The sequence below is a fragment of the Schistocerca gregaria genome, chromosome 4 (genome assembly GCF_023897955.1).
Source record: "Schistocerca gregaria isolate iqSchGreg1 chromosome 4, iqSchGreg1.2, whole genome shotgun sequence".
Lineage (NCBI taxonomy): Eukaryota > Metazoa > Arthropoda > Insecta > Orthoptera > Acrididae > Schistocerca > Schistocerca gregaria.
Window position 1 is genome coordinate 706,017,010 of NC_064923.1, and position 144,179 is coordinate 706,161,188.

The 144,179-nt window shown below is 41.8% G+C and overlaps 1 protein-coding gene across 1 annotated transcript; it reads right to left on the minus strand.

Moving 5' to 3' along the window:
* Positions 1-27,526: 27,526 nt before the first annotated feature.
* Positions 27,527-81,945, minus strand: LOC126267446 (heterogeneous nuclear ribonucleoprotein A3 homolog 2-like). Its single transcript, XM_049972715.1, has 5 exons — positions 81,866-81,945; positions 66,186-66,241; positions 63,536-64,035; positions 57,585-57,735; positions 27,527-27,649 (listed from the first exon to the last, which is right to left on the minus strand). The coding sequence occupies exons 1-4, from the start codon at positions 81,884-81,886 to the stop codon at positions 57,599-57,601; spliced, it is 714 nt and encodes a 237-aa protein (XP_049828672.1). The 5' UTR covers positions 81,887-81,945; the 3' UTR covers positions 27,527-27,649; positions 57,585-57,598.
* Between the last annotated feature and the right edge of the window lie 62,234 nt (positions 81,946-144,179).

Below are 144,179 nucleotides of genomic sequence, written 5' to 3' on the forward strand. Positions count from 1 at the left end.
ATAACAATATTAATGTGCTAATAGTAAACTGCAGGAGCGTCTATAGAAAGGTCCCAGAACTGCTCTCATTAATAAACGGTCACAACGCCCATATAGTACTAGGAACAGAAAGTTGGCTGAAACCAGACGTAAACAGTAATGAAATCCTAAACTCTGATTGGAATGTATACCGCAGAGATAGGCTGGACAGTGAAGGGGGAGGCGTGTTTATAGCGATAAGAAGTGCAATAGTATCGAAGGAAATTGACGGAGATTCGAATTGTGAAATGATTTGGGTGAAGGTCACGATTAAAGCAGGCTCAGACATGGTAATTGGATGTCTCTATAGGCCCCCGGGCTCAGCAGCTGTTGTGGCTCAGCACCTGAAGAATAATTTGGAAAATATTTCGAGTAGATTTCCCCACCATGTTATAGTTCTGGGTGGAGATTTTAATTTGCCGGATATAGACTGGGAGACTCAAACGTTCATAACGGGTGGCAGGGACAAAGAATCCAGTGAAATATTTTTAAGTGCTTTATCTGAAAACTACCTTGAGCAGTTAAACAGAAAACCGACTCGTGGCGATAATATATTAGACCTTCTGGTGACAAACAGACCCGAACTATTTGAATCAGTTAATGCAGAACAGGGAATTAGCGACCATAAAGCGGTTACTGCGTCGATGATTTCAGCCGTAAATAGAAATATTAAAAAAGGTAGGAAGATTTTTCTGTTTAGCAAAAGTGACAAAAAGCAGATTACAGAGTACCTGACGGCTCAACACAAAAGTTTTGTCTCAAGTGCAGATAGTGTTGAGGATCAGTGGACAAAGTTCAAAACCATGGTACAATATGCGTTAGATGAGTATGTGCCAAGCAAGATCGTAAGAGATGGAAAAGAGCCACCGTGGTACAACAACCGAGTTAGAAAACTGCTGCGGAAGCAAAGGGAACTTCACAGCAAACATAAACATAGCCAAAGCCTTGCAGACAAACAAAAATTACGCGAAGCGAAAGGTAGTGTGAGGAGGGCTATGCGAGAGGCTTTCAATGAATTCGAAAGTAAAGTTCTATGTACTGACTTGGCAGAAAATCCTAAGAAATTTTGGTCCTATGTCAAAGCGGTAGGTGGATCAAAACAAAATGTCCAGACACTCTGTGACCAAAATGGTACTGAAACAGAGGATGACAGACTAAAGGCCGAATTACTAAATGTCTTCTTCCAAAGCTGTTTCACAGAGGAAGACTGCACTGTGCTTCCTTCTCTAGATTGTCGCATAGTTGACAAAATGGTAGATATCGAAGTAGACGACAGAGGGATAGAGAAACAATTAAAATCGCTCAAAAGAGGAAAGGCCGCTGGTCCTGATGGGATACCAGTTCGATTTTACACAGAGTACGCGAAGGAACTTGCCCCCCTTCTTGCAGCGGTGTACCGTAGGTCTCTAGAAGAGCGAAGCGTTCCAAAGGATTGGAAAAGGGCACAGGTCATCCCCGTTCTCAAGAAGGGACGTCGAACAGATGTGCAGAACTATAGACCTATATCTCCAACGTCGATCAGTTGTAGAATTTTGGAACACGTATTATGTTCGAGTATAATGTCTTTTCTGGAGACTAGAAATCTACTCTGTAGGAATCAGCATGGGTTTCGAAAAAGACGATCGTGTGAAACCCAGCTCGCGCTATTCGTCCACGAGACTCAGAGGGCCTTAGACACGGGTTCACAGGTAGATGCCGTGTTTCTTGACTTCCGCAAGGCGTTTGACACAGTTCCCCACAGTCGTTTAATGAACAAAGTAAGAGCATACGGACTATCAGATCAATTGTGTGATTGGATTGAGGAGTTCCTAGATAACAGAACGCAGCACGTCATTCTCAATGGAGAGAAGTCTTCCGAAGTAAGAGTGATTTCAGGTGTGCCGCAGGGGAGTGTCATAGGACCGTTGCTATTCACAATATACATAAATGACCTGGTGGATGACATCGGAAGTTCACTGAGGCTTTTTGCAGATGATGCTGTGGTGTATCGAAAGGTTGTAACAATGGAAAATTGTACTGAAATGCAGGAGGATCTGCAGCGAATTGACGCATGGTGCACGGAATGGCAATTGAATCTCAATGTAGCGAAGTGTAATGTGATGCGAATACATAGAAAGATAGGTCCCTTATCATTTAGCTACAAAATAGCAGGTCAGCAACTGGAAGCAGTTAATTCCATAAATTATCTGGGAGTACGCATTAGGAGTGATTTAAAATGGAATGATCATATGAAGTTGATCGTCGGTAAAGCAGATGCCAGACTGAGATTCATTGGAAGAATCCTAAGGAAATGCAATCCGACAACAAAGGAAGTAGGTTACAGTACGCTTGTTCGCCCAATGCTTGAATACTGCTCAGCAGTGTGGGATCCGCACCAGGTAGGGTTGATAGAAGAGATAGAGAAGATCCAACGGAGAGCAGCGCGCTTCGTTACAGGATCATTTAGTAATTGCGAAAGCGTTACGGAGATGATAGATAAACTCCAGTGGAAGACTCTGCAGGAGAGACGCTCAGTAGCTCGGTACGGGCTTTTGTTAAAGTTTCGAGAACATACCTTCACCGAAGAGTCAAGCAGTATATTGCTCCCTCCTACGTATATCTCGCGAAGAGACCATGAGGATAAAATCAGAGAGATTAGAGCCCACACAGAAGCATACCGACAATCCTTCTTTCCACGTACAATACGAGACTGGAATAGAAGGGAGAACCGATAGAGGTACTCAGGGTACCCTCCGCCACACACCGTCAGGTGGCTTGCGGAGTACGGATGTAGATGTAGATGTAGAATTCAGGTTAAAGTCTTTCCAGTTATGCATATTTATTTCAAGTTTCAAGACGGCTTGGTCAAGTTGATTTAACTTGTGGAAGTGCTCTTATTTGTGAAGTTTGCTAAATTAAGAATTGAAATAAAGATTAGTGAATTTTTTTTTAGTTAAAGTTTTCCATGGCCTGGTACCTTCCGCTCATCAGATCCTCTGTAGTCTGTAGCAGTTTCGAAAGCAAACTTATTCCGTTCTCACACGGCTCTTGCTACAGAAAACGGTAATGCTATCTTTTTTCATCGACCACAAGCTTACATTCAGTATTGCTCGATTCCATTTCCGGTTTGTTTATACCGAAATGTTTGTCTGTGTTTTCTGTTTTACATTTTAGTTACTGAATAGTCCAATCTGTTACACTGTTGTGAAAGTACTTTCACAGAAACAAAGGTGATTGTGGAAAAAGCCGAATAAATCACAAGTACATTATTACTCTGTAACGAACAACCGGAGACCACTGGTTCATTGTAACAAAATACTCAGAAAATATTGGCGGTTCTAAAGTTAATCGAACTGCAATTCTGGCTACAACACTTCTCATTGCGAAAGATTCATCCTAGTATAAGAGTGATGCAGCTTTTGCAGTGGAATTCATAGTTTTGAACTATCGAAACTCCTCCACCAATAAAGTCCATTCAGGGATGTGTATTGCAAATTTGCATAGATTTTGGACATAATGAAAAGCTGAATGTTAAAAATTTTAACACCAGATGTATTTTCCCTTAGCATTTTTAATGATGTTCACGCATAAACTGTCTTCTACCAACATGACTGACAAAACAGCAACTGTTACAGACTTTTTGTCATTACATTGGCCTAACTGCGATTCACTTCAAGTGCTATCTTGACAATATATGTTCATCGTACTATTGTCAGAAACGTTTACAATTACTGATTTTTAATGAAAAGTTAATGATTTATAACAAACTGTTCGTACGCTTTTAAAGAAAATAAATGATGAATAATTCTAAATAAATTTTAAATCTTGTTCTTTCAGCTTTTGTGTGAAAATTTGGTTATGAATAACACCTATTGTAAAATCATTAACTACATCTTGATTTCATTTTATTCCTAACATTTATTGAAGCATAGTACAAAAAGCAAAAATGGAATTTCAGGTGAAAGTTCTATATGATACTTTCGCAGTATCAAAGTGACTGAAAATGAATAGTGTTTGCATCAGAATGTTCCAGAATCATTAATGAAAAAGTTAATTGCAGCTGATCTTAATTTTTTTCGTTATTGACATGATACATAAAGTGCACAAGTCATGTTAAATATATCATGACTGATAAATGTTCAAAAACTCTGTTTTTAGGTAAATTGAAATTTACCAATTTTGCTAATTCAGAATTTATTTATTTATGCATTTATTTTACCTGGCAAGATTACGGCCTTCAGGCCCTTTCTTACACCTAACCAGGCATACTCAGATTGAACGAGTTACAGTTTCTACATAACATTAAGGACATACAACGTGTTATGCAGTATTGATGTTAAAGAAAAAAATAGATATTATAACATAGTACAATGATAATTATAAGAATAAAAAATAATTATAACAATCAAGAATAATAATGGTAGTAGTAGTAGTAGTAATAATAATAATAATAATAATAATAATAATAATAATAATAATAATGACTATGTATATGAAAGTAAACATACTTTTCTTTTGTGAATTTCAGTCCCATTGTTAGTTGGGAATTTTCTCGTTATGTTCTTGCAGCTTGTGAGCTATTCTCATCGAGCAGAGACATAAGACGATAGAATGGGGTGAAAGAGATATATAAGAGGTAGATAGGTTAGAGGAAGAGAAATAGAATGGTAAATACACCATAGATCATGACATTTCGTGGGAATGTAATAATGGAATCACGAGAATGAAATTACAAATTTTACTGAAATTTACGACATTATGTTAATTCACAACATCAAGTTTTCTAACTGCTTATAACTTTCTGTTAATGCAGTTAAATGATCTGAAACAATGTTAATGGTGTAGATTCGGTATATAAGTGAACCATACAGTTTAATTTGCTGACGAAAACTAAGAAAAACAATGTTTTCTAATTTTTGTCCAATATAGTGGATCGTGTAATATACAATCTGCTAAACTTTTAGTGGTAACAAAGCATTCATTAACTACTCTATAACTAGTCCTATTGCACCGTGAAATTCTGGTTCATTATGTATGTGCGTAATTTGTTCCAAAATACTCGTTGGATATGAGTCTGTTACGTAATAGAATTTTTCCGGATTTATCTTGCTTGTTAGTTATTTTCAATGAAATGCGCGTTAAATAACCCCTAGTTAGTCTACAGATATGCCTATCACCACAACCAAGAATTCAAGGGGCTACACCTTTACCCTCGAACAAATGACCCAGTACTACTCATAGTGTACAGTGATGATAATTTACAGTCTCTGTGTGATATGGGACGCTGCTACGGCTATGACTGCAGAGCCTGACAGTTAACAGCAAATATACTAGCAGTTGCCTGGATCTGTTTCGACACTTACATCATTCTCAATAGCCCACACTTGTGCTTATCCGATGGCTGGGCTGTTATGTAGTAGAAGCCTGCATCTTCCAGTAGAGCAACCACTCAGAGATCAGCTAAGGAGGAATATGGAGGAATACTGACTATGACATACTATAGATGTCAAAACATATTTAGCCAGCTAATAATTTATGTGAGCATTGACTATTAACTTCTATAATCAAATTTATCAAACTCACTGATGCTCCATGGCAACCGTATGACATATGTGAATTGTCCCTCTAAGTACATAACACTGTTCGGTTGGTCAGTGTATCTATGTGGGTGAGTGAGTGTGTGAGTTTGTAGCACTGAGAATGGGACCAAGAGATAGCGACATCTCTTTGGATAAAATACCGCTATTCAGACGCCATTAAAGTGCCTAAAAATTAATTGGTGAGATACACATAATGTGGAACTTTAGGTAGGTAGGTAAGAAGAGTGTGAAGAATAATTTGGTCAAAGACTATTTTAATTGCGAGTGCGGCTTGAAAACAAAAGAGCTGCGCAGGAGGCATTTCGTTGTTAGTTTGTGACCATCGATACTGTGAAATCAATCGCTGGTGAACTGGCACTGGAGAATTTGTTAAAGGGGTCAGTTACATATAAATGAGAACATGCTCAAAGAGAGAGAGGAAGACGAGATGGTCTTCCTGTGGAATGCGGTGCGTCCACAGTTCACCATCTTCTCAAAATTCCAATAGTGAAATTGTGAGGCAACAGTCACGACTGTAAAGGAACTACGGGTAATTATAGTACTTCTAATTAGCATGTGTCACGGCTGCGCTGTGAAGAGGAAGTATTCATCTGATTTCGCTTTTAAATCGTCTTTCCATGTCCCAGGCAGTGTATTTTTAATCGTCCATTTAAGCGACAATTTAACGAACAGTAAAGTTATTCCTAATAAATGGTCATAACGTTCATGTGTAGATTATTCTAAATGAGTCAGTGTTTCATATTTTGTTTTCCAGATATTAATTCCTAATTACGTTAAAAATGAAAACTACAACTTCACGATGGAGCAACGTAATCAGAGACCCTACGTGCTAGGATACAGTAACCGTTGTTATTACGTCTCTTGGATCAAATAATAAAGTGACCAGATAATTATTCTAACGGTTTTGCGTCAGTCAGCAGTCTGTACATTATTGTAAATGTTTAATGCATTATTTATTCACAGGTATTACAATGTGAGTAAAAGGGTACTAATGAACAGAGTTAAAAGCACAGGTTTTGGGCTTCGCCGCTTAATTATTACCTTCTCAACTGGATTTATTGAAGTGATAACTTATGAATTTTTATCTGTTCTGTTTGTGTAAGTGTCTATTATGGAACGGTCGACTGCACCTAGGCTTACATGCTACGTAATAGTTTCTGTATAACAGGTTATCAGCTATGTTGTCTACGAAAGAATATTATTAGCTAATTTATCTAACATCAGTGAACCAAGTTCTCCTGCTAATTGTTTATCCCAAACAGATACGTCTGCGGGATATATATCTCAGTGATTATTCGATCTGATAACATCATGCATGATACTGATTACCAACTCTGGCACGCAACCGATTAGTTGTTGCTCGTAACTCACTCTCGGCTAGTGCGATGCTTAAGGCGGTCCAATTCATTTGTACATTCTCACTTGGGAAACCATTAATGCAATACAAGATTTATGAAGAATCAATATCTTCATTATCAAGTTAGTACGTGGCCATACGTGTGTTGATGATTATTTACAGGAAGAACGTCCCGAATCTGCAGTCACAGATGAAAAACTTCAAGGACAGGGAAATGTTGTGTTTGACAAACATCGATCGAGTGTATATGAAACAGGTGCAGGCACATACACTTTAAGAACGGTACAATAATATTTATGCAAGGATTTAAAAGTGATAAAGCTTATTTTGTTGAACAACGACCAAAAATTAATGTGAAAATGTATTTCACAAATTCATTTGAAGTACTGTAATTCAGTGGGCAGCCGAACCCCAAAGGGGATATCCCGCCCAATAAATGCCATACGATTGTTTCATTTCAACTTTTCGTTAGCGTTCACTAAACTTTATCTAGTTGCAGAGTGCTACTTACACTACTGGCCATTAAAATTGCTACACCACGAACATGACGTGCTACAGACGCGAAATTTAACCGACGTGAAGAAGATGCTGAGATATGCAAATGATTAGCTTTTCGGAGCATTCACACAAGGTTGGCGCCGGTGGCGACACCTACAGCGTGCTGACATGAGGAAAGTTTCCTCCAACCGATTTCTCATACACAAACAGCAGTTGACCGGCGTTGCCTGGCGAAGCGTTGTTGTGATGCCTGGTGTAAGGAGGAGAAATGCGTACCATTACGTTTCCGACTTTGATAAAGGTCGGATTGTAGCCTATCGCCATTGCGGCTTATCGTATCGCGACATTGCTGCTCGCGTTGGTCGAGATCCAATGACTGATAGCAAAACATAGAATCGGTGGGTTCAGGAGGGTAATACGTAACGCCGTGCTGGATCCCAACGGCCTCGTATCACTAGCAGTCGAAATGACAGGCATCTTATCCTCAAGGCTGTAATCGATCATGCAGCTACGTCTCGATCCCTGAGTCAACAGACGGGGACGTTTGCAAGACAACAACCATCTACGCCAACAGTTGGACGACTTTTGCAGCGGCATGGACTATCAGCTCGGAGACCATGGTTGCGGTTACCCTTGATGCTGCATCGCAGACAGGAGCGCCTGCGATGGTGTACTCAACGACGAACCTGGGTGCACTAATGGCAAAACGTCATTTTTTCGGATGAATCTAGGTTCTGTTTAGGGCATCATGATGGTCTTATCCCTGTTTGGTGACATCACGGTGAACGCACATTGGAAGCGTGTATTCGTCATCGCCGTACTGTCCTATCATCCGGCGTGATGGTATGGAGTGCCATTGGTTACACGTCTCGGTCACCTCTTGTTCGCATTGACGACACTTTGAACAGTGGACATTACATTTCAGATGTGTTACGACCCGTGGCTCCACCCTTCATTCGATCCCTGCGAAACCCTACATTTCAGCAGGATAATGCACGACCGCATGTTGCAGGTCCTGTATGGGCCTTACTGGATACAGAAAATATTCGACTTGTACCCTGGCCAGCACATTCTCCAGATCTCTCACCAATTGAAAACGTCTGGCCAATGGTGGCCGAGCAACTGGCTCGTCACAATACGCCAGTCAAATGTGTTGAAATGTGTGTGAAATATTGTGGGACTTAACTGCTAAGGTCATCAGTCCCTAAGCTTACACACTACTTAACCTAAATTATAAGGACCAACACACACGCCATGCCCGAGGGAGGACTCAAACCTCCGCCGGCACCAACCGCGCAGTCCGTGGCTATAGCACCCCTAGACCACTCGGCTAATACCGCGCGGCAATACGCCAGTCCCTACTCTTGATGAACAGTTGTATCGTGTTGAAGCTGCATGGGCAACTGTATCAGAACACGCCATCCAAGCTCTGTTTGACTCAATGCCGAGGCGTATCAAGGCCGCTATTACGGTCAGAGGTGGTTGTTCTGGGTATTGATTTCTCAGGATTATGCACCCAAATTGCGTGAAAATGTAATCACATGTCAGTTCTAGTATAATATATTTCTCCAATGAATACCCGTTTATCATCTACATTTCTTCTTGGTGTAGCAATTTTAATGTCCAGTAGTGCATTTATTTATAATTTTTCAGTCACAGTAGCTGCCTGTGAGGGGCGTAACATATTTGTGTAAGTCTGTAGTGTCTGAAAAGGAACGACACCGAGTTTGTGTGCAGGGACGTTATCGTAGACCAGTGGCTCGATCACTCCATTCAAAGCAGTGGGTGGATATCGACCACTAGGACAAAAAAAGACAAAGTCGATATCATCTTGCAGATAAGTTTTGGCTGTAGTTTTCTTGGTGTAACGTAAATCTGAAGCAAACGAATGAGAACAATTTATATAAACAGACCTGGACTGGCAAAGGAAATATTATAATTTCCTGTTCGATGTGTCTATGCGTTAAGAAACGGACTGCTTTCTTACCGCTTGCAGCGGTAGTATTGCTCCAGCTGTCGCGCCAAACACAACTCTCAGTGATGTGTCTCGCGTCTGTGTGTTTGACTACGGTGATAAGGCTAAGAATGGTCGCCTTGATTTTTTTCACATAGTTCCACTGCTCTCTATATAAAAGCAAGTAAGCGATGAACAACTAGCAGATTCCTGCAGATTAAAGGCTCCCTCTTTTCAATAAGATTCATCTGTAATGTGTTTCATGATGTAGAACTACCAACGTACGACTAGTATTGAAGAAACCGCCCTCAAGATCATGCAGCTACTCCCGAAATGTCGGCAATTTTATATCCTGACGTGATAACAGTGCCAGAAAACTCTTACAGAAATATATTACAGTAGCGAAAGTCTACGATCTTCTGAACCAAATTTACATGCATCAAAAGTTAGTTGTGATGCAGCTAAACATATACCTTCGGCTACACTAGACGTTACTTGAAATTTCCTGTTTGTGTTAGTAACCAAACATTTTAACATGTTTAATACATAAAACATCAACACACGAGTGAAGTTTTCTCTCTCGCAGCCCTATTTAGAAATTATATTTAAAAATACTAGCGTTAATAACGACTTACCGTTCCCAGTACGCTGCTACTATTCTGCGAACATTTCCAAATCTGATACGAAAGCACTGTGCCAGACCGTTTGTTGCTGTTTAGATACAGTTTTTAGCAACTGGACCTATTTGCATCAAAACAGGAAATGAGAATAACTCGATTTAGACAGCTAGATCCCCACACTGTAACAAGTTCATAATTAACAAGAATTAAACACCGACACGGTGCACAGACTACTTTTCATATGCGCTATCTAAAGAAAACAGAATTATACTCTTCAATTTTAATACTGTTATTTGATATGCATGGTGATGACTTTTCGCTTAATTATTACTTTGATAGTAACAAGGTTAATCTTTTGATGTTTCTGGGGCTACTATCTTAGGGACTTGCTGTCATGTTATGAAACACTGAATAAACAGAGAGTTTTCCATCAGCCTTCATTCACATATGAAGAACTATTTGACTTAAAGAGCATTCTCACTTAAATATTGTTTGGCCTTCTAACAATGATCCAAGGCTATAAAACAATTCTTTTCCGCTTAAGTTGGGCAGTTTCAGCTTTAGATAAATAAATGAGGCATGTTACTCGTGAAGCTGTTTGTGTTTTGTATATGTAGTAGGGAAGTTGGTAACACTGATTTCAGCCTGATTGTAATGATCAGACAAAGTCAGTGTAAGTGCCTGCTTTTGTTTTGAAGTGACATATCTATAGTATCACGCATCGTATTATTTTAATACTTCGTTGGGCATGTAAGTCGGAAAACCTGTAGACGAGACAAATGACTAAATAACAATGAACGAAAAATGTAGTTTGTTGATTCACTTATTTTCTTTCAACAGGACTCGAAAAATCGTTCATAAATAAACTACACCCATTATGTAGAGCGCAACAAAATATTTCACAATGTAACTGTGACACCGAAATGTTCAACATGGCTTTCCGCCTGACTTCACTAGCTTACGGAAAGCCTACAAGGAGAAAGTGGATGGGACGATGATTTCTCTTTTCAAGTGTATTTTGTTGCCGTCCAAACTGCGATGTCGGACAACATTCCAGAATGATAAAGAACTGTCGTGGAGGCGGCTCGTAAATTGGCATGATATATAAAGTTTAGAAAGCGGTCAGATACTCCAAAAACAGCTAGGGATACAGTTACATCCCAAAACAGTTATTCTCTATACTATAACTACGTGGCAGATTAAAACTATGTGCCTTTGCCTTTCGCGGGCAGGTTAGGAGACGAGGTTCTGGCAGAACTGAAGCTGTGAGGACAGGTCGTGAGTTGTGCTTGGGTAGCTCAGTTGGTAGAGCAGTTGCCCGCAAAAGGCAAAGTTCCGAGTTGGAGTCTCGGTGCAGCACACAGTTTTAATCTGCCAGGAAGTTTCATATCAGCGCACACTGCGCTGCAGAGTGAAAATCTCATTCTGGCACTCTCTATACTGTAGTTTCCGGCTAAATAACGGAAGTAGTTAAAAACTGTGCCCTTCTTTTTCAGGAGTATGGTCTTAATGGTTCCGCAGTGACTAACCTGTGCCGGCGGTGTAATTAGCAACTAATGTCAGAAAGCGTGGAAGGGAACAGCGAGAAAACTGAGAGACGACGCGAAACAAATGGGAGAAGGTGTCCCACGCTCATTTCGTCCCACGCTGTCACAGCCTACGAAACAAACTAAAAACATTTCACAAAGATTTTTACGCTTGCTGCTAGGAAATGGTACATGAGTAATATATGGATATTTAATTGTCATAGTTTGTCCCATTCTGTACGGTGTTTTTGTCCACGTAACTAGTGTTTTTATATAACGACAAAATAATTTGAGGATTACTGGCACACCTGAAGACGCCAGTTAATATAACGAAACCGGTGAAGTGAATGTTTTCAGCAATTAGTGGCAATATAGACTATTGCCTGAACGTATCCATGGCTCAAAAGTGATTTACACGGAACGTACTGTGTAGCAAATCCTGTAAATCTGCACAGATACAACATGTACATCGTCACTGGGAACAGATATATTTACTCTAAATAAAACTAGCGTTAGCTCGCCAGGGAGGAAAGGGAAATGAATGTCGTCGAGATTGCTATAGCGTGCGATGCGGCTTGTGAAGAACCGCGACAAGACTTGAAAGGGAAAACCGTCAGAAAGGAACTGACATCGACGACCACACATGACCGGCCCGGCGGGGAATCTTCCGGAGAAAGCCGCGTGCAGCGCCCAGTGAAAGGGTAAGCAGGCCGTCAGCTGAGGGGTCAGCCAGCCGGCGGTGGGGCTTCACTTTCTATGGTGAGCCGCCCGCTCATAAATCTCCCGGGCCAGCCTTGAACTCGAGACCACATCTGCCGCTGACGTTGTTGTTACGCGAAGAGAAATGTGGCATTACACTCTTCGGCAAAAAGAATCACACTTCTGTCGACTGAATTGCGGAACAACTGTAAAGTAACAAGTGATTCCTCAACCTAGAGGCTGTGAAGTCCGATTGTTATGAGAGAGGAAGAATTTCCCTCGCCAAGAGCAACATCTTTCGCGGGGAAACAGGTTCAGAATGAAACGAAGTTTTAGGAGAAAGCAAAGTTAGGCGAGATGGCTGCTGATGTTTTGGAGGCGACACCTAGACAATAGTCTGACCTATTAGACAGTATTTCGAGCCCGCAATAATACAAATATATACAAATCTGCATGATTACTCTGCAATTCACAATGAAGCGTCTGGCAAGGGGTTCATCTAACCACCTACAAGCTATTAACCATTCTACTTTCGAACAGTGTTGGGAAAAACTAACACTGAAATCTTTCTGTGCGAATTCTAATGTCTCTGATTTTATTATGATGATCATTTCTCCCTTCGTATATGGGCGCCAAGAAAATATTTTCACATTCTGAGTAGAAAATTAATCCTGCCACAACGAAAAAGTCTCTGTTTTACAGAATACCACCCGAGTACGCGCGTGGCACTCTCCTCCTAATCTCACAATACTACAAAACGTACCTTTTTTTAGACTTACCGATGTCCTCTCTCAATCGTATCTGTTGCAGATACCTAACCACACAACAATATTCCAGAAAAGGGCAGACAAGCATAGTGTAAGCAGACTCTTTAGCAGACCTGTTGCATTTTCTAAGTGGTCTGCCAATAAATCACAATCTTTAGTTTGCTTTCCCACAATTTTATCTATGTGATTTTCCAAATCTGGGCATGCCCAAATAGTTTCTCATTCTTTATTATACGAACTTTTGCAATCAAAAACTTTGAGTAAATGGATATGTATTTCTGCACCTGCAGCTTAGAATAGGTACCTGGTATCAGTGTCAGTAACTGTAGCTTCTCATTATAGATGGCTGTTGAGATAGCACTATTTAGAAGCCACACACCACATTTCGTGTACGTATCATTATCTTCAGGTTCTACGCCAAATGCATTTTCACTACTGGCCATTAAAATTGCTACACCAAGAAGAAATGCAGATAATAAACCGGTATTCATTGGACAAACGCATTATACTAGAACTGACATGTGATTACATTTTCACTCAACTTGGGTGCATAGATCCTGAGAAATCAGTACGCAGAACAACCGCCTCTGGCGTTAATAACAGCCTTCATACGCCTGGGCATTGCGTCAAACAGAGACTGGATGGCGTGTAGAGGTACAGCTGCCCAAGCAGCTTCAACATGATATCACAGTTCATCAAGAGTAGTGACTCGCGTATTGTGACGAGCAAGTTGCTCGGCCACCATTGACCAGACGTTTTCAATTGGTGAGAGATCTGGAGAATGTCCTGGCCAGGGCATCAGTCGAACATTTTCTGTATCCAGAAAAGCCCGTACAGGAGATGCAACATGCCATACTGGCGTATCACCCGGCTTAATGGTATGGGGTGCCGTTGGTTACACGTCTCGGTCACCTCTTATTCGCACTGACGCCACCTTGAACAGTGGACGTTACTTTTCAGATGTGTTACGACCCGTGGCTCTACCCTTCATACGAGCCCTGCGAAACCCTTCATTTCGGCAGGACAATGAACGACCGCATGTTGCAGGTCCTGTACGGGCCTTTGCGGATACAGAAAATGTTCGACTGCTTCCCTGGCCAGCACATTCTCCAGATCTCTCACCAATTGAAAACGTCGGGTCAATGGTGGCCGAGCAACTGGCTCGTCACAATACGCCAGTCACTACTCTTGATGAACTGTGGTATAGCGTTGAAGCTGAATGGGCAGTTGCACCTGTAAACGCCATCCAAGCTCTGTTTGACTCAATTCCCAGGCCTATCAAGGCTGTTATTACGGCCACAGGTGTTTGTTCTGGGTACTGATTTCTCAGGATCTATGCACCCAAACTGCGTGAAAATGTAATCTGTAATCACATGTCAGTTCTAGTTTAATATATTTGTCCAATGAATACCGTTTTATCATCTGCATTTCTTCTTGGTGTAGCAATTTTAATGGGAAGTATTGTAAATGCATTTGGCGTAGAACCTGAAGATAGTGGATACGTACTCGAAATGTGATGGGTGGCTTCTAAATAGTGCTATCTCAACAGCCATCTATAATGAGAAGCTACAGTTACTGACACTGATACCAGGTACCTATTCTAAGCAGCAAGTGCAGAAATACATATCCATTTACTCAAAGTATTTGATTTCAAAAGTAAAATAAAAAAATGAGAAACTATTTGGGCATTCCCAGATTCCTATTGTGGGCATCCGTTGCAAGATGGTATGCTTATTGATGTTCTGGAATATATCCTATGTGATGACAAAGATTGCAGCAGGAAAAGTCCTCGCCAGGCTGATGTTGTTTCTGTCAGTGAAACCGGTGAAAAAGTTAAAAAGTAAAAATATTTATGACAAGATCAATAAGAGAAGAAACGAGAATAGACGATATGAAAAAGGAGAACCAGAATTTTAAAAGTGGTCTCACAAAATTCTACTCCTTACGACTAAAACGGGTAAAATGCCAGCCAGTGAAGGGATTATGCACTAATTTGGTACTTGTTGGTTTCGCCATAAGCAGTGTCACAGGAAAGAAGCACACAGAGATGTATCTAATGCTACTGTGTATATGTAAATACCCGCAAGGTAAATGTCGTTTGCAGGAGTGTGTAATGTGTCCTGGTGCTGAAGTGATGATTATTGAAGCATTACACATTCAGGATAGTGACAATGACGTTACGTATGCATTGCGGGGAAAGGGGGGGGGGGGGAAGGAGAGTTGGTGAAAAAGACAGTAGCGCCAGAGAAGTTTATTACAGTGGTTAGGCATTGGGTCATAAAAGGAATAACTCACCATCATATCCGAAGCATTCAGAGACGGGCCATGGCAGAAGTAAAATCAGCCACATTCCAGAATACTGACTCTTTAGTTCTTCATTTCGTCTTAGCTGAGAACTGGCCTCTTGCTTTGCAGAAGGAAATTCCAAGTTACCACTGGCACACATCACAGGTATCAATATTCACATGTGTTGCTAACTTCCTTGGAACATCACACTGTGTTGCTATTGTCAGTGATGATCACATTCATGACAGTGCACATCCATGCTACGCTGTCAGCATGACAATTGATGACATAGCATCTAAGAGGCCATGCATTTCCTAAACACCTGTATGTGACTGATGGTGCAGCATCTCATTTTAAAAGCCACTTTCAGCTTTATGAGCTTCATCAACACTGTTGTTGTTGTTGTGGTCTTCAGTCCTGAGACTGGTTTGATGCAGCTCTCCATGCTACTCTATCCTGTGCAAGCTTCTTCATCTCCCAGTACCTACTGCAATCTACATCCTTCTGAATCTGCTTAGTGTATTCATCTCTTGTCTCCTTCTACGAGTTTGACCCTCCACGCTGCCCTCCAATACTAAATTGGTGATCCCTTGATGTCTCAGAACATGTCCTACCAACCGATCCCTTCTTCTGGTCAAGTTGTGCCACAAACTTCTATTCTCCCCAATCCTATTCAATACTTCCTCATTAGTTATGTCATCTACCCATCTAATCTTCAGAATTCTTCTGTACCACCACATTTCCAAAGCTTCTATTCTCTTCTTGTCCAAAATAGTTATCATCCATGTTTCACTTCCATACATGGCTACACTCCATACAAATACTTTCAGAAATGACTTCCTGACACTTAAATCTATACTCGATGTTAACAAATATCTCTTCTTCAGAAACGCTTTCCTTGCCATTGCCAGTCTGCATTTTATATCCTCTCTACTTCGACCATCATCAGTTATTTTGCTCCTCAAATAGCAAAACTCCTTTACTACTGTGTCTCATTTCCTAATCTAATTCCCTCAGCATTACCCGACTTAATTCGACTACATTCCATTATCCTCGTTTTGCTTTTGTTGATGTTCATATTATATCCTCATTTAAAGACACTGTCCATTCCATTCAACTGCTCTTCCAAGTCTTTTGCTGTCTCTGACAGAATTACAATGCTATCGGCGAACCTCAAAGTTTTTATTTCTTCTGCATGGATTTTAATACCTACTCCGAATTTTTCTTTTGTTTCCTTCACTGCTTGCTCAATATACAGATTGAATAACATTGGTGATAGGCTACAACCCTGTCTCACTCCCTTCCCAACCACTGCTTCCCTTTCGTGCCCCTCGACTCTTATAATTGCCATCTGGTTTCTGTACAAATTGTAAATAGCCTTTCGCCCACTGTATTTTACCCCTGCCACCTTCAGAATTTGAAAGAGAGTATTCCAGTCAACATTGTCAAAAGCCTCAACACTGTAGTAGAGGAATTAAGACAAAAAGTGGATATTTTCAACAACAGGTCCTGGAAAAAGTGCATATGATAGGGTAGACTAGGGTAGTAGGTCTCTGTAAACATCTTGCAACACGATTTAGTCTCCGGCATGAAGCTGTTGATGCTATAGGTGTGCTATTAGATTTGTACACGCCATACCAACATTAGTAACAAACATGATACTCTTATTTCTGAATGAAAGAACAATAAGGGAATTCCGTTTAAAAAAGAGAGGAGCGTGGTGTGCTCTGAAGGCTGTGGTACGATTTCAATCAAGCCACTACTGGGCTGCATCCTCGAGTGGCACATACATTACAAGAATGGTTCTGGACGAAATGCAGCCTGTTAATGTGTGTGAAATGGAGAGACCACAGTATACATTAGAAGACTTTCTAGTGAACCACTTCATTTCTTGTGTGTATGACAATGAAGGATGGGTGGGACAGATAAAAAGCTGCAACATATAACCATCTCCTTTATGACACATTGTGATCCTGCTAATACATTCAAATGGCCATCATCAAAACATCAGTGTGCAGTTCCCATTTCCCAAATACTGCTCTTCTTGGATCATCATTGTCAGTGTGCAAATTAAGCTCAGCTATACAAGTTCACCGAGGACCAGATGGAAAAAAATGAACTCTTTCTAACAATGCAGCGTTGATTGTTACATTGTTGGCAATTTTAATTCGTGGAAAGTCATAAAGATGTAAAAATACAACAGAATACAATAATAATTCGTGAATAATATCATAAAAATAAAAATGGGTATAAATAATCTATATCTGATTTTTGTTATAAAATGCTTTCGAACAAAATTACGAATTGTTTTCCCGCTCACTTATAACGTTGTAAGGTAATTATTTTCATTCAGAAGTACCAATTTTGCATGACATTTACTTAAAATCAGCGATCAATTTAAATCTTTTGACCTTGAGAGTAGAGCTACGTCTATCTAAAAAAAGTTATCGCATTATGTATAGACAAGTATTGGACAGTGTGATTGCACAATCTGTAAGTCCAATGACCAACTAAACGTACCATGAAACTATTAAAACATTTAGGATGGGCGTTCTGGAGAAAATAATTTCTAAATAACCAAAAAATTCAAGATTTTTACATTTTTAGACACAAATATTTTGACAGTTTAAGAATTTCAAGCATTATTGTCATAGCTGATTGCAATTATTCCTCTCTAGCATTTCTCAAGGCAGTTAACATCGTGTGGCCTTTCATAATTTCAAAATATAATTCTGAAATTCTCAAAAAGTTACAAATTTTGATCAAGTATGGCTTAGAGTGATATTCCTGCAGTTCGTTATACACTGGAGCGCCAAAGAAACTGGTATAGGTATGCGTATTCAAATACAGAGATATGTAAACAGGCACAATACGGCGCTGCGGTCGGCAACGCCTATATAACAAGTGTTTGGCGCAGTTGATAGATCGTTTACTGCTGCTACAATGGCAGGTTATCAAGATTTAAGTGAGTTTGAACGTGGTGTTAAAGTCGACGCAAGATCGTTTGGACATAGCATCTTCGAGGTAGCGATGATGTGGGGATTTTCCCGTACGACCATTTCACGATTGTACTGTGAATATCAGGAATCCCGTTAAACATCTAATCTCCAACATCTCTACGGCCGGAAAAAGATCCTGCAAGAACGGAACCAACGACGACTGAAAAGAATCGTTCAGCGTGACACAAGAGCAAATTGCGGCATATTTCAATGCTGGGACATTAACAAGTGTCAGCGTGCGAAACATACAACTAAACATTATCGATATGTGCTTTCAGAGCCGAAGACCCACTCGTGCAGCCTTCATGACTCCACGATACAAAGCTTTGCGCATGTATACGGGTATGGAGACAGCCTCATGAATCCATGGACCCTGTATGTCAACAGTAGACTGCTCAGGCTGGTGGAGGCTGTATAATGGTGTGGGGCATTTGCAATTGGAGTGATACAGGATCCGTGATACGTCTAGATACGACTTGACAGGTGACACCTACATAAGCATCCTGTCTGATCACCTGGATCCATTTATGTCCATTGTGCATTACACCGGACTTGAGCAATTCCAGCTGGACAATGCGACACCTCACACGTCCAGAACTGCTACAGAGTGGCCCCAGGAACACACTTCTGAGTTTAAACACTTCCGCTGGCCGCCAAACTCCCCAGGCATATCTGGGAAACCTTGCAACGTGCTATTCAGAAGGGATGTCGATTCCCTCGTACTCTTACGGATTTATGGACAGCCCTGCAGGATTCATGGTGTATGTTCCCTCCAGCACTACTTCAGACATTAGTCTAGTCCATGCCACGTCATGCTGCAGCATTTCTGCGTGTTCGCGGAGGCCCTACACGATATTGGACAGGTGTATCAATTCCTTTGGCTCTTCAGTGTATATTTCTATTATTTACATCTATATGCATCTACATTTATCCTCCTTAAGCGTTATGGTGTGTGTCTGACTGTATTCCGGGTACTACTGGCCCCTTGCACCGTAGTATGCTTCGTCCTGTGAGGTAAGCTGAGACAAATTACCGCTGTTCAATCTATGTAAAAAACAAAGCTACAACGATGGCAATAATGCTGATTGATGTCCCCCTGACGGCTAAGGAACATTTGCTTGAAATATTTTGTAATTTGTATCTAGACAAAGTTATTTAGGGTGGTGAAGATACAAGGGACACCATGTACATCGCGAAGAGCTGTTGCTCTGTCACACTAACCTGAGGTACGCCATCCACAACCATCTCTTCTGATAATGCCTCTCCATTAACAAAGCTCCTTAACGTGCATCTATAATTTACAATAAGCTTCTTATCGTTTCATCGAATTTAATGTAATCCAGTTTGAATAGTTTTAGGTAACTAGTGACTTTACAGCTTACAAGGGAAGCATACACTCAACGCGTCACCTTTTTTGTTCATCTGTCACCTCTTTTGTTCATCTTTCTCATGATTGTAGAACATATGTACTGTACATGCAAAAACACTGCTCTATTACGGTACGATTTTCAAGCATTTTCGAAAAATTGTTGTTCAAAGTCTGACGAGTTCGTGGAACACCTTACGAGAGCGACCTTTCCCTTTAGATGTTAATAAGGTGAGTTTTCTGTTCTCATGATTAAAAATCAGATGTACGTCTGACAAAGTGGCATTCACAAAATGTGCTTGGTGCAGCTAGGTACCGTATTTCGTTACAGATACCACTCAATGCTATCAGCCTACTAATTTGACCAAGAATTATGTGGGATGACTTATTATGTGTCAAAACTTCACTGCTATAATCATCCTTTAGCTAGGTCGTCGACGTAGATGTTGAATAGTTCTGGCAACGTACAACAACTTTGGCTTCGAATACTCCTAGGTTTATCTCTATTTCTGGTGTCAGCTCTTTGGCATTATCTCTTCTAACTTATTGTTTTTTAAAAACCATGGTGGACTGTTCAGCTGCATGTGGAAAACTCTTTTCTCAATTATTGGCCATGGAAGTGGTGAAATATCGAGAAAGGCTATGTGTGGTCTGAAATTTTCTTTTTGTATACTTTTTTATATTTCGAAGCCTTTCATTAATAAATTTGTTGTTGATTTTATTAGAAGCATTCCGAACACTGACTCCTCTGTAATTAGTTGTGCTACCTGTGTCTTCTCTTGTAAACAGTGAAATAACTTCAGCGCACTTGCGTTCTTATATTTAACCTGCAAGCCAACATATGTTGTAGAGACAGAGTATTCTGAATTCTAGAAATGTTACGCCATACCTTATCAGGTCTGAGTTAATTCCAACTAATCCAAAAAAAATTCTATTTTACCTTTACTTGCATGCCTTTTTTAATTCTGTCAAACCTATTACACCTGTCCCTTCCTCCGCTTTTCATCCGTTGGCTCTTCTTCGTTCGGGCTACACCATACTTTCTTATAACTATTTGTCGAGCTTTATTATTATATTTACGTTTGCAGTATCATTATGTTTTATTTTAATCTGTCTGGTCAGTTTATATGCTATTTTCTGTCTACCATAAAAGCCATGTTCAGTACTGCATATAGAAGTATCCCATGAAGATGTATGCACCTGTCTTCCTCTTTTTGGTCTCTTTTCTGATTTTATCAGATTTTTCTTTACATTCGTCTGTATGTTTTAGCAAGTGCTCTCTATTTGATTTTCTTTTCTTTTATATAGGGTCTTCTATCTCTGCGTTCCAAATTTTAAGACCCCTTTTTTGATTCGTTTTGGGTTTCTCCCTAGTACATATCTAGCGACCTGTATTATGATATTTTTAATGTTTGTCCATACTTCAGTTAGATCTTCCCTTGACAACATTGATGCGGATCCCTTAAAACCTCTTATTGGTACAGATGTACCTTAAAAGTTTTGTTTGTGATTCTTTCATTTTTCTTTTTATTCTGTTTTTCAGTCTTTCCTATAGCTGAACTCCCCTCCGATATACTTAGTGTCTATCACCCTTGAAGCTACATTTTTTTACTATTATGTATCCTCAACAAGAGATCTGTGGTTTCTTGCAGACCATGTGTATTTCTTTTGTTGAAAAAGGTATTGGGTACTTTCACGTGACCATCTCTATCAGGTTATTTCCATTGTTATTAATGATATCTGTTGTTGCCGATCAACTGGTAGATTGGTTTGTCACCTATTCCTGTATTTACATCCCCTGCCAAGATGACATTGTCAGTGCTGTTTATTTTATTCAAGTGTTTCTGTAACTTTTTGTAGTACAGATCTGTTTCTCCCTTCTTTCCTTTGGTACGTAGGTTCCAGTAACCGTTAGATGGCCTTTATCGCATTTCAGTCTCACTGTGATGATCTTTTTATTTACTAGCGCATACTGCCGTATGTTATCTTTCCATTTTCTTTCTATGGAAACTGCTATATCACCAAGTGCTCGGGTGCTTCTCCACTGTATAAGGTAATCTTCTAGCTGTTAACCAATTTTCAGGTGCTACTCCACTGTGTAAGGTAATCTTCTAGTTATTAATCACTTTGTAACTTCATTTTCGTTTCTGTAATCTCTGCTATGCTGAAACTGTAATATTCATTACTTTTAAAACCCTGTCTCATTTTTACCCTGTACGTTCCATGTGTTAATACTGAGTATATATTTTATTTCGTACTTCTTATTCCTTGCCTGATTGCCGTTCATGATTTTCGGTTTTTATTTGAGGATTATTTTGAGACTTGTGAATATGTAGGCATTTACCAGCCTTTCGAAGAAACACGTTTCGTTCTAGAGGTATAAGTTCATGCTGGAAAAAGTAAAATGACTAGACTCGAACGCGGTACGGGAAGATTCTACTATGCTGGTTCGTTAGCTATTTGCTCTAACATTACTGCTCGAAGGCTGGTGGCGTCATATCGTATTCAAGGGGCTGGTAATACTTCGAACCCTCATTTCTCCAAAACGCTTCAGAAGGGCATCGCACTGCAGCGTTATTACATTGGAACATCTATTACAATCGTTGAAAGAGGATCAATATACAGTGTGTTACAGAAAGGTACGGTCAAACTTTCAGGAAACATTCCTCACACACAAACAAAGAAAATATGTTATGTGGACATGTGTCCGGAAACGCTTACTTTCCATGTTAGAGCTCATTTTATTACTTATCTTCAAATCACATTAATCATGGATTGGAAACACACAGCAACAGAACGTACCAGCGTGACTTCAAACGCTTTGTTACAGGAAAAGTTAAAAATGTCCTCCGTTAGGCAGCATACATGCATCCACCCTCCGTCGCATGGAATCCGTGATGCGCTGATGCAGCCCTGCAGAATGGCGTATTCTATCACAGCCGTCCACAATACGAGCACGAAGAGTCTCTACATTTGATACCGGGGTTGCGTAGACAAGAGCTTTCAAATGCCCCCATAAATGAAAGTCAAGAGGGTTGAGGTCAGAAGAGCGTGGAGGCCATGGAATTAGTCCGCCTCTACCAATCCATCGGTCACCGAATCTGTTGTTGAGAAGCGTACGAACACTTCGACTGAAATGTGCAGGAGCTCCATCGTGCATGAACCACATGTTGTGTCTTACTTGTAAAGGCACATGTTCTAGCAGCACAGGTAGAGTATCCCGTATGAAATCGTGATAACGTGCTCCATTGAGCGTAGGTGGACGAAACTAAAATGAGCTCTAACATGGAAATTAAGCGTTTCCGGCCACATGTCCACATAACATCTTTTCTTTATTTGTGTGTGAGGAATGTTTTCTGAAATTTTGGCCGTACCTTTTTGTAAGACCCTGTAGATGACTCATTGGATGTATGCTTACCTTTTTACTATTTACTTTCAATGTAATTTGACGGACTCTCTTTTTACAGTTATACTGATGTGAGGAAAGTCAAGGGATACTCCCTAATGTCGTGCCAGACCTTCTTTATCACGACATAGTGCTGCAACTCGACATAGCGTGGACTCAACAAGTCAGTCAAAGTCCCATGCAGAAATGTTGGGCCATGCTGCCTCTTGCCTCTACAGCCGTCCGTAACTGCAAAGGTGTAGTCGGTGCAGGATTTTGTGCACGAACTGAACTCTCGATTACGGCCCATAAATGTACGCTGGCATTCATATCGAGCGATCTGGGTGGCCAAATCACTCGCTCGAATCGTCCCCAATCTTCTTAAAGCCAATCGCGAGCAATTGTGACCCGGTGACATGACATCGTTATTGGGGAACATGAAGTCGATGAATGGCTACAAATGGTTTCTAAGTAGCCGAACATAACCAGGATCCAGCCCATTCTATGGCCGCGTGGGGTAGCCGCGCCGTCTCGGGCGCCTTGTCACGGTCCGCACATCTTACCACCGTCGGAGATTCGAGTCCTCCCTCGGCCATGTGTGTGTGTGTATTGTCCTTAGCGTCAGTTAGTTTAGGTTAGATTAAGTAGTGTGTAAACCTAGGGACCGATGACCTCAGCAGTTTGGTGCCATACGAACTTACCACAAATTTCCAAAAAAAATTTCTGTTCCATTTGAACACAGCACATCCCATTATGGAGCCACCACCAGCTTTCACAGTGCGTTGTTGATAACTTGGATCCATGCCTTCGCCGGGTCTGCGCCGTCTTGGAACCTTACCGTCAGCTGTTACCACCTTAAATCGAGACTTGTGTGGCCAATCCACAGTTTTCCAGCCGTCTACGGTCTCACCGATATGGTCACAATGCCAGGAAAGGCGTCGCAGCCGATGTCTTGCTTTTAGCCAAGGCACTAGCGTCAGTCATCTGCCGCCATAGCCTATTAATGCCAAGTTTCACCGCACTGCGCTAACATATAGGTTCGTCGTACATCCCACATTGATTTCTGCGATTATTTCATTCAGTGTTGCTTGACTGTTAGCACTAACTCTACGCAAACACCACTACTCTCGGTCGTTAAGTGAAGGCCATCAGCCGCTGTGTTATGCGTGGTGAGAGGTGATGCCTGAAATTTGCTATTCTCGGCACACTCTTGACACTGTGGATTGCAGAAAAATGAATCCCCTAACGATTTCCGAATTTGAGTGTCCCATGCGTCTAGCTCCAACTACTATTCCGCGTTCAGAGTCTGTTAATTCCATTCGTGCGACTATAATCACGTCGGAAACCTTTTGACATGAATCGCCTGAGTACAAATGACAGCTCCACCAGTGCATTGCCCTTTTATACTTGGTGTACGCCATATTGCTGCCATCTGTATATGTGCATATTGGAAACCCATGACTTTCGTCACCTTAATTTAATACAACACCAGAATATCTCAACTCCGAGTAACGGGTTAATTTGTTTTACACATGTTGGCATTAGCTAAAAATGCATTATTGTGTTATTTTGCTCCCACAAAATTCACCTTAAAAGTGGAAAATCCTGTAAATCGTGTACCGTGGCAACCCAGCTAAGCGAACAGCAGCGGCCCTCTGACACTTTCCTGCGCCGGCTGCTGTGCCCGAGCGGTTCTAGGCGCTTCAGTCTGGAACCGCGCGACCGCTACGGTCGCAGGTTCGAATCCTGCCTCGGGCAAGGATGTGTGTGATGTCATTAGGTTAGTTAGGTTTACGTAGTTCTAAGTTCTAGGGGACTGATGAACCCAGATGTTGAGTCCCATAGTGCTCAGAGCCATTTGAACCATTTGAACACTTCCCTGGGGTACTATGTGAAAACACAGCGAATGAGTATAAAAGCTTGGAGGACGATGTACACTGGATACTTGCCTTAGATGAAGATGGCATTTTGGTATATGAGGTAAACTACGCGTCCCCTAACGCCGAGTTGATCGATTTCATCAAAAACTTGTCACAGTGTAACGACACAGCTAAAGCAATATACTAATACGTAACTGAAAATAGTTCCTACTGAATACCTGATGTACCCATCACCCTGCATCAGTATGGAAATAAATAACTCCTTGCTGATGCGAGCAGTCTATTTTCGTTTGGGTTGTTTGAGCAGTTTATTGTCAGTTTGACATAAAATCAGAATAGAAAGGAGTAAAATATTGTTTTCCTGTTTTCCTGCATGTGTCAGGATCCACGTTACTTACTTATTCTGAATGTAATGAAACACAGGGCACTAACTTTTGACGAAAATTATCGTTATTTTGAGTCGTTTCTAAACTATTCAATTTCTAATACATATTTTTTACTGAAACGTTAAGGTTAGACTGAAAGGTCTCTCTTGGATTCCTTCCATGTTAATTTCTTAAATCTGTTGTCATTTACGGCATAAATTTCTCTTCTAAATTTACTGTGGTGTTTCTGACTATCTGGGAGGATACTGAGCAGTGGAAAGTGTTACTTTTACACATAAACAAGAACGATCTGTCACACTACTACACTTTAAAACACAGTTTATATGTTATTCATGTCACACATTCTCATACGGAACCTACATTCGCTTTCTTTTGTATAGTGTATATGATAAGATACTGTCATCCCCCTTCCCTTCTGTGCGAGAGGATGAATGAGCAAATGTATTTCTAGTTGCATGCTTGATGGTAGCAGACAAGCCTGTCTGCTAGAGAACAGTAGGACCAACGTCGGAACAGGTAGCTACACGTTCTAAAAGCAGAGAGGTTTCTATCCTTAGTATGGTCCTGTCCGTCCCTTGTCATGTTGGTATAGGAAGCTGCCTCTCTTCTCACTTCCGTTTGTATCTGTTAAGCACTCTCGGTAGGGGCCCAGGGCAGTCTGTCCGCGGCGAGCGTCTGAAGTGGTCAGATCTCCGGCTAAGCGCGTGTCTGCTAAGTCCGTAGCAAAATGGATTTCCTAAGTTCACCCTAACTGAAAATTTAATCACCTTTATTTCAGGTTTAGCTCTAAAATATCTAATGTTATCTTAAATTGCAACGCAGTCTAATTCGAGTGTGACTTACAGAATATCTTCCGGTAATTGCTTTGTCACTACTTTCTGAGTAAAGTGGAACCACGTGTTGATCAGTAACTCTAACTAAGATCATCAATCTTAAATGCGAATGTGCGTGAGATTATAACGTCTTGTCTTCACAATATTTTTCAATATAGCAACTTTTGTTTATGTGTACTTTGTGAGACCAGTACCACGTGCTTATACAATTGCTTGACCCATCAGGTTAATAGTAAGACGATAGTAACCAGTTCGAGGTTTTTCTTTAGTACATTGCGTTTCGATGTAATTTATTTTAATTATCAAAATTATCTTTGTGTAAACCAAGTTGACCACGTGAAGCATGTGGTGTAAGCATCAAAGTAGCCCTCAGCTTTTCTTTTTGGGAAGATTTCACAGAGAGTTAGTATGAATTTACTATACCAGTTTGTGGTAATTTCATGACGGACAGGATTGGGCTACGAACGTAACTTCTTTGGGTGAAAATTGAATCGGTTGGTTGTGGTTAATTTCCTCTTGGATATGTTTCAACGTTCTTCGTGTGTTATTTATGAATGTAGTGTTGTATGTAGTCTCCCAATCTTGGCTCCCTATTTGATGTGTTCCGTAAGATTACAAACTCACATTTACACAATCGTAAATAAGGCACCAGTTTAGTTATGAATCAAGTTTGATATGCTAAAATTTTAACGGAACAATGATCAATGATAAAATAAATCTCCAAATATAAATTGATTTATTTCTTTTTATTTAAATAGTCTTATATATATCTCACCGGTTATGGTAAGATGAGTACTAAATGATTATAATCCATGTTAGTCTGGTTGGGAATTTCGTAAGTTAGACCGGATACCTGGTGAAATGGTGAAACAGTTGCGCAGTAATGCAAGGTTAACTTCCTCAGAAAGCTCACAGCTTTTAACCCACTTTTATGGTCTCGAATATCAGCATCGCTTTCAGAACAAATTAATGCAACATTACAAGACAACTTTCTATACATTGTGTCGGTAAATTATCATCTGTATTTCTTTTTTATAAGTCCGCCAGTGTCTTTCTACGAGTAAAGACACATTTTTTACAGTCTTCCACCAATATATGAGAGTACAATGTCTTCAATTATTCGTCTCCTATGTTGAAGAGACTGGACTGTTTGAGCAAGAAACCCATCGCAATTGTTGAAATTCTCGTTTCGCCATGTAGTGATATAGGGAATGTGAGTTAGTTTTCTCCATTTACCAAAACCAGTTTCTTGAAAAATGAAACATTTTGAGGCCCGAGTCTCATGTAAAAAATTCTCAATAAGATAGAAGTTATTAACGAGTTAAAATAACATTTATTTAAAAAAAACAACAACATTTACAATATTGGTAGAACAAGCAATAACAAGACTGGACCGCCAGGTCTCCATCACGTAGTCCTACTGGCACAGTGGAGATTGGCAGCACCAGAGTGGGTTTCAGCAGACGGCTACCAGGTGGCAGGAGCCTAGCGCGGTCCTGAAACAGGCAGAAAGCGCCAGGAGTGAGAGTCAGACTTTTAGTGGCCTTAAGAGCTTATTTAATTTATCCTTGAGCATAAATATACACCATGAGCCTAAGCTGCCGGCCTGGGTGGCCGAGCGGTTCTAGGCGCTACAGTCTGGAACAGCGCGACCTCTACGGCCGTAGGTTCGAATCTTGCCTCGGGCATGGATGTGTGTGATCTCCTTAGGTTAGTTAGGTTTAAGTAGTTCTAAGTTATAGGGGACTGATGACCTCAGAAGTTAACTCCCACAGTGCTCAGAGCCATTTGGACCATTTTTTTGATCCTAAGCTGACTTCATGACCTTCACTGCCCGATGGAAGACTGTTGCATAAATTACAGTCTTCTTCTATACTTATCCAAATACTCCTTGATACCCACCTCCCTAATTGCTCTTTTTTGATGCTCCTAAATGATTGCGGTCCTTTCCTTCCGGTGCCTGGGGAGTAATAATCCATTATTCTGACCACTGTTTGCTGGGGAGCCCTTGAGAATTGTAGGGTATTTGCATTAGAAGTTCACATATTATTGCTATAAAGCTATACCATTAACAAGCGCTGATTGAATTTCGTATTCCGTGCTTCCTAAACTAAATGTTAATTAGACTGTTTGCAGCATGTACGTTATCCTGTTTCACTTTTTCATCTATCTCTCATCACATTCAACATTCATCCATTTTTCTATACCTTTCTACATTTCCAAATAATTTCATCTTTGAGTGACCTACGCTTTACCGTTCATGTTCAACGTTCAAAATTATCGTCGTTTATTTATCTATCGTAGTAGCTAATACATTATCGAAGGCCGCTTCGTTTCTGCCTTTCCCATCCTATAACTATTTCTCCTGCTACGCCAATGTTAATTGTATTCTATCGATTTTCCACATCAGTAACATCCTTACAGAGTCGTTGCATACTTCCTGAAATTCCTTCGGCTCGTCTACCTCACAATACTTCACCCTCTTCCAGTTCAAATTCTTGAAGTTCACTTGACAGTACAGTACCCAGTAGCCCTAAGCTATGGTAGCAAATTTCAGCACCTAATTAGCTAATACATAATTTAAATGGATTACAGAATCCCCGTTTCAGTAAAATCTGGTATCTTTTGTGATCTTCTGGTATCTTCCCGGCATACTTCCTCAGTGGCCTTAGCAAAGTGAATTCACGACTATTATAGTTGCCCAGCACTTTATTCTATTATCATTTCCATCCTCTCATAGCGCTTGTCAAGCCTGAAATTTCCCATTTTCGTTGGTTCACAGATTCAGCAACGAATGCATTGCAGCTATCCATTACAATTAAGTTAGAATTTTTTTCTAGCTCATTCATATGACGACGCACCGCACTTCATTTCCACTGTCGTCCAAATCGTTAAAAGCTTTTGACTGAATTTCAGTAATATCTGTACTATCCTTTAGAGGGACAACATTTCACGAATGCAACATATTTTAATATACTGAAGAATATATAACTCAGTACTACAGGTTCCATAAGGCTTCATCAGATGCTAGAAAATAAATTTAGAAAGACGAGTCAGGAGAGGAAATTGTAGAAAAAATACTACTCCCTAGCCCGAGTGTAATTAAGTTTTCACGTTCCTAAATAAGGAACGAGTTTGAGTCACATCCGATTTGCTGAAGGCGTTATACGTTAACATAAATTGTATTGTCTAAAACGGTGTACAATGAACATATCAAAAAGTAAGGTGTACAAATCAGTAATAAATAATAACGACGTCGTGGTATCACGTAGGGTGTGTGTGTGTGTGTGTGTGTGTGTGTGTGTGTGTGTGTGTGTGTGTGTGTGTGTGTGTGTTGAAATGTACACATATTTAGCGTTTGGCCTATGAATCGTCTACATGAGTGTTTCTCAACTCCATAACTCCCACAGCTATATTTAGCTTATTGGGGTCGGTCTGTCCATGTCTGAAAGTCCACTGCTGGGTATTTTGCGATAAACGGTTGAGTAACGAGAGGTTCAAATGGCTCTGAGCACTATGGGACTTAACATCTGAGGCCATCAGTCCCATAGAACTTAGAACTACTTAAACCTAACTAACCTAAGGACATCACACACATTCATGCCCGGGGCAGGACTCGAACCTGCGACCGTAGCGGTAGCGCGGTTCCAGACTGACGCGCCTAGAACCGTAACAGAATATTTATTTATCGATTATTATTGTTATTATTATTCTCCAGCACAAAATACACTCGCATTCAGTAAAAACAGAACATCGTTAGCGACTAGAGACAGGACGGTCATATTCACAGGACATAGGCATAAGTAGGTTCTGCAGAAATTATTAAATGAGTAACATTTTGGTCAACTCGGTTCAGCGTATGTCCTGTTGCCCAGCAGGCACAGGGTCCGCCACGGGCCCTGATAACTTGTTCCATGCATGATGGGATCGACGCGTATAAGGCACAAATGGCGTCTTGTGGTATAGCCATCCATGCTGCATTCACCTGGTTCCAAAGTTAATCTCTGCTGGTTGACATTCATCTAAATCTAAATCCATATTCCGCAAGCCACCTGACGGTGTGTGTCGGAGGGTACCTTGAGTACCTCTATCGGTTCTCCCTTCTATTCCAGTCTCGTATTGTTGGTGGAAAGAAGGATTGTCGGTATGCCTCTGTGTGGGCTCTAATCTCTCCGATTTTATCCTCATGGTCTCTTCGCGAGATATACGTAGGAGGGAGCAATATACTGCTTGACTCCTCGGTGAAGGTATGTTCTCGAAACTTCAACAAAATCCCGTACCGAGCTTCTGAGCGTCTCTCCTGCAGAGACTTCCACTGGAGCTTATCTATCATCTCGGTTACGCTTTCGCGATTATCAAATGATCCTGTAACGAAGCGCGCTGCTCTCCGTTGGATCTTCTCTATCTCTTCTATCAACCCAATCTGGTACGGATCCTACACTGCTGATCAGTATTCAAGCAGTGGGCGAACAAGCGTACTGTAACCTACTTCCTTTGTTTTCGGGTTGCATTGGGTCATAGCGCTACCCTGTAGTTTCACAGAATCCTGCACTTTTTCGACTAACGACACGTCAGATGATCTGGTGGGCAGGGAAAAAGGCTGATATCCTGACTCCAAGAAGCCACGTGTTCATGCAGCAACATGTGATCTTGCATTGTCTTGCTGAAAAATGGGGTCAGGGGTGTTGTGCAGAAAGGGTATGGCTACGGGTCACAAGATGCCATTCACGCAGGACACACTGGTCACTGTGCCCTGGACTCGCACCAACTGTGATTTGTGATTGTGCCCATAGGACCTCACACTCTAGGGCCTTGAGATGGTGCTGTACGTCTTGTGCAATGCTACTGCCCCTGTCTGCGGCGAACCAAAATGCGGCCATTATTTTCTTGCGAACGGAACCTGGATTCTTCCTCCAACACTGTCTGGTGCCATTCCTTTCCCTAGTGACATCCTTCCATACACCATTGCCATATAGCATATTTCTACACATTCGTCACAGGTAGTCGGAGAAGTGGATGGCGCTCACGTAATCGATGCCATAATAAACGGCGACGAGTGTCACCGCTGAAAGTGTACGATGTGGACGCAGGAGTACGCATATCCATCCTGCAATGCTATTCGGATGAGGTGCCGAATTTCTCGGGGGGGGGGGGGGGATGGTCTGGGTGGTGCGACCTGACCCATCTAGTCATGTTCTACGGCCTTCCGTGAACCGTTCTGCACACACCCGTTGCACTGTCGAAACACTTCGTCCCACACGAGCAGCAGTTTCCCCGATGGAAGCATCACACTCCCTCATGGCCATAATTCATCCTCTTTCAAACTCACTGATTTGACGGTGCGGATCGCTCATACGTCTGTGAGGCATCGTGCACGTCTGCTCAAGTCACACTGACCCATTACGTTCGGTTTATAGCGACAACGGGAACCGCAGGCACATTTTACCAGTAGGTGCTGTGGCCTCGAGATATCGATTTTGACCTTGGACCCGTGGGTTGACATGTTCAAAGGCAGATCATTTCTTCAGAAAATACTAACCTACATGTCTTCTGAATAAGAACATCTTATCTCTAGTCGTTTAAGATGATCTGTTCTTTTTCTGAAAATGAGTGTAAAAATATGTGTTTGTTCCACTTCAATAACTTCATTAATCCAATTCAATATTTTCTGACAAGATAATTTTACTCAGAGATGACTATATAATGTGTCAAATCAAACCATCCCGTGTTGTTTCCATGACTGTGCGAGCAACAGCCAAAACTAGAAGAAAACTGCCGACATACAGCTGGGGCAGCTTTTTTTATTATGGCGGCTTGTAATATCATTCTTATACCGTCAAGCAAGCAGGACATCAGAATTAATAAAGTGTACACTTTCAAATTACAGTTAAGGATAATTTTCAGCATGGTTTAGTGGTATAAAATCGATATCGATGAACCTAACAGACAGCTTGTTCCCTTCGCATGCAGCTTATATCTACAGAACTTGAATAAAATACACTCCTGGAAATGGAAAAAGAACACATTGACACCGGTGTGTCAGACCCACCATACTTGCTCCGGACACTGCGAGAGGGCTGTACATGCAATGATCACACGCACGGCACAGCGGACACGCCAGGAACCGCGGTGTTGGCCGTCGAATGGCGCTAGCTGCGCAGCATTTGTGCACCGCCGCCGTCAGTGTCAGCCAGTTTGCCGTGGCATACGGAGCTCCATCGCACTCTTTAACACTGGTAGCATGCCGCGACAGCGTGGACGTGAACCGTATGTGCAGTTGACGGACTTTGAGCGAGGGCGTATAGTGGGCATGCGGGAGGCCAGGTGGACGTACCTCCGAATTGCTCAACACGTGGGGCGTGAGGTCTCCACAGTACATCGATGTTGTCACCAGTGGTCGGCGGAAGGTGCACGTGCACGCCAAGACCGTAGGATCCTACGCAGTGCCGTAGGGGACCGCACCGCCACTTCCCAGCAAATTAGGGGCACTGTTGCTCCTGGGGTATCGGCGAGGACCATTCGCAACCGTCTCCATGAAGCTGGGCTACGGTCCCGCACACCGTTAGGCCGTCTTCCGCTCACGCCCCAACATCGTGCAGCCCGCCTCCAGTGGTGTCGCGACAGGCGTGAATGGAGGGACGAATGGAGACGTGTCGTCTTCAGCGATGAGAGTCGCTTCTGCCTTGGTGCCAATGATGGTCGTATGCGTGTTTGGCGCCGTGTAGGTGAGCGCCACAATCAGGACTGCATACGACCGAGGCACACAGGGCCAACACCCGGCATCATGGTGTGGGGAGCGATCTCCTACACTGGCCGTACACCTCTGGTGATCGTCGAGGGGACACTGAATAGTGCACGGTACATCCAAACCGTCATCGAACCCATCGTTCTACCATTCCTAGACCGGCAAGGGAACTTGCTAACTTGCTGTTCCAACAGTACAATTCACGTCCGCATGTATCCCGTGCCGCCCAACGTGCTTTAGAAGGTGTAAGTCAACTACCCTGGCCAGCAAGATCTCCGGATCTGTCCCCCATTCAGCATGTTTGGGACTGGCTGAAGCGTCGTCTCACGCGGTCTGCACGTCCAGCACGAACGCTGGTCCAACTGAGGCGCCAGGTGGAAATGGCATGGCAAGCTGTTCCACAGGACTACATCCAGCATCTCTACGATCGTCTCCATGGGAGAATAGCAGCCTGCATTGCTGCGAAAGGTGGATATACACTGTACTAGTGCCGACATTGTGCATGCTCTGTTGCCTGTGTCTATGTGCCTGTGGTTCTGTCAGTGTGATCATGTGATGTATCTGACACCAGGAATGTGTCAATAAAGTTTTCCCTTCCTGGGACAATGAATTCACGGTGTTCTTATTTCAATTTCCAGGAGTGTACGTTTCGTGCATTAGGCCACCTTTTATGATACTAAAACTACTATAAAAATCGACCGTCTTTGCAATGGTCTTCTTTAGAGCGCAACATTGATTTTAATAATGTTGTGGTTTTAAAATGGGGTGGCCCAGTGTACAAAAGGATTTCATTCAAATTGTCACTGGCCGTGGAACATTACGCACATTGTCTTGATTGAACAGGATTTACGTTGGCAGCTGGGCTAAAACAAACAAAAAAAATTATTACAAAAATGCTGTAACAAAAATTATATAGAATGTGTCTCATTTATCTTGCCAATCCCGAATAAGTATCAAGTGAATGTTGTTTAGCTACAAGAGGGACATTAACTAAGATGATTCCCTTTCTTCTAATTTTGTTCTTTATTAAGACATGAGCACCAATACATTTCTTTTAATAGCCCCCAATAAATTTTAATCGGTAATACACTTCCTGTCCTCAAGAGCTGTTGAAAAACATATCGATACGTACCGTTAAAGTGAAAGTTATGTTACTGAAAAAAGTAACATGAAATTGACATTGAGTCTCCTAAATTAGCACACAGTGATCATAGCCAGCGCTACATAACTCATCTCCTTTCTTGAATTGACAGGAAACAATGGAAAACACTAGGGAAATGCACATCGGTCATTCAGTCAATCGTCTTCAGTTGACGCTTTGTGAGGAATACAATGTACATCGATGAAGAGTACTTACAAATGCTACTAAGTTAACACAGTAATGCTTGCGTTAAAGTCTTTTTCCATTCATTTAATAACATGTGCAGCAAGTGGACAAGTTGTTACCCTAAAAACATGTACTGTGTGCTAGTACAGGAGAATAAATGTCAATTTAACGTTTTGTTTTCAATAATCTCCTGTTTACGTGTATAGATAGGGCCTAAAGTGCCATACGTCTTTGAGCAGATTTCGAGGAGATGATACATATGGTAACTGAAGGTAATTGCGCCGTGCAGGTTTTAAAGTAATGTGCAGTTTAACGGATGGTTTGGAAATATTCCGATATGCTGCCACTGCACCGTGTAAGTAACGAAAAACAAATACGGAAGTTTCCACTGTATGCCTGTAGCGTCCTTGCAGCAACAGCAACCTCAGTGTGAGTTCACGTTACAAAAGTTGCCTTTCTAATGACGATGAATTTTTTCTGTGAATTAAAGCAGGTACGTATAAATTTCTAACGTCGTTCTCATTTAATTTTCCGATTACTGTATTAAAGCATATAAATAGATTTTATGATATTTAAATATTTTTCTGTACAGTTGATAAAAATACTAATAAGACAACTACAATTAATGACGCAATTTCTCTATTTTTCTCCTCTAGGTGACGAAATGGCTAAGCCCTGTCGAAATCTTCGTGCAAAGTGGACAACTGAGGATTTGCGGAAGGCCCTTGGAGCAGTTAAACATGGAGTTACAGTTTCAAAGCCTTCAAGGACATTTAACATCCCAAGAAGAACTCTTTGAGATTGGCTGAACAAGAGTGAAGAGAAGACGCCAACTGGAAATTTTGCAAATTTTGTCAAGAAAACTTCAATCAAAGCACACTCTAAATTCTGTAATAAGGATCTGTACTGCGGAGACTGAGGTGGTTACTTCTACGACAAAAGGAGTAAGAAGATTGGATTCAGTACACACAATGTAACACATAGTATCATGAAACATGCGATAACCAATCAACAAAAATCAGAGCTGTGTACGTTGTGCGAAGATGTCTGATCTGAACTTGAAAGTGTCTGATTTAGTAGTTCATTGTATGTCTAAATTTTGCATCGGTTCCATAACATCTAATGTATCGCATTTGTTGTTTGTTATAATAATGCATTTTTCAATTTTTTTACTAATGTTGCGTGTCTCAAATGTGAGAGACTTTCTAGGTGGCGTTATTACTTTCACTGCTACTCACAAACACTAGTTTTCCCTTCCCTATATACAAAATAATATCTAAAAATGCTAAATATAGGCCAATTATTTCCAAATGAGGGTATTAGAGACGTATTAGGGCGTAACTCATTAGAAATTAGACATTTTGCAGATTTTTATACAACTTTAGAAAAAATTAACTGAATGCTTGGCGTTATTACCTCCAGTTACCCAATTATAGAAATGTATGTATGTGTGTTTGTAAGTATGTTCCACATTTCGTCCTAATTAACTGTTCCAATTTCAACCAAATTTGGTATACATATCACTTACTGTCTGGAAAGAAACGTTATAGGGGTAAGAACCATCTATATATCAAAGTGGTGTGTGAAAAAGCAATGCAGCCCAGTAAGCGCGAATATCCATACTTTAGTCATCCAGTATATAGGAAGGAGAGTACTTAGTAACATGCATAAACTTCACGCATAATTTCAAACAATTACAAAACTTTTTCTCGCAGACACTCCAGAAAAATGACGAAAGGAGAAAGTTTATCGGTTACTCCAGTTTCTCTGTTCATGCAGTCAAGCTGCCACATCATGCATGGCATTTTTAATTTATTACTTCTTTGATGCCAATTCTATTGGCAACATATTTCGCAGATATTATCCACAAATTCCTCTGAATGTATATGGACAATTGTATCATTGTACAACACGTAGATCAGGAGGTGTGTCTTGAAATACTGATATGTGTTGAGAAGTGCCACATCATGCATGTCACTTTAAGTTTTTTGCTACTAACTCTACTTGCAACATGTTGTGCACACAGTAGTCACATAGACCACTTGATGCAAGTGCAGAATTATATTACTGTGCAACACATAGTCCAGAAGATATAGCGTGAAAATGAAACTGCAGGGCGAAATAGTTAGAGATACAGGTGAAATATATGTACAAATAAATTTGATTTTTGGTAAATGTGACGTGTGTATGTGGACAAAGCTACGGATAAAAACCTCCTCCCAAACCCATGGAAGGATTACAAAGAAATTTGTTTCACATATTACCTACTGCCGGCCTCGGTGGTCTAGCGGTTCTAGGCGCTCAGTCCAGAACCGCGTGACTGCTACGGTCGCAGGTTTGAATCCTGCTTGGGGCATGGATGTGTGTGATGTCCTGAGGTTAGTTAGGTTTAAGTAGTTCTAAGTTGTAGGGGACTGATGACCAGAGATGTTAAGTCCCATAGTGCTCAGAGCCATTTGAACCATTTTTATTACCTACTGCCTGTAGAGAAAGAAATACTGTGGGGTAAGGACCAGCAACCTCCTATTGGGGTGTCGGTGATAACTTGGAGATAGAATGGGGGGGGGGGGGCGAGATATGGACAGACAGAGGGGCAAAGGAGGAACTTGACAATACAGGGAGAGGAGGAGATGGAGATAGTAGGGAAGGAGAAATGGACAGTAAAAGGAAAACAGAAGAGATCAATATAGTGAAATGAGAGTAGGAGATTGACAGATAGAGTGAAGGAGGAGATGGAGGATAGGCTGGGAAGGAGGATATGGTCAGAGAGGGAGGAGGAGATGGACAGACAGGGAGGAGGAGATGGGCAGAGGTGAAGGAGATGAAGGAGATGGACAGAGAAAGGAAAGAGGAGGAAATGGACAGAGGAGAGTAGGAGATGGACAAATAGATGAGAGAAGGAGATGGAGAAAGAGTGGGGAGGAGGAGATGGAGAGAGTAGGGAAGGAGAAATGGACAGTAAAAGGAAAACAGATGGACATAATGAAATGGAGTAGGAGATGGACAGATAGAGTGTAGGAGGAGATGGAGAAAAGGCTGGGGAGGAGGAGATGGTAAGAGGGGGAGGAGGAGATGGACAGACAGGGAGGAGGAGATGGGCAGAGATGAAGGAGATGGACAGAGAAAGGAAAGAGGAGTAAATTAACAGAGACAGGGGGAGGAAGAGATACACAGAGAGAGGGGTGAGGAAGTGATGGACAGAGAGAGATGGAAGAGGAGAAGGTGACAGAGAGTGTAGATGAGGAGATGCATAGAGAAAGAAAAGAGGAGGAAATGGACAGAGAGAAAGGAGAGTAGGAGATGGACAAAGAGATGAGAAAAGGAGATGCAGAAAAGAATGAGGAGTAGGATATGGACAGAATTGCGAGGAGGAGATGGACAGAGAGGCGAGGAGATGGACAGAGGGGGAAGAAAGGAGTTGGACAGAGGGACAGAGGAGTATAAGCAGATGGACAGAGGGAGGGGGAACAAAGAGACAAAGAGAGGGGCAGGAGGAGATAGACAGGGAGGGGAGCAGGAGGAAATGGACAGTGTGAAGATAATGCTAATTATGAGAGATAATTTTTTTCTTTTCCTTCTTTCCTTTCTTCTGTCTGATTTACTCAGTACATACATCTTTGGCGGTTGAGAATACTTGTTTTGGTCTATAGTATGAAATTTAATTATTTTTTGCTTTATTAATATTGCGACATGCATCCTTTTTCATTGAATATGCAAAACTGTCAGTGTATGTATGATGTTCTTTCTAATGCTGTTGTGAGATACGATGTGTGAAACCAATTATAAATGCAGCACTATTGTACGAACTGTTATGCGAGAGCGATATCGATAGTTTGCAGTCAAACGGCGACAATCAGTGACCGTGCAGCGTCGTGGCGTTGTGCAGTTGTTGTGTAATCGTATTAGACAGAAGCACACTATAATTTATGACCACATTCTTATTTTTCGGTCTCGGTATAAACTAAATTTCGATATGAATGTTATGTATCAAAGTGTTAGACTGAATATTCTGAACTTCATTGAGTACTATAAACCAGAGTGACAACACTTACGCGAATGGACTGTGATTGACACGGTTAAAACCAAACTGTTATACACATAGCTGAGTTACACGAATTAATGTACTTTGAACTTATTATCTTGTGTGTAGCTTAATGAACTGTCGCGTTTGCTAAAATATTATTTATCGCCATGAACTCCATGAGAGTTAACAAAATAAAGACGAAATAATTTTGAAAATAGGTGGATAATTTCAAGTAATTTTATGCGTAGCCGGAAGTGCGTGATGTATTAAACAGAACCAGCAATTATTACTAGAAACTATTACTACTAGAAGATTTAAGGTAATGATGAATAAAGAGCCTACCGGGAAAGTACCTCCTGCCATGCACTTCACAGCAGGGTGCTTTTGTATGCGTGATGTAGACTCATTATCAACTATTTTATTTAGAGACACCGTCGATCCCTTTAGCCATTTCGCAGACCCTGGTCAAAGTCTGCTGAAATTGTTGGAGCCTTGACATGCATCTAATTTTCTAATGCTTTTGCACGCATTGGTACACTGACAATCCCAAAAATAGGAGAAATTCACTTAGCTTCCATATTAGAGTGATGTCTGAGATACCCAGTGTCACAAAAAGTAGAGGCAGAAACGAAATGTCCGCATTAGACATTGCTCCTGCTTATACTTACATAGAATACACTACTTTTCTTTTTTTCCTGGCTTTATACCAAAGCCTTCACGGCCTCGGCATGTTAGAGATGATAACGGAAAAGGGTGGCCAGAGGCCCTAACTGTCATCACCTCTTCCCCCCTAAGATGCAATTTGTGTCTACCCCTGTCTAACGTTGTCCCTTTTGAAGGTGTAAGAACGCTGTCACTGAGGTGGTATGTAGGCATTAGCGCAGTATTCACCTAGTGGAATGTGGGAGACGGCGAGAAAACAACAACAAGTTTGGGCAGCGCACTGGCGCTCGTCATTAATCCACCAGGAGATTCTATCCAGCGCTGGTGAACCACCCAGAATCGGGATAGAGGCGTGTTAAAGCACGCAAGTTATCCGTGTGGGTCGCATAGAATGTTACAGTGAATTCCGAAGTTGCATCTCAACTTCCTCGACTTGCAAATTTAAGACTATATATATATATATATATATATATATATATATATATATATATATATATATATATATATATACTCCATATATATATATGTGTGTGTGTGTGTGTGTGTGTGTGTGTGTGTAAGAGTTAATCAGTGACAAATCTATAATTATCATTGTAATGGCACAATAAATTCAAGACAGTAAAACATTCAAGACAGATTAAAATTCAAGACCTAATATACAACATAATTTTTTGTACGTTTTTAAATAATTCAGTTTGAACTATCTTGATAGTATATATATGTCTATGTTCTTTACACAGAGCAAGTGATGCTATCTGTTGGTTGGGTGGGAACTGATGGAGTGAATTCCCTCATTTTGTCTGTGGAAAGTAGTAATTTCATTTCTTATTGTGGCGCATTTTCTTAAAAAGCTTACATAATGTGCAAATATTACTGTGTGTAATATAAAATAAAAATAAATGTAAATAGTTTTGTTGGCGTTTCAAAGAAAACAACATTGACTAGGCTTGCTTGTTGTTAAAAGAATCGAGTTGTAAAGGTCCATGGCTCACACTGAGAGAAACAATGAGTTTCTGAATGCAGTTGTGTATACTTGTGATTTCCTGAGGAATACAAGTGACAATGTGTCTGCGGTGGATATACATTGAGACGTCGGAGGGAGATGTCTACCTCTATGGATTATTCAACGGAAGTCACCACGGAGACACTGAGATAGAAGGAGGTTGCTTCGCCACTGGTTTCATGACACCCACTGCCATAAAGTGATTATTCAGCGCAGCTGAATAACAGATTTTGTTAAGTGCAGCTTCTTAGTTGCCTCTTCGGAACATTTCGACTTTAATTAATTAAAACATAATTTCATCTACATTACATTTTTTAAACACTGTTTAAACCTATCACACAGAAACAATATTAGTCATAACCCTGAAATGGAAGGACACATTCGATTCAGTAATATCGTTAGGTCCCTTAGACACTGACACTAATAATAATGGAGAGAGCACTGTTAGGTATCCAACATTATCATCATGAAGACATACTTTTCTTGGATAGACATTCCTAAGGCAGTTTGGTAATCGCCAGGTGGTAGAATAAAAATATCAAACAGACCATGACCTAGCAGTGTAATGTATGGAAAGGGAGGCACAGACCATTACTTACTCATGATTGTGGTAAGGCAACGAATAGTTATAGGTAAGCCAAGGGAACAAAATAGTATAAAAGAACAGAAACTGAAGGGGACAAAATAGTATAAAAGAACAGAAACGGAAGGGGACAAACTGAAAGATCATGAAGAGGCACAGGAATTTTTCTCTAAGCTTCAAAATGAATTTCAGTTTCCAATAATGAAAGGCAAACTCGACACTGAAGGCTACTGACAAATGATAAAAACAAATGTGGAGGCCGCAGCAGTAGAAATGTGCGGAAAAAGAAAGAGAAGGAAGAAAAATCCATGGTTCTCGGGAGAATGTAAAAGGGAATTAAAGAAGGGTAGCAAAGGGAAAACACCTAAAGATATATTCAAGCGAAAGGAAAGAAACATATGTAAATGCTAACAGGAAAAACAAAAATATTCTCAGAAGGAAAAAGAGAGAGCGTGTAGAACGTTTAGAATTATTTACAGGTCGATTTGGTTCTTGAGAAAAGAGTAAGCACCACGAATTTATGTCTTTAAAGATAAAAATGACAATACAGTTTTGGAGGGAACAAAAGGTATGGAAAATTGGAAGCAATGTTTTGAGAACCTTTTAAATGTTGAAGATGGACGAACGACATATGTATCAGAACGATGAGTCTTAGTGGTTCTGACGACATTGAAAGGGATGGTAGAGGCAATCAAAATATAAAAACAACAATGGTTCAGGAAGAGAGGGAATAGCGTCAGAACTACTTAAGAAAGGAATAAATACACTTGCACACCAGAAAAAAAAACTCGTGAGCAACATTTGGAATGAAGAAAGGATACCTTCTGAGTGGAAAGAAACAGTCATAGTACCACTCCACAAAATGAGCGATAAACAACAATTCAGAAGTTGTAGGGGCGTTACATTAATTAGCTAGCCTCTCTCCAGCACTCCTCGGAAATGACTGGAACCGTATTTAAAAGAGTTGTTTATTTTAAGAAAGCCCACAATAGCATAAACAGAGTAAATGTGTGAGAGGAAATGCAAAAGTTTGGAAATCTATAGAAGATTACAAATCTTATAAAAGCTAAACTGGAAGGTTCAAATGGGGTAGTGAAAATGGAAGGAGAATATTATGGGATTTTGACATAGAAACAGGAGTCAGGCAAGGAGATGAAATATCACCACTTTTGTTCAGTGCAACAACGCAGGAAGCACAGGATAAAAAAGTGAAGCAGAGGAGGGAATTATGACAGTAATGAAAATTAATGTACTAGCCTCTGCGGAAAATGCAGCACTCAGTTTTCTAGAAAACCTGAAAATATTGGCAAGACAGCTATTAAAAAAAGCAAAGGCAACTGAATTAGAGGGGAATGACGCCAAAATAATCGTCAGGGTAAAGAGAAATCACGAGAAAAATGTGGGCAACCATATAGATGGATAGCCACGTTTTGAAGAAGCACAAGACTTTAAATATCTAGGGGTTGCAGCAAATAAAAGAAACCACGAGAAACTAGTAATAGAAGCTAGGATAAAAGCGGAATCCAAGGCGCACCATATTCACTCAACAAGTTACTATCATTCAAAATTTTAGCAAGAGACATCAAACGAAACTATAATAAGACAAGTGTTGGGGTATGGGGCCGGAATATGGAGAATAGATAAGAATGACGAAGGTTTTCGAAAATAAAATCCTTCTGAAGATATTTGGACCAATTGTTGAGGGAGGAGAATGGTGATGAAGAAAGAGGTCAGGGAAGCACGTGATGAAACAGATATTTATGTGGAGGCCAAGGCAAAGAGGCTGAGATGAGCCGTGTAGAAGAGAGGAGGAATCAAGATAGAGAGAAGTGTTAGACAAGAAACCCGAAGGGGAAAGACCTTTAGGCAGACCGAAAATGGAGAGGCCAGGTGGCCAAGGATCTTCAGATACTGGGAGCAAGGGAAGAAGGTGCCAAGGGCGGAATGCTGTGGACGAGGCTGCTCGAGCAGGCCAAATTCGGACTGAGGTTTGTGGAGTCAAGAGGGTAAGAGTAAGTAAGTCATAGTATTTAGTTTATATTCTTTCTAACACGTTTCTAAAGGTCATTATAGACGTGTAATGTAATTTTACTAACTGCACACGAGAATTTTTTGTTAATTACACTATTATTCTACGCACGATTAATAATGAAATTTGCATGAACATATATGTGAATCTTTGATTATTGTCATTCCATATTGTTGCTGGATATTAAATCAGGTACCACACCCACGTCAAACTTCCAGTTAGTCATGAACAAAGTTAATTTATTTTCATTCTGATTTCAATACTGTGTACATAAAATTAAATTGCTCCTATTACGTGCGCTTACAAAATTTAGTTGCAAATACAGTTTGGGGATCCAACATGCTCACGGTCATTACTGATGGTTATGAGTGATACGTTGGTAGTAAATCCCGATGGTCGCGTTACCCTCGCAGTTGATGTAAAGTGTATTACATATTCATATATGACTGAGAACATTAGCACATAGCTGTATTAAATTTTATTTTCCAGTGAAAATAAAGCACTCTCCTTTTATTGGAAAATGAAATGGCTCTGAGCACTATGGGACTTAACTTCTGAGGTCATCAGTCCCCTAGAATTTAGAACTACTTAAACCTAACTAACCTAAGGACGTCACACACATCTGGTCCCTTTAATCCCACAAACCAACCAAACCAACCAACCGTCACACACATCCATGCCCGAGGCAAGATTCGAACCTGCGACTGTAGTGGTCGCGCGGCTACAGACTGTAGCGCCTAGAACCACCCGGCCACACCGGCCGGCAAAATTTAATATAATTGTATGCAGATACTATCAATGATGAATAATCTATTCAACAGTAATGGATGACCGATCAAAAGAAATATTAGGGGGACCTGAAAGTAACGTCACTTATGCTCATGTCGACATTCGTTTGTGTGCTTCAAACTTGTGCCAAAGACATTTTAAGATTGAAGTGACTTGTTTATTCGTAAATAATTAAATCTTAATTTTTTTATTTTTATATATTTTTATATATTTTTATTTATTTTTATTTAATTTTATTTATTTATTTTGCAATTCATTGTGAAATGGTCACCCAAATATCGCAGGAGGTACATATTCGGCATCGTATGGTTTTTGTGTTTGCAAGGGTAGCAAGGCAATAGTTGTAACCAAAAATGTTTGCCATGTTTAATTAAATCCATTAAACGTTTGTAAATTTCGAAGATGGTTTTCCAACTTCAAATGCAATAATTTTGATTGTTCCGACTCGTACTGATCAGAAAGACCAACAAAATCAGACAGTGACTTTTTAAGGGCAGGAGAGGAAGCAAATCCATGTCGACAGATCGAGAAACTATGAGACACTCTTAAACAATCTTGGGCGACCACGCAAGAACATTTGAGACAGATTGATAGAGACAAACGAAGTTAACCGATCCACCAAATTCGACTTATTGCTTCAGCGGCACATTAAAGAAGCGCTTCTTTGGTCCCTTGGTCACTGGAAATGAAAAGTAGGTCCTCTTTGATAACCAAAAACGGAATAGACAGTGTCTCTCTTCGAGTAAATCGCCACGAATTACAGTTAAGCCAGGTTTACACCCTAAAAATGCGCTTTTGTATATTTAGTGGAGAATTCGCTGGGTTGGTAATTTTGAAGTGGTGAAACATGGACAGATTGTGATTGCAGACCTTTACTGTGAACAACTGGATCGAGTAAATCGATATTGAATTGGAAAATTCCCGATGATTGTCAACAGAAACAGCGTTATTCTCCAATAGGTAATGCAAGACTGGATAGTGCAAGACGAACCAAAAAATGGTTCAAATGAGACTTAACATGTGAGGTCATCAGTCCCCTAGACTTAGAACTATTTAAACCTAACTAATCTAAGGACATCACACACATCCATGCCCGAGGCAGGATTCGAACCTGCGACCGCAGCAGCAGCACGGTTCCTGACTGAAGCGCCTAGAACCGCTCCGCCACAGCTGTCGGTCAAGATGAACGCTCGAAGAAATTGACGAATTGGTGTGGCAGGTATTGCCTCGCCCATAAATTCGTCGGATTTCTGTTTATTTTGTAAGATGTCGTGGTCTCCTGACCTTCATTGCTTACATATTCCGCCCTCACAATCAATTCCGCACTTCAAGACGCTTCATTCGAACCCAAACTCGATAGTTAAGTCAAAGTTGAATGAATTCATGTAAACGATATGCAATTAACAAGTAAGTGCATCGTGGTTGAAATACTCGAGGCTGGTGTACATACATACATTCCAGACACGACGGTCACAGAAGATTTTAGTTCGGGAGAGAAACCACACAACGGGACGCCAGTCCGTTCAGAGGATGACCCAGCCTATGTCGGCCGATGACCGCCCATGTAGCGGACAGCGTGGGCCCGAGTGAAAGGGGGGAACAACCCCGTGTTCGGCTTAAAAGCAAATTCCGCTACATTGTGTGGGAACGGTCAGCCTACGCATTCTTTACACATAGCACGCAGTTTTAGAGATTTTCACAGGGAGACAGCAAACGCCAAACGCCAATGCTACAGGTTTCCGGATTGGTCGCCTTAAACAAAACGTCATTCTCCCGTTTTAGAAGAGCAATGCTCATTGGCAGACGATATTTCTGACGCCTTGAGCTGAAGGAATAATGGAAGAGACTGAAAGATACACCCCTTCACGTCCGGCGTGGAGAGGAGCTGTTCCGTTGTCGCTCTTAGAGCGAGGAACAAGTCTCTCCTCAGTACTTCACTGGGAGAGCACCTCTGTCGAGAGGGAATCAAAGGGCGACTAAATGTAGCGTCTTTGCGATGAAGCGTTGTTCACTGTGTTGGCCGACACACTTGCTGTGAGGTGTGAACGGACAGAGATATAGTTAAACGCCTGCGACCGAATTTTGGAGTGGCATTGCGGTGGACTGGTTATCTGGCTGGTGTACCACGCCAATATTTAGACTAGGGGCGAATAGGAATCCTTGACTTCATCCAGGTATAAGGAGAGTTTGATTGGCGAAGGTCAATCCAAATAGAACGAGAGTTATCTTATTTGTCAGCAGCGAGTGGGTTAGACAGCAGTCATCGCAGCTTACGGTATTGTGTGCTACAGCTATTGCGAGCCCCATATTTCCTCCACAACAGTACACTTCACTGCATTTCACATGCGACAGCCTCGACCATACCTAGAAACATTCTAAAGGATAATTATTCAAGTTGAGTAAGCGCGCCTCTCAGCCATTCTGCCAAGTCAACATCTTAAACTTTGTATAGAAATTTCATTAGCGAATCCTATCGTTTAGAGGTAACTTCACATTCCGAAAAGAACCAGGATATAACTTGTTCAATTCATAACTAAAAGTGCCATCGTGATTTCTCAGAATTTTTTGCAAAATAAATAATAACTTTCGTTAGATTCATGTTTTTCCTACACTAACTAGCACTACTCCAGTACCCAATATCCCACTAGTTACGTAAGAAATTTTGTGAATTTTTGTGTCATTTCCTTACAGCGGACGACTCCAGAAGATATTTATTACTGCAAGTTTTTCAGGCATTTCTCTTTAGAACGTTAGGAGCGTCTGTCTGACTTCTGTAGTAGTGTGGGGTGGAAACTGCACCTTGCAGGAGCCACAGGGTAAAGGGTACATCTCAGATTAATGGTGGTTGGTGGTTGTTGGGATGTTTAAGGGGGACTAAACAGCTAAGGTCATCAGTCCCCCACATCTCAGATTAATCCGTTTCAGTCGCCACAACATTTTCTAAGTGGCAAAAAATTTGAAAATTTTATGTCAAAATGTCATTTCCAGACATGTTACTTAAAAACCAATTGATTGTTATCGACCTGGCACTGAAAATTTGCACTCTGTACGGCAGAAGGCTGTTGATGACGAGAGTGGCTACATTATTGACTAAAAATAAATAGTTTTTAGCAACCCACTGTTCGAATTTGACGTATAAAACGACATTACTTTCCAGTTCCCTAACATTTCACATACTCTTGGCCGAGAGGAGGAAATGTTTCACTGATACTTTAGCAACTGAAACAGAACTGTACTTCTGTAAGCAGTTCATGTCGATTGTGAGTGATGATTATCACCTGAAGTAACCATTAGCCATCGCATGAGAGCAAAGTCTGATTGTAACCAGTCAAGTTGCAGTGTTTGGAAGGCGTGGGAATGCCTAAACAATGCTTCGCTTAGAAAGACCGTGGTGGAGTTTAGCTGGAGGCGGAGAGTCTCTGGCCGCGGGGTACGAAGGGCTGCCGAGGGAAGGAGCCGCGGGTCCGGTCCCAAGGCGGGAGAAAGCTGTGGGCGAGTCACGCTGCTGCGGCTGCGATGACTATCTGCTGGCCGTCACGGACCGCCGAACCCGTCAATTGCTCCGAGGCGAGCGGGGCTGCGTCTGCGCGACGCTCGCTGGATCGCACAACAAACGGGACATTCGCGTGCGGACTGCGTGTCACTTCTCACCCCGCAAACCTGTATGTAGGGCATGCATAGGTACTTTCTTGAGGACTGACCTGATTTCACAAGACTATATTTTCGCATTTAATCAGGATAGAAAGATGGGGTGGAATTTGAGTTACACATTGGACTAAAAGATTTTTGTTTTCAGGAGAATCATCATATTACGCAAGGGTGTATCTTTTACATGGATGCAAGCATAATGTTGAGATACCTCTTACAATTACGGTGAGAGTAAAGGGCATTATTTAAGGGTCACAAGTGTTTCCAGAATGAGATTTTCACTCTGCAGCGGAGTGTGCGCTGATATGAAACTTCCTGGCAGATTAAAACTGTGTGCCCGACCGAGACTCGAACTCGGCACCTTTGCCTTTCGCGGGCAAGTGCTCTACCAACTTTTTTATGTATATATTTTTTAAATCTCATTTTGTTCGTTGCATTGGCTCGGGGCGGACTACGTAAGACATCCGTTTCAGTTCGTCGTTGACCGGTGAACTCAGTTTTTTTATTACAGAGGGCAGCTAACCCTCTGACCGAACACGCTGAGCTACCGTGCCGGCGGATAGAGGATAATTGTCAATTTATATTGGGGTAATTGTTTCTTAGATCTGGTGGTGGTGGTGCTTAGTGTTTAACGTCCCGTCGACAACGAGGTCATTAGAGACGGAGCGCAAGTTCGGGTTAGGGAAAGAGTGGGACGGAAATCGGCCGTGCCCTTTCAAAGGAACCATCCCGGCATTTGCCTGAAACGATTTAGGGAAATCACGGAAAACCTAAATCAGGAACCACAAGGGTTTCCAGAATGAGATTTTCACTCTGCAGCGGAGTGTGTGCTGATATGAAACTTCCTGGCAGATTAAAACTGTGTGCCCGACCGAGACTCGAAATCGGAACCTTTGCCTTTCGCGGGCAAGTGCTCTACCAACTTTTTTATGTATATATTTTTTAAATCTCATTTTGTTCGTTGCATTGGCTCGGGGCGGACTACGTAAGACATCCGTTTCAGTTCGTCGTTGACCGGTGAACTCAGTTTTTTTATTACAGAGGGCAGCTAACCCTCTGACCGAACACGCTGAGCTACCGTGCCGGCGGATAGAGGATAATTGTCAATTTATATTGGGATAATTGTTTCTTAGATCTGGTGGTGGTGGTGCTTAGTGTTTAACGTCCCGTCGACAACGAGGTCATTAGAGACGGAGCGCAAGCTCGGGTTAGGGAAAGAGTGGGACGGAAATCGGCCGTGCCCTTTCAAAGGAACCATCCCGGCATTTGCCTGAAACGATTTAGGGAAATCACGGAAAACCTAAATCAGGAACCACAAGGGTTTCCAGAATGAGATTTTCACTCTGCAGCGGAGTGTGTGCTGATATGAAACTTCCTGGCAGATTAAAACTGTGTGCCCGACCGAGACTCGAACTCGGAACCTTTGCCTTTCGCGGGCAAGTGCTCTACCATCTGAGCTACCGAAGCACGACTCACGCCCGGTACTCACAGCTTTACTTCTGCCAGTACCTCGTCTCCTACCTTCCAAACTTTACAGAAGCTCTCCTGCGAACCTTGCAGAACTAGCACTCCTGAAAGAAAGGTCCCGAGTTCGAGTGTCAGTCGGGCACACAGTTTTAATCTGCCAGGGAGTTTCATAACAGCGCACACTCCGCTGCAGAGTGAAATCTCATTCTGGAAACATCCCCCAGGTTGTCGCTAAGTCATGTCTCTGCAATATCCTTTCTTTCAGGAGTGCTAGCTCTGCAAGATTCGGAGGAGAGCTTCTGTAAAGTTTGGAAGGTAGGGACGAGGTACTGGCAGAAGTAAAGCTGTGAGTACCGGGCGTGAGTCGTGCTTCGGTAGCTCAGTTGGTAGAGAACTTGCCCGCGAAAGGCGAAGGTCCCGAGTTCGAGTCTCGGTCGGGCACACAGTTTTAATCTGCCAGTAAGTTTCACGTCATAAGTGTTCATTGTATGTAACACGAGACCCACGAAAAATAACAATACAATAGTCAAACTCTTCCTAAATTTCTCCGCGCATGTCTGGACCAACTGAATTCCCTGCTGTTGGTGCCCGGTGTCACAGTTTACACAGAGTTGTTAGAAAGTGAGGCAAAGACAAGCGTGCGCTTAAAAATACAAAGACGAATAATCATGTAGAGTATTTCACAAAACCTAAAAAAATGGCACGTAATTTGAGGTTAGGGGATTTGAGGGACAGATGTTCAGTGCGAGATGCGTACGCCCTTTACGTTATAGACGTTGCAATACCATATTCTTCGATGGAATAAAACGTTGCGCAGTTGTGAATGTATTGTACCTGTTAAAACGGAGAACGTAAAACATATTTTGTTGCTGGGTTCTCGAAGCCTCACCCCAACACATATTCGATAATTGAAGCAGAGAGCGAACAAGCTAGCTACACTCTGGCGACCCCTATCGACAAAGAAATGTACCATCAACTTACAACTGGCGTCAATCTAAACAGTTACTTCGAACGCATTAAGGAAAATGTACCACTAGTTCCTACTTATGTTCATGTCAAAGACAGTCTTGTAAAATCGAATAAATCACTATGTATCGTTGAATACTTTGTGTTGTTGTGGACGATGCTTGACAGAGTATAGTAAATTTCTTTTGTCTATCGATTAATTAATTAATTAATTAATAATCGATAGACAATAGAAAATCGGATAATTAATTAATTAATAATCGATAGACATAACATGGAAGAATCCTGGAGGTACTAGAAGGTATCGGATAGATTATATAATGGTAAGACAGAGATTTAGGAACTAGGTTTTAATTTGTAAGACATTTCCAGGAGCAGATGTTGACTCTGACCACAATCTATTGGTTATGAACTGTAGATTAAAACTGAAGAAACTGCAAAAAGGTGGGAACTTAAGGAGATGGGACCTGGATAAACTGACTAAACCAGAGGTTGTACAGAGTTTCACGGAGAGCATGAGAGGACAATTGATAGAAATGGGGGAAAGAACTACAGTAAAGGAAAAATGGGTAGCTTTGATGAATGAAATAGTGAAGGCAGCAGAGGATCAAGTAGGTAAAGAGACGAGGGCTAGTAGAAATGATTGGCTAACAGAAGAGATACTGAATTTAATTGATGAAAGGAGAAAATATAAAAATGCCATAAGTGAAGCAGGCAAAAAGGAATACAAACGTCTCAAAAATGAGATCGACAAGAAGTGCAAAATGGATAAGCATGGATGGCTAGAGGACAAATGTAAGGATGTAGAGGCTTATCTCACTAGGGGTAAGATAGATACCGCCTACAGGAAAATTAAATAGACCTTCGGAGAAAAGAGAACCACTTGTACGAATATCAAGAGCTCAGATGGAAACCCAGTTCTAAGCAAAGAAGGGTCAGAAGTCGCGACAAGGCCCCGGGAGTAGACAACACTCCATTAGAACTACTGACGGGCTTGGGAGAGCCAGTCCTGACAAAACACTACTATCTGGTGAGCTAGATGTATGAAACAGGCGAAATACCTAAGATTTCAAGAAGAATAAAGTAATTCAAATCCCAAAGAAAGCAGGTGTTGACAGATGTGAAAATTACCGAATTATCACTATCATAAGTCACAGCTGCAAAATACTAACACTAATTCTTTACAGACGAATGGAAAAACTGGTAGAAGCTGACCTCGGGGAAGATAAGGTTGGATTCCGTAGAAATGTTGGAACACATGAGGCATTACTGACCTTACGACTGATCTTAGAAGAAAGATTAAGGAAAGGCAAACCTACGTTTCTAGCATTTGTAGACTTAGAGAAAGTTTTTGACAGTGTTGACAGGAATACTCTCTTTCAAATTCTAAAGGTGGCAGGGGTAAAATACAGGGAACGAATGGCTATTTACAATTTGTGCATAAACCAGATGGCAGTTATAAGAGTCGAGGGACATGAAAGGGAAGCAGTGGTTGGGAACAGAGTGAGATAGGCTTGTAGCCTCTCCCCGATGTTATTCAATCAGTATATTGAGCAAGCAGTAAAGGAAACAAAAGAAAAATGTGGAGCAGGTATTAAAATCCATGGAGAAGAAATAAAAACTTTGAGGTTCGCCGATGACATTGTAATTCTGTCAGAGACAGCAAAGGACTTGGAAGAGCCGTTGAACGGAATGGAAAGTGTCTTGAAAGGAGGATATAAGATGGACATCAACAAAGCAAAATGAGGATAATGGAAAGCAGTCGAATTAAGTCGGGTGAAGCTGAGATAGGAAATGAGACACTTAAAGTAGTGAAGGAGTTTTGCTATTTGGGGAGTAAAATAGCTGATGATGGTCGAAGTAGAGAGGATACAAAACGTAGACTGGCAATGGCAAGAAAAGCGTTTCTGAAGAAGAGAAATTTGTTAACATCGAGTATAGATTTGTCAGGATGTCGTTTCTGAAAGTATTTGTATGGAGTGTAGCCATGTATGGAAGTGAAACATGAATGATAAATAGTTTGGACAAGAAGCGAATAGAAGCTTTACAAATGTGGTGATACAGAAGAATGCTAAAGATTAGATAGGTAGATCACATAACTAATGAGGAGGTATTGAATAGAATTGGGGAAAAGAGGAGCTTGTGGCACAACTTGGCTAGAAGTAGGGATCGGTTGGTAAGACATGTTCTCAGACATCGAGGGATCACCCATTTAGCATTGGAGGGCAACGTGGAGGGTAAAAATCGTAGAGGGAGACCAAGAGATGAAGGCTCTAAGCAGATTCAGAAGGGTGTAGGTTTCAGTAAGTACTGGGAGTTGAAGAAGCTTGCACAGGATAGAGTAGCATGGAGAGCTGCATCAAACCAGTCTCAGGACTGAAGACCACAACAACAACAATCGACAGGCAAAAGAAATTAATTAATATTCGATAGAAAAAAGTGAAATATTCGGTATTCTGTCAAGCATCGTCCACAACAATTAATTATTTAATTAATTAATTTGTCAGATGTTAACTAGTTACGTGAGTTGGTCCACAGATTAAAGCGACTATAATATACAGCTTCTGATAGACTGGATCAATTGGTTAATGACTGCGAATGCAAGGGTGGAGGAGAAGTAGACATCTAAACTTTTCTTCGACACACAGCGCTGAAAGCACTGTTCGTAGATCAATGTGGCGAAAACCCTTTCACTACATCCTCCCTGTATGTGTATAAAGCTGTAATGGACTCGCACGAGTTGTTTACATGTCGAAGAAGATAGGGATCGGGATCAGTGATAACTAAAGAGTGTCGTGTCTCTCGTCACTGACATGCAAGCCAACTGGTCAGTGCAACATATAAATCATTAATCTATAAAGTACTCACGCAGCCTGTACTGTAACAATGTCGAACAATGGAACAATGTTGAAGCATGTGGGATCTGTATCAAACTGGAAGTACTCCTCAAGTTTTAAAACAGACCGTCAGTAAAGTGAAAAACCTTAACTGTAACGGAGCTGATTAGGTCATGGAAAAATCTTTAGCAGCCCTACAACTATATCTGTACTCCGCGAGCTACCTGAAGGTGCATGGCGCAGTGCACAGCAGTTGGAGAAAAATATGGATACATCAAAAATTCAATATATTACGATACCTAAAGCGGCTAGCGAAATTGTTGGCATTCAAAACAGCTCCCAGCCGTCTCGGAATGGATAAATACAGATTATGCGTGGTTTTCAAGGAAATCTGCAAAACAGTGGCAAGTTAGGTAACGATAATGGCGGTGGGTAGCTATCACGCCCCTTTCTCTCCAAATTAGGCCACAAAGGCTCAATAATATCGACGTGTAGTGTATGGTTGCCAGCGGAGATACGACGATTAATCCTCGCGCGTACAAAACCAGTCGCCGCGCGGAATTAGTAGAGCGGTCCAAGGTGCTACAGTAATGGACTGTGCGGCTGGTCCCGGAGAAGGTGCGAGTATTCCCTCAGGCATGGGTGTGTTGTGTTTGTCCTTAGGATAATTTAGGTTAAGTAGTGTGTAAGCTTAGGGAAAGATGACCTTAGCAGTTAAGTCCCGTAAGATTTCACACACATACAAAACCAGTCCTGAACGAAACCTTCGGAAACAAACATTGCAACACAAGATGGACCCGATTAAACAAAATGGTTACATTATCCTCGACATTAAACCGATCTTGTAGAGTAAACCATGGGCCCCATGGAATACCACAATAAGGCTGCCCAAAACATCTCCGTAACCCCGCCTCTTTGGATGTAAATTCGGCCAAAAGTTACAAACTGTGAAAATAGACTCACCCGGTCAAATGATTTTCTTCTGCTACGCCTTAGTCTAGATTTTATGGGTACGGCACAACATTTTTCTGTTACGGGCATTTGCACTGCGTGGTTTTTTAATTCCAGCTAGGCCTGCTGTTTTCAGGTTTTGAAACTTCCTTCGTGTTGTTTTGGTGCAGACAGGGTTCGTAGCACGAGAATCAGTTCTGCAGTGGCTTCTGCTGCTGTCATGCACTCATTTTCGGTCGCAATCCGCTTCAATGGCCGTCCGTCACCATCACTCAGAACACATTTTCGTCGGCGTTGTGACCTTCTTCAGAAGAGATATACTGGAACATCGACCGTCTGCTGTGAGTATTCCATTCCTTCCTTTCTTTTAGCCAAATAACCAAAAAGTCGGTTTGTGGTTACGTAGTCGGATCAGTTAATATTCAGTTTATTTGCTCAATTTGAAATATATGTCAGTGACAGGTAGCACGGAATATCTCGAAATTTGTACTTTAAGCGATGAAAGAAAATAAAACATGAAAATAGAACGGGATGAATCGAAGGCAGTTTTGGGATCGCGAACAGTTTCTCAAAACAGCAGTCAGCCACACTACAAAGCAATGATACGAGCAGACTTTACTTACACATAGCTTAAAGTGGATGAAACGTCTGGAATAGTCTCGCTCTCTAAAACCGAAATATTTGACACGAAGGTTATAATCTGGATTAGGAAACAACAGCACAAAAAAAGAAAAAAAGCGAACGACCTCAGAGAGGAAAAAGTCAAATTTAAGGTACAGACAACCGCTTAATCTGCATTCTGTGTGCTTAACTACCGGATGGTTATCCCGAAGAAGCAAGAAGTAGGTGACAGTTGCAGGAATTGTTTGGATCATAAGGAAATTACATCACTCTGTACAGCTGAAGTAACTCCCGGGATCACACAGGATATTTTAAAAGACATCATGAGGTGAAACTTCGCCAGGAGCTACAGCAGCAGCAGCAGAATTGTTTTCCTCCATGCTACAGACGCTATGATTCAAATGGCTCTGAGCACTATGGGACTTAACTTCTAAGGTCTTTAAAGAACTTAAAGACAATCCACACATCAATGTCCGAGGCAGGATACGAACCTGCGACCGTAGCGGTAGTGTGGTTCCAGACTGTAGCGCCTAAAACCGCTGGGCCACCCCGTTCGGCGCACTAGAATCCACCAACAAATACCACTCATATTCAAATCGAAAGACTTGCACCAGGCGGACGGTCTAACCGACGGGAGGCCCTCGTCACACGATATTATTATTATATTCTAATTTACCCTACTCATAGTGTGTTATTGTCAATAAGCATTGTTCCATTTAAAAAGTGTGTGTTGACACAAAAAATTCACTTTTTAAGTATCATTACAATATGTTGATTGGCTAAGAATATGAGTCACTGAATACCAATATGTTGTTGTTGTGGTCTTCATTCCTGAGACTGGTTTGATGCAGCTCTCCATGCTACTATATCCTGCGCAAGCTTCTTCATCTCACAGTACCTACTGCAACCTACATCCTTCTGAATCTGATTAATGTATTCATCTCTTGGTCTCCCTCTACGATTTTTACCCTCCACGCTACCCTCCAATACTAAATTGCTCATTCATTGATGCCTCAGAACATGTCCTACCAAGCGATCCCTTCTTCTAGTCAAGTTGTGCCACCAACCTCTTTTCTCCCCAATCCTATTCAATACTTCCTCATTAGTTATGTCATCTGCCCATCTAATCTTCAGAATTCTTCTGTAGCATCACATTTCTAAAGCTTCAATTCTCTTCTTGTCCAAACTATTTATCATCCATGTTTCACTTCCATAAATGGGTACACTTCATACAAATACTTTCAGAAAACCTGACACTTAGATCTATACTCGATGTTAACAAATTTCTCTTCTTCAGAAACGCTTTGCTTGCCATTGCCAGTCTACATTTTATATCCTCTCTACTTCGACCATCATCAGTTATTTTGCTCCCCAAATAGCAAAACTCCTTTACTACTTTAAGTGTCTCATTTCCTAATCACTCCCACGGTCGCAGGTTCGAATCCTTCCTCGGGCATGGATGTGTGTGATGTCCTTAGGTTAGTTAGGTTTAAGTAGTTTTAAGTTCTAGGGGACTAATGACCACAGCAGTTGAGTCCCTTAGTGCTCAGAGCCATTTGAACCGTTTCCTAATCTAATTCCCTCAGCATCACCCGACTTAATTTGACTACATTCCATTAGCCTTGTTTTGCTTTTGTTGATGTTCGTCTTATATCCTCCTTTCAAAACACTGTCCAATCCGTTCAACTGCTCTTCCAAGTCCTTTGCTGTCTCTGACACAACTACAATGTCATCGGCGAACCTCAAAGTTTTTATTTATTCTCCATGGATTTTAATACCTACTCCGAATTTTTCTTTTGTTTCCTTTACGGCTTGCTCAATATACGGATTGAATAACATTGGGGACAGGCTACAACCCTGTCTCACTCCGTTCCCAACCGCTGCTTCCCTTTCATGCCCCTCGACTCTTATAACTGCCACCTGGTTTCTGTACAAATTGTGAACAGCCTTTCGCTCCCTGTATTTTACCCCTGCCACCTTCAGAATTTGAAAGAGAGTATTCCAGTCAACATTGTCAAAAGCTTTCTCTAAGTCTACAAATGCTAGAAACGTAGGTTTGCATTTCCTTAATCTTTCTTCTAAGGTAAGTCGTAAGGTCAGTATTGCCTCACGTGTTCCAGTAATTCTACGGAATCCAAACTGATCTTCCCTGAGGTCGGCTTCTACCAGTTTTTCCATTCATCTGTAAAGAATTCTTGTTAGTAATACCAATATACACCCCTGGAAATGGAAAAAAGAACACATTGACACCGGTGTGTCAGACCCACCATACTTGCTCCGGACACTGGGAGAGGGCTGTACAAGCGATGATCACACGCACGGCACAGCGGACACACCAGGAACCGCGGTGTTGGCCGTCGAATGGCGCTAGCTGCACAGCATTTGTGCACCGCCGCCGTCAGTGTCAGCCAGTTTGCCGTGGCATACGGAGCTCTATCGCAGTCTTTAACACTGGTAGCATGCCGCGACAGCGTGGACGTGACCCGTATGTGCAGTTGACGGACTTTGAGCGAGGGCGTATAGTGGGCATGCGGGAGGCCGGGTGGACGTACCGCCGAATTGCTCAACACGTGGGGCGTGAGGTCTCCACAGTACATCGATGTTGTCGCCAATGGTCGGCGGAAGGTGCACGTGCCCGTCGACCTGGGACCGGACCGCAGCGACGCACGGATGCACGCCAAGACCGTAGGATCCTACGCATTGCCGTAGGGGACCGCACCGCCACTTCCCAGCAAATTAGGGACACTGTTGCTCCTGGGGTATCGGCGAGGACCATTCGCAACCGTCTCCATGAAGCTGGGCTACGGTCCCGCACACCGTTAGGCCGTCTTCCGCTCACGCCCCAACATCGTGCAGGCCGCCTCCAGTGGTGTCGCGACAGGCGTGAATGGAGGGACGAATGGAGACGTGTCGTCTTCAGCGATGAGAGTCGCTTCTGCCTTGGTGCCAATGATGGTCGTATGCGTGTTTGGCGCCGTGCAGGTGAGCACCACAATCAGGACTGCATACGACCGAGGCACACAGGGCCAACACCCGGCATCATGGTGTGGGGAGCGATCTCCTACACTGGCCGTACACCTCTGGTGATCGTCGAGGGGACACTGAATAGTGCACGGTACATCCAAGCCGTCATCGAACCCATCGTTCTACCATTCCTAGACCGGCAAGGGAACTTGCTGTTCCAACAGGACAATGCACGTCCGCATGTATCCCGTGCCACCCAACGTGCTCTAGAAGTTGTAAGTCAACCACCCTGGCCAGCAAGATCTCCGGATCTGTCCCCCATTGAGCATGTTTGGGACTGGATGAAGCGTCGTCTCACGCGGTCTGCACGTCCAGCACGAACGCTGGTCCAACTGAGGCGTCAGGTGGAAATGGCATGGCAAGCCGTTCCACAGGACTACATCCAGCGTCTCTACGATCGTCTCCATGGGAGAATAGCAGCCTGCATTGCTGCGAAAGGTGGATATACACTGTACTAGTGCCGACATTGTGCATGCTCTGTTGCATGTGTCTATGTGCCTGTGGTTCTGGCAGTGTGATCATGTGATGTATCTGACCCCAGGAATGTGTCAATAAAGTTTCCCCTTCCTGGGACAATGAATTCACGGTGTTCTTATTTCAATATCCAGGAGTGTATTATGTGAAAACCGCACATCGATATCACTTTGCATATAACCAATTACCCCACAAAGTGCAGTTGTTAACGTATTTCTAGCGATTAGACTAAGAGAAAAGTGCGCAGACGTGTGAAGAAACGGAGTGTGTGCGACTGTACCTGCTGAGATCACGTCAGGCGCCGAGTAGGACATCACGGCCGCGCGCAACCTCTAAGTCGCCCACGGACACCCAGCCGCCGCCTGCACCACCCACGCCACTTGCAGCGGACGCCGCGGTCCGGGGCACGTGTTGCCTCACTGCCACTCCACCTGTGGACACATGTTTATTTATTTATTCTATCTCTTATTACTCGTACACATGCAAACACAGCAGACGGCAATTTTGTTTTTTATTGTAAGCATTATTATATAACTTTATTTAATAACGGATTCCAGAGAAACATCATTTCCCAGATAGTATTCTCCTGCTTATGAAAACACTTCAAATATAGCAGTAACTACAGTCGCCTAAATTTTGAAAAATGTCAACACATCTGCCCTCGACAACAATTAATGTTTATTTTACCTGTTTGCTAATTTCGGATGTTATGCCAATAACTCAGCCTTGCTTCATTGACCTGTGAAATGTCGTCCCATGCACTGCTTAAAATTCCAATAAAAACCGTCAATAGTGGCGACCGAAGACTTCCGGTATAAGAGTCAGCCTCGTTCTGCCTACAGTCTTGTCGAAGAGATCGGAAGAGCAGAAACAGTTTCTGGATACTTTCGTACATTAGGGACGGAAAACTACCTCTAAAAGGCAGGTTTTCGTTAACAGCTAGAAAATGGTTCAAATGGCTTGAGCACTATGGCACTTAACATCTATGGTCATCAGTCCCCTAGACCTTAGAACTACTTAAACCTAACTAACCTAAGGACATCACACAACACCCAGTCATCGCGAGGCTGAGAAAATCCCTGACCCTGCAGGGAATCGAACCCGGGAACCCGGACACGGGAAGGGAGAACGCTACCGCATGACCACGAGCTGCGGACGCATAGTTAACGGCATGAAAATGTAGTGTAAGTGGGCTGTTCAGGTGTTATTTTGGTAACGCCACGTAGCGCTCTGTATGAAAAATCACTGACTGTGCTGTGTGTAGTCTCTGGCTGGTTGGACTCATTGTTGGAATATTCGCTTGTATAGCGTTGGGCAGTTGGAGGTCAGCCGCCAGCAGTTGTGGGTGTAGGGAGAAAGATGAAAGAGTTTTGATAGCGGACGATCTGGAAGGGTGTCCGTCAGAAAAAGGAAATTTGTAAGACTGGGTGTCATGAACACATATATGATGACTTTTGAACATTATTAAGGTAAATACATTTTTTTTCTCTATCAAAATCTTTCACTTGCTCACTATGCCTATCAGTAGTTAGTGCCTTCAGTAATTAGAATCTTTTATTTAGCTGGCAGTATAGGCGCTTGCTGTATTGCAGTAGTTCGAGTAACGAAGATTTTTGTGAGGTAAGTGATTCATGAAAGTTATAGGGTAATATTAGTCAGGACCATTCTTTTGTAGGGATTATTGGAAGTGTGTCAGTTTACTGATGATCAGAATAAGTAAAGAGATAAATGTCGGAATACGTTCAGTTTTGCTGAGCTGTTTGAAAATCAAATATCGGAAGAGGTTTATCAGCACAGTCATTTATAATTTTTCTAAGGGACGTATAAGTAGAAGACAATGGTAGCCTCCAACTTAATAGCAATTGGTACCCACATCACATGTGGCCTGTAATTTGGAAAGTGTCGTACTGATCTCTCCATTGGTAAAAGATTATGGTCTCCCATTGAGTTGTCTGCAACAGTACTACCAAAGCGGAGGTAAAAATGAAGAAAAGGAACACGGTAGCAGGGGAAGGAACAGAAGAAAGACTTACAAGAGAATACGGACCTGACAGTAGGAATGAGAGAGGAGATGGACTAACTGAGTGCTAAAATAAATATCATTTGGAAATAGCAAATACGATACAAAATGGGAGGAGGTATACTTGGAAAAACTGGACATACGAGAAGATTCCAACTGGATTACATTATGATCAGACATTTCGACATTAGATAATTTAGTAATTATGTCGAGTACAATGAAGTTTAATAGACTCGTCCAGAAGACTCAATAGGGAAAGAAGCAAGATACTGAAGTACTGAGAAATGACGAGACGCGAATGGAGAGGCTATAGATACTCCCACGATTACTACAACAGCAGACACTTCAGTTAAGAACGGACTGGCATCAGTGACGAGCACAGAATTTTGCTAACAGAAAATTGCGCGACTGAGCTGTATGGTGAGACTGAAAATATCCGCTTCAGATGTGAATTTATTTTATTATAAACACGACTGGTTTTGGGAAAATACCCATCTTCAGGTGTGCTACTAAATTTTCACACCTGGAGATGGGAATGTTGTTTCCCAGAACCGATCTAGTTTATAATAAACAAAAACCACAACTTTAAGCGGATATTTTCAATCTCATCAGTCTGTAAAAACTCAGTGAGCATAGCTACAAGAAATTGGATAACAGAAGAAGTACTTCAATTGATCTACAATAGAAAAAAGTACAAAAATGCTAAGGAAAACTCAGGATACAGAGATATAAGTCACTTATGAAGCAAATGAATAGGAATTTCCACGAAACCAAGGCAAAATGGCTGCAGGGAAAATGTGAGGACCTGAAGAGGGATGGTATTCGGAAGAACTGATTTATCATACGAAAACCTTCGGTGAAATTAAAAGTTGGGGCTTTAGCAGTAGTGTGCGAAGGCAACTGCACAGTTAAGCACAGAGGATGTGAGTGTGTGGGTTTTATTTTGTCAAGTTGCGCAATGGATTGATCCAACAAGTACCCTTTGGCTCCTGCAAGAAACAATTTCCACTTCACACTACTACATAAGTCAGACAGACGCTCCTAATGTACCAACAAGAACTGCTTTGAAAAACATTCAACAACAAATATCTTCTGGAGTCATCCGCTGTAAGGAAAAGGCACAAAAATATTCTATAGTCTTACATAACTAGTGGAATTCTTGGGTACTGGAGCATTGCTAGTTAGTGTAAGAAAAACATTAAGTGAACGAAAAATATTATTTATTGCAAAAAAAAATTCTGAGAAATCAAGTGAAACTTTTTCTTATAAACTAATAAATTTCCAGGTTATTTTCGGAACAGTAGATTGCCTCTTATGGGCAGGAATGCTATTATTTTACAAAGTATGGAAAGGTTCTTTTCCCCCTTTTCTTTAAGAATGTTATTTACTTGGCAGAATGGCTGGGAGCCGCGCCTATACAACCTGAATAACTTTTGTAGGTACAGTTAATGCTGTCACATGAGAAATGTAATGGAGTGTACTGTTAGGGAGGCAAGATGGGGCTCACATATGCTGTAGTGCACAATACTGTGAGCTGCGATGACTGCTGCCTGCATCGCTCGCTGCTGACAAATAACACAACTACCTCTTTCTGTCTGGATTGAACTTTGCCACTCAAACTCTCCCTACGCCTTGACGATGTCAAGGACTCGTATATGCCGCTAGTCTAAGTATTGCCTTGGTACACTAGTCAGATAACCAGTCCACCGCGATGCCTCTCCATATTCACTCACAGGCGTTTAACTAGTACTCTGTCTGTGTTCACACCACACAATAAGTGTGGCGGCCAACACAGTGAACAATGCTTAATAGCGACCTACTCAATATAGAGTATCACTCCGATTCGCTAACAACAGAGGTGCTCTCCCAGTGAAGTACTGTGTAGAGACTTTGTTCCTCGCTCTTTGCGTACATGTACGAGCGCACTTGCTCTCGTTACGTGTTCCCGCTCCAAGAGCGACAATGCAACAGCGCCTTCTTCTGGAAAAATTGCAAGGGTATATCATTCGCTGTCTTCCCTCACTCCTCTGGCTCTTTGAGTCAGAAATATTCCGCCAATCAGCGCTGCTCTTTTAAACAGGAGAATGACGTTTCGTTGAAGTCGACCTATGTTGAAATATGTAGTATCTCCATTAGGTGTATACTGTCCTCCTGTGAGAACTCCATAACTACGCAGTCGGTCCATAAAAAAATACATTTTCTGGGTGCTCCCACACAATGTAGCGGAATTTGCTTTTAAGTCGAACACAGGGGTCGTTATCCCTTCGCTCTGGCAAAAGCTGTCCTCTCTCTGGGCGGTCGCTCTGGCTGAAGTAGGTGTGTGTCGACTCACCCCTCTGAAGGGACGGGCCTCCCAGCGGGCTGGTTGCCTCTTAGAACGAAAATTGCTGTGGCCGTCATGCTGTCTACGCCTGCCTCGACTTTTTCAACCTCAGTGCGCACTTGTAATTTCCTTATTAGATTTTCATATCACATGAATTCATACAAAACTGACTCTACCTTATCGAGTTTTGGTTCGAATGAAGTGTCTTGACGTGCAGAATACGATTGTGAGGACGGAATATGTAAGAAATTAAGGTCACGAGACCGTGCTACCTTACAAGGAGAGTGTATATAGGTGGATGAAGTACATTGACGGCATCTACGATGGGAAGGACTTGTCTGATGCGTGATTCAAAAAGAAACTGTAGTCGATATGGAAGGCAGAGGGATACAGCATAGTGTTTAACAGAGCTTTCAGAGACTAGCCACCAATTAAGGTAGAAGGGATGGACAACCTTCCTTTAAACTAAACACTGTCCCAACAGGCCTTGAAGGCTCCACGGTACCGACCAAAAGCTGTTTCATCAGCAGCCCATAGATGTCACTATGTCACTGCAGATATGCAGGGGCATTTGGCATGTGGTCGGCACCTGGCTCTCCCTGCCTTTGTCACTTTTTGTAACCACAGCCGCTGCTTTTCATTCAAGCAGTTCCTCAGTAGGCTCAGTTGGACTCACAAGGGTTGAACACACCCTTTTTGCCAACAGCATTTGACAGACCAGGATGGTCATTTGTCCAAGTACTAGCCAAGTCCGACAGTGTTTAACTCTGGTGATCTGACAGGAACCTTTGTGACCACTGTGGCAAGGTCTTTGGCACAACATTTAGTTTGAATGCCTGCAGTAATTGGGATCAGGGGTAACCAAGCAGTTACTCAAGTTAGTGTCTGGAGACATATTACCAGACTTCAGGAAAAATATCATCCACACATTCCCCATAGTAAGGGTAGACAATTTTCACAACTACCACATAATCAGTTCAATGACTCACGCATCGAAGCGTATGCGATTCTACATGCTGAGAATACCTTCCAAAGTCGTAGTGGAAGCTGTGGAGGGTGAAAACTGTACGACAGGGTAAGCAACAAAGAATTTAAAAAAAGGGGGGTATAAATCCAAAAGATACTAGCAGTTGCGCCTGCTGCACAAGTCTATGTCAGTAAATAAATTCCCTGAGGACTATTTATGTGTGAGAAAGGAAATAAGAAAAAAGGAGATGTAAAGTGGTTGTGAAGATAGGGCTAGAACGGGTGAGATATTAAAATAATACAATCCTAATACGATGTGTATTTCAAGTCTCCAGAACTTCTTCTATTCGCGACAGTGTCTAATACTGATGCCAGATTCTCTCACTATTGAAACTTCCTGGCAGATTAAAAATGTGTGCCGGACCGAGTCTCGAACTCGGTACCTTTGCCTTTCGCGGCAAGTGCTCTACCAACTTGCCCGCGAAAGGCAAAGGTCCAAAGTTCGAGTCTCGGTCCGGCACACATTTTTAATCTGCCAGGAAGTTTCATATCAGCGCACACTGCTCTGCAGAGTGAAAATCTCATTCTGGGATGTCTCACTATTGCTTTCTACTTTTTAGTCAAAGGATTTATAGACTGACGAAGAAGGAAGCTTGTTGAAGACATGTCAACTTGAATAACGTAATTACGTTATCTCACGATAAAATTTTCCTTTAAATTGATTTTTTCAAGATAATTATTAAAACGTTATAATTATTCGTTGTAATATGGCAAGGAATATGCCTCATCCCCCTGCCTTACGCACTTTTTAGAGCGTTTTTGGGCTTTCATTCTTGTTATTCTCTGTTGCAACTTGTCTTTGCCTAGAGCATGTACGTGTTGTTCTGTGGTTAGGTAAGTGCGAGGAAGCGCTTGTGCCTACCTGTGGCGGAGGCGGCGCTGCTCCATCCATTGTGCGTGGGCGTTTGTTTGGGCGCCTGACCGTACCTCACGACCACCTCTCTGTGTCGCGCCTGCTGCGCCGCTGGAGCGCGGGTGTACTGCGGGTGGTGGGCACTGTAGGCGCTGGCTCCCACGTCGCCCTTCCAGTCGCTGCCGTGGGGACCAGCCCCGTAACTGCCACCGTGGCCGTCGCTGTGGCCGGCCGCGGACCCGTAGAAGTCTCCCTTCTCGTGCGAGAAGCCGGCGTAACCTTTCCCGCCGTAGTCGATAGCACTGAAGCCTGCCCCATCATGATGGTAGCCTCCGTAGCCTTTCCCCACGTGCTCGAAGGCATACGGGGCGTAGTCACCATGCAATCCCACCCCGTAGTCCTTGCTAGGTTTGAAGTCTTTGTAAATTATTTGTGGAACCACGACCTTCGCCACGTGTTTATAATGGATGACTTTAGTTACTTCTGGTACGTATATGATTATCTTCTTCCTGGAAAAGAAGAAAGATTTTCGTTAAATTTTAGTTGAGATCGTTTTTGCGTAGTAGCCGAGTAGAAATTACGAGAGCTGCAAACGTTAAAATTTGATAAAATCTTCCGAAAATCGTGCTCGACATATTTTGTTGTAAATAAAAAACCGTACAATGGCGGGTAGGTAAGAGCACGAGTCGCGCTTTGAGTGTCCCATAGAAATTTAGTTATATACTTACACAGTTCTTCTACAGGTTTTGGTAAATGATTTTGCTGTTATCAAAGTATGTTACGTAAATGGCCGTATCTCTCGACTGCGTGGACTTAGAATGGTTCAAATGGCTCTGAGCACTATGCGACTTAACTTCTGAAGTTATCAGTCGCCTAGAACTTAGAACTAATTAAACCTAACTAACCTAAAGACATCACACACATCCATGCCCGAAGCAGGATTGGAACCTGCGACCGTAGCGGTCGCTCGGCTTCAGACGGTACCGCCTAGAACCGTATGGCCACTCCGGCCGGCTATTGACTGAGAGGCTTAAATTTTTTACGCAGCCAAGGGACAGTAGGCCTTAGTATTTCACATTAACTTCAACTTTATACTTTAACCCGTTCCTGAAAACAAGGGATCTTAACAACGGACAGACAGGTAGACAAGCAGGTAACAAATATAATGGTTCCGATTGAGGTACGGAATAATAAAAGCAAGCAAAAGCCGCTGGGAAAATATTTATATGATTCTGCGAATTTTTCGGAAACTTTACATCATCATCTGGCAAAATGCATAGTGATAACCACACGTTCACAGTTTTAAAATTCAATCCACGATTGTTTATCGTTGTGCATATACACTGATCAGCGAGAACGTTGTGACCACCTACCTAATATCCTTTGTCACGGATAGTAGCGGTGATGCTTCGTGGCATGGAAGCACTGAGGCCTTCGTAGGTCGCTGGAGGGAGCTGGTACCACATCTGCACACATAAGTCACCTAATTCCCGTAAATTCCGGGGCGTGGGCGATGAGCTCTGACGCCACGTTAAATCAAATCCCACATATGTTCGATCGGATTCAGGTCTGGCAAGTTGGGAGGCCAGCACATCAATTGGAACTCGGTACTGTGTACCTCGAACCAGTCCGTCATATACCGGGTCTTGTGACAGGTTGCATAATCGTGTTGAAAAACGCCAGTGCTGTCGGGAAACATGATCGCCATGAAGGAAAGTACATGATCTGCAACTAATGTACGACACTCGTTGGCCTTCATGGTGCCTTTCAGGAGCTCAGCTGGACCCATGGTTGCACATGCGAATGCTCCCCAGCGTATAAAGGAGCCGCCGCCAGCTTGTCTCCGTCTAACAGTACAGGGATCAAGGAGCTGCTGCCCTGGAAAATGACGGATTCACACCCTCCAATCAGCCTGATGAAAAAAATATCGGGGATTCATCAGACAATTTCAGTTGCAGCTGCAGATGTCATGGTTTTTACATTGGCACATGCATGGATTGTCGGCTGCGGAGGCTCATCGTTAGAAGTGTTCAGACATGCTTGTACTCTGCCCAGCATAAAAGTCTGTTATCTCCGCCACAGTTCACCGCCTGTCCTGTTTCACCAGTGTGCCCAGCCTGCGACGTCGATATCTGTAATGAAGGGTGGCCGCACAGCATCACGACGTCTGGACGTGATTTAAACTTTGTTTCGTCACGTGCGGAAGACACTCACCACAGCACTCCTCAAATACCCGACAAGTCGTGCAGTTTCCGCAGCGCTCGTGCAGAACGTCCGGGCCATCATAATCTGTCCTCGGTCAAACTCAGTTAGATGGCACTCTACACAGGGACAACACGCTTACTGATACTACACGCACAGTGCGTGTGTCTAGCTAGGAATCATTCCTTGCCAGTTGACGCTGCTATAGTAGGTCAGTGGTTATAGCGTTCTGACTGATCAGTGTATTTGGCCCTTGGTGTGCAGGACGACCTTGCAAGGTTTAGAACAAATTTTAAAAAGCCTGTTAGCATTTGTTTGCCTGAGATTCTAGGTATTGCTTTAGTTTCTGCATCGCAAAATACCCGTAAAATGATCGGTTCAACTTCACTTGTTGGTACGTAAGCGCGACACATGTAAGTAGGTATATGTCAAAACGTTTTAGGCAGTTGAGGCTTACCTGGTGCGTTTGTAGCCTGCTTGGACCGTTGACAGCAGCAATGCAACGGCCAGCAACTGCAACACACACAAAACCAGGCGACGCTAGGATAATTTACACGAACGGCTGCAGTACAGCGTAAACAGTACTTCTACAGTAGACTATCGGTGTCAGTGTAGCATAAATATTGTGTCAGTCTATTGTCACGTGGCCAGTTAGTCGACGATTCCATTTTTAAATGTAATCTTTCCACGACTTACTCGTCATGTTGAGCACTGTGCCCAGAAAGTAGCTTCTCTCCCAAAATTAATGTGCTGACACTTCAAACCAACACTATGTCTTCCTATGCACACTGATGTTTCATCGTTGAAACATGTAGCGACTCTGTGCCGCACCTTATTCGATCTGCATATGTTCATGTATGGGAATCATCGTATGCCTAAAGAACAAGAATAGAGTTTCAATGCACTGGTTAGAACGAGTGGTGAGTAACCCATTCGATGCTAATGATAGGTATGTATTGTAAGTAGGCTGTTTAGTTTTTTATATTGGTAACGACATGTAGCGCTCTATATGAAAATCACTGACTGTGCTGTGTGCAGTCTGAGGCTGGTCAGTATTGTTTTAATATTCTGTATCGTAGTGTTGGGCAGCTGGATGTTAACAGCACGTAGCGTTGCGCAGTTGGAAGTGAGCCGCCAGCAGTGGTGGATGAGGGGAGAGAAATGGCGGAGTTTAGAGAGGGGATGATCTGGACGTGTATCCATCAGAGACAGTAAATTTGTAAGACTGTATGTCATGAACTTATATAATGACTTTTGAACACTGTTAAGGTAAATACATTGTTTGTTCTCTACCAAAATCTTTCATTTGCTAACTATACCTATCAGTAGTTAGTGCCTTCAGTAGTTTGAGTCTTTTATTTAGCTGGCAGTAGTGGTGCTCGCTGTATTGCAGTAGTTCGAGTAACGAAGATTTTTGTGAGGTAAGTGTTATGTGAAAGGTATAGGTTATTGTTAGTCAGGGCCATTCTTTTGTAGGGATTATTAAAAGTCAGACTGCGTTGCGCTAAAAATATTGTGTGTCAGTTTAAGCACACTCATGTATAATTTTTCTAAGGGGACGTTTCATATGGAGACCCTGCAAGGATTCGAATCTGGAATCTTCTGATAACAAGATGCACAGTTTAGCGCTACAGTACACGTACCTGACTGATTGATTTTGTACTTAAAACATTTATGTTTAAAGATTTTTTAATTACAATGATATAAAGGTTTTCCGTGATACATTTCATTCCATTGCTGTAATCTGTAACACCTGAGGGTATAATTACATTAATCCTCAGGGGGGTACACGCCAACTTTGTGTACCATGCGTTTGGCAAGCACAAGGAGACCTAGCTTATACAACTTTACACATCGGTACCATATTTCTCTAACACAGAATTACACAGATATCTGATTATTTAACAGAGAAACAAACTTTATTTTTACTACGTCAGTGACACATGTTTATGCAATTACACAGTTGGATAACTTCACACCTACGAAATTGTATTTTGTCTGTACTTTGTGAACTGTTCATATTTTTTACTGAACTATTGTGATATTATGAGAGCTTTGAATGATATATTTGGTATGGGATTACGATTTTTAAAGTACGATTGAGGTAGATGACACTATTGAAATGAGCAGAGAATTTTTTATGTTTCGAAATTATTGCGGAAAGCTACAACGTTTTTGAGATTTGGGTGAATTTTTATGATGTTATTATTACGATGACAATGTGTATAACGCTGTTGAGGTATGTTCATGATCAATAAGCGGATGCTATTGAGGAATTTGATTATGCTATGTATTTATTATGATGAAATATTGAAAAAGTGTCGACGAATATGTATATGTGTAATAAGATAAGGAACAATGAGCAGTGGTTAGGGACTCTGACTTGTGAAAAAGGATGTTGGAATCCAAGAATCATACTTTAAGAGTTATGAAATGTGTGTAAATGCATGAATGTATCACAATGCCGGCGACAACTTTTTCGACACTGTTATATTTATAAGATTTTGTTTCTACAGATTTGTAACGCAAATATTTCGACCTGTGAAATTTTATTTGTATCAAACTGTCACTGTAGCGGAAAACTGATGTAAATATTTTGGTATGGAAGGTAGGTCACCTTGACGTAATGCACTGTAAGCACCCAGATGCGCGACTGCCACCTGGAAAAAAGCCATTAATGTGTGCCTTTCAGAGGCACAGGTGGAGAAAAAAGAAGGGGAGCCATTATCTTCGATATTGACATGTCTTTGCAGAAAGCATCGCAAATACGACACGCCCAAACTTGAAAACATATGATTACACTGTGGAGCTCTTAATTTATGATATTTACTAAATTGCCTAATGATATGACGAGAAACATTTTTACATCTATTGTCTTTCTAGTTGAGAGATTTTTTACTGCCTTTGGAGATGCCATTTGCCTAGTGAATGACGTTTCAAACATTGCTTTGTATATATTTGCTCATTTCGTTTAATATCTAGTTTCTAGCTGCACTGTAGCATTGGTTAAAATAAAATTTAATTGATGTACTAATTCAGATATTTTATGCCTACAGATAAAACAATTTTATGATCTAATTAAAAAAAACGAGGGAGCACAAAAAGACATTTCACTTCACAGGAACTGAATAAATAATTGTTTTAACGATTTGGTAACTTGTCTGCTAGAGTAAGCTATTGTGATGCATCACTGTAGTGTTAAGATGTGACATAGGTATTAAACATGGCCATTTTTATTGTAATACTTTTTCTGCTTAAGCTTTGTCATGTTTAGGTATAAATTGTAGCATTTGCTGCTGTTGTTTGCCAGGCATAGTTCTACTGAATTTTACATTGTATTAAGCCAGTTTTATTACTGATTTATTTTTCTTTTTGCTGCACATTGGCTCATATTAGTGATAACGTTGCATTTACTTTGCTAATTTATATTTATTGCTGCTTGCTTTGCCAATTTGCATTTTTTGCCATTGCTGTTTATGTTAATTGTTTTGTGCTGCTGCATTGCCTCATCGTTTAGTACATATATCTGAGCTCAGTAGATTGAAGTTACCTTAAGAAGGGGTAGGCTATATTAGAGAATGAGTTGTGATGAATTGGAAGAAAAGCATTGACAAGGTATTTAAAAAAAAGTGAAATAACAGGAAACACCTATGAAATGAAGTTTTTGGTTGGACTACAGTAGCAAATGTCAGACTGAAAACAAATCCTGTTCTGTACTTTTGTGTTATTCCTCAATGTTCTTGTGTACCCTTGTGTATTTGTGTTCTTCCTGTCTCTGTGTATTGTTTCATAGAATTTTTTTCTCTTCTAATACTAAGCTACATTCACTATGATAAGGAATGCTGTTATCCTCAAATATAATTTGCATTAAAAACATGTCATTTTCTTTGTAAAGATGTTTACACATTATTAATTCTGTTTTGTTTCAATGCTCATATGTGAAATTAATGTTTCGAAAACTATCCTCATTATTTCATATATTTACTTATGTCATAATTCCTGTAACACTGATTTATATGTCTATTTCTATTCATTTGTAAAGCCTGTATTACTACAAATGTTATGTGTATTATTATGTTTCAATGATGTTTTCTGTATCTTTGTAATTGTACTCCCATGTTATAAGATTGTAATGGACACCAGTTCATCAAATTAAGTAACTCGTAAGCATCATTTCACTGCACACGTTTCTGTTGGTCATAGTATATGCACAATATGTGAGAAGTTGGGACTGTTAGTGTTTGCATGTGTGTTAATAATTCAGAAAGGGACTGGTTAACAGCATTGCTGGTTCTAAGGACAGTTCCAAAAACTTTGTGAGTGCACAAGTGGTGCTTTATGGACTTGCTATATTGTCCACAAGACTCTTCGATGGTGATTGTACACCTGCAGAGTCGCAACAGATGGCTCCTGGCCGTCTCTACAAGGACTACAGTGGGTCTGAATCTTTGATGGCCCACCAATACCATCATTCCTACAAGGACTCCGGTGGGTCTGCACCTCTGGTGGCCCACCAATACCGTAATCTCTACCAGGACTACAGTGGGTGTGCTCTGTGATGACCTACATACCAATATTCTTCAAAACTTCGACTGACTCTGCTGTGGGTTTGCTCTGTTGTGGCCCATTACCTGTCTGCATGTCGAGAGTCAGCATTATCTTTCTGTTGGAAGGACAACACTACTTCTTCAAGAATGCATGGAAATCCACTGCTCCCGTGTGCATTTTCTTTTACTGCTCAGACTTTGTGCATAAAATTGTAATTAATACTGTGATGAATGATCAGGACTGTCTTTATGGACTGTGAGAAAATTTTAGCTTTTGACCAACGTTTTATCAAGAGTGTGTGCATTTGATTTCTTTGTTACTGTAATTATGAAATTTTTTTCAAATCTGTATTGGCACTGCACAAAACAATTTGTAAAAATTTTTTGTGGGGAGCATGTGGGCTATGTAAGTAGACTGTTTAGGTTTTTATATTGGTAACGCCATGTAGCGCTCTACATGAAAATCACTGACTGTGCTGTGTGAAGAGTGTGGTTGGTTTGCATTGTTGGAGTATATGCTATTGTAGTGTTGGGCAGTTGGCTGTTAATAGGGCGTAGCGTTTCGCAGTTGGAGGTGAGCAGTGGTGGATGTGAGGAGAGAGATGGCAGAATTTTAAGAATATATATATATATATATATATATATATATATATATATATATATATATATATATATATATAATGACTTTTGAACACTATAAAGGTAAATACATTGTTTGTTCTTTATCAAAATCTCAAAATCTTCCATTTGGTAACTATGCCTATCAGTAGTTAGTGACTTCAGTAGTTAGAATCTTTTATTTAGCTGGCAGTATTGGCGCTCGCTGTATTGCAGTAGTTCGAGAAATGAAGATTTTTATGAGGTAAGTGATTTGGGAAAGGTATAGGTTAATGTTAGTCAGGGCCATTCTTTTTTAGGGATTATTAAAAGTCAGACTGCGTTGCGCTAAATATACTGTGTGTCAGTTCAGTGATGATCAGAATAAGTAAAGAGAGAAATGTCTGATTACGTTCAGTTTTGCTGAGCTGTTGGAAAATCAAATAACGTAAGGGGTTTTTCCAAAACAGTAATTCATTAATTTTTCTAAGGGGACGTTTCACACTGTGGCCGGAAAGTAGCTTGCGTCCCAAAATTAGCGTGCTGAAACTTCAAACCAGCACTACGTCTTCCTATGCACGCTGATGTTTCATCGTTGAAATATGTAGGGACTTCGTACCCCACCTTAGTTCAAATGTTCAAAGGTGTGTGAAATCTTATGGGACTTAACTGCTAAGGTCATCTCTCCCTAAGCTTACACACTACTTAACCTAAATTATCCTAAGGACAAACACACACACCCATGCCCGAGGGATGACTCGAACCGCCGCCGAGACCAGCCGCACAGTCCATGACTGCAGCCCCATAGACCGCTCGGCTAATCCCGCGCGGCGCGCACCTTAGTTGATCTGTGTATGTTCATGTATGGGAATCATCGTATGACTAATGACCAAGAATACAGTTTGGTTAGAGCGAGTGGTGAGTAACCCGTTCGATGCTAATGATACGTGTGTATGACTCCGCCCCGTCGTCCGATTAGCAGAGAGAGTGTAATGGCGGGTGGGACCTAGAGGGAGAGCGTGCCATGTGAGGAAAAATGTTTTAGGCGGTGCGAGTGGGCAGGCACTTGGTGCGAGGTCGTGAAATTCAGAGGTGGATTCCATAGGCAGTGGTCTAGTCGAATCACGTACTGGGGACACGTCCGTTTGTACTTCGTACTGTCTGCGGTGCACCAGGGCTGGCGATAGCATGAAGTCGGCCGTTTGGATATAAGTAGCCAGAGCCAGTGTGGGAAATTAGCATGAGGCTCCCATGAATTAAAAAATTGAGGCTCCTATGAATTAAAAAATTCAAAAGGCAACTTTTTAAGAGTAATATCTAACCAAGATAAGAGTGTACGGAGGCCTTAACCACTACTTAGAGTAATATGACAGGCAACTCTAGTAACGGTTTCGTGCTGAGGGTAATACCATTTCATCTCCTTGTGTACGGATTGGTGCTCGGCAGTTGATTTGTTTGTCTGTCAATCACCTTGATCGGAGCCTGTTTTCCCAACGATAGGACCTTGTTTTACTTCTGTGAACTAATGAACTTGTTTTATTTCGTAGTAGAAACCTGTGGGTCAAGGTGCTGAGTAATATCAGTGTGCTAGCCTACTAGCTACTGTATCATAATGTTACTGAAGACTCGCTTAGGCTGCTCATTGCCCTGCCGATAGCAGAATGTTTATCTAACGGCCGTTCATCATTTCCACCACTTAGAGTCGCTGATAGTGCACTAAACTGTTAAGTCGTGTGTGCTTCTTGTAATACGACGATGCATACTAACTCAGAATCCTCGGCACGCGAAGATCACGTTTATGGCACTGTTTATTTGCTAGAAATTAGTTGTCCAGAACTAAGTCCGTTACTATCTAATTTACAATCATTGTTTGTAAAAAAAATGATTATTTCAATTTCTTAATTTTAGTAGACTAGAGCCCATGGTCTGAGTAATTGTTTAAAAATCATGCTACCACAAAACTGGATAAGAGTTGCCCATCGGATTACTCTACGTAGTGGTTGAGGCCTACGTGCGATCTTATCTTGGTTAAATTTTTTCCCTTTAAAAGTTGCATTTGAATTTGTTAATTCATGAGAGCAAGCGCTCTTAACTGACGTTCAGTTGTTTACTTTAATGTGGTAAGTGCTCTTAACTCGAATACCAATTTGTATCTTTGCTGATTGTTCGGTCTGACATTTCATTGTTTAATGGTTATGCTTAAAAACTGTGTGTTGGTTGCTGAACTATATGGGTCGGTACAGTTAGTCTGCCCATCTGATATAGTGCTCGATATTATGTTTAAGCGCCGGTCGGTGTGGCCGAGCGGTTCTAGGGGCTTCAAAATGGTTCAAATGGCTCTGAGCACTATGGGACTTAACTGCTGAGGTCATCAGTCCCCTAGAACTGAGAACTACTTAAACCTAACTAACCTAAGGACATCACACACATCCTTGCCCGAGGCAGGATTCGAACCTGCAATCGTAGCAGAGGCGCGGTTCCAGACTGTAGCGCCTAGAACCGCTCGGCCACTTCAGTCTCGAAACGCGCGACTGCTACGATGCAGGTTCGAATCCTGCCTCGGGCATGGATGTGTGTGATGGTCTTAGCTAGGTTTAAGTAGCTCCAAGTTCTATGGGACTGTTGAGCTCAGATATTAAGTTCCATAGTGCTCAGAGCCATTTGAACCATTTATCTTTAAGTGCAAAACTGTTCGCTGCTAAATTTAATTTAGTGCGCACAGTATACCACCGCAGATGTAACGGTCATTCTAAGTGCTATTTAAAGCTCGCTGATCTAATAAGTATAGTGCCTACTTTGAGTCATTTACCCAGTTCCGTCAGCTGTATTCTTGAAACTATTATTGTTATTTAAAAATGTTGTTTTCTACACATACATTTTTCCTGAGTACTACCACTGTATGTGTTACAATGATTTTTTTTGCTTTTGTTGTAAAAATACGTATTATTATCAACTGCTCTGGATACCAACTGATTCAAACTATGTCTTTCTCAGCTTTGCGATGGTGAAACTTTGGAATCAGTTCCTTCTATTCAAGGACCCACGCATCCAAGCGAACCTGCTCAAAACGTAAATGTAGTCTCATCCTGTCCTGCTACCCTTTCTGCTACAGTTCACTGCCGACGTATTCCATGTCCAGACTATTTACATCTTCAGTAAAAGACGAAAATCGTGAAAAATGTCTCCTTTGCCCTGTACCGTTTACCTACAATGGACTCTTGCAGTTGACCCTTCAGTTGGCCCTTACAGATCCTGAACAACACCGAAGCCAAAACAGAACGTGGACTGAACTGCCTTGACCAATTAACTTTCGTCACCTTGCATATGCAGCACTAGAAAAAAAATAAATAAAGGCTGTCTGTAGCGTGTCAGATATGCAAGATCCGCGACGCAATTAACAGTTGGAATCTCAGAATCTCAATATCACGGCTAACGATCAGCCATTCCTCATGGATGACAGCCATTACCAGAACGCAGAAGGCCTCACTGGTATAAAAGAACCGTAACTGATTCCATAGACTTGGAATGCGGCTCAACTTCTCACAGTTGCAACAATGAGGAGAGAGCATAAAGGGCTCTTAAAGCCACACATTACTTCGAAATCTGATAGCAAGATCCCTTAAACAGCTCACGTGGACTATTTTCATGTTCGATCTTCATCCTTTACTTTAAACTCTACATTATAATTTGTTCCATGATTTGTGATTCCAGTCATCACCATCACAGGTGTATGCCAAATCCCATTACTACTGACGTGATTCAGTGCACTCACTTGTGTCTCTTGTCACCATTTACTGCGATTCCAACCATTACCATTGCCACTGGCTATGCTGTAAAAGCCAGTCATCAAGTTGGCTAGTAATTCCCAACGTCTGTGCCTGTCATAGCATCTAATAGCCACCAGCAGCCAACATCATGTCTTGTGCCTCCTGTCAACAGAAATTTCTGTTGCCGGGCATCGCACCGAGCGAGGTGGCGCAGTGGTTAGCCCACTGGCCTCGCATTCGAGAGGACGACGGTTCAAACCCGCGTCCAGCCATCCAGATTTAGGTTTTCCGTGATTTCCCTAAATCTCTCCAGGCAACTGCTGCGATGGTTCCTTTCAAAGCGGACGGACGACTACCTTCCCCGTCATTCTCTGATCCGATGAGCCCGATGACCTCGTTGTTTGGTCTCTTCCTCCAAACAACCCCAACCAAGGCATCGCCATCTATATTAGCTTGTCGTAAGCTAAGCACTCACCGCTACCACCTGTCCCATCTGTCACCACCTATCACCACTGTCAATCATTGCTGATGACAGGTTTCACCATGTCGTCACTGCCATCATCTCCATCACCTGTACCTGTACCTGCACCTGTCACTGCCCGTACCAACATCACTGTCACCATCTACACTACCCTTCCCAGTTTCAGTCGACTGTGCCTGCAAATCCGCAGTCACCGCCATCGTCGATCATTACCGTAGTCTGTGCCCCCAGCGCCTTTTACACTATCATTACTAATTCCCATTGTTTCTTTTCCACAGCCTGTCGTTGTCATTCCCTGTCCTCATACATTTGTCTGCAGTTGTCCTTCTTCTCCATTGTAAGGCATTGCCATTGTCTGTCATCATAAGAATCTTCATCTGCGGTTGCTTGTCATCGCTGCTTCCAGCCATCATTGCCATTCATTACCTGCTGAGCTGGCAGGTCTTTGCCGCTGCCAGTCATCACTAATCGCGATGTTGTCCACAAGCTGTCATGGCCAGTACCGTCTTCAATGTCATAGGATTTGCTGTCTTCTGTGACATCACACTATGACTCGTCTCTAAATTATCGATGGCTCATAGCAACATAGCTTCATCAAAAATCACGTGTAGGTACCTATACTGCACGCTTAAATCTACTTAAACCCTATACCTCATGTTCGTTAGCTCGGATCTTCCCACTTTTCCACAGTTACGATAGGTCTTTCCGTTTCTCATCTTATATCTTGACAACTATTTAACTTGCCAGCCTTTTCTTTCGTTGCCAACTTATCATCATAATGTGCTGTATATTCTCTCCGTCCCGAAACACCCATTTGGCAATAACAACAAAAGCCCCATCTGCGTCAGCCTCAACCACACCAACTGTATGTGGTTCACCAGTAGCCACAATCGTAGTGGCAGGCAGGGGCGTATGTCGGACTTTGAGGGGGTGGGGGGCGTTGTTCATAAAATGTTTAGAAGTTAGTCTATAATGGGACAAGTAATGACACTGATAAAAACCACACCATACCTAAATACGCGACGTCGTTTGTTACAAATTCAATAACAGTGTGTCGCTAATTTTTGTCAGTGACGGTTACACAACAATCCAAAAACTGAAACAGCAAAATATCTTGCCTCCGTCTTCAGGCCACGAGTGGCCTATCTGGACCATACGACCGCCGTGTCATCCTCAGAGGACGATTCGGATAGGACAGGCGTGGGGTCAGCACACCGCTGTCCCGGCCGTTATGATGGTATTCTTGACCAAAGCCGCTACTAATTGGTCAAGTAGCTCCTCAATTGGCGTCACGAGGTTGAGTGCACCACAAAAAATGGTAACAGCGCATGGCGTCTGGATGGTCACCCATCCAAGCGCCGGCCACTCCCAAAAGCTCTTGACTGTGGTGATCTCACGAGAACCGGTGTATCCACTACGGCAAGCCTGTTACTGACAACGGCGCTTCTATGAAATTACAGTTAAATCAATACCACTAGCTGCTGACAGGCGTTGATATATACCAACGGGGGCAGTTGAAAATGCGTGCCGCGTCCGAGACTCGAACCCGGGATCTCCTGCTTACATGGCAGACACTCTATCCATCTTATTTTCTCCTTTTGTTCGATTTGTTAGTTGCATTTGGTATGGATGCACGTCACAAGACATCCGTTCAATGTGATCCTTGATTCCTTCACACAGTTTTTTATTACAGAGAAAATATATCCAGAAATGTGAGCCACCAAGGGCACATTGTATTTGCATGGTGAATTATGTGGTGGCACAGTCTGCAGAGGTTCAGCCTGTCCATTGATGTATCAGTCAGCAGTGACTGTGAAATCAGTGAAGATGTTCTGACGTACTATTATTCTTAATTTTCCTTCCACAGTATGGACCATTTCGTCTCTCATCATGCACGGCTGTCGACTGCATCTCCCATTATGAGCATTGTTTCGGCCTTCGTTGAAGGATCACACCGTTGATGTACTCATAACATGTTCGTCAGATGGTTCACAGATATAGTTACTAACATCAGTTAGTGAGTGATTAGTTCCTTGCATTGATGCACGGTAAGAGATCGAGTGCAGTCAAGAAAATTTTAGCTATCACTCCGTTAAAAAAAATTACGCAATAAATTTTCTGTTTGTTAGCAAGTATATGCCTACTGCACTGATACACATTGAATTACCCGCTACACGCAATCGCAGCACACCGCGGGAGGAATCAAAAGCAAATGACGCAGCCCCTTGATAAAGTGAAGTATCACGTGGCAATCCGCTTTTCTTTCGTATTTGAAGGGGTGAACGTTGCACCAATCCACGATGAATTGTTGGAAGTGTAGGCCAACAATTCTCTATGAAATGACATAGTGGCACACACACTTCCAGTGTGACAAAACAATTCTGAATCACGAAGAATGGGACTACCAGCCCAGTTCTTCTTGAAGAAGTGGGAAACGCAAGGAAGCTGGAATCCCCGGTGTTCGAAGACCAGCGAATCATAATTAAGGCAATAGTACAGAAACTAAAATCAGTGATGGATCAATTTTCAACATCTTTCAAGGCATTCTAATCACGATGATATGTCACCGCCCACGTGATTCCGCGATTGCTCCTAACCATTCATAATTAGCTCTCCGAACTGATTCAGCAGCGGAAATATTGCAACTTTGTCAGGCCGATCCAAGTGACATCTTCAGCCACCAAATTACCAAGGGGTGCTGGGTGTATCGCTGTGAACCCGAGACAGATTGGCACAGAAAAGAGTGGAAACGTGAGAACTCACTACCGCCATTGAAGTTGATGAGGTCAAGGCGATTCTGTTTATTTAACTATTTATTTAACATGATATTATTAAGACCAACTATCCCATTCTCACAACGGACCAGGGTTTCACACATAGGGTAATTACATCGTAGTTACCATAGACATAACAATTTTAATATGACAACTGGTATAAAAATGATCTGAGGGTCTGGAGCGGCAGTATGAATACTGGCATTACTTGTACTAGTGCAGCTGTATCCGCTGATATATTAATAATAATAATTATAATAATAATAACAATAATGACAATACTTGTGAAATTAATAACAATAATGATAGTGGCAGATATAAGAAGATCGATAAAATAGATTTTCTCTGGTTGGTACGTTGTGGGAAAACGAAATTTAAAGAGACTACATCCGCTAAGAATACTGGGAAATCAGAAAGGCCACGTTCAGAATAGGGAAGTGTAAGGGAAACGAGTGCGTTCAGGGACAATGGTTGAAATGGCTCTGAGCACTATCGGACTTAACTTCTGAGGTCATCAGTCCCCTCGAACTTAGAACTACTTAAACCTAACTAACCTAAGGACCGTAGCGGTTGCGCGTTTCCGGACTGTAGCCCCTAGAACCGCTCGGCCACTACGGCCGGCCCAGGGATAATGGTAATCCTATTGTTGCTGTAGTAGATGTGTCTTTACCTGCTTTCTAAAGCTGGAGATGTTATTTAGTTCTCTAATATGATGTGGAAGGTTGTTGCAGAGACGAATTTCTACTACTGCGAAGGACCTTCAGGTGGTGGCTGTACGATGGAGTGTGACAGATGGGAACGCGTGTTTCTGCCTCTTTGTGCTGGCAATATCATTAAATTCGTTTTTTGGGACTGCCATCATGCATCGCTAAAAGGTTTTGCTCGTAAGAGGCGCCCCTTGACTGGAGGATAATATCTAAGCTCAGGGGAAGTTGTTTGTGGAAGAGAGCTACAGCTCGTTCTGGACAGGACGCAGTCATACGTGCTACTTCTTAAGGATATCACGCTTTGCCTGCTCCCTCCACCGCCCACCCGGTGATTTCCTGACAAGACACCCAGTGACTTACTCCTCTTTCCACCGTTATATAAATCACTGTGTGGCAGGCATTTCCAGAATGATTAGGTGATTCTGCAGGTGGAACGTTTCCTGAACATCCTAAATCCATACTACTACAAATCTTCCCCAAGACATCCATCACTGCGAAAGATGTGTCACACTGAAGGGCAAATACGTCACATGTGATTGGTTTATCCATTCTTTTGAAGATTCATGCAACTCAAAGTTAAACTTAGCGTTGTCATTGTTTCTAATAAGCTAGGTTCCCACTTTTGAAGTAGGTACACGGGTCAGATCTAAACAACAAATAGGACATATTTTCTAGGTACTCTATGTATTATTATCAATAAAGGATATAGTTACAAAATATATTACCTTCTTGGAAAGTGCTAGAAATGATAACAGCAATAAAACAACTCCTCTTGATTTTGTTACGAGCAGTTTTATGATCCATTAGGTGGAGGGTTGCAGATTATCCCCGAGAATGGCATGTCTCATATCGGACAGGAGATGCACTGGACATCGACGGAAGACACTGTTGTTACGGACGAATAATCAGGCTGTGCTTGAGCACTATGTCGACACTCCTTCTTCAATGGTATTTGTCAGCCCCAACACCTCCTACTTCATGCCTCAGGGTGAGTCTTATCAATAAATCCCTTCTTTTACTCAAGTTGTGCCGTAAATTTCTTTTCTCCCCATTCACTTCATTAGTTATCCGATCCACTCACCTGCTCTTCAACATTCTTCCGTAGCACCACATTTCTAATGCTTCTATTCTCTTCTTGCCGAAATGTTTATAGTGCACGTTTCACTTTCATATAAAGCTAGACTCCAGACAAATGTATTTACAAAAGACTTCTTATCACTTAAAATCATATTTAAAGTAAAAAGTAGTTTCTCTTTTTTCACAACATCTTTCTTGCAATCTCCAGTCTGCATTTTACATCCTCTCTTCTTGGTCCATCGCGTTACATTTTTGTCCAAATAAAAAGACTCATCTACTAATTTCAGAATCTGATTTTCCAATCCAATTCTCTCAGCATCACCTGACTTAAGTTTCTGCAATACATGACCGTTGTTGTACTTTACCTGACGTTCATCATATAATCAATCTGTTTTTAAGACACTAGCCATTCCGTTCAACTGATCTTCCAGGTCCTTTGCCATTCTTGACAGAATTACACAATCATCGGCAAGCCTCAAAGTTTTATATCTTCTCCCTGAAGTATTTTTCTTTGTCATTTTCGCTCTGTTTACATTATTGTTTGCTCACTATAAACATTGAATAACACGTGGGAAAGGCTACAACCATATCTCACATCCTTCTGAACCACTGCCTCTTATTGAAGCCCTACGAATCTTGCAGTCTCTTTTCTGTATAAGGTGTAGATAACCTACCGATTATTGTATTTTATTCGTTTTATGTTCAGAATTTCAAAGAGCGTATCCCAATCAATTCTCTCAAAAGACTTTACTAAATATACGAAACATAGGTTTGCCTTTCTACGGTTTGTCTTCTTTGATAACTTGTAGAATCGGTATTACCTCACGTGTTCCTACATTTCTCCGAACCACAGCTCACCTCATGCCGACTAAGGACAGGTTCCTCCATTCTTTCATTCTTCTGTAAATACTCCTAATGCGTGTATTGTCCATTAATCTCATGACTCTCTTAGCTTCGAAATGGCGTAATTTTAACAGCTTGAATTAGTGACTGAAAAATACTATCAAACTTATCAAAACTTGGTGTGTAACACAGGGAAGAAACTTAAAAATCAGTAAGAACTTGATTTTAAAACCTGATTAGGGCAGAAGGTGTCGGAATCGAATTCATGTGTTACGTCTCTTTAGCTAGGAAGTTCAAAATTTTGGAGCTACCGTCATAAAACTGCAATAGGCAACGAGTGCAATATTGTCTGGAAAACGGAAAACAGGTGGTGTAAAAAGTAGCGGTAGGAATCTTCTACGGCGAACAAATAGTAGCGTCGTTACGGGATGAAATTTCTAACACGTTCTGAAATGAAAGTAATTTTCGAAAACAAAAAAAAGGGAAGGTTTTTATATCATCGACGATGGTGTCATTAGAAACGGCGTATAACCTTGGGTAATTCAAAGATGGTGAAGGAAATAGATCCTCTCTTTTTTAAAGCAGCCAGTTTGGTACCCACTTCAGTTTAAGCGATTTAGAAAATCGTAAATATTTTATTTCATTGTTTCGGAATTACAGTCTACTTTCTTATCTCATCGGCGCCTTGTACCGTATGAGCAGGAGCATTTCAAGTTTAGTTTGTGTCCTCTTTTTATTTCTGTTATACTCAGTTATTGATCGATTTATTAGAATGAAAGTTCATTCTTTTTATCGTCACAGTAGTGAAAAGAAATGACCTTTAGGTTTCACTGTAAACAAGAATGCACCTCAACATGCATTGCATGGAATAGCACGTTGGAGTGTTACTTCTATAATGGAACTAGTTACTGCAAGAAATTAATAATGGTACCGTACAAGTAGCGTATCTAATTTAATATTCAAGTTTTGCGGAGTAAACAGCACATTCTCCTTTGACGTAACCAGCCTTCACGAACAATCTACAGTTTGCCTAGCTTTGACTGCTGAGCTTAAGCCAAGAACGCGAGTTGATTTAATAAGAAAATGAGCACTTCTGCTCAGTCGTCGCTAATGGAATAACTTTTTATTGCTGCATTTCCGCAACACTGCATTTTGTATCTAAGGCTAAGTTCCTTCCCGTATCCGTTCATAGTTTTCCTTCCGTACATGGTATGCAATAACGTCACGTTACAACCAGGCTGTAAAACTAAAAAGTGGCATAGTTTTATTTGAGACTACACTTGTAAGAAGAGGTCCCCTGCGATGTCAACTGGATGGCCTGAGAAGAGAATAGGTAAGACTGACCTTGAAGACTTTTGGCACCATAGAGAAAAGTTGAAGAGCGGCGTCCACGAAGCGTACTCGGCGACAGCTGAGGCACAGTGCAGAACACGGCAGGATGTAAGCTGTGTGTCAGGACACGATTCCTTTTATAATAGCGCGGGGCGACCGACATGGCCATCAGAGGGTTACCTCCACACGCTTTCTGCTGTCGCCAGTTGCAAGGCGACGTCGCAGCTAACCAACACACCTCTGCCGTGAATGACCTAAGTCTATGTTACATGCTGTAGTAACGTTGGGACAAAAAGCTTTTGGGGTACCGTATTTCTAATAAGCTCCTTCATTCTACACTACTGGCCATTAAAACTGATACACCGCGAAGATGACGTGGTACAGACTCAAAATTTACCGACAGAAAGAAGATGCTGTAATATGCAAATGATTAGCTTTTCAGAGCATTCACACAAGGTTCGCGTCGGTGGCGACACTTACAACGTGCTGACATGAGGAAAGTTTCCAACCGATTTCTCATACACAAACAACATTTGACCGGCGTTTCCTGGTGAAACGTTGTAGTGATGCCTCGTGTAAGGAGGAGAAATGCTTACCATCACGTTTCCGACTTTGATAGAGGTCGGATTGTAGCCTATCGTGATTGCGGTTTATCGTATCGCGACATTGATGCTCGTGTTGGTCGCGACACAATGACTGTTAGCATAATATGGAATCGGTGGGTTCAGCAGGGTAATACGGAACGCCTCGTATCACTAGTGGTCGAGATGACAGGCATCTTATCCGCATGGCTGTAACGTATCGTGCAGCCACGTCTCGATCTCTGACTCAACAGATGGGGACGTTTACAAGACCACAATCATCTGCACGAACAGTTCGACGACGTTTGCAGCAGCATGGACTATCAGCTCAGAGACCATGGTTGCGGTTACCCTTGACACTGCATCACGGACAGGAGCACTTGCGATGGTGTACTCAACGACGAACCTGAGTTCATTTTTTCGGATGAATCCAGGCTCTTTTTACAGTATCATGATGGCCGCATCCGTGTTTGGCGACATCGCCGTGAACGCACATTGGAAGCATGTATTCGTCATCGCCACACTGGCGTATCACTCGGCGTGATGGTAGGGGGTGCCATTGGTTACACGTCTCGGTCATCTCTCGTTCGCATTGACGGCACTTTGAACAGTGGACGTTACATTTCAGATGTGTTACGACCCGTGGCTCTACCCTTCATTCGATCCCTGCGAAACCCTACATTTCAGCAGGATAATGCACGACCGCATGTTGCAGGTCCTGTACGGGCCTTTCTGCATACAGAAAACGTTCAGCTGCTGACCTGGCCAGCACATTATCCAGATCTCTCACCAACTGAAAACGTCTGGTCAATGGTGGCCGAGCAACTGGGTCGTCACAACACGTGGTATCGTGTTGAAGCTGATTGGGTAGCTGTGCCTGTACGCGCCATCCAAGCTCTGTTTGACTCAATGCCCAGGCATGTCAAGGCCGTTATTACGGCCATAAGTGGCTGTTCTGGATCCTGATTTCTCACGATCCATGCACCAAAATTGCGTGAAAATTTAATCACATGTCAGTTCTAGTATAATACATTTGACCAATGAATACCCGTTTATCATCTGCATTTCTTTTTGGTGTAGCAATTTTAATGGCCAGTAGTGTACAAAATCGTGTAAATAATAAGCCTTGTCTTTACATCGTCTGTAAAACATTGCTTAGTTTCTGTAAACAATATCTGTAAACAACAACCATCTTATAATGAGACTTGTCTAACTCAGAAGCTAGCTCAAGTACCGATCGCCTTACCAGATGCTGATAGTGCCCAAGGTAATTTTCTGTTTCCCCCTTACCACTACGACAGTATTATTAGATCAAGTCTGAAATCAAATTCTAATCTCGTTCTCAGTACTATACCTTACAGTTTGATCGGTGCAGGTGAATGTATAGCCTACGGTGCGACTATACGTTTTTCAGTGTATATCATCGTTTAGTACTTTTGCATCAAATTCGTACAAGAGAACTGCACAACCATAACGTTAAAACCAATTGTATAATGCATACAGCGTATCCAGGAATAAAATCCATAATATGACATCCAGCATGCTGAGACTTCATGGACAAACAACCGACTAATGGAATTATCGGTGGTGCAATCAGGATGTCAGAACTCAGAACACTTGGCGACACTCCACCGCCGTCATAATTGCGTGCTCAGATCATAGCTGAAAACTGAAAAAACGAATAAATTCGGTTGGTTACGAATGTACACTGAGATGGCAAAAGTCATGGGGTAGCGATATGCACAGATACAGATGGCGGTAGTATCGCGTAAACAAGATACAAAATGGATGTGCATTGGCGGAGCTTTTTTTTGTGCGCAGTTGATTCACGTGGATAGGAGTCCGACATGATGATGGTCCCACGTCGGGAATTAAGACCGAGCGGTTCTAGGCGCTACAGTCTGGAACCGCGCTACCGCTACGAACGCAGGTTCGAATCCTGCCTCGGGCATGGATGTGTGTGGTGTCCTTAAGTTAGTTCGGGGAGGGGGGGGGGGGGGGAGTTAAGAGACTTTGAACGCGAAATGGTAGTTGGAGCTACACGCATGGTCTCTGTATTTTGCAAATCCCTAGATAACTGTATATTCCGAGATCCACAGTGTTAAGATTGGGCGAGAATACCAGATTTCAGGGATTACTCCAAACTACGGACAACAAGGTGGTCGACGGCAGTCACTTAACGTCAGACACCAGCCGTCTTTGCATAGATTTGTCAGTACTGACACACAAGCACCACCGAGTGAAATTACCGCAGAAATGAATGTGGGACGTACAACAAACGTTTCCGTTAGGACAGTGCGACGACACGTGGCGTTAATAGTCTCTGGCAGCAGACGACCAATTCGAGAGCCTTTGCTAACAGTATAGCATCGTCTGAGCGCCTCTCCTGGGTTGGTGATCCTAGACGACTGGAAAACCGTGACCTGGTCAGATGAGTCACCTACAGGGTGTTTCAAAAATGACCGGTATATTTGAAACGGCAATAGAAACTAAACGAGCAGCGATAGAAATACACCGTTTGTTGCAATATGCTTGGGACAACAGTACATTTTCAGGCAGACAAACTTTCGAAATTACAGTAGTTACAATTGTCAACAACAGATGGCGCTGCGGTCTGGGAAACTCTATAGTACGATATTTTCCACATATCCACCATGCGTAGCAATAATATGGCGTAGTCTCTGAATGACATTACCCGAAACCTTTGACAACGTGTCTGGCGGAATGGCTTCTCATGCAGATGAGATGTACTGCTTCAGCTGTTCAATTGTTTCTGGATTCTGGCGGTACACCTGGTCTTTCAAGTGTCCCCACAGAAAGAAGTCACAGGGGTTCATGTCTGGCGAATAGGGAGGCCAATCCACGCCGCCTCCTGTATGTTTCGGATAGCCCACAGCAATCACACGATCATCGAAATATTCATTCAGGAAATTAGACGTCGGCCGTGCGATGTGGCTGGGCACCATCTTGCATAAACCACGAGTGTCGTCTAAGGCAGTTTGTACCGCCCCAAATTCACGAAGAATGTCCAGATAGCGTGATGCAGTAATCGTTTCGGATCTGAAAAATGGGCAACACGGCGAACGGAAACCCGAGGCCGCTGCACCTGCTGCACTAGCTACGCGTTGCCCTCTGTGGTTGCCGTACGCGGTCGCCCTACCTTTCCAGCACGTTCATCCGTTACGTTCCCAGTCCGTTGAAATTTTTCAAACAGATCCTTTATTGTATCGCTTTTCGGTCCTTTGGTTACATTAAACCTCCGTTGAAAACTTCGTCTTGATGCAACAACACTGTGTTCTAGGCGGTTTAATTCCAACACCAGAAAAATCCTCTGTTCTAAGGAATAAACCATGTTGTCCACAGCATACTTGCACGTTGTGAACAGCACACGCTTACAGCAGAAAGACGACGTACAGAATAGCGCACCCACAGACTGCGTTGTCTTCTATATCTTTCACATCACTTGCAGCGCCATCTGTTGTTGAAAATAGTAACTACTGCAATTTCGAAAGTTTGTCCGCCTGAAAATGTACTGTTGTCCCAAGCATATTGCAACAAACGGTATATTTCTATTGCTCCGCATTTAGTTTTTATTGCCGTTTCAAATATACCGGTGATTTTTGAAACACCCTGTATATCTGTTGGTAAGAGCTGGTCGTAGGGTTCGAGTGTGGCACAGACCCCATGAAACGACGGACGCAAGTTGTCAACAAAGCACTGTGCAAATAGGTGGTGGCGCCATTATGGTGTGGGATGTGTTTTCGTGGACTTGACTGGTTCTCTGGTCCAAATGGCTCTGGCTCTGAGCACTATGGGACTTAACATCTGAGGTCATCAGTGCCCTAGAACTTAGAACTACTTAAACCAAACTAACTTAAGGACATCACACACACCCATGCCCGAGGCAGGATTCGAACCTGCAACCGTAGCGGTTGCGTGGCTCCAGACTGAAGCGCCTAGAACCACTCGGTCTGGTCCAAAATGACCGATCATTGATTATAAATGGCTATGTTCGGATACCGGGAGACCATTTGCAGCCATGCATGGATTTCATGTTCCCAAACAACGATAAAATTTTTATTGCGTCCTGTCAGCGGGCAACAATTGTTGGCGATTGGTTTCAAGAACATCTTTACAATTCGAGCGAATGATATGGCCATGCAGATCGCCCGACATGGGACGTAATCGTGAGGTACGTTCGTACAAAATATCCTGCACCGGCAAAACTTTCGCAATAATGGACGGCTACAGAGACGGCGTGGCTCAATATTTCTGCAGAGGACATCCAACAACTTTTGAAGGCCACACGACGTGGAGATGCTACACTACACCGAACGAAAGGAAGTCCGACATCCCGATATTAGGTGGTTTCTCATGACTTTTGTCACATCATTGTATTATACATACAAACAATCTGCGTAATTTGTTTATCAATGAAAGTGGTTACATGTTCAGAATGATCCGAATTCCTAATTGTTATCACGCCCACGAGAGAGACTCATCTGAGACTCTTCAAATCGATATATGTAAAAACTAGAATTAAAAAAGGTGTGCCCAACTGAAGAACTACTGGAAACCAAACACTTGCTTTATCAGGCAACGCTGACAACTTTTGAGCTATCCGAGCACGTGGTAAGACTGGATTCCCCACTTAATTCTGCTAGTTTGATCTCTCTTGCTGTCCCTCACTCCACGGAATTCTTTACAAGTAGTTTGCTAGATCAGCGCAGTTGCGTGAAACCGACGCATGGAATGACTTAGTCGTTGGCTAACCGGTTGATTCCACGATAAATTTTTCGCACTGTAGTAGAGTGTGTAATATAGCTAACCTTTCTGACCTAATAACTGCCCATAAAACAAACCGTAACCCCGATGCAATGGACGTCATGATATTCATCATAGCGTTTGCAAATTGTAATCATTCACGGTCGACAAAATCAAGTTTTGAAATATTCTGGTATGTAATTCCGTGACCAGATGATTTTCTTGTGGAAGGCTGGTACAAATCTTCTTCAAGACTGGAATCCATATACCATTCGATTCACACACCCTTCTTCCGATAAAATTATTGGGATGTTTCATAATCTCTACGGCGTCTCTGTATAGCCTTTCATAGTATCCGCTTGTGCTTTCCAGTACCTGAGTGTTATTACGTCAAATCTGGTGGTCTTCCGGCTGCAAAGCACGCTCTACGACAGCTGCTCTGTCTGTTTCTCTCTTTCTATAGTTGCTCTTGTGTTTTTCTACCTCCATTTTCTAGATCTTGCTCTGGGGTTATGTAGGTGCAAAATCCTACGCCTATAAAGTCAGAGCATTCATATCTTCAGTATCATTGTCGTCGAACTGTTATGATTGTGATTATTGCATCCACTAAAGAGTCCTACAATATGAACAGGAAAAATCCGATCAGATGTTCCAACAGTTCAACAAGCGGAATCATAGTAATCAGCGGTGCCATATCAGAACTCACTAATATAACAGTATCGTCCTCGTTTAGGCATTTTGTACCAACCAGCTTCGCACGAGGTAACGATCTTACTGCTTCTATATGGATTTCTTCAGCGATTGCGTTGCCCACATTTCAAAGACCTGCATTTACACTGGTTTAATTTCCTCCGTGGGCTCAGGAATAGAACCTGTAGAAAAGAGCGCACTTCTGTTATCCATATAGAAATCGTTTAATTACCCAGTCCTGAATGAAATAATTCTGCAGATCCTTTCCAATAAGTCAATTTAACAGCATATGTACAGGAAAATCAGAGCTACTAATAGAAGGCACCTGAACAAACCACCGAACTTGCTCTGTTCGTCACTAGCGAAAAATGAAGAACTATATTACATCCAGCACCTTTGTTAACTCACAAAATCGTTACACGCTGCACAATCTAGTGCCAGAATACACCCATTTCCTTGATCAGATTTCGTTTGCATGTTAGGATATCTTTATATGCTTGTTAGACTCTCCGAAGAATTATTACCTCCCACACGCAAGTCTCACGTATTTAGAACATGTTTTAAAAAGGATGTGAAAATTATGGTTACTGATCGAAACCGGCAGTCTAACGATAAAAACTTTTTGTGGTCATAGATGTAAATACAAGAAATTTATTCTTCATTTACAATAATGCCACTATTATCAATCTTCCGTCTTGATACGACAGCTTGTAAAGTAGTTTTTATTGGTCCCTCTGTCAGTATCAGATGTAGTCAGGTCACCCACTTACTAATCGCTGGTAAGGTATGGTAGTTTTATGGCTCATGCCTTTCTTGACTTAGCAGGCCCCGCAGAAAGTCGTAAAAGTAGTTGTATCTTCACGCAAGTAATCTTAACCAAAGGAGGTAGCAAAAAAGGTGACAAATGTAGCGGAATTTTGTAGCCTCCTTTATTTCGCACGAGTAAACAGATCTTCTCTATGCATAAGGTTCTTCCAACCTCTTTATTTGCCAAGAGAATTCTTACGCCCAATCCGCGTATTATCTCAATGCGTTGCCGATAAACGGGTTTAGATGCAAGTTTCATCAGGAAATGTGGAAGAGTCCAGCCGCAGAGACACACAAAACTGCGTACTTCGTCCTGCCCTCTAGGCTATCAAGCTACTATGGAAAACATGATCTGTAAGGAACACAAGTGCCAAATCTGCATTGACTTTTTCTCACACGATGCTACCGTGGATAAAGAGCAACAGGCTGATTCTATATTCCTAAATTTCTGAAAAGCGTTTGATACAGTGCCCCACTGCAAGTTACTGACGAAGGTAAGAGCATACAGATTAAGTTCCCAGATACATGATTGGCGCAAAAAGTTTCTAAGTAATAGAATCCAGCACGTTTTCCTCGACGGCGATTGTTCTTCAGAGACAAGGGTATGGTCAGGAGTGCCCCAGAGAAGTATGATAGGACCATTGTTATGGTCTATATACGCAAATGATCTGGCGGACAGTGTGAGCAACATTCTGCGGCTGTGTGCTGGTGATTCTGTGGTTTAAGGGAAGATCCCATCGTTGAGTGACTGTGGGAGGATAAAGGATTACAAAACTTCTAGTTGGTCTGATGAATGACAGCTAGCTCTGAATGTAGAGAAACGTAAGTTAACGCAGATGAGTAGGTAGACCAAATCTGTAATGATCGGATAAGTATTACCAGTGTCCTGTTTGACACAGTCAAGTCGTTTAAATATCTGGGTGTAACGTTGAAAAGCGATATGAAATGGAACGAGCATATACGAACTGTTGTAGGGAAGGCGAATGGTCGAGTCAGGTTTATTGGGAGAGTTTTAGAAGAGAGTGGTTCACCTGTGAAGGAGACCGCGTATAGGACGTTGGTGCGACGTATTCTTCAGTACTGCTCGAGTGTTTGGGATCCGTACCAGGTCGGACTGAAGGAAGACATCAAAGAAATTCAGAGACGTGCTGCTAGATTTGTTAGCGGTAGGTTCGAATGAGACGTAAGTTACGGAGATCGTTTGGGAACTCGAATGGGAATCCCTGGAGAGAAGGCGACGTTCTTTTGGAGAAATGCTGTTGAGACACTTTAGGGAGCTGGCATCTGATGCTGAATGCCGAATGATTCTACTGCCGCCCGTCATACGTTGTGCGTAAGGACCACGAAGATAAGATAAGAGAAACTAGGGATCATGCGGAGGCATATAGATAGTCGTTTTGCCTTCTTTCTACTTGCGAGTAGAACGGGAAAGGAAATGATTATTAGTGGTATAGGGTAAGCATCGCCATCAGCGTACGGTGACTTGCGCAGTGTTTATGTAGATGTAGATGTAGGTACTTTAAGATTGCTATCATCTTCAATTATTTATCGCCAATCAAGTAATCGAATAGTACTGGATTCCATCACCTATTCAAGCGCAGTACCTTACTTTTATTAGCATTCAGGGAGAACAGCAAGTGTCAGGCGCTGATCTTCTACAGGTCTTGCTACATTTCGTTAGTCTTTTGTAACCTTCCTCTAGATAACACCGTTGGCCACGAACAGCCTCATAGGGCTTCTGATGTTATGTACTGGTCCAAGTTTATTTACTGTATAAACATTAACAGACCTATAGTTTCCTCTTAGGATACTCCTGAACTTACTCTTATATGCGTCGATAGCCTTCCTTGATATCAAGTTACATCCGATCCCTTCGTATATATGCGTGGTTTGAATTGCAGCCCGCATCTCGTGGTCATGCGGTAGCGTTCTCGCTTCCCACGCCCGGGTTCCCGGGTTCGATTCCCGGCGGGGTCAAGGATTTTCTCTGCCTCGTAATCGCTGGATGTTGTGTGATGTCTTTAGGTTAGTTAGGTTTAAGTAGTTCTAAGTTCTAGGGGACTAATGACCATAGACGTTAAGTCCCATTGTGCTCGGAGCCATTTGAACCAATTGAATTGCAGTTATTTGTGTAGAGGAGCCATAAATTCACGACATGTAGTGTCGATGTTACAGTGAAACACCTAAATCTGAAGAATGTCGACTTTCACCGGTGAATGTCAACATTCACACAGTCGCTTAGTGTATGTCCGAAATATTTGCTAAATTCCCTCATTTCTGAATTACAACAGTAAATTTTGACATTCACCATGCACTAATGGTGAATGATGAACATGTTGGAGATTTATATTTTCTTCTCCGTAATTCAGTCGCTATAAAACGTCACAAGGGTGACCAAGAATTTAAAATACAGAGTACATTCTAAATGAGAAAAGAAAATAATAGTTATAAAAAAATTACGTACTGATGTGATTCAAATCTTATTTATTGCAACAACTTAAACTATTATGACACTTTGAATTGCACAAAAGTCCCTTGCTTTTACAACTGCATTTATTTGTGGAACACTTCCTTTTGCAACGACAGCGTGTATAACCTTGTCCCCCGTTTCTCGATTTAGCTGCACCTGCTTCTCTCAGCGAAATTTCTTGAAAAGAAATCTCATCTATGGAAAGTAACTTTTCTTCAGAAATTACGAACTGATTACGTGTGTAAATCTGCTTGGGGGTACCATTTTTATTTGCCAGTTTATAGAAGTCGGAGTCTTCTATTCCCACAACAACCGCTAACACATTTCGGCTATCTGCACGACCATGGCCGACATCAGGGACTTGTATTCGTACATTATCACCAATTTTAGCACGAGGAAATTGTTTTTGTGAGTTTCGTAACATCTTTGTTGGTTGCAGCAGATGATTTTCTTTCGCGGCAGCTCCTTTTGTAGAAACCAACTCGTGTTTTTCAGACAGAATTTTATGTGAGGACATTGTAGGTTCTAGGTCCTCTTCAAGATTTTCCTTTGGAATATGGGTTTCGGTATGACCACCGCTCAATTTTTATTTTATAAGCATTAACAGTTTCTTCAAGATGTTCTTCGGTTTCAGAAGTATTGGCAATTTCTTCGAGTTCTTGTTCAGTTTCAATAATTGCGATTTGTTCACCAGGCAAAAAAGACGACGCTATGCCTCTTTTTGCTTTAACGCCAAACATGGCTTCATAAGGACTTTGGCGTATTCCTTCGTGGTATGTAGTGTTCTTGGCAAATTGAACAAAGGATAAACCATCTGACCATTTATTTGTATCGTTATCGTTCATCCATGCAGATATCATATTCTGTACATCCTGATTGGCCCTTTCAACTGAGCCTTGTGTTTGACTGTGACGAGTCTTTCCATAAACTATTTAAGATCTTTCCACACAGCGCATATTTCGGGTATGACTTGATTACTAAATTCTCTGCCATTATCTGACTGCAATATTGCTGGTGCACCAAATGTTAAAAATATTGAAAGAACGTGATGCGCTACTTCCTCAGCTCTTATAGTTTTCAAAGGTCGTAGCTCGACAAACTTAGTTAAATGATCTTGATACACCATTATGACCTTATATTCGCCATCTCTGTTTGACTGCAGATCTATCAGATCAACTTGACATGTTGAGTGTAATTCAGAACTAACCATTGGTTTCACAACAATACCTTTCTTAGGTGCACTGTATTTCATTTGACACTGTTTGCATAAATTTAAATACAACATCACAACTTCATATGTAATATTTTTGTATTTGACTAGCAATTCTTTAAGCATACGTGTTCTTCCTCCGTGGCTTATTCTGATGTGAGTTTCGTATAGTATACTGTACAATTCTTCATTGGTAACATAATACTGTATGTTCGTTTCCTCTGGTTTTAATGGTACAATTAACTTCTTTTCATCATTAATTTTTAGAACATCAAAACGTTTTAATCGTCTGTAATCCAAAGGTGTGTTCCATTTAATTTTAGCAGAAACCACTTCAGTATTTTAGAATACTTTTCTTGAGAAAAGTAAAAAATGTCTTTTCGTTTACCCGCAGTTAATGCATTTAACTTTTCATGAAAAAGATCACGATTTACTGGAGTGTCCATTTAGTATAAATAAGGGTATCGGAAAAAATTAAGAAAACGTTGCTCGCGTTGTCAAAGCTTGCATAAGACTGACAAAGCTGATTGACTCCGAGCAGAAGAAAGGATTTGGCGGGAGAGAGTCAGTCGCTTGTTTTTTGACTCTTCTGTTTTGGACCTCCACCAGAGCATTTCTATGATTGTCGACACACACCGAAGAGGGTCCGAATGTACAAAGATGTAATGAAATATTCGATCTTTCACCGACGTATTTGGTATTTGTTGACATTCACCGGAGAAAGTCGACATTCTCCAATTTCGGTCATTCACGGTAACATCGACATGTTTGGTATATATTATACAAATAAGAAAATCTTTACGAGGATTCTTCAAATTATTGTGTGACTTTATATTTAGGGTCGTCTCGTGACCACATATTTTAATTTCCACCACCTTTGTAACAGAAGCTTTTAAATTACAACAGTGGAAAAATGCTCATGTTCTGTTAACTGAGGAGACAAACTGCATTAAACCTCAAATTGTTATTTTTCAGCGGTTCATATGTCGGAATCCAGCACTTATATAGATTTTCGGAACTCTTGTTAGAGGTTTATAATGTCTCGGTGGAATGACCTACGTTGTAATCACTCTAGGTTGCAACATTAAACAAGTCCTCATTAATCAAGGCAACTACAACAAACTCTAGCTGGTGGCGGACAGTGGAGCGTGAAGGTTTGAGACTGCCATCCACTTGTGCTGGCGAAGCGTCAGAAAAATCACAAAACAAACGCCGCCCGAAGAACCCGAGACTGAGGCCGACAGGAAACTGGTCAGCAAGTGACCTCGAAAGCCTCACCAATGTTGCAATAGTCAACCCTGTTACGAATTCTGTCTCTAATGAAAGCTCCCAATTATATATAGTAACTACTTCAGTTAAATATATCACTGTAAGTTCGAGTCTAAAACAACATACTCCGGACTTTACACTCGCTGAAGTACTGATGGTTCGACAACAGTCGCTCCCACACATATTACAAGGAGGTTTCAAATGTAAGGATATGCCCTTCCTTTACTCAATGCTACTCCAGGAAATGGAAGTTAATCTGCGTTCTCCACATGATTATGTCCAGGAGGCTTTTATTTTCATCTTCTGATGTGATTTTGTTTTGATCCTCTTTCTATTTTGAAATTAATACTAAAATATTGTCAGTGCCCACCACATTCCCACATAGGGTTACTGGTGACTTATTATCAAAAAGGTCTCAAATTTTACGACGATGTGCCAACGTTAACGAGTTTTTCACGCACAATGTTCACATGCACAAAAATACTTTTCTAGCCTTCAGTATGAAAGGCTGTCATAAAGTTTTTGTAGGGTGATCGCTTATTAAGCGACTATTCGAGTCCCCGGTCACGATGCATAGAAATACTACGATTTCCATCCCTCCATCGCTACATCCTTGTGGAAAAGACAGCGCTTTAAATTCGTATCTAGAAGTCGTTTTGGGACTACTTTCACTGCAAATCGTAAATTCTGAGGTTCCTGTTATACCTTGCTTAAATTATGTACAAATTTTTGTTAACCAATGAAGAAATATCGGATATATACCAGACTGGTTGACAGAATGATGCGTTTATTACGTGCTGCTCGTCATATCTGATCGGCTTCAACACTGGTTACGAGGAGTACGGACGATGTCTTGCGATCACAATTACGCCTCATTTTGCAGATGGCTTAATGCTGGCTTCGACGTAACGCTGTTACAGCGACAGGATCTCCAAGAGACCTTACTTTCACTCGTAATGGCTGCTTTACCTGCCTAACGGAGAAGATAGAGCGCCATAAACATTCAGAAAGAAGTTATAGCCATGTGTAAAACAAGCGTGCTAAGCGGCTTAACCTCGCTCATACGTTGTGTCACTAATCTAGTTCTTAGTTAGTGCATGTTCCGTGGACCATTCACACGATTAATCATAATGATGTGGAACGAGTCATTTGACACTCACATGACACATTACATTCATATATACTTTGCTTCCTCCGTTTGCCGATAGATGGCGACAACGGTAAGTAGCGGTCGAAAGAAACACATCGCAGACGTCAGGCAGTTACCTTCGACCTCAGTCAACACAGCCTCATCCAAACATTAGTCGATTTGTGTCTGCATCATAAAATTGTTCTTGATTGAAGATGCCAGTTTACGAGCCTAATTCTGGTCATTTGCGGGACGTATTACTGTTTTGTTTTAGTATAAAGAAAACAGCGGCTGAATCTCATCGAATGCTCTCTAGTACGTATGGTAAGGACGCTGTTAATGAAAGAACGTGCCGTGAGTGGTTTCAACGCTTCAAGAACGGTGATTTTAACGTCGTCGACTGGCATAGTGGTGGAAGAGAGAATGTTTTCGGAGATGCAGAATTGGGGTCATTGCTGAGTGGAAGGCACGTGTCAAATTCAAGAAGAATTGGCACGATTAGTGGGAGTGACACAGCAAGCCATTTCAAAACGTCTCAAGGCTATGGGCATGATTCAGAAAGAAGGAACTTGGGTCCCGTGTGAGCTGAAACCAAGAGACGTTGAACGGCATTTGTGTGAATATAAATAGTTGCTTCAGAGGCAAAAACGGAAGGGATTTCTGTATCGCATTGTGACCGGGGAAGAGAAGTGGGTTCATTATGATAACCCTAAACGCCAAAAAATCATGTGGATATCCCGGCCATGCTTGCACGTCGACGGCGAAACCGAATATTCCCGGCTACAGGATCATGCTCTGTTCAAATGTTCAAATGTGTGTGAAATCTTATGGGACTTAACTGCTAAGGTCATCAGTCCGTAAGCTTGCACACTACTTAACCTAAATTATCCTAAGGACAAACACACACAGCCATGCCCGAGGCAGGACACGAACCTCCGCCGGGACCAGCCGCACAGTCCATGACTGCAGCGCCTGAGACCGCTCGGCTAATCCCGCGCGGCACCATTCTCTGCATTTGGTGGGATCAGCTCGGCGTCGTGTACTATTATGTGTTAAAAACAAGTGGAAGGATCACAGGTTCTCGTTATCGAACGCTGCTAATGCGTTTGAGCAGAGAATTGAAAGACAAACGGCCGCTATATAGCGAGAGGCACGATAAAGTGATTTTGCAGCACGACAACGCTCGATCCCACGTTGCAAAAGAGTTCAAAATGTACTTAGAAAAGTTGAAATTGGAAGTCTTACCCCACCCGCCGTATTCTCCAGACATTGCTCCCTCTGACTATCACATGTTTAGATCAATGGCGCATGGCCTAGCTGACCACCACTTCCGATCTCATGAAGAAGTCACTAATTGGATCGATTCGTGGATCACTTCAAAAGATGAACAATTTTTTCGACGCGGGATTCGTACACTGCCCGAAAGATGGGAGAAAGTAGTGGCCAGGGATTGAAAATACTTTGAATGATACATGTGTAACTAGAGTTTCGTGGCTGTGATTTACTTTACTTTAAAAAATACACTAACCATCGGTTTTTTAAGTATTTTTATTTATGGCTGTACGCATTTCGGTCTCATACTCGTTTTCAGTTGATGTAATACATATTTGAACTTTCAGTAATTGCGTAGCTAAAATGTCCTAGTGCAAAATAACAAGTTTCTTCAGGTACTATATTTCGCGAACTGTGTAGTTACTACACAGTGCTGGTTAGAAGTACCTCTAGTCCGCTTGTTGTTGTTCCCATTTTCGCATTTATACATGTGGCACAGACACTTTGCCATTTGAAAATTCCTGGCAGATTAAAACTGCGTGCCGGACCGAGACTCGAACGCAGGACCTTTATCTTTCCCGGGCAAGTGCTCTACCAATTGAGCTATCCAAGCACGACTGACAACACGCCCTCACGGCTTTACTTCCACCAGTACTTGGATTCCTACCTTCAAAACTTAGATTTCCACTTCTGTCTTCGGCAAAACTAGCGCAGTAGTACGACAGGATGGATAAGATGGTAAATGCGGTGTTGCTCTTTAATAAGCTGTACAATTCCTTGCCAGTGAGTACCAACAAACGTACTTCCGTCAGACTTACTTCCAGGGAATAGTGGTTACTACTTCTGAACTCTGAACTGTCTCAGTGTACAAGCCTCCCTGTTACATAGTCTAAAGCAGTACTTGGAACAACTTATATCGACACCTCCACATATAGTCTGTGGCGATTTTAACGATCACCAATAAGTTTGGGGATGTATCGCTGCGAATGCGAATGGCGCAAATTTGTTGCAGGCCGTAGACGATAATAGCTTAGTTATTCTATATGATGAATCTCCAATAATGATCTCAGCACCACACTGAAACAGATCTGCCGTTGATATTACGTTTTGTTCTCGTCGCCACAGTTTTTTCGACAAATGGTGCGTCAAAACGGATTTTCTTGGGCCAGATCACTTCTCGAGTGAGTTAAAGATCACAAGTCATGGTAAACTGCACTCGCATTCTTTTCCATTCCTGCCCGTGGAACACTGGACAGGCGTCCTGACCGCTTTATTCGTAGATTGCAGAAGACTCAGTCCAGCATATAAGCTGCTCATTACCCACACAGACTGCTTAAAAGATGTTACTTGATGCCATTAACGACCTAGTACGTGTTTCCTTTGCTCGGCAGGAGTGTATTGTTGTCATAAATTTCTCTCCCGATTGGTTGAACCCTACCTGCTCGCACGCAGTGGCACAACACCGTCTTTCATTAAGAGCTTATCACATTTAACTGAAATATAAGAAAATAAACGCGCAGGTTAAGATAATCCTAAAGTGTGAAAGAAACTAAACTGAATAATATTTTGCTCGATGTAAACTAAAAAAAGTAGTTTCACAGAATTATGGCTCAGAATAAGTAAACTCAGGAACAAGGTATTTGGCTGCACTCCTACCACAGAAGCACCTTGGTTAGAAGAACTCGCTGATCAAATCTCTCCTACTTCAGTGAGTCCTCGAGTGCCCACATGTCCACCAGGCAGCCACCAAGGAGAAATGAAGAGGGCGTTTCACTCTACCACACACAGTTCTCCAGGCATCGATAATATTCACGGTGCAACATGCCGCGCAATGCACTTCTACTCCTCTTGTGTACATACAGTCAGCTTCGGGGGGGTCTAAATACCTCGTCGAAGATTGGAGAACACACATAATTGTCGCAGTGTTGAAAAGAGGCAAACATAGTTTTAAGTCAACTTCATATCGATCCACTGCTGTTTCCTCTTGCATTGGGTAAACACTGGAACGATTAGGTAAACAACGAATGGAGGGGTGGCTAGAATTACACAATATTTGTCTACTTCCCAGTTCGAATTTATAAGGGGTTCAAATGGTTCAAATGGCTCTGAGCACTATGGGACTCAACTGCTGTGGTCATTAGTTCCCTAGAACTTAGAACTACTTAAACCTAACTAACCTAAGGACATCACACACATCCATGCCCGAGGCAGGATTCGAACCTGCGACCGTAGCAGTCGCACGGTTCCGGACTGCGCGCCTAGAACCGCGAGACCACCGCGGCCGGCTTTTATAAGGAGAAAAGGCGCAATTGACTATATCACTCTTTTGTCAACAGAGATATTGATAGCCTTTTCGAAGGACGAAAGGACCACAGCTATGTTCCTCGATATCAGGGGATCATAAGCCAACATAAACATAAGTATTTTGCTCTACAAACAGAGAGCTCTAGATATCACAGAAAAAAAATGGTTCACGGACTGGTGTGCTAATTTACGAAAGGAAGATTTTCTACAAGTTCCATGGTAAAACGGTGGATCCCCATATTGTCTCAAGTGGCCTTCCACAAATCGGCAGAGCGAACAGGCCACGCCGTGCGTGCAATTTTTTCCGTTTCCAAGAAAACTTCAACCGCCTGTGCTCTATGAAGTCGAGCATTAACGTCCATAAATATGACGTCTGGGTCCACAGCACCTCGCAACAACCGCAGATGAGGTCCCAAGATCTCGTCACGATACCTGACATCAGTTAAATCTTGCCGATTTACCCGTACAATTACATGAAGAGGAGTTTGTGTGGTAAACATAATTCCTGCCCACACCATCAGGGATCCTCCTCGACCTCAGTCTCTTTCCATAATGGTTGGGCCCCGAAATCGCGTTCCACGTTTTTTCCAGATGCGAATCCATTGAGAATCACTCTCCAGAATAAATCAGGACTAAAATTTGAAAACGCCATTGGCCCACTGTTAGACAGTACAGGTGGCATGATGATGACTCCACTCTAGTCGTCCTTCTGTGAAGACGCGTCGGAGGTACACGTACAGCATGTCTCCGACAAAAAAGGCCACTCTGCTGAAGCCTTCTGCACGCCGTTTGCCTCGACACAACACGAAGAGTGGATGCTGCGAGCTCACCTGCCAATTGTCATGCAGTACTATGGCGGCAGTGTCGTGACCTTACTGCCAAATAACAGTCCTATCTTCTGAAGTGACACGTGGCCGGCCTGCCTTGGTCTCTAAGATATAGTTTCAGTCTCTATAAACAGTCGTTACATCCGAGTAACAACAGAACGATTCACATTAAGCCATCGGGGCAAATCAGTTTGCCACAGTCCTCCTTCCTTGCTTACTACGGTCTTTCACCACAGAGGGTCCCTGTTCCATATTGCACCGTCTGTGACTGTGTACAGCCATCCAGTGTGGCCGAGCGGTTCTAGGCGCTTCAGTCTGGAACCGCGGGACCGCTACGGTCGCAGGTTAGAATCCTGCCTCGGGCAGTTCTAAGTAGTTCTAAGTTCTAGGGGCTGATGACCTCAGATGTTAAGTCCCATAGTTCTCACGGCCATTTGAACCATTTGTAGCTGCGTACACAGCGATTGTGGATGTGGGGCTACCCGGCAAACACTGCCTCGTTTCACAGGTACCCTGACGTCATAGTTGGTATGGTTATCCGTTGACCGAAATGCCATATTCCGTGAAGAACACGACCTTACGGAAATCTGACTAACAGCGTGATTGTATAGTGGATTAGGTGCCGGACAGGGAAAGAGGGGCTTGTTGCTTAAATTTTCGACGGTAGTTTACGTGCTGCGTACACCACGAATCTGAAATAGCTCTTCCCACGTGTACTTTAGTACGCAGACGATGTTTGTTTGTATGCTCACTCCACTTCTTTTTCTGAATGTGAAGCCGCACTTTCCTCTGCCATTTCCCGCGTGGAAAACTGATTCTGACCACACAGCATGGATACTTCTTTTAATACGTCATACTCAGCCCTATTTTTAAGCGCTTCTTTCCACAGGATTCCAACAGAATAGTCCTAGATTTTGAATGTTTCTTAGTGTCACTGCAGGCTCGATTCTGACCATCGTCTTTGATGCTCGGTTGTCGTTGGTCCCTCACATTAACCACGTGAAAAAGCATTGAATATTATCCTATCAGTCTCCTGAGCCTGATGGGGCTCTCATACTAACTATTTATTGACGTTGTGCAAAGCCTTAATTGGATCAAGACTTGACTACGTTAGTCTGGTGTTCCATACTAGGCTAAAGGACATCCTGAGGAAATTAGACAAATTTCAGTTTACATGTAGTTGACAGCTCTTCGGCACTATGGGCTCTACCCCTATGAACGCTCTCTTAATTGAAGCCAATAAAATGTCCTCACATATCAGAAGGCCATTGGTAACAAACTTCTACTGAGTAGGATGTCCTTTTTAAATTATCCTTTGCATTCCATACTGGAGGCTGTCGATTTCATTTACCGGAATAGCACCTTCCTCCCCACCCTAGAAGTTAGCAGTAGAACATGGGTCCCTGTCAACAGATATCCCCAACTAATGTCGCTCCCTGTTTATATGCACAATTATTCAATTGTCTCCTATCAAATGCGTGTACATTTAAATGGCCTGCCACTAACAGAAAATCTACTCATCTATCGTGATACAATGTCCCTTGTGTGCCAGAAATGAGGTTATGACACTCAGCAATGAGTAAAACGACTAATGAGTAAGTATGCCAGAAATGGCCGAATTTTTGTACATGCATTCTGATGCCTCCAAATTAAGAGAGGGACAAAATATGAAATTTGCTTTTCTCTGGCGACTAATACCTGTCTCAAAACTGTTTCAACTGCCGAGGAAAACTGATTTTTCTGCGGAAACCATGGCCGTACTAGGGACCGCAAAATATGTCAGCCCCCTCTATGTTTACAAGGTTTTCATTTTGTCCGATTGTGCGACTGTTTTACAGTCTCTAAGGAATAAGAAGTGGAACTCTAAAACCAGCAATCTCATCTTGGCAATTGGCGATGCATCCTGTGTGAAATCGAAAGGCAGACGATAGAATTCCTGTGGGTTAAATCTCACTGCGGGATAATTCATAACGAAGAAGTCTATTTTCTTTGCTAAAGAAGCCACAAACGCCGGAACTTCCATCGACCTCAACCTTTCTCCCTCTGAACTGTACCGGCTGGCCACACAGAATGCCTTTCAACAACGCCGAGAGCACTGGAGCGTTTCTTAGTTACTCAGCGGAAGACATTATGCCTGTGTTCAATCTCTTAACCCACATAGACCCTGGTTTCTGTATGTACGCTTACACTGATGGCTGATGTCTACCGTCTCCCGTATGAGATTCAAATGTGGAAGTTTTCCCATGCACTTCCGCCCACTGTAATCAATCCAACCCTTCACTGTGAATGTAGCAACACTACAGAACGTGACATCAGTCACATCCTCACTGCATGTGAGAAATGGGAGAGGTATAGACATGTCTTTTGCAACAATTACAGCGTCTGAAAATAAAGTTTCCGACGAGTGCCACTATTCTACTTTCTTTAAATAATGCTGTATATAAAGAACAGCTCTTCAGATGTTTACAAGTTGCCAAGATATCTTTGTACTAATAACCAACCACAGCAAAATATGTTAACCGTTGTGATAATATGAATGTTATAAACACATCAAAAAAACATTTGCATCACCCTGTTTCCCAGAACTCCTGAAGAGAGGCGTTGACTGTGGTACTGTATCACAGACACTGTGCCTTTGACTGTTCAGTGACGTCACTGAACCAGCCCAAAGATGTAGAAAATCATGTATGAGCAGCGGCAGCGCCTATTAGACGGAAACGAGCCGACAGATAATTAGATCCAGTCACCCCACCAGGAAGGAGGTACACGGCTCGTGTTGTCTGTATTTCAGCCCTGCTTAGACGGTCAATACCGCGGTTCGATCGCGTTTGCATCGTTACTTTGTGCCAGGAAGGGCTCTCAGAAAGGGAAGTGTCCAGGCGTCTCGGAATGAACCAAATCGATGTTGTTTGGACATGTAGGAGATACAGAGAGAGAGAAACTGTCGATGCCATGCCTCGCTCAGGCCACCCAAGGGCTACTACTGCAGTGAATGACCGCTACCTACAAATTATGGCTCGGAGGAACCCTGACAGCAACGCCACCAGGTTGAATAATGCTTTTCGTGCAGCCACAGGATGGCGTGTTACGATTCAAACTTTGCGCAATATGCTGCATGATGCGCAATTTCCTCCCGACGTCCATGACGAGATCCATCTTTTCAAGCACGACACCATGCAGCGCGGTACAAATGGATCCAACAACATGTCAAATGGACCGCTCAGGATTGGCATCGCGTTCTCATCACCGATGAGTGTCCCACATGCCTTCAACCAGACAATCGTCGGAGATGTATTTGGAGGCAACCTGGTCAGGCTGAACGCATTAGACATGAGTGCAGCAAGATGGAGGTTCCCTGCTGTTTTGGGGTGGCATTATGTGCGGCTGACGTACGCCGCTGGTGGTCTTGATAGGCACCGTAACGACCGTACGATTCGTGGACGCCATCCTCCGACCGACAGTGCAACCATATCGGCAGCATATTGGCGAGGCATTCGTCTTCATGGACCAAAATTCGCACCCCCGTCGTGCACATCAGGATAACGACATCGCTCGACTAGAGTGGCCATCATGTTCTCCAGACAGGAATCCTATCGAACATGCCTGGGATAGATTGAAAAGGGCTGTTTATATGGGAGACGTGACCCGCCAGCCACTCTGAGGCATCTACGCCGAATCTCCGTTGAGGAGTGGTATAATCTGAACCAACAGTTAGTGCCTTGATGAGTATGTGGATAGTATGCCGCGACGAATACAGGCATGCATCAACGTAAGAGGACGTGCTACTGGGGACTAGAGGTACTCGTGTGTACAGCAATCTGGACCACCACCTCTGAATGTCCCGCGGTATGGTGGTACAGCATACAACGTGTGGTTTTCAAGAGCAGTAGAAAGGGTGGAAACGATGTTTATATTGACCTCTTTTCCAATCTAATAGTTATGGGCGACTGGAATGCAGTTGTAGGGGAAGGAGTAGAAAAAAAAGGTTACAGGAGAATATGGGCTTGGGACAAGGAATGAAAGAGGAGAAAGACTAATTGAGTTCTGTAACAAGTTTCAGCTAGTAATAGCGAATACCCTGTTCAAGAATCACAAGAGGAGGAGATACGGGAAGATTTCAATTAGATTACATCATGGTCAGATAGAGATTCCGAAATCAGATACTGGATTGTAAGGCGTACCCAGGAGCATATATAGACTCAGATCACAATATAGTAGTGATGAAGAGTAGGCTGAAGTTCAAGACATTAGTCAGGAAGAATCGATACGCTAAGAAGTGGGATACGGAAGTTCTAAGGAATGACGAGATACGTTTGAAGTTCTCTAACGCTATAGATACAGCAATAAGGAATAGCGCAGTAGGCAACACAGTTGAAGAGGAATGGACGTCTCTAAAAAGGGCCATCACAGAAGTTGGGAAGGAAAACATAGGTACAAAGAAGGTAGCTGCGAAGAAACCATGGGTAACAGAAGAAATACTTCAGTTGATTGATGAAAGGAGGAAGTACAAACATGTTCCGGGAAAATCAGGAATACAGAAATACAAGTCGCTGAGGAATGAAATAAATAGGAAGTGCACGGAAGCTAAGACGAAATGGCTGCAGGAAAAATGTGAAGACATCGAAAAAGATATGATTGTCGGAAGGACAGACTCAGCATACAGGAAAGTCAAAACAACCTTTGGTGACATTAAAGGCAACGGAGGTAACATTAAGAGTGCAACGGGAATTCCACTGTTAAATGCAGAGGAGAGAGAAGATAGGTGGAAAGAATGCATTGAAAGCCTCTATGAGGGTGAAGATTTGTCGGATGTGATAGAAGAAGAAACAGGAGTCGATTTAGAAGAGATAGGGGATCCAGTATTAGAATCGGAATTTAAAAGAGTTTTGGAGGACTTACGGTCAAATAAGACAGAAGGCATAGATAACATTCCATCAGAATTCCTAAAATCTTTAGGGAAAGTGGAAACAAAACGACTATTCACGTTGGTGTGTAGAATACATGAATCTGGCGACATACCATCTGACTTTCGGAAAAGCATCATCCACACAATTCCGAAGACGGCAAGAGCTGACAAGTGCGAGAATTATCGCACAATTAGCTTAACAACTCATGCATCGAAGCTGCTTACAAGAATAATATACAGAAGAATGGGAAAGAAAATTGAGAATGCGATAGATGACGATCAATTTGGCTTTAGGAAAAGTAAGGGCACCAGAGAGGCAATTCCGACATTACGGCTAATATTGGAAGCAAGGCTAAAGAAAAATCAAGACACGTTCATAGGATTTGTCGACCTGTAAAAAGCGTTAGACAATATAAAATGGTGCAAGCTGTTCAAGATTCTGAAAAAAGTAGGGGTAAGCTATAGGGAGAGACGGATCATATACAATAAGTACAACAACAAAGAGGGAATAATAAGAGTGGACGATCAAGAACGAAGTGCTCGTATTAAGAAGGGTGTAAGACAAGGCTGTAGCCTTTCGCCCCTACTCTTCAATCTGTACATAAAGGAAGCAATGATGGAAATAAAAGAAAGGTTCAGGAGTGGAATTAAAATACAAGGTGAAAGGATATAAATGATACGATTCGCTGATGACATTGCTGTCCTGAGTGAAAGTGGAGAAGAATTAAATGATCTGCTGAACGGAATGAACAGTCTAATGAGTACACAGTATGGTTTGAGAGTAAATCGGAGAAAGACGAACGTAATGAGAAGTAGTAGAAATGAGAACAGCGAGAAACTTAACATCAGGATTGATGGTCACGAAGTCAATGAAATTAAGGAATTCTGCTACCTAGTCAGTAAAGTAACCAATGAGGGACGGAGCAAGGAGGACATGCAAAGCAGACTCGCTATGGCAAAAAAGGCATTTCCGGCCAAGATAAGTCTACTAATATCAAATACCGGCCTTAATTTGAGGAAGAAATTTCTGAGGATGTACGTCTGGAGTACAGCATTGTATGGTAGTGAAACATGGACTGTGGGAAAACCGGAACAGAAGAGAATCGATGTATTTGAGATGTGGTGCTATAGACGAATGTTGAAAATTAGGTGTACTGATAAGGTAAGGAATGAGGAGGTTCTACGCAGAATCGGAGAGGAAAGGAGTATGTGGAAAACACTGATAAGGAGAAGGGACAGGATGATAGGACATCTGCTAAGTCATGAGGGAATGACTTCCATGGTACTAGAGGGAGCTGTAGAGGGCAAAAACTGTAGAGGAAGACAGAGATTGGAATACGTCAAGCAAGTAATTGAGGACGTAGGTTGCAAGTGCTACTCTGAGATGAAGAGGTTAGCACAGGAAAGGTATTCGTGGCGGGCCGCATGAAACCAGTCAGTAGACATATGCCCAAAAAAAAAAAAAAATTACTAGTACAAAAGGCGATCAATATGGCGCCCGCGCCTAGATGAGTCTGAAAACGCAGGATTGCATTCTGCACAGCATGTCCATAGGTATGCTGGCTACCTCTCTTGATGGAATTCGTGGCGGGCCGCATCAAACCAGTTAGTAGACTGATGACAAAAAAAAAAAAATTCCAATTTTCTTGATAGGTTCTGAACTCTTGGAACCGAGGTGATCGAAAACTTTTTTTGATGTGTGAATATATAAGGTATTTTGATGTAGACTCTGACCATTTGGAGTTATAGTGCTGCGATTTTTTCGTTTGGCGTATTAACTTGGGGTGCCACTTAAGATTGATATACAACATGTTCAACACCTTCGTTACTTGTATACGTGTATCTTTATGGGTTTTTGTTGGTTGGTTGGTTTGGGGAATAAAGGGACTAAACTACTCGGTTATCAGGATTTTTGTGCCATTACAACAATTTTAATCGTTAGTGTTGTTATGCTCGTATCACTGTTATGTCATCAATTTATGGTTGTAACTATATGTTCCTTATTTAACGTTTAGCTGGCTAAATGGTTACTATCTGTCAGATGCAAAATAAATAATCAACCCGCCACGTTGACACCTGATAACTTTGTTGTTGTTTGTGTAAAAACTGAATCTGACATTTTTCCCTCGGCTAAGATTTCCTACTTCATATGACAGTTTTCCTAAATTAAAATTCCCATATTTAGAACGATCAGATTTCTGAGACAGCTAAGTTCGCATCATTTGATATCACGAACCTCTGCATAAACATATCTGCGAAGGAAAGAATAGAAATCATTAGAAATAACTTATTAAAGAGCTAAAACTTTACTTCACCATAAATATATGAGTTATAACTACTTCACTTTTAATAATAAAATATACAAGCAGAAAGATAGCGTAACTATGGGCAACTGCCTTGCCAGTTTCCTTACTGATATTTCCGTCAATAACTTAGAACGTAGGTTCTCTTCAGCTCACAACTTATAAATACCATTGTGGCCAAAAAGAAAAAAAAGATAGAACTCTCTTGAAGAAATTAATATTAATTCTCCTAAATGTGCATCCCCAGATTACATCCTCAATGAGCAAACAGAGATCTGTAACAAACTTTATCAAAGGAATTTATATAATTTGCTCAAACAACTACACACTATATATGGCCATGAAAAATTAATATCCGATTTGAGTCTATCCAACGGGTATAGCACTCACAACATCATGTAAATCTATTGTTCTGTGTCTATTGTTTGTAAATGTAAGTCCAGCTCCGAGAGAAACATGTAACAGTAATTCTTTTATATAAAATGTACTATATTATTTCTATAATAGTCTACCTACAGTCACTAAAACATGTATTTACTAAAAATTCTAAGTACTCAGCACATTAATAGTAAACAATTTCAGTTCTTTTTAATCATACATAAGCTTAAACTATCAGTAGTACTTTCAGAAACTGTGAGCAAAACATAACTTTGACCATATATATACAATTTTCAGATGTAAATGCAGACATCAGTGGGCAACATGGAGAATAATGAGCTATTTTTGTGCAGGCTACAAGCTGAAAAGTGTTTGTTCTACATTTGTAAAAGCGAAAATGGGGATAACAACAATAAGAGTAGAAAGTAAGTACCCTAACCTGAATATATCGTAAGGATAGAATTCGTGAAGTTATTTTTATTATTTTGTACAGGGGAGCTCCAGTATCCATTTTGCTGTCGATATTTTTACGATGTACTTATTGAATATTCAAATATGCATTACGTCAATCGAAGATGGATTAAAGCACGAAATGTGTATTGGCATAAATAAAAATACGCAAAGAAATGGGTGGTCGCTGTATTTCTTAAAACAAACTTTTATTTTTATTTTCGAGGTGTGGTTGTGAGTTAGTTATTCGTACCCATGACCTTATACACAGTACGGAGTCAGAAACTCTTCTAAGAAATAGAAGGAATCAACGAGAAACTTTTTCAGTTTTGTTTTCAAATGTAAATTTGATGTCTGTCAGAGACCAAAAATTTTGGTGGCGGTACTGTGCACCCCTTTTTGCGTTAAAGACGACCTGATTTTTGAATAATGAAGTCCAGTTTTAGTCTGGTATTGTAATAATAGACGTCATTGTTCTTTCTGAACTGTAGTGAATTATTTACAACAGAGTTCCCGAGGAAGTAGTCAGGTTTCTAGCTTAGTTTGATATTCAATGGAAATTATGTGAGCACTCTTTTTGTTCAATGTGTTATACTTCATATTCCTGCACTGGATATGTGCCCAACGGATGTCTTCAATAGTCGATACGTTAAGCGACAGATTTTCTGAATAGAGGCAGTGTGATTTTAGGTTTTCAGTAGCACTGTCAGTGCCAGTGTAGTTTTCAGGGGGGAAAAAGTGAGAGAGATGTTTGTTGGTCACACTGCAAGCATAATACAGAGATGCAAACGCAGAGGATCTTACTCTTTGGAAATACGATTCTATAAAACTGATTTAAGAAGTGCGAAGATATTCGGTTCATGTTGTCGCTACATTAATTAATCACGCCTAATTTATTGTATATGAAAGGGGCAAACTCTTACCACGATTTTTCTTTATTGGTTTGCGTCAGTTCGTTTGACTGTGGAGACGAGATTAAGTAAAATTATTTGCTCTCATATTTTGCACAGATTCACCCCTCCACCATTTCAGCAACTACTCACATGAAAAATTGTATTTTTGTTACAAGAAATGAATTTTGTTAAGTCTGTTGTAATTCGTAAGGATGCAGGGTACTTATGAATGGTGGAAAAACCGAAATTTTCTTATGACTTTGTTAAATTCTATAGTCTTTCCTTATTACATTGATATATACATTACAGGGTTTCAAATGAAAAATGACGTATATGTGTCAAATTTTAAAGTTACGGTAATGTGTGCCGCCACTCCCCCTTTATTTCTGTTACTGAAACCAGTATTATTTCGAAAAGAACTGTGAACTTCCTATTACCAGCGATTATACGTATGAGACATTGTGTTATGTTGGCAACAGTGCTGGGTTCTAGTGTCTGTAAATTATTATCTTTTCTAGTATTTACTTTTGTTTCGCTGAAGCAGTTTGTTCAAGTGTTACTGAATGTTTGTTGCCTAACTGCTACATTTATTTGTGGAAGTACATATCAAGAAATTCAATAAAAGGAAATTCTGTAGTAAATAGTTCACAAACAAAGAAAGCCACATTGTTGAAAGTAGCCTATGTATCAGTTCTTCAGAGAAGAAACTCCCACATGGAACGCCTCCGGGTGATTCAAATTCTTGTGTTAACAATGACGATGTTTATAGTGGGTTTGTTGTTGTTTATGTGGGCATCTTATCTTCTTTGATAAAGGAAGTGGCGAAATGTAATCAATGTGAAGGTGTAAGCTGCCTCGATATAACTGAACAACAACGTATCAGGAAGGGGTTAGCATCAAAATTAGTTGTTCGGTGTATATCCTGCAATACATTAACCTCGAAAATGACTTAGAACATCGTGTATAATTCATATGATGGGAACCTGAAGTGCAATAGGAAGTGCAATAGGAAAAGGAAAAAAGGCTCTTAAATGTTTTGTGGTTTGATGGGTCTCCCTGCTCCTCCCAATAGCTTCAGCAAGTATATAAAAATACGTTAAGATGCCTTGACGGTTGTGTCTAAAGCATCTATGAAACGAGCAGTAGAAGAAACTGTAAGTATTAGTGGAAACAGGTACATTGTTGTAGCACTTGATGGGACATTAGAACGTCGAGGACATCATTCCTTGAGTGGTGTTGTAAGTGCTACTTGTATGGAGTGTGGAAAAGTTGTTGATGTTGAGTGCTCATCAAAGTACTGCACACACCTGCCATGGTAACACTGAAGACTATATTGAACATCAGTGTGATAAGAATTATCATACGAAGTACCTATGCGATGGGAAATCTAAAGCTTTCAATAAAATTAATGAGTTCAATGTTCATGGTGATACCTTCGTAACCAAACTGAAGTGTTGTATACATGTACAAAAGAGGATGGGTGCTAGACTGAGGAAGCTACGAAAAGAAATGAAAGGAAAGTAGTTACCTGAGGGAAAATATCTGTCTGCCGAGGCAGATTGACAGAAACTGAAATACACCTTCTTCAGAGTTATTATGTACTGGCCATTAGACGAACTGCACCTCTGATGATGTTACAGCAATGCGAAACGCTGTATGGGCCACCTACTTTCATAAATTGTCCACAGATGACCACCCTGTTCACGGACTTTGTGCTAAAGGAGCAGATTCTTGGTGTGGTTACCAAAACGCAAAAGAAAGTGGCCAAATATACCATCATAAGTATTCTCTTTCTGGGCCTGTTATGAATGAAATAAAACCAATTTTTAGAGACCTGAGTGACCCTGTTTTGCTTAGTAAATGTCTTCATGGGGGCACTCAAAATACAAATGAAAGTTTCAACTATTGCATTTGGGAAAGATTACATAGAATGCTTTTGTAGGACTAAATACATTAAAAATTAGTGTACTAGATGCAGTGATATGTTTCAATGATGGAGTGATAGGAAGTTTGGAAGTCCTGAGAAATTTAGGCATAAAATGTGGCTGTAATATGGAAGATCAACTGCTTGCGTGTGACAGAAAATGGGTGCATGAAGCTGTAAGATTGGCTTCTCATGTTACCAGAGGAACAAGAAATGCTAAAAGGAATGCCAAGAGGAAGCTTGAAGATGAACAAATGCTGCGGAATGAAGACTATGCTTCAGGAATGTTCTGAGGCACAGTTTAATTCGACTCATATCTTCATTCGCAATTTTCAGAGAGCTGTATTTTTCAGAATTCAGGTACAAATATTTCATAAAGTTCATAAATAATTGCTCTAATTTTTTCTGTAACTTGTAATAGTCCATACTTACGTAGTACACGTAAGCTATAGTGCAGAATCAACTAACTTGTAGAAAAAAAATATTTTTATTAGGAAAAAAATTATAAAAACTAAACTGTAAGATGTGACTTTTTTTATTCTTGTAATGTACATAATAGGTGGAATGAAATACGTCTAGTACCTCAGCCATCATGTCATACATATCTGGTAAAAATTTGGTCTCCTTCAAATTTATATATTTGATATTTCACTGTAAAAATACAGCAACCAGCCACTTTTTAACGCGTTTTATTTATGCCAATATGCATTTCGGGTTTGCACACATCTTCAGCTGGCAAATTACATGGATCTTCAGTTACTACAGTAATACAATCTCGACAGTAGTTTGGATGCTGCAGCAGACCTGTGCAAAAGCAACGATTCCAATCATTTACTTCAACTTCGCGAGTTTAAAATTACGCACTATCAGTTGTTCATGTTACTTACATTCTCCTCTCCTTGTTTTTTCTTGGCTTCGCCAAGTAGAGGAAGAATGGGTAGCTCTGAGAGATGAAATAGTGAAGGCAGCAGAGGACCATGTAGGTAAAAAGACGAGGGCTGGTAGAAATCCTTGGGTAACAGAAGAGATATTGAATTGATGAAAGGAGAAAACATAAAAATGCAGGAAATGAAGAAGGCAAAAAGGAATACAAACGTCACAAAATCAATCGACAGGAAGTGCAAAATGGCTAAGCAGGGATGGCTAGAGGAAAAATGTAAGGGTATAGGGGTAAGACAGATACAGCCTACAGGAAAATTAAAGAGAACTTTGGAGAAAAGAGAACCACTTGTTTGAATATCAAGAGCTCAGATGGAAACCCAGTTCTAAGCAAAGAAGGGAAAGCAGAAGGGTGGAAGGAGTATATAAAGGGTCTATACAAGGGCGATGTACTTGAGGACAATATTATGGAAATGGAAGAGGATGTAGATGAAGATGAAATGGGAGATGATACTGTGTGAAGAGTTTGACAGAGCACTGAAAGACCTGAGTCGAAACAAGGCCCCGGGAGTAGACAAAATTCCATTATAACTACTGATAGGCTTGGGAGAGCCAACCATGACAAAACTCTACCATCTGGTGAGAAAGATGAATGAGACAGGCGAAATACCCTCAGGCATCACGTAGGATATAATAATTCCAGTCCCAAAGAAAACAGGTGTTGACAGGTGCGCAAATGAGCGAACTATCAGTTTAATAATTCACGGCTGCAAAATACTGACACGAGTTCTATACAGACGAATGGTAAAACTGTTAGAAGCCGATCTCGAAGAAGATCGATTTGGATTCCGTAGAAATATTGGAACACGCGAGGCAGTACTGACTCTACGACTTAACTTAGAAGATAGCTTAAGGAAAGGCAAACCCAGTTTTATATCATTTGTAGGCTTTGACAATGTTGAATGGAATATTCTCTTTGAAATTCTGGAGGTGGCAGGGGTCAAATACAGGAAGCGAAAGGCTATTTACAATTTGTACAAAAACCAGATGGCAGTCGAGGGGCTTGAAAGGGAATCAGTGGTGGGGAAGGGAGTGAGACAGGGTTGTAGCTCATCCCCGATGTTATTCAATCTGTACATTGAGCAAGGAGTGAAGGAAACACTGTCAGAGAGAGCAAAGGACGTGGAAGAACGGAATGGACAGTGTCTTGAAAGGAGCATATAGGATGAACAGAAACAAAAACAAAATGAGGATAATGGAATGTAGTCGCATTAAATTAGGTATTGTTGAGGGAATTAGGTTAGGAAATGAGACACTGAAATTAGTAGATGCGTTTTGCTATTCTGTGAGAAAAATAACTGATGATGGTCGAAGTGGAGAAGGTATAAAATGTAGACTGCCAATGGCAAGGAAAGTGCATCGAGTATAGATTTAAGTGTCAGGAAGTCCGTTCTGGAAGTATTTGTATGGAGTGTAGCCATGTATGGAAGTGAAACATGGACGACAAATAGTTGAGATAAGAAGAGAATAGAAGCTTTCGAAATATGGTGCTACAGAAGAATGCTGAAGATTAGATGGGTAGATCACGTAACTAATGAGCAGGTACTGAATAGAACTGGGGAATTTATGGCGCTACTTGATTAGAAGAAGGGATCGGTTGGTGGACACGTAATGAGGCATCATGGGATCACCCATTTAGTATTAAAGGGAAGCGTGGAGGGTAAAAGTCGTAGAGGGAGACCAAGGGATGAATACACTAAGCAGATTCAGAAGGATGTAGGTTGCAGTAGTTACTCAGAGATAAAGAACCTTGCACAGGATAGGATAGCATGGAGAGCTGCATTAAACCAGTCTCTGGACTGAAGACCATAACAACAACAACAAAGCACTATCTTACTCTAACGAACTGTGCATCATGATCAGAGAGAGCATTTACTAATGGGCTGTACAGTTATTTTCTTGCTCTGAGACTCATCAAAGAAAAGACCATCAATAGCGCCAAAGGATATATAACTTCATAGGCTCTTCATAAAGATAAAAAATTTTATTTACTTTCTCTCAGTGACGCGCACTTTGTTTCTATTTTTCTAGAAAGAGGACACTGCTTATTCAATCATCTCCGGGACAACTATACAACCAGCAAATATTTTTCAATTAATAATAAAATCTTCCTATACGCCAGTCCTTGTTTTACTTGGATACCGCATGCTCACCTTAAATCTTCCTCAATTACATTTCTACCACATGCGGCTGTTATTCGTAGTCTTTTTATGCTTTTTAAGCCATATGCTACTTGGACGCGCAGAAAAGTCTTAAAGAAGCTGTTCAGAAGGAAACGATCACGTAAAGTTAACAGAATACCGCAATTAGGAACTCAAGAAGTAAACATATCTTACTAAACATAAAAGAGTTTTTAGTAAAACCTCTTTGAATGCATCGGTACACGAAACGTTCACACAATGACTGAACAAGGCAGGCTTATGCGTGAACGTATATTTCGAAGTAAAATAGATGCACCTTTTTTGTATTGACGACAAAGCAAAAGATGATATTAAATACAGACGAGCACGATCTTTATTATTCTCCTTCTTAAAGCAGTGATACTTTGTCATTATTCTCATTATTGAAGGAGTAATACAAAGTACAAAAGCACTGGACAAAGCCGCGCTGAAAATACAAAAAAATAATGTAGTGCTCATACCAAGAACTGTAACTGTGTGACTGCAAGGGTCCCTTACGACAAACACACTTTGCCAACATAAGAAGTGCACACGTTAATGTACTACACTAGCTGTAAAATTTTCTATAAACTGAAAGATTGTATCCCAAGCTCTAAAGTTCAGTTTATTTTTTAGAGTTTCTCACGGGTGTGTCACAACTAAACGGAGCTTAAAATAAATATCTCCTGGGAACTTCAGTCTATATATATAATAGGCGATGTCCCGGCATTAGGATGACCGTCCTAACAGACCAGGTGGCGGTACAGGTATCCTAATTAAACGGCGCATATGCCATCGCCAGGTACCTGTACCGAGGCTCATTAACACGGAGGCAACAGCGGCGGAAGTTGTTCTCAACAACCGCCCCACATACCTGGTGGCATTATACCATCCGCCAAGCACAACACTATTTCCCCACGACCTGGACGGTCTCCTGAACGGCAGTCACTACACAATAGTAGGAGGGGACCTGACCGCCAAGCACAGGGCATGCGGTTGCCGCACCACGAACACCAGTGGAAATCGGTTATTAAGGTATCTCGATAACCATCCGGCAGTGCATGTCGTCTCTCCAGACGAGCCCACTCATTTCCCATATGATTCAAGGTGTCGACCAGACATCTTGACATATTTCTGCTAAAAAATATCAACCACCACAGAAGTTGTCAACAGTCTAACCTCAGATCACAGCCTGTGGTACTCAGATTTGAGGGAGATCAAGACGTACCCAACAACAGAGTACACACAACCCTGTACACCGACTGGAAACGATACAAGCAACTGGTTGCCCCACACATCCGAGACCATGCACCAGACATGCCAACCCACGTGGAAATAGACCAAGCCATAGAGGAATTTACCAATATCATCAAAGCGTGTGGAAAGGCTGCCACCACCAAAATCACACACAACAATGGGCGATCCAACCTGCCCCCAGATCTAGCGCAACTAATCTCGGACAAAAACCGTACGCGCAAAAGATGGCAGACCTACCGAGACCCCCAGGATAGGAGACGCATGAACCAAATGGCCCATGAAATACAAACCAGACTGAAACTCCTGAGATGTTCTAGGTGGGAACAAAGTCTTCAGGCAGCTGAGAGAAATCCTGAAAAGTTCTGGTGGATAATAAAAGCTAGGCGGCAACCTCACAAAGCCAACAGACCACTATACGGGCAGAACGGCTTGGTATGCACACCGGAGGACAAAGCGACTGCCATGTCAAACACCCTCGAGCTCCAATTCCAGGAGAATGTCATAGAGGACGACGAGGACGAAGCAGATGCCCTGGAACAGCGGGTAGAACGACACCTCCATCGCAGACTTCGCACCAGGTCCGACACGACCTTTGAACTGACCAGCGAGCGTGTAGTTGCAGCTGTCATCAGGCGAATAGGCACCACAAAAGCCCCTGGTCCTGACAACATCAAACCACCATTCCTTAAGGCTCTCCCCCAACCTGCAATCTCCCATCTCACTACCATCCTAAATAATTGTCTTACTGCATAGTATTTCCCTTCAACCTGGAAGGTTGCTAAAGTAATTTCAATCCCAAAACCAAATAAAGATCACCTATTCCCTCAAAACTATCGACCAATCTCCCTGCTCAACCACTTGTCTAAGCTACTTGAAATTCTCATCCAAAACTCCCTACTACAATTCCTGTCTGTCAACAATATCCTTATCTCTGAACAATTTGGATTTCGTGCTGGGCATAGCACAACACAACAAGCCATTCGTCTGCTGGAGCACATCTGCATAGAGAAGAGCCAGGGTAATAGCACAGCTGCCATTTTCCTGGACATTGAAAACGCGTTCGACCGGGTTTAGCATGGCGGACTGCTATACAAACTGTCGAAGATGAATTGCCCACTTCACCAGCTTAAAATAGTCCACTCATTCCTGGTGGAAAGGAAATTCTTCTCTACAGTAGATCGAGCAAACAGCGAGCTAAAACAAATAGAAGCGGGTGTCCCACAGGGATCTGTGCTTGGCCCCCTCCTATATCTACTTTACACCAACGATCTGCCGAACGAGCCGGGCGGTAACATTGCCCTATATGCAGATGACACTGCATTATACCACATTGGCAGAAACATCAACTATCTAGCCTATCGCCTACAACGACACCTAGACAAAGTGACAAAGTGGTGCAACCTGTGGAAAATAAAGATCAAGAGAGACAAATGCCAGACTATCTTATACAGCCACAAAATCAAACGCCTCATAGTGGACATCACGCACAACGACCAGGTACTACCCTGGAAAGAAGTAGTTACCTACCTAGGGCTAAAACTGGATAAGAATCTGACATATACCCATCACATCAGAGAGGCCAGAAACAAGGGCTCTGCCCGGCTCTTTCAGTTATATCCACTCCTTAAAGGCAGGGGACTCACAGTACCTGCCAAACTCAAAATTTGGAAAATGGTCATCCTGCCAGCCATACTCTACGGTTCAGAAGCGTGGAGTACTGCAGCAGACACCAACCTCAAGCAGTTGGAAATCATCCAAAACAAAGCCTTCCGAATCGTTGCACACGCTCCGTGGTTCTCGAGCAATGAGGAGATCAGAGCAATGTTAGGACAGCCCTCATTCTATCATCTCATAAAACAAAAATCATTAAAATTCTACGAATCATCGAGCGCATCACCATACCAACTCATCAACTCTCTGGCAACGGATGAAAACCCTGACCAGAGAGCACCAATCACTACCATCCATCGCCAATTCAGGAGTTAGTCATATAAGTCAATACGCAAACATACAAATACATCTTCATCGCCGCCGCCTCCACTAACATCATCATCGCCGCCACCTCCATTAACATCATCTACCCAGGGGGAAAACGACTCCTAACCCGTACCGTATAACCCCCGAATCCGTACCAACAAAGAAAATTTCGAAAGGCAGAGCGTTTTCAAGGACGCTGGTTCTTCTACACATCATGGGTATAGACCCAGCCATTTCATTTTCAGTCATTGACTCATCACTATCGAGCCCAAACCACTAGGAACAGAATCTGAAAATATGGAGAGTGTACTGAACTTATACCGAAGGTGACGATTAAGAATAGATTTTTGAATATTCCGTCCGTATGGGGGTGAAAAGTCGCTATTAAGGCAATTTTGAAGCTAGACTTACAAAAATTTTTATTTGATTTCTCGCTTAGAAATAAAGAAACAAGTGTTTCACCAATTTTTGAAATTCAATGCGTAAAGGGATGAAATATGGGATAAGATGGTTTACGAAATTATTTCACTATTTATTTTTAAACCGAAACCTCTATGGGGTGACATAGGGGACGAAGGTTATTATGGTAATATTTTATCATGCAAGCATTTTTCTGTGTTCGAAATAAAAAAAAAGGATCTCACTGTTTTTGGTTATTCAACCCTAAGGAGGAAATAGGGAAGACTGAGTCACACATTACGCCCACACCAAACCACTAAGGATAGAAACTTGAAATTTGGGGAGGGTGTGGATCTTATACTGTAGGCATCGTTTTTGGTATTTGGTTTCTCAGTTAGAAATAAAAAACACGTTATCCAATATTTTTCGAAATTCAATCTCGAAGGGGTAAAATATTGTTTTTGAAAACATGCATTTATTAAAGAACAACTAAAGTATTTTTATAGCTGCGTCTATGAAAATTGATATTTGACGTTTCGGTTAGAAATAAAAAATACGTGTTACAGTGGTTTTTGGAAATTCAACCCCTAAGGGGGTGAAATAGAGGATGAAAATTTTTATAAAAATATTTCGTTACTTTAAAAAAATTGAGGCTATATCTTTCAAAATTTCTATATAACTCATCATTAAGATATAAAGAAATCTTTGTTATGGGACGAGAATTTATGGAAATACCTCCAGCAGAACGCAACAGGCATGATTTAAAAAAAACTCTGGACTTCAGCTACCAGAATCGCTTTTTGGTCATAAGTACACTCGGAAAGGATCGTGCTTATACGGCCTTAATAAGCGGGAAAAGTTTAGAAGGTGTTGCAATTTGTGAACAACATAAAAATTTCTGTTAAATAAAAACAAAAAAGTTTAAGCAGGCCATAGAGCGTACGCGAACGAATTTAAGCTAATTTACAAGTACAAAAACCATGTCTGGGACCCGGGAATGCGCATGTGGCTTCCGTTAATAATGTTCCACCACTCAGGGCACTCCTAAGCTCCGGTGAGATCTAAATGATAAAATAAATAAATAAATAAATAAATGCTTCAGCTTCACGCAGGAGTTAAAAAAGACTGTACATCTGCAAACTGACTGACGATAAAATAATCTCCGTTTCACCTCAAATGGCTCTGAGTACTATGGGACTCAACTGCTGTGGTTATCAGTCCCCTAGAACTTAGAACTACTTAAACCTAACTAACCTAAGGACATCACACACATCCATGCCCGAGGCAGGATTCGAACCTGCGACCGTAGCGGTCGCACGGTTCCGGACTGCGCGCCTAGAACCGCGAGACCACCGCGGCCGGCCGTTTCACCTCATTTAGTTTGTAAAGAAAAGGCAAACTACTGCGAAGAAGTATATTACATCCTTGTAACAAATTACAGTCACTATGCCTCATGGAATTAAACGTCACATTGTCTGTTAAAATATGAATCTTAATTGCAGTGGCCCTAGATTGGCGCAAATACAAAAACGTCAATGAAAAATGGATGCAATGATACGTTTGTCAGCTTGTATGATGGCTAGAAATGAGTCACTAACAACTGCCACCAAGAATAATTCTGAAAGTATGATAGGAGCTGAAACGTTTGTGAGACAAATGTTGCATGGGACAACGGGGGCCATAATGTGACGTTGGTTTCTTGTTGCTAAGTGGGGTCACATCAGAGATATGAAGGTCAACTTTGTTTTTTTTTTTTAATGTGATGATATAATTTGGTACTTATTTTCTGATAGCGGCTATCGAGAAGAATCCAATGATGTCTAACAGTAAGGTCTTTGAAGGTCAACGAACGTCACAAATGTGGCATAAACGTCCATTTACAGAAGGTGTTCGAAGTGATGACCATTGGTATCAATGCAGTGCTGCAATCTTCTTATCATGGATTGAGTGGTATTCCTTATCACTTCCTCACTTGTCGAAGCACATGCTCTGACAATTCTCTCTCGTATATCGTGCAAATAGTAAATATTCGCCGAATACCGCGTATCCATCTAAAGTGCCATTGACACGTAAACACCATTCGACAGTTACGCAGTACAACACAAATAGGAACGATAAGACTAGTATCGTCGAATCACGAAAATGTGAATGATGTAGTCCTAAGAAGAACAAGTCAATATGCTTGTCATTTATGGAGAATGCCAACGAAATTCAGTGAGAGCTAGAGACTTAAACGCTGGAAGATATCCTCAACGTACTCACCCTACACGTCGTGCATTTAAATACGTGTGTGATAAATTGAGATCAACTGGATCTTTAACGCATCGGAAACATATCCGGCAAAGGAAAGTTACTAACGAGGAACGGAAATTGGTACTCTTGCCACTGTGGTTCGAGATCCTTGTGTTACTTCGAGTCAAATCGCAAGGGAATCTGGCATGAGCCAGAGTAGTGTTGTTCGTGTTCTGCATCGCCATATATCATCCTTATCATGTCAGTCTCCAGCAAGAGTTAGCTGCCACTGGTTGTATGCGTCGCATTGAATTCTGCCGATGGACTCATCTTCAGATTCAGAGGGATGACGCATTTATTAGTTTGATTTTATTTACTGGCGAGGCTACATCCACGAACCATGGAAATGTTAATTTGCATTACATGCATTACTGGGCAACTGAAAAGCCATGTTGGCTGCGGCAAGTTGCACACCAAAAACCGCGGTCGGTGAATGTATGGTATGTGATTTCATCTAAGAAAACCTTAATGGCAGGAAGTACACCACATTTTTGCAAGAAGCATTAGGTCTGTTATTGGCAGAAGCACCTTTAGGAACAAGTAACAGAATGTGGTATCAACACGAGGGGCGTCTGGCACATGTTTCGCTGATGGCTAGAAATGTGTAGCAGAGACAAATATCAAATCGTTGGATTGGACGCGGAGGAGATGTGTCGTGGCTGGCTCTTTCGTCAGACTTGGCGCCTTTGGATTTTTTCTTGAGGGGATTCGTAAAAGTCATTGTACATAAAGATGTTCCAACTACACCTGAAGATATGCGAAACAGAATTCTCAGAGCATGTGCTTCGTTATGTGCCGATGTGATGAGTAATACCGCTCAAGCTACGATAAGAAGATTGCAGCACTGCGTTGATGCCAATGGTCATCACTTCGAACACCTTCTGTAAATGGACGCTCATGCCACCTTCGTGACCTTCACTGACATTTAAAAACCTTACTGTTACACATCATTGGATTCGTCTCGATAGCCGGTATCAGAAAATAAGTACCAAATTATAACATCCAATTTTTTTAAAAAAATGGCCTTCATATCTCTGAAGCGACCCGTCCTAGCAACAGAAAACCAACGTCATATTATTGCCACTGTTGTCCCATGCAACTTTCGTTCCACAAACTTTTCAGCTCCTATCATACTTTCTGATTTATTCTTGATGGCAATAGCTAGTGACTCACCCTGTATATGTGAGTGTGTGTGTATGTTTCTGGCCCATTCTAATGTTAATTGCCACTTTTTTAATGATACTGACAGCAACATTTAAAAATATTATTACTTAGATTGCTCGTACCCATAAGAATAACTGTTTTGCGAGAAAAAGGCATTCTGTCGTGAATGGAGATTACGTGAGACATTTATTTAACTCTTATTTGTACCTGTTAATCTTTTAGAACTCACAAGGGGAAGGCCTCAGACAAGGCCAACCGATTCGGCTCAGATTTAGCAGGTAGCTTGTGTACAACCTAAAAGGAAAGGCTCTAAGATATTTTGGGTCAACACCCCCGAAATTTTGAGAAAATCACCCCTGAAGGTTATGACGAGCAATAGACTCAAAATTGGAGGGATCGATAGATAATTGTAAATAGAGCATTTTTCATCATCAGGTATGGGCTCAACAAACGCAAACTTTTCCGTAAATCGAGGAAAGAAACTTTTTATAACTGCAACTTCTGTACCCGTATGATAAACGCTTTTCGCCGACATCGCCGATAGCGTAACGGCCAAGGTAAAGCCGGCACGGTAGCTCAGTGTGTTCGGTCAGAGAGCTGGTTGGCTTCTGTAATAAAAAAAAGAAACTGAGTGGAAGGGTCAACAAACAAACTTGAACGGATGTCATGTGACTTCCGCAACGACCAAACGCAACGATCAACAAAGAACAAAATTAAAAAAAAGAAAAAGAAAAAAAAACGTAACTGTCTGGGACTCGGAATTCCCAGGTTCGAATCTCGAAAAAAACCTAGCGGATGTTATTCTTTCCGTTTGTATTTTTTCCATATCTCAATTGATAAGGATAGGAGGGTTACTTGCCCACGTTATTACTATCATTCCTTATTGATTTACTTACCTTATTAACCCTCCTATCCCTATCAATTCAGATATGGAAAAATACAAACGAAAAGAAGAACATCCGCTAGGTTTCTTCGAAATTCGAACCCGGGTTCTCCGATTCCCAGCCAGTTACCTTGGCCTTTGCGCTATCGGTGGTGTCGCCGAAAGGCGTTTACCATGTGGGTACAGAAGCGTAGGTTGTAAAAGTTTCTTACCTCAATTTCTGGAAAAGTATGCTTTTTCGGACCCCATACTGATGATGAAAAATGCTTCATTTATAATTATCTATCGATCACGCCAATTTTGAGTCGATTGCTCGCGATAACATTTAAGGCTGATTTTCTCAAAAAGCGGGGGTGTTGACCCAAAATATCTCAGATTCCTCCGTTTTAGGTTGTACACAAGCGACCTGCTAAATTTGAGCCGAATCGGTTGGCCGTGTCTGAGGTCTTCCCTTTGTCAGTAAGAAATAGGAGAAAGAAACTGCTGTTGGCATCTCGATCGTCGACGTACAAATTACGACACGGTTGCAACGTCATTCCGGTCCACTCTTCCTGAAAGCGAAATTGCCTCTGCGGGGAAAGTCAGGGCTGACTAACGAACATTTTCGGAAGCTTTAAAGGCCCGTTGAGGAACAGGGCAAGCTGCGTGTGGTGGAGGTAGCTGATGTAACCTGCCGCGGGGCCCATGCTGAGAGTGAAATCGCGCTGAGCTGAGATGGTCTCTTGGTGGGTGGCAAAACCGTAGCGTGAAACATGCTCGTCCGGCGGAGGAATAACACTGACGTGCTCTGTGTAGAGAACCCTAGACAGCACCCGTTGTGATGACAATAAGCGTAACTATTATTGGTCACTGTTCTTCTCACTAGTTTGATGTGACCCGCTATGACCTTCTCCCAGGTGCCAATCTGTTCATATTACAACAGTGGCTACAGCCAATATCCGCAACTGTTTGCTGCGTATGTTCCTGCTGCGTTTTTTGCTAGGTATTAATAAGTCGTGGGTCCTGTGTTCAAACACACTTAAATTTTGAATAAAAATCATCATAATGGCAGCCGGAAACTTACGGCATAAGACATCACCGCCGGACACTGTGACCGAGCGGTTCTAGGCGCTTCAGTCTGGAACCGCGCTCCTGCTAAGGTCGCAGGTTCGAATCCTGCCTCTGGCATGGATGTGATTGATGTCCTTAGGTTAGTTACGGTTAAGTAGTTCTAAGTCTAGGGGCTGATGACCTCATATGTTAAGTTCCATAGTGCTCAGAGCCATTTGGACCATAAGATACCACCCTTGTTCTGTTAACAGACTTGACAAAGAGGACGGAGGAGCGGACAGAGGTTTCGGGTAATCTGAATCCACAGGACTTGTGGCCTGCAGCTGAAAAAAGTGTCAGTCCATTGGCAAATGAGTCCGGATTAGTACCAGATGGGCATCTCTGTGAGGAGATTGCCAAGGGGAGGTGAGCTTGAGAAAAAATCTGAATAACAAACGGAAAGGTAACATTCTACGAGTCAATGCGTGGAATTTCAGAAGTCTGAGGTTAGTAGGGAAGCTAGAAATACTGAATAGGGTAATCTAAGGATCTGTCTAGATACAGCAGGGGTCAATGAAGGGAAATGGAAAGAAGATAGGTATTTCTGGTCAGACGAGTACAGCGTAATATCAACAGCAGCAGAAAGTGATATAATGGGAGTAGGATTCGTTATGAATAGAATAGTAGTGCAGAACTGGGTAGCTATGAACAGTTCAGAGATAGATTTCAACGGGGATGACGATAGTTTAGGTATACATGCAGTCGTTGAAAGCAGAAGATGAGGAGATAGCGGAAGTATATCAGGATATTGAACGGGTTATTCAGTACGGAAAGAGGCTTTGAAATCTAATAATCATGGGCAACTGGAGTGCGGTTGCAGGGGAAGGAGTAGAAGAAGGCGTTACTGGAGAATATGAGCTTGGTAGTAGGAGCGACAGAGGAGAAAGACTAATTGAGTGCTGAAATAAATGTCACATGGTAATAGCGAATACTTCGCTCGAGAGTCACAAAGTTGGAAAAGGCCGGGAGACGTGGGAAGATTCCAACTGGTCTACATCATTGTCATGCAGAGATTTCGAAATCAGGTGGATTGTAAGGAGTACGCAGCAGCAGATATAAACTCACAAGATAATTTAGTTATTATGAACAGTAGAACGTCGTCGGTCTTTCGACTGTTTAGATACGGCTCAGTACTAATTACTGTCCTGTGCCAATCACTTCTTCTCAGAGCAGTAATTTCATCCTCTGTCTTCCCCTACATTTACCCACTACAGTTCCCTCTATTCCGGCATGCTTAACAGGTATCCTATCACCCTCTCCATTCTTCCTGTCAGTGCTTTAGGTGTACAATCGACAATGATGTACTTTGTGGTTCTCAGATCCTCAAAGGCATTACTGCATGATGAAACCCAAAACTTTATATACTGTATCTCGTTCAGAATCCCACAAAATATGTTTCTCTGTCATCAGGTCATATACTGATGTCCAATCCAATTTTACTAGATAGTGAGTGAATTGTCATATCTGAGGAGTGTTCTGGTGTCTGAAGGGATGTGTACCAAGCGAAAGGGGCAAAGCTCTGCTGCAGTATGCCGTGTGGCATTGACATAAACTTGTAGTGGAGTGGTAAGTGCTAGCTGTGCACGTCGTGAAATGTGCACGTCGTGAAATGTGCACGTTGTTTACCAAATACGTATGTATTTGAGGCAATTACGACGTGCCAGTTGGGTATTCCCAAAAACTTCTTAAAACATGCACAACTGGAGGTCTACCTGCGATGGACTGTTACAGAGGAGTAGCAATACATCAGAGTGCGGTAGATTTAGGAGTGTGTATATTAGATTACCATATCTACATTATGTTCAACAGCATTAAAAGAAAATTGCATAGATATTATAAGTTAGGGTGCTCACGTGGACTTACGCTCTAATACAATGGTCGCCACTGCCTACCCACCCATCACTCACTAACAAAAATTTTTCCTCTTCCTGTTTCAATTATCTTTCCATCCTGTAAAACTTCTTTTCAGAAAAATGTTTCTCCTCACCTTGGTTTCCCCGTTCACTCCACACTCTAGTTCATTTTACTTTGTTTTATTCCTTTGTTCCTTCCTTCGCCGTTTCTACGGAGAACCTTCGCCTAGTTTCAAATGCTTCGATTCTCTTCTTTTACGGTTTTCGTACATTGCATGATTCATTACCGTAAGATGCTGTCCTCCAAACGAACATTCTCAGAAATTTCTTTCTCAAGTTAGGGCCCATGTTTGATCAGCAGATTTCTCTTGGTCGGGAATGCCATCATTTTTGCCTATGCTAGTCTGCTTCTTATGTCCTCCTTGCATCGTCCTTAATGTGTTCTTTTGCTTTCTAACCAGCAGAAACACGTAAATTCGTGTATCTCGTTACCTCCAATTTTTATATTAAGTTTCTTACTATTCTCTTATCTCTTACTTCTCATTACTTTCGACTTTTTGCGATTTACTAAATGGTTCAAATGGCTCTGAGCACTATGGGACTTAACATATGAGGTCATCAGTCCCCTAGAACTTAGAACTACTTAAACCTAACTAACCTAAGGACATCACACACAACCATGTCCCAGGCAGGAGTCGAACGTGCGACCGTAGTGGTCGCGCTGTTCCAGACTGAAGCGCCTAGAACCGGTCGGCCAGCTGCGATTTGCTCTCAGTTCATATTCTGTACTCATTAGACTGTTCATTCTGTTCAACACATTCTGTAATTCTTCTTCAGTTTCACTAACGATATCAATGATATTCTTTCAAGCTCAATTTTAATTCCACTCTTGATACTTTCTATGATATTAGTCGTTACTTCTTGGATGTCGAAACATTGCATCCCTGTCTTACACCCTTTTTTATCCGAGTACTTCGTTCTTATTATTCCAATCTTTCTTAGGATTTGGAACGTCATTTCACATTATTGAACGCTTTTTGTAGATCGACAAATACTATACACATATCTTGATTTTGCCTCAATCTTGTTTCAATTATCAGGCGCAGTCAGACACACCTCTACGGTGCGTTTATCTTTCCTAAACCCAGGCTGATCCAAGCTAACAGGTCCTTACATTCTTTTCCATTCTTCTCTATATTACTCTCGTCAGAATCTTGAATGGCTGAGATTTAAGTTGACTGTCTGATAGTTTTTGCACCTATCGGTCCTTGCTGTCTTCGTAATTGTCCGCATTATATTTTTCCGAAAGTATGCTGGTGCGTCACGAATCTCATAGATTCTACACACCAGTCTGAATAGCCGTTTGATTGACATTTCTCTCAGTGAGTTTATAAGTTCTTATGGAATGTTATCTGTCCCTTCTGCTTTATTTTCTCTCTAGTCTTCCACTATTCATTTAAATTCTTACTGTAATATTGGATACCCTATATCTAACAAGTCGACATTCGTTTCAATTTCTATCACGTCATCAGACATAGACGTCTGGTAGAATACTCACTTTCTTGGACCCTGAGTGTGTCCTTCCGACGATCATTTCTTTTTCGATTTCTTTACATTTTCCTGCAGTCATTTCTTCTTGGTTACCTTGCACTTACAATTTATTTCATTCTTAAGTGATTTACATTGCTGTATTCCTGTATTTTCCTGAACATTTTTGTACTTCCTATTTTCGTCGATCAATTGAAATTTATCTTCTGTTAACCAAGGTTTCTTCGGAGTTACCTCCCTTGTGCCTATGTATGACTGTCCAACATTTGTGATGGCCATTTTTATTGATTTACACTCCTCTTCAACTAAAGTGCCTATTGTGATATTCCTTATCGTAGCATCGACGTCATCAGCGAACTTCAAACACGTCTCGCTATTCCTCTGTACCTCAGTATCCCACTCCCTTCCATGCTGATCCTTCCGTATGTTGCTCTTAAACATCAGGCTATTCTTAATCACTACTATATTGTGATCTGAGTCTGTATATGCTACGGGTACCTCTAACAATCCATTTCCTGATTTCTGGGTCTCTGACAACCTTGGAATCTAGCCGGAATCTTCCCGTATCTACGTGTCTTTTACAAGTTTACCTCCTCCTCTTTTGGTTCTTAAACAGGGTATTCGTTATTGCCATCTGAAATTTATTACAGACCTTACTTACCTTTTCTAATCTCTCGTTTCATCTCCCTAGAAGATATTTTCCAGTAATCCTTTCCTCTATTCCTCCCCTATTATCGCGTTCCTATCTCGCACGATTATTTGATTCACCTCCCTTTACATACTGAATTAATATTTCAATATCCTCATATAATATCTCTATCTCTTCAAATTTTGCTTGTGGCATCGGCACGTATACGCAAACTATGGTTGCCGGTGTTGGTTTGCCGTCGATTCTGACGGGTAAAGCCCTATCACAAAACTCTTCTTTGTAACTCACTTTCTGCCTGATCTTGCTGTTCACAAGGAACCCTGCTCAAGTTATACCATCTTCTGCTGCTGTGCATTCCTATTTTTGACGTACGTGAAAACTTTTTCTCTCCATTTCACTTCATTGATCTCTTTATATCTAGCTTGAGTCTTGGCATTTCTCTTTTCAGGTGTTCAAGCTTTCTTGCTATATTCAAATTTCTGACATTCCATGCTCCGACTCATAGAATGTTATCCCTTAGTTGATAATTCCATCTTTTTCTCATGCCTCTCCCCCATCCTGGCATTCCCCTCCGGGTGATCCGAATAACGGGATTAACCTTTTGCCGTGGCTGGCCCAAGGACTGAACATGGGAGACAGTTCGGTGAGAGGCAGGAGGCACACGGGACTGGTAGGTAGTTGGCGGATACCAAGGGAAACAGGCTCTTGGGAGACAGAGTGCTATGGAGCCAAGAGCAGTGTGGAAGTGGCATAAGGGCACTGCAGTGGTTATTTTGGGACAAGGCACGCTGTATGAGCACTTCAAACTGTGGGAGCAGTCAGTGTCTTGGTCCCAACATCCAGAAAAGGAAGGCAGTTCATAGACAGGGAGGCAAGACATTGAAGACATTCAGTTATAGCAATACCGTGCTGGTCACGAAGTGACAAGTAATTTAATGTTTTTCATAACTGCAGTTAGTGGGCATTAATTGTTGTTAGAGTTTAGACCAACCAAAACACAGTGTGATGGTGTGCACTGGGGTTGGTAAGGACGGTCGAATATTGTTTGTTGTTGTGAAGAACCATGACGAGGCAGTGAGGAATTTCATTGTGCAATAATTACATTTAAGTGCATTTTTACTGCATTATTGTTGCTAGCTGAATGAACCGTTACTGTTTTGAATTTTACAACACGTTGAGGCTGTTGCGAGATCATTGTATATTAGTGATACGTCACTGCACCTTTTGCTTGTTATGCATTGCCTTTGTGGACTCTATACTAGGCAGTATATCTCCGTAGATTTGTTGCCCTGTCTGTTGTCTGCCTGAGATATAGTGGAGGTGTTGGTAGTAGTGGACTATAATCATCCTATAGTCATTCCACTTGTTGTTGCTTTATGTTGGCGCTCTCTTGTAATATTATTTGCGAGCAGAAGCAATATTGTTCCATCTAAACAATGTACGCCTATAAATTAGGATAAATGTTTACTGCATACTATCGTTCCCCACTTTGCATAAGATTCTTTTATTACTGTGGGGCATGTCTGGTATGTGATTTGTTATCTGAAGTTCATTATTGTAAGAGACTAAGCACAATGATTTGCTTTATTCGTGTGTGCTCTGTGAGTGCAATCGTTGTTTAATAAAACAAGGATTGGTTAAAAGCTCACATTTGTACAACACACAACCAAAAGCCACTTCCACCCAAATCATGCAAGCCAAATAATGTTGGTATGTGTATACTAGACTTATCATACGTCCACGTTTACTGTTTTCGAAAACTAATGTTGAAAACCAATAGTTGTATTTTTTGGATCGACACAATTTTATGTACTGTGTGAAGAACTTCAACCCCCCTGAGGTGATTTGGTGTCATCTCGAATGCATTCGACACTACCGGATATAAAACTAATAACCCATGTTGTAGAAATCTATCTAACAATAAGGATTTTTGTTGATGAAACACAAGGCAAATGGGTCGCAGCTGTGAAGTTTTAGCTTCACACCTAATTATAAGCACACCACATAGTTCTGGGTTTCACTTCATGACGGGTTAAGAGCGTACTACGTGACACTGGACAGGCTCCTACAGTTCATTATAACCTGCTATACTGTGTGGTGGTGTAGATCATGTTCCACACATGGTGCACATTTTTAATACTATATTTTAATATTATGAAAGACTTTGAAAGTAAAATGATTTATTTTCAGAGGCTGTGATATCATTTTGTAGAAATCCCACATCAGCCATGCTTGGAGAATGTTCCAAGTGAAAACAAGGCAGAGATTGTTAGCTGGCCCACGTGGGCCAGCCGAGATTACGTGCCACTGTATTTGTATCAGCTGTGAAGCATCTTGGCTACTCCTAATGTCATACCAGAGCAAGTCCAAGACAGTAGCAATTCCTTCCTCCTTCCGAACTGGAAATACCTCAGTCCCATTACAACACAGAAACGCCGTGACTTGCTTTGCTTCTAAAGCAATTGCTGCAGAAATTTTCTAAACCAGCCGGGGTGCAAGCTCGTGGCTTAAAATTCATATTCCTACGGGCTACCAATGAGAGAATGAATATAATTCGGTGCTCTCCGCTACTTCAGAACAGAGAAGCCATAATACAATAAAAGAAACGAGCTTCAATCAAGGACAGCTATATGTAATGCTCTCTAGAAGACTAAAGAAACTAAACTGGTTATGATGAAAATCTAGTAAAGAATCTCTCTCTCTCTCTCTCTCTCTCTCTCTCTCTCTCTCTCTCTCTCTCTCTCTCTCTCTCTCTCACACACACACACACACACACACACACACACACACACACACACACACTCACACACGTGCTATTTTCAGGAAATTGGTGATGTCTACATTGCAGCAAGCAGCAACTATAAAGAACATTGAGCTGTGCAACATCATTGACAACTTGCTCATATTGTCATACATCAATTCATAACGTTGTATACAGGGTGCTCCATAGTTTTTGCGATAAACGTGTATGTCTAATATACCACGTCATGAGGAACGACTTCTTCGAGACACAATGTGCGCTGACACTTCTCAGCGCTTCTAGATGTCGTTTAAGACTGGTTATGCCCCTGAGAAGCGGCAAGGTGTACGCACCCTGTGGTGTTTGTATGCAGTGTGTGTTGCCTGTCGTCCAGGCATATGCTCCACGTGAAAGGCGATACTCACACAAAATTGAAGTTCCTCAGTTGTTTGTGAAACATCTTTCTCCACTTACAGACACTCATTCTTACAGGTTTCTTGTAGAAAATGAAGTTTCCCAGGTAGGTAGTATATTGCACATTTGATTATTAGAACTTGCTAGTTGGTCAACACTCGTCGTTCCAGGACCGTCGAATACTAAAGGATGCCTACCATCACTGGAAGCGTCAGCGAACATTTGGTTGCGAACAAAAGTTGTTCCCCATGACTCAATCTATCACCCACAGAACCTCGTCGCAAAGGCTTTGGAACATCCTGTACATATAGTGTATTTCAAGGCCTCGCGTATAACATCCATAAAAAAATGTTTCCATGGCTCGCACGTCAATTTCTTTGCTTAAATCCCAAATTTCTCTGCAGTACCAGCATACGACAGTGTTTACATTCCACATTTCCTGGTTATGCCCTGGGATTTCTGTATGCCTTCTCATAAGCAACCCAAGCGCACCCCTACCAGGACACCCATTAAAGACGCTTATTCTGAACATATACACTTACGACACCACATTCTCACTTCACGAAGGAAAGATGTGACGTATAAGAGGAAAAAAAGGTTTTCCTACCAGGATGCGGTTGGTATGATAAGCATTGTGCCGCAACGTCTAACGACGACAACCTGTAGCCATGCACCATTTATGACCAAGTCATCGGCTACTCGAAGGAACGAAAGCTGTAGAGCAACGCTTGGGGAGGACCGCCGGCTACTTGATGGTGAAAGTGTCGGCTCTGAAAAGGCTACGACACCAGCGGAATCTTCCCACAAATTGCCCTTGTTGGTCCTAACAAGCTCAGATGAAGCCGCGTCACTAACCGTCACAGTAGATTCCTACCAAGCGCGAAGAGTTGCACAACGAAGCACACAGAAGACATGGCCGAATTTCAGTATAACTTCGTAAACGTACACAACACCCGTGAATGTGTAAATGATTAGAGTTTCAATTCTCAGTGGCAAGTACAACAGCCACTAGGAGCATTAATGTTACCATGCCTGGTAGGGTATATAAGGAGGTTGAAGACGTTCAAGAAATTGAGTGACCACTGTGAAGGGCCAGGAGGTGCCGCTTATTACATCTACATCTACATCCATACTCCGCAAGCCACCTGACGGTGTGTGGCGGAGGGTACCCTGAGTACCTCTATCGGTTCTCCCTTCTATTCCAGTCTCGTATTGTTCGTGGAAGACAGTGGGAGACAGTGTTATCAGTATCTGTCAGCGTTGAAAAGGAATCTCATTTTGGACCTCCATTTGTTAGCTGGCTGAATTATCCAATGTTCCGATTTACTGGACAGCCGAATGGGACAGTAGGCCACTGTTGGATTCCTTGGTAACGTCAGGGCAGCATGGTAGTTGACTTTAGATTAAAAATCATCAACAATGGCAGCCCAAGTCTTCTGGCATAAGGAGTCATTCCGCGTTCTGCCAACTGAAGAAGTTCAAGGCACTCTCTGCCCCAAACAGGCGAAAGAATTAGCATATGATCATAGTCATGAGGAGGGAGAAAGTAGTGGGGACCACTATATTAGAGACACATACCGTGTAGCCAGAGGACATGATGATCTCTCCATCGGCAAAAGTAAAACAAAATCGGTTAGTGGGCATCCGAGACTTCAGTGTTAGCCCATGAACTGTTCGCCGCAATGACTCAAGCTGATGTCAACACTTCCACTCAGCTGCTCCTCATTCCTTACCTTACTGGAACAACTAATTTTCCATTTCTTCTGTAGTACCACATCACAATTTCTTCAATGTCGTCTTTTCCGAATTTTGTTTCTAAGCCCCTGCAGTACAGGCTGCAGTACATGATAGGTCTGTTTTATATGGAATGGTATCGACCTGCTTTGCTGCCTGCTATATAGGGCAGCCTACATACCAGGGGAACAGAATGGTGTTCCAACCCTTGATTTGTTGACTGCCCAGAATAAAAGGTGTGCTGTATGAATAGAACCAGAATGTTTTTATTGACAGTTACTGTTATTGCACAATTCTGAGGTGAGTGAATGACAGATTGCACTTGGTTTTGGAATAAGCCATAGTAGTATGTGGAGAATTTTGTGTAGGCATGCGTTTCATGTGTATCATGTCTCACTCCGCCAAGAACTGTCCACGAATGACTCTTATCCCCCACACTGAATTCTGTTGTTTGCACTTAAGAAGTTTCAGGGTCATTCTGAATTCCTATGTTTTATGTTGTTTGTGGATGAAGTTTTGTTAACAGATCATGGTCAAGTGAATCTATGGAACATGCACCACTGGTCTGTGCAAAATCCCCACTGGCTTTGTGTGACTGCTCATCAATGATAGTGGGATGTCAGTGTTTGGTGCAGCATCATTGTTACTCCTTTTGTAGGTGCCTATTTTTATCATGGAATATTAACCAGATGGCGATATGCATCATTTCTGCAAGATACTCTACCCTTCTCATGGAGGATTTGAGATTGGAAACGTATACATCAATGCGGTTCCAGCGTGATGAATGCCCCTCACACTAACCATGTGTTTGCAGGGAAGTTGTGGATGCAGTACTTCCAAATAGGTGGATGGGACAGGGAGGCCCTGTGAAATGGCCAGCCCAGTCTCCCAATGTAACGTCACTAGACTTCTTTCCCTGGGGTGTAGTGAAAGAGTGTGTGTATCACGAATCCTCAGTGACACCAGAGAATATGCAACAAAGTGTTACAGCCACATGTGCGGCAATATCTGTGGAAATACTTCAGTCTGTTCAACATTCACCTTTTCGTTGTCTCCACAAGTGTGCTGAAGCAAAAGGGTGGGCACTTCGAACATTTATTGAGATGATTTATGTTCATCAGATGTGAGATTATTGGTTATTTTTGAGTGCAGTTTCCACACTGGATGTCATGCACCAACAAATTTTCTAAGGGCCATTTTGGACTAAAACTGTGTTTAGGAATTTAAATTGTACCTCTAATTTTCATTTTTGTAAAAAAAACATACATGTGACATTTAAAAACCCTAATTGCGTGCTGAAAGTGATGTAGTTGACCCTTATTGATTATGCATTCCTATTATTCCTATCCACTGTGTGAACCCCTGACATAGGTCCATCCCTGGCCAATTACATTTCAGAAGTACATGAGGTGGCAGATTTAGGTGGAACATCCTGCATATAAGAATCTAATAGATTTATACTATTGTACAACATAATTTTAACAAAGAATATACAGATCAATTTCTGATTACATTAAGTTACAGGAACAAGAAAAAATTATTTCCATTCACGTCAAGTAAAAAATACATAATTATATAGTACATATAGTACAATACCCACAGAAAAAGCAGCAGTCATGTAAAAGTAGCATAAAAGATATAAGTGTTACACACTCAAGTGATTAAAATCCTCTTCGAAGGCATCTTCTAATGCCTTAGAAAAAGTGTAGAGTTCTTTAAAAAGAAAACAAAACGTCATAACTGAGGAAATGTCATAATTGGTGAATTTTAAAAACTGTTTGAACACGTGAGAAATTTCGCCACAGTGTCGGTTATAGCTTACCGAAATCCGCACCTCGATACATTTAATCGTTCTGTGCATTATTGGGTTGGTCAGTCTTGGTTGACACACCGTGACTACCACTCGAAAATACCACAAGGTAGCAACAGTGAGGTTTGTACTCATATGGAGGTCTACCAACAGTCGTTCTTCCCACTCACCATTCACCTATACTATAGCAACTTCATACTCCAAAAGTCGCCGAACGGTTTATGGTGGAAGGTACTTCTGGTACCACTAACTCATCCTCCCTTTCCTGTTCCAGTTGTAAAAGAGGCGTGCGAAGAATGATCGTTGGTAACCCACTATATTAGGTATGTTGTTGTTGTTGCTCCGGTCTTGAGTCCTGAGACTGGTTTGATGCAACTCTCCATGCTACTCTGTTCTGTGCAAGCTTCTACATCTCCCAGTACCTACTGCAGCCTACATCCATCGGAATCTGCTTAGTGCATTCATCTATTTTACCCTCCATCCTGCCCTCCAATACTAAATTGGTGATCCCTCGATGTCTCAGAACATGTCCTACCAACCGATCCCTTCTTCTAGTCAAGTTGTACCACAAGCTCCTCCTCTCCCCAATTCTATTCAATACCTCCTCATTAGTTATGTGATTTACCCATCTAATCTTCAACATTCTTCTGTAGCAACACATTTCAAAAGCTTCTTTTCTCTTCTTGTCTGAAGTATTTATCGTCCACGTTTCACTTCCATACATGGCTACACTCCATACAAATACTTCCAAAAACGACTTCCTGACATTTAAATCTATACTTGACGTTAACAAATTTTTCTTCTTCAGAAACGCTTTCCTTGTCATCGCCAGTCTACATTTTATATCCTCTCTACTTCGAGCATCATCAGTTATTTTGCTACCCAAATAGCAAAACTCTTTTACTACTTTAAGTGTCTCATTTCCTAATCTAATTCCCTCAGCATCATCCGACTTAAATCGACTTCATTCCATTATCCTCGTTTTGCTTTTGTTGATGTTCATCTTATATCCTCCTTTCAAGACACTGTCCATTCCGTTCAGCTGCTCTTCGAGGTCCTTTGCTGTCTATGACAGAATTACAATTTCATCGGCGAACCTCGAAGTTTTTATTTCTTCTCCATGGATTTTAATACCTACTCCGAACTTTTCTTTTGTTTCCTTTATTGCGTGCTCAATATACAGATTGAATTATTGGGGATAGGCTGCAACCCTGTCTCACTCCCTTCCCAACCACTGCTTCCCTTTCATGCCCCTCGACTCTTACTACTGCCATCTGGTTTCTGTACAAATTGTAAATAGCCTTTCGCTCCCAGTATTTTACCCCTGCCACCTTTAGAATTTGAAAGAGAGTATTCCAGTCAACATTGCCAAAAGCTTTCTTTAAGTCTACAAATGCTAGAAACGTAGGTTTGCCTTTCCTTAATCTTTCTTCTAAGATAAGTCGTAGGTTCAGTATTGCCTTACGTGTTCGAACATTTCCACGGAATCCAAACTGATCTTCCCCGAGGTCGGCTTCTATCAGTTTATCCATTCGTCTGTAGAGAATTCGCGTTAGTATTTTGCAGCTGTGACTTATTAAACTGATAGCTCGGTAATTTTCACATCTGTCAACACCTGCTTTCTTTGGGATTGGAATTATTATATTCTTCTTGAAGGCTGAGGGTATTTCGCCTGTCTCATACATCTTGTTCAGCAGATGGTAGAGTTTTGTCAGGGCTGGCTCTCCCAAGGCTGTCAGTAGTTCTAATGGAATATTGTCTACTCCGGGGGCCTTGTTTGGACTCAGGTCTTTCAGTGCTCTGTCAAACTCTTTACGCAGTATCATATCTCCCATTTCATCTTCATCTACATCCTCCTACATTTCCGTAATATTGTCCTCAAGTTCGTCGCCCTTATATAGACCCTATATTAGCTATAACTTCTCGAATTTTTTCGTCGTGGTCATTTCACAATAAATATGATGGGAGACGTACTGTTTTGGCCGACTCTTCCCGGAAAATATCCTCTCGAAATTCGAACAGTAAGCCTCAAAAATGATTGGTAGCAGCGGAAATATGACGCGAGCCAATGAACTGCCAATCCGTTTTTTTGTTTTGTTTTGTTTTCTTTTTTCTTTTTGTTTCTTCATCATTGTTCTCAGAATTTCGTTTGGGTGGACGTCACTCCCTTTCAAGATCATCGTTAAATACTTCACTCATAACTTTTGTTCCAGAAGACAGGCAGCCCTCTGACCAAACACGCTGCGATAATGTGCCGTCGTACTAGAGCACTCGGCCACGGCGTCGTCGCCATTCACCATTCGTGGCTGAAAAAACAAGGTGTCAGTGTTACAAGACGTATCCTCGGGCTCACACTGCAAGGTTTCTTCTTGACAAAGTATAGATGTAGGTGTAGATACAGATCAAGCCGGGATTCACACAATCGGTGATTCACGTGGTTCTTGGTACAGTAACTGATGTAAAAGGTGATGACATGATGCCGCTGGGAACCCAGAAGTGCTTCATTGGCACGTGGGTTGCTGTGCTGTGAGTGGACGGCGCTGGCGGAGTTTTCTCCGCGGCGCGCCACGCGTGCTCCGCCTCCTCCTCCCCCAGCCCTCGGCAGCTCGGCTCTCTTTGTTCCGCCCTGCAATTAGGCGCCCGCTGCCCGCGGCCAGGGTTCGGTAACCGCGCAACCGTCCAGAGACTGCCGTAACAGGCCGGGAGAAACCGGAGAAACTCGGCGAGAGTGGCGCACTCCTTTCACCACCGACTCCGCCCTTGAACTTGCCCACGGGCATTCCGCCCCACTCCTCAACTGGCCACTCCTCTCATGCCTCCAGGAACCACCGGCAGGTTCTTTTCAACTTCGCTCTCTGTGCGTCCTACAATAAGACATCAACGTGTCAGCTTTGAAAGAGCATCACTTCTTGCGTCTGCACCTGTTGTTGTTGTGGTCTTCAGTCCGAAAACTGTTTTGATTCAGTTCTCCATGCTGCTCTATCATACGGACGCTTCTTCATATGTGAATGAATAAGTATCCTTCTGAATCTGCTTACTGCTTCCAGACCTTGCTCTCACTCTTCAATTTTTACCTAGTCCCCATACCCACTGTAATATTTCTGGCTTAGTCAGCCATCATATTACGCTCCAAGTAGCTGTTCCCAGAGCAGTGGTGATGCAAGAAGTATGTAGATAACGAAATGTGGTATGAGGTACCTGTGACAGATGTTAGATTCGGTACCATTCCCGTGAGAAAGACCGCCTCCATGATGCTACTGCTCCGTGATTGGCTGCTGTGTTCGGAGCAAGGGTGCCAAAACGTTAAAGAGTATAATTATTATTATTAGTTAAACTACTCATTGGAATGACATCACTTTTTAATATAAATATCTCTCAACAGCTATCAATCAGTCATTTTAGAATTATTAAAAACAATTTAAATCAAAAACAAAAGACTGGCGAAATTGCAGACGAAGCACTTCGGAAGCGCTCGGATCAAGCCTTTTCTGGTATGGCGCTCGAAGTGTTTCGTCACTCTGGATTAGGCAGTCGAGAAGAACAGACATGTTGTCTGACGCAGGATGTGTTCCCAATTTTTATTTAAGTTCCTGTTCGTCACTCTGGATTAGGCAGTCGAGATGTAGAGTCATGTTGTCTGTGGCAGGATGTGTTTACCAGTATTCAGTATTAAAAGATTCACTCCGGTAGCCATGAGGCACAGACATGTGCCACAAGTATGGTAAAGATACATTTTCGTAAACATTGTGTTTGTTCATGTACTTTGCTGTATCAGAAGGTGTTGTATTAAGATAATGTAGTCTTCTCGTGTGGGTATATTAAAATACTCGAGTGGCATCCCAAATAAGTGATACATTATTTCAGAACAGAACCTTGCTAAAAGTCAGTTTCAGCCTCAAGATACAGAACCTACGACCTGCGTGCTGTTTTCTGCGCCGGGGACATCAACTTGAAGACAGCAGGTTAGTGAACTATTTAAGAACCTTCGTACTCCACACAGTGCAGTGGAAACAACTAGGCGCCTCACGTGTACTGCATGCACAGAAAAAACGTGCTCAGTGACACGTCATCTGCAGTAATACAAAGGAGGTAAAGGAGGTTGATCGTTATTAACACCAACAATCAATCAATTCATTCCTCTTTGCTTGGCGTACCCCCCCTCCCACACACACACATACACATACGCTTCCTTGCATTACCAATGTCAGCTGATCCATTATTTTAGTCAAATTGTGCCATAAATTTCTCTTTTCCCCAATCTCATTCAATATTCCTGATTCTTTATTCGATCTACCCATCTATTCTTCAGCATTCTTCTATAGCATCAAAAGCTTTTATCTTCTTCTTGTCTGAAGTGCCAATTGTCCGTGTTTCACTTCCATACAAGGCTATACTCCAGACAAAAAAGAAAACGTCACACGAAATGGTGCAATGGTTAGCGCACTAGACTCGTATTGCGAGGATGAGAGTTAAAATTTAAATCCGGCCATCCTCATTTAATTTTTTTGTGGTTTACCTAAACCAGTCAAGTCAAATGCTGGGCTGATTCCCTTGAAAGAACACGGCCTATTACCTTCCCCCTACTTACTTAATATGAGATTGTGCTAAATAACTAATGACCACACTGCCGACGGGACTTCAAATACTGATCTTCACAAAACACTTCCTAATATTAAAATTTGCTTTAGAGGTTTACAGATTGCTCTTTTTCAAAAATGCTTTCCTAGCTGCAACCATTCTGCATTCTACATTTTTACTCCTTCGACGATCATCAGGTAGTTTGCCGCCCAAATATCAAAACTCGCCCACTATTTTTAGACTCTCATTTCCTAATTTAATTCGCTCAGCATCACTACTTCCTTTGCCTATATCCCATTACTCTTGTTTTACCTCTGCTAGTGTTTATCTTATAAGATCTGTTCCTCCACTGTAAAACATTCGTGTTAGATCGGGCTGCACCCTAATTTCCGCGAGTATCTGCATTACCCGTTACACTAAGTGAGACTCCAGGCCTGATTCTAAGCTTCACAGTCATAGATGTCAGATCCGAAGGAGAAGAGACGGGGTGTGGGTCAATCATTGAGCCCATATGGGTCACGACGCTCTCCAAAACAATCATCTGCACCCATTCATGTTCATCGAGAATTCTGACGGACTTGGGTAACTCCAGCAGGACAATGAGACACCCCAAACGTCCAGAATTGCTACAGAGTGACTCCAGGAACACTGTGGATAACGTTCCAGCGTAGTAAAGACGCTCCTTCACAGACAGAGCACGCCCTGCTACCAACAGTAAAGGTGACATGGTTTATGAGTGTACAGTGTAACTGGTTAGGCACAGAAAGGTGGGTAAGGCAAGAAAAATAGCAGGAATACTGACGTTCCTCATTCTATTTACACGCTCTTATATCCCTCTTTTCACAATAAGAATGCCAAGGGAGTTGAGATAGTGGTTAGTCAACACTTCGACTGTATATTGTCTAAATTATGAGGTTGTCTGAGTTGTGAAAGGTTATTGTTGTTATAATTCTTAAATAAATTTCAAGATACATGCTCTTCTCAGACTTTCGGACTAGTAGTTTTCAAAAGATTTATTTTTTCGATTTGCAGTTTTTTGTTCTTTGAAATCATGCTAAAACGATGTACTGCTTTAAACAAATTATTGTCATCATATTACATTTTTACAAAATTTATTGTATTGAGCGCAAGAATTTGTTACTACCGCTGGAACATCATTTTTAGTTTCGAGAGACGCACACTATCTTTCTTTATCAACATCACTTCACTTAAAGCCCGCATCTCGTGGTCGTGCGGTAGCGTTCTCGCTTCCCACGCCCGGGTTCCCGGGTTCGATTCCCGGCGGGGTCAGGGATTTTCTCTGCCTCGTGATGGCTGGGTGTTGTGTGATGTCCTTAGGTTAGTTAGGTTTAAGTAGTTACAAGTTCTAGGGGACTCATGACCATAGATGTTAAGGCGCATAGTGCTCAGAGCCATTTTGAACTTCACTTATAGGCTGCACATTTTTAATTTCATCTGCCCGTAAAGACTGTTCTCTCAAAAGATCATTTTCAGTTTCCCTTCCTTTCTCCTCCCTATCTATTGTACACATTGCAACATCAGACTAACCCTCAATCTCAACCTCCTCATCAAATATTCAGTAAATACTTCCTATGCCCCGGTTTCGTCATACCTCCCTTCAAGATTTATTGCTGCTTTAAATTTCTACAGTGCCCACCAGAAAGGCAGTATTCGCTTCTATATTTTTGAACACCATTTCCAATCATTAATAGAATAGTCACTTTATTCCTTACAGTATCACTCATTACTAACATCATCTCATAAACAAATACTTTCCCCATTATCAATTTGTATATTTTTCCGCTCTACCTCTAACTCATCCATAGAATTTAAATCACCCACGAAGCTGTCGTTTCATCATTTTTGTAAGCATCAAATATACTGTTCGCTTCCTCCGAATTAACGATAGCATTAGCTGAAACATTCTCACAACTAACAAAACAACTTAAAACTTCCTCTCTTACACAAATCCTCATTTATTTCTGCCACATCACAATAAAATTTAGTACAATTAACTCCAGCAATATCCACTGGTAGTTCATAAGCTTCTTTACTATCTTTCTTACTTCCACATACACCATTTGACTAAACTTGACGACTTCGCAGATTACACTAATATATTCCAACAATATTTAAATAAAGAAATGTTATAAGCATGCTATCATGCTCAGACCATTCACAACAAATGTAAATAAATATGTCAGTAATACATGCGATTGACCATTTCTGAAATTACCATGATTTTGTATTATCAATTGTAATTGACAGTGTAGTAAGCTGTTCATTAAATAAAAACACAAGCGTGACAAAACATGAGGTATTAATGCTGTATGCATTTCGTGTGTAACTGTGGAGAATATAATGTTGTGACAAAAATTTTCATAATGAAAAGATATAAAAAAGGTAATAAATAAAGAAACAAAATAAATACAGATATGTAGCTTCCAGAGACGAAAAATATAGTGCAATACTATCATCTTTTTTCAACTGCATGAAGCGTTTAAAAATTATTAATTCAGAGGTTCATTGTAAAAAGTTTATTCACTGTGAAGTATTTACTTCTGTAGTTTTATAGATATTGAAAATATTGTTGTAGCACTGGACGCATCTCATTTATCTGAGATCGCCGATGTGTTCAAATTTGCGTTATTGCTTGATTGTGAATTTTTATAGATTCTCAAATACCTGTAAGAAGTCATCTTCGAACTCTTGTGAGACTGCGCCATTTTTACTGCATGTCTTGCACAAGTGTCCTGCGAGCGACAGCTATCCAAATTCCAAGCTTTGGGATTTGCCGTTCTCAAGCGACACTGCTTGTCTGTAAACCTGGGCTCGCCCATCTGGTCACTTAGTCAGACCTGAATCTCGCGCCCACAATCGTTCAGCCATAGAAAAACTTCACCTCCCCTTATACCATCTCCAGGCCGTCAAATCGCTCGCCTACATACGCTTAAAGTTACAAAGTTCCCTAGGGATCGTCTTCTGATTTCGCAAAACCTCCACGGCTGGGCAGAAGAAAACCCTCCTTAACACATGTGAGACTGGTTCTGATCTATTTTCCTATCACAGTTGCGCAAGGACACTCTGTGAGTGTTTCAGGAATTTGTGTTGAATCTACAGCCTGCAAGGTAGAAAAACACTAGCTCACCACGCAGAGTTCAGAAGAGTGCAGCAACACGGACAGTGATGTAATCAGACAATGATGTCAATCTCGGTTCCACTAGACTCTCCGTAAAGGCAACGTTATCACTAACAGAAATTAGTGCATGGGTTCAAGCATAACTGTATGTCACCAAAAAAAAAAAATCTTAAATTTTCGTTATTAAGATTTATTTTTTACTATAAGTATGACTTTATGACATATCAATAATAACTGTAATACATACAGGATGGTAAAATATTGATATTGGATGTTCACAACTGTGCAGTGAAATTCCTAACTATTCTAAGGTTCTTTAATAGCAAGATGGTTGATGACCATGCCTGAGGGTCCATAAAATACAAACAAATTAAATACTATTGGGGCCAGAGATATCAATTAAGCTAAAATGCACAATTAGAATAACCAAATAATCTATTGGGGTTGGTATAGAGGAATCAGAAAGAAGCAGACAATTAAAACAATTTAATAACTTCAGAGTACAAAGCAGTCTACAGTGACTGATCAGTTCTTTTAGTTAAATCGGGTATCTCGCGTTTCTGCTTCAATTAAATCCAACATTCGTGAATATGTTTAACTACAGGTCATAGTTGAATGTACAACAAAATAGGAGAGACTGAGACGACCGCAGTTCTGAGTGTCAACTGAATAACACTTGCTGGCATAGCGCGAGCGCATGTGTTCACCTTTCGTCGGTGGCGATAGTGGCTGCTGTCGGCGCGAGCTGTGGAATTGACGAACTATTCTAAATCTCTCTCCACTTTTAACCACCAGTCGTATATATTTCCTACGTCTTCGGTGATGCGGAGACTCCTAGTTATTCCCTAGCTAAGTTAACTGGCATGGTACACGCTATTTGGCTCGAATAGCGCGTACATCACTGCCGTCAAATTGCTCGCAAGCGTTAACTGTCAGTGCTCTGTGCAATTCTCCGTGCTAGGAGACTTCGCATTTTAACTCCTTACGACTTAAGACGTTCCCGTGAACAAGTGCTCACGTAATTACTCTCGCAATCGTCTCAGTGCGATGTGAGTCGCCTAGCTCTAATACTCGACGATTTACTGCAAGAAAAATGAAATTTTTCTGCCTTCGTTTGCCTGTATCATTGCTGGTGGCTACACGTGTTCTTTCTGGCCAATCAATGTGACTGGGTCATCCCTCGTTCCATTCAAGCCAAGTGGTCCAGCAAACTTGATCTTCTTCCCACAGAATCCACTCTGGAAAGGTGCGCCACTGAATGTCGATCGTTTTAGCGCGATAGTGTACAACCTCGCTTCTCACCTGCAGTTCGAAGACTGCTCAAAAGTTGATATGGTGAAAAATGGACAGGCTGAGGTGATCCAACCGTATGGCAGCCGCAGTCAACAGAGTTAACTGCTATGGGTTACATCCTTTGGTATAGTATGCGAAGTTTAGTTTACGAGACTACTTTAGAGACAGAGGAAGATCTTCTGCCAGGAGTAGTGGCCGCTGCACTAGAAACTGAAGAGACACCAGATGGAGAGTGTATATCAGAATATGCTTCATAGGTACAATGTGTCCAACAACATTGGTGGTCGCCACGACGAGCCAGTGTTGTGATGCATCAGTACTGTGCTGTACGTACAGTGTGCTGGTTCGTTTATGATTTAGAATAATGTAAACACGAAATGTAGTAGTGTTAATACGATCAAACGTGTTTAAGTGAAAAATGAGTGTTTCGCTATGTTTTCTTTCGAATTGTTAGCTAATAATTGTACAGCGTCACACGTAATTCAATACCCCAAGCAGAAGTGGATGAGTTAAACATCTGAATTGAAATCGTCGTATAACGGAAACGTTAGGTTTCCGGGCATGGATTCCTATTCCGAATATTATGTACTTACTCCCCTCTATAGGACCTACAAGTTTATAATGGGAATTTTCGAACACCTTGTATACACTAAATGTGCTTTCTTTATTACACGATTTTCTATCGTGAGTAAATGTGGTGATGGTTTCATATTTTTAGGAGAAACTTATCTTCAGATCAGAAATGTAAGGACTATGGTATGAAGATTAGCAGCTCCAAAACGAAAGTAATGTCAGTGGGAAAGAAATATAAACGGATTCAGTGCCAAATAGGAGGAACAAAGAACAGGTGGACGGTTTCAAGTACTTAGGATGCATATTCTCACAGGATGGCAACATAGTGAAAGAGCTGGAAGCGAGGTGTAGCAAAGCTAATGCAGTGAGCGCTCAGCTACGATCTACTCTCTTCTGCAAGAAGGATGTCAGTACCAAGACTAAGTTATCTGTGCACCGTTCAATCTTTCGACCAACTCTGTTGTATGGGAGCAAAAGCTGGGTGATTTCAGGTTACCTTATCAACAAGGTTGAGGTTACGGATATGAAAGTAGCTAGGATAATTGCAGGTACTAGTAGATGGGAACAATGGTAAGAGGGTGTCCACAATGAGGAAATCAAAGAAAAATGGCAATGAACTGTATAGATGTAGCAGTCAGGATGAACAGGCTTAGATGGTGGGGTCATGTTACACGCATGGGAGAAGCAAGCTTACCCAAGAGACTCATGGGTTCAGCAGTAGAGGGTAGGATGAGTCGGGGCAGACCAAGGAGAAGGTACCTGGATTCGGTTAAGAATGATTTTGAAGTAATAGGTTTAACATCAGAAAAGACACCAATGTTAGCACTGAATAGGGGATCGTGGAGGAATTTTATAAGGGGGCTATGCTCCAGACTGAACGCTGAAAGGCATAATCAGTCTTAAATGATGATGATTATGATGACTTATCTTCATGTAAACTCAGATAGGTTTGATTTTTATGGTCATTATAGTATTATATTATAGAAAGCATTCCGTGTAATACTAAATAATACGGAGAGATTTTGTAGCCAGCATATGTCTAGTTTTTATAACTAGGTTCTTTGACTGTAATGTACACTCCTTACGAGCGATCGCTTCAGTTGTTTTTTCTGACCACTAGAGGCTCCATTGTGGCGGTCAGTTTCTTCGCTACCATAGTCTTCCAAAGTTGAAACACGACAAACGGCTTCCAAGCCATCGGACAGTCATTAGGCTATAGCGATTTCTTACCCCACTGCCTAATCAACTAATTAGTACGAGATATTAAATTATCCCTTGATACATTATTGTCATTATAGTGGTGGAGATGCTAACGCAAGTTTTTTTGTTGTTTTTTTGCGAATTGTTGCATGAGGGCGGCTACGTTCAGCAGATCATAACGAAAGGTTCAGCAAGTTTCCATTTTCCCTGGCTGGATGGAGGGGCTTTCTAATCCTGCGTCTTCTATAGTTGTCTCGATGTCCCAGTAGGTTCCTCCGCGGCTGCAGGTTCTAAGATGCTTGCAGTGAACATTGAATAAAGGAATGGCAAGTGGCAAAATCTTTAACACCGCTACAATGAAAGTAAAGATATGTCACCTGCATTTTTTATTTCTCTCAATCTCAAAATTAAGAAACTATTACAATAATAAATCACTTAAGAGCGCGTCTATAAGCAGTT

Excerpts from the sequence above, each read along its gene's own strand:
- LOC126267446 (XM_049972715.1), bottom strand. The coding sequence starts at position 81,886 with ATGGTGCCAAAAGTCTTCAAG. Across the intron at positions 66,242-81,865 it reads TGGTGCCAAAAGTCTTCAAG|TTGCTGGCCGTTGCATTGCT; the intron begins GTCAGTCTTACC and ends TGTGTGTTGCAG. Across the intron at positions 57,736-63,535 it reads CAGCGCCGCCTCCGCCACAG|GTGGAGTGGCAGTGAGGCAA; the intron begins GTAGGCACAAGC and ends ATGTGTCCACAG.